The sequence below is a fragment of the Ursus arctos genome, unplaced genomic scaffold (genome assembly GCF_023065955.2).
Source record: "Ursus arctos isolate Adak ecotype North America unplaced genomic scaffold, UrsArc2.0 scaffold_26, whole genome shotgun sequence".
Taxonomy (NCBI): Eukaryota; Metazoa; Chordata; class Mammalia; order Carnivora; family Ursidae; genus Ursus; species Ursus arctos.
In genome coordinates, this window is record NW_026622941.1 from 9,122,728 (window position 1) to 9,266,906 (window position 144,179).

The 144,179-nt window shown below is 38.0% G+C and overlaps 2 protein-coding genes across 5 annotated transcripts; both read right to left on the minus strand.

Annotated features, from left to right (window-relative positions):
• Positions 1-5,898: 5,898 nt before the first annotated feature.
• On the minus strand, positions 5,899-53,630 carry LOC113257916 (pregnancy zone protein-like). The gene is given in 34 exon segments (XM_057319026.1): positions 5,899-7,227; positions 8,165-8,233; positions 8,897-8,987; positions 10,298-10,425; positions 10,590-10,808; positions 12,250-12,473; positions 14,692-14,872; positions 15,285-15,359; positions 15,676-15,832; positions 17,055-17,142; positions 17,427-17,603; positions 18,095-18,178; positions 19,289-19,340; positions 20,002-20,123; positions 20,512-20,638; positions 21,514-21,742; positions 22,351-22,495; positions 27,726-27,828; positions 28,201-28,365; positions 32,808-32,957; positions 33,519-33,655; positions 36,537-36,600; positions 36,851-37,078; positions 38,452-38,613; positions 40,637-40,746; positions 40,896-41,010; positions 41,560-41,671; positions 45,783-45,867; positions 46,301-46,469; positions 46,738-46,758; positions 47,792-47,844; positions 48,020-48,179; positions 49,158-49,341; positions 53,457-53,630. Coding segments are annotated over 34 exon segments (4,323 nt in total). The 5' UTR covers positions 53,543-53,630; the 3' UTR covers positions 5,899-7,176.
• A 14,051-nt stretch (positions 53,631-67,681) lies between these two features.
• Positions 67,682-113,537, minus strand: LOC113258085 (pregnancy zone protein-like). 4 transcript variants are annotated; one of them, XM_026502807.4, is made up of 36 exons: positions 113,363-113,537; positions 110,375-110,558; positions 109,471-109,624; positions 109,259-109,311; positions 108,740-108,760; positions 108,118-108,286; positions 106,547-106,631; positions 104,331-104,454; positions 102,648-102,762; positions 100,787-100,896; positions 98,446-98,607; positions 97,596-97,823; positions 96,248-96,311; positions 92,668-92,810; positions 88,946-89,095; positions 86,719-86,883; positions 84,457-84,556; positions 81,140-81,275; positions 80,518-80,746; positions 79,886-80,012; positions 79,539-79,660; positions 79,274-79,325; positions 77,257-77,340; positions 76,300-76,476; positions 75,924-76,011; positions 74,612-74,768; positions 74,146-74,220; positions 73,680-73,857; positions 73,152-73,375; positions 72,024-72,242; positions 71,754-71,884; positions 71,290-71,380; positions 70,562-70,630; positions 70,087-70,189; positions 69,078-69,119; positions 67,682-68,446 (listed from the first exon to the last, which is right to left on the minus strand). In XM_026502807.4, the coding sequence occupies exons 1-36, from the start codon at positions 113,443-113,445 to the stop codon at positions 68,424-68,426; spliced, it is 4,437 nt and encodes a 1,478-aa protein (XP_026358592.2). In that variant the 5' UTR covers positions 113,446-113,537; the 3' UTR covers positions 67,682-68,423. The 4 variants fall into 4 exon arrangements, with proteins under 4 accessions (XP_026358592.2, XP_044241170.2, XP_057175010.1 ...); XM_044385235.3 differs by having other exon boundaries at positions 84,451-84,556; positions 113,363-113,519; XM_057319027.1 differs by having other exon boundaries at positions 67,682-69,119; positions 84,451-84,556.
• Between the last annotated feature and the right edge of the window lie 30,642 nt (positions 113,538-144,179).

The following is a 144,179-nucleotide window of genomic DNA, read 5'->3' on the forward strand; positions in this document are numbered from 1 at the left end:
AAGCTATTGATGTTAAGTGGTTTTTTTCCCTCTACTATATACATTCAATACCATGAATTTCCCTCTAAGCACTGTTTTCTCTGTGTCCCAGAAATTTGGTAAGTTGTATTTTTATTACAATTTCATAATATCAGTTCATAATATTTTAAAATTTTCTTGAGATTTATTCTTTGACTCATGTATTATTTAGAAACATGTTCTTAAATCTCCAAGTATTTTATTTCCAAGGTATCCTTCTATTATTGATTTCTTGTTTAATTCTATTGTGGTCTATGAGCAAGTATTGTATGACTTCCATTCTTTTAAATTTGTTAAGGTGCACTTTATGGCCCAGAATGTGGTCTGTTTTGATGATATTTCATGTGAGCTTGAGAAGAATGTGTATTCTGCTGATTTTGGATCAAGGAGTCTATAGATATCAATTATATCCAGTTGGCTGATGGTGCTGTTGTGTTCAACTATATCCTTACTGATTTTCTGCCTGTTGTAACTCCATCTCTGATAGAGGGTTGTTAACGTCTCCAACTATTGTAGAGCCTGAATAGCCAAAGCAATCTTGAGCAAAAACAGAGCAGCAGGCATCACACTTTCTGATTTCAGACTATATTACAGAGCTGTAGCAATCAAAGAAGTATAGTACTGGCATAAAAACAGACATACAGGCCAATGGAACAAAAGAGAAAGCCCAAAAATAAACTGACACATTTATAGTAAATTGATCTTTAGCAAGGGGGACAAGAATCACAATGGGGAAAGAATAGTGTCTTCAATAAATGTTTTTGGGAAAACTGGATATCTACATACAAAAGAATTGTGCCCTTATCTTACACCATATACAAAAATCAACTCAAAATGGATTAAGACTTAAGCATAAAACTGTAAAACTCCTAGAAGAAAACAGAGAGAACAAATGGCTTGGCAATGCTTTCTTGACTATGACACTAAAAGCATAGGCAACAAAAGCAAAAATAGACAAATGGACTATATCAAACTAAAATGCTTTTGCACAGAAAAGAAAATCATTAGCAAAGTGAAAAGGTCACCTACAGAACGGGAGACCATAATTTGCAAATCGCGTATCTGATAAAAGGTTAATATCCAAATTATGTAAGGAACTCACATGACTCAATAGCAAAAAAACAAAACAAAACAAAAAAACCCTCCCCCACCAAAACCCCCAAAACAACACCAAAAAAAAAAATATATATTAAAAAAGGGCAAAAGACCTTTTCTCCAAATAGGCATTTCTCCAGAGAAGACATACAAGTGGCCTATCAGTATATGAAAAGGTGCTCAACATCAGTAATCATCAGGGAAATGCAAATAAAAACATAATGAGATAAGTACCTCACAAGTGTTAGGGTAGCCATTATCCCAAAGTCAAAAGATAACAAGTGTTTAGAAGGGTGCGGAGAAAAGGGACTCCTTGTACACTGTCAGTGGAAATGTGAATTGGTGAAGACATTATGGAAAACAGTATAGAGGCTCCCCAAACAATTAAAAATAGAACTACCTTAGGATCCAGCAATTACACTTCTGGGTGTTTCCCCAAGAGAACTGGAATCAGGATCTCAAAGAGATATCTGCACTGTCATGTTTAGTGAAGCATTATCTAAATAACAAATACATGGAAACAACCTAACTGTCTATGGACAATAGACTAGATAAAGAAAATGTGGTATATGCATGTAGTGGAATATACTCAGCTTTAAAAAAGAAGGAAATTCTGCCATTTGCTACTACATGGGTGAACTTTAAAGACATTATGCTAAAGAAAATAAACCAGACACAGTCGTCCTTTGGTTTCATTGACCGTTTCCTTTGCCGTGCAAAAGTTTTTATATTGATGAAGTCCCAATAGTTCATTTTTGCCTTTGTTTCTCTTGCCTTTGGAGATGTGTTTAGTAAGAAGAAGTTGCTGTGGCTGAGGTCGGAGAGGTTGTTGCCTGTGTTCTCCTCCTATAGGATTTTGATGGATTCCTGCCTCACATTTAGGCCTTTCATCCATTTTGAGTTTATCTTTGTGTTGGGTGTAAGAAAATGACCCAGTTTCATTCTTCTACATGTGGCTGTCCATAAAATGTTTCTTAAAAGAGTAGATCTTGGGGCACCTGGGTGGCTCATTCGTTGGGCCTCTGCCTTCGGCTCAGGGCATGATCCCGGCGTTCTGGGATAGAGCCCCACATCAGGCTCCTCCGCTGGGAGCCTGCTTCTTCCTCTCCCACTCCTCCTGCTTGTGCTCCCTCTCTCGCTGGCTGTCTCTCTCTCTGTCAAATAAATAAATAACATTTTTTTTTAAAAAGGTAGATCTTATGTTAAATATTCTTATCAAAAAGGAGGGAAGAAACTGATGATGGTTACATTTATGGCAAATTAGAATAAGAACTTTCAACTTTCAGGAGTGTTGGCATATTTTTAAGAATGCTTATTGCTGCAGTTGATATGAATTAGGGACCACAAACTGTGGCACTCAAGAAATAGAACATTCTTTTTTTTTAATGTTGAATTAAATTCTGCTTCCATTCTTCCAAATTGCTGGCTGAGAATTAGTCTTAGCTTTTATTAGAGCTTTTCTCACAGTGGGATTTGTGATGCAAAATGTTTGGGAAGATTGCTTTAGTGTTTCTTTGAAGTGGCTGCTCCTGATATGACTGTGTCATTGTCTAACCCCTTAGCCCCTTTGAAGCCTGGCGTCTTGGCTGCTTCTATGCTAGATTTGGGCATGAGAATGTTTGCTGAGACTGAGAATTCTGTGGTTCAGAGGGGGCCTCACATAGCCTTTTAACTCAGAGGCCCTGTCTTTCCTCTTGGGTACAGTGAGGGAGGGAACCACGGATGTCCACTGTTTTGGATCACACGAACCTCCACCCAACTCCTGGTTTTGGATTCTCCCTGCCAATTGGGTTTCGACTCTTCCCTTCCTGCAAAAAACTTCTTTTTCCTCTTCTTCAGAGGCACCTAGAATAAGTAATTTGCTCAGTAGGCAGGCTTTCACAAAGTTATCATTAAGTAACCTCTGCTTCTAACCTTGCAAATTCTTAAGACAAAAGAACCCAACGGCCTGGCTACACTTTTGAAATAGGGAAGGGAAAAACAAGGGATTAGGATCAGCAGAGATCACATTCTTCCCAAATCCTTTTTAGAAGTGAAAACAAAACACCAGCAATGTTTTAATAAGTTATCCTTCCATGCTATTCAGGGAAGGAAGTTGGGAAACTGAGAAATAGTTCACATATTTTGAAAGAAAAACAAGCATGTATAGTTTCAGTTCAGGTATGTATATATGTATATGTATATATACACACATATATATACACACACATATATATACACACATATACACACACATATAATAGATATATATATATATATCTATAAATATTTCTTTTTGAAAAAAGAGAAAGGAAAAGATAAAAGAAGGGAGAACAGTCCAGTTATCATTTTGGTAATTTCCATTTTTACATATACATCTCCATAACCTCACATTATTGGATAAAAACACACAAAGACTTCTGGTGTTAGTCTCCTGTGTTATGATTTTCTTATACAGGAGTGGGTAAAATTATCCCCCCTCCCAATGTCTTCTTGGGTCTCTATTCGATAATGTCATTACTGCCCACACATATATTTTTCTTGCTTATGCAAGCAAAAATATGATCCTAGAAATATGGAATTTTAATCCCAGGATTTAATAAAGAGCACTAGCATTAAGAGACTTACCTCTTTTTCTGGGAGTAGTGAAATGTTGGAAAAATGTGTTAATCTCTGTTTATTACTTCTCTCATTCCTTATGTGAAAATGGATCAGCAATACTTGACCTCATAAAAAAAGGATCAAAATTCACAGTGATGAATAGCGCTACCTGCATCATTTGAAGGGAGGGATTAGTGCACAGTTTATTCTTTTCTCTTTGGAAAACCTAAGGTGAGATCAAAAAGTGGTCTGGATTAAGGAGAGGCTTTCTTAGACTCCTGCCTGACCCGCCCTTCTGTCCTCCCTCTTGTTGTCCCATCTAATCCCTGTGATTGAGAAACTTCTTGTTTCTTACAAAATTCCCACATTCATTTGGAATCAGGTCTTTTGGGTCATCTTTAAAGACTTCTTCTAAATTTTCTATTTGAAACACTGCCTTTGATTCTGAGGAAGGCCAAGGAGAATGATTTTTCATACTGTTTCTTATATTTTTCTCAGGAACAGAGAATTAGATTTAATTTTTTGGCAATGCTACTTCATAGAAAATATTATATTCATCCACCAGGATGCACAGAATGTCTAATTATCTCTCTTTGTGATGTTAGCAGTTGTTGGTGTTAAAGACCTAGATATATTATTGCATTATGAGTTGCAAAATGGTTTAGATAAAATAAGATATATAGAAAAGTCTCTGAGATGTTTAAAATGATATGCAAATATAAAATTACGTCAGTATTTGATTTTCTGAAGAAGAAGGAGGAGGAGGAGGTGGAGGAAGAAGAGGGGGAGGGGGAGGGGAAGGGGGGAAGAGGAAGAGAAAGGAGAAGAGAACAAGGGGGAGAAGGAGGAGCAGGGGGAGGTGGAGGTGTGGGAAAGGGGGGAGAAGGAGGGGAAGAAGGAGGAGGAGGTGGAGGAGAAGACCCATATGAGTTAAAAATAAGTAAACAGACAAAATTCCTCCTCAAAAATGTGGGTTGAGAATTCTTTCACCAAGGGGACAGCAACTTAAAGATAATTTGGCTTCTGAATCAAATCAAATCCCTTCTTTCCTCTTCCCAATCACCCATTTAAAGAACATTGAAGATAGGAAGAAACCTACAGTAGGGCTGAAAATGAGAGGGGACATCATCAGATAAGAGTTCTGTACCATCACCCCCCACAGAACATTGATTTTAGCAGTTATGGATAAAAGTACCATGGGGGAGATGGAGAGTCCAGTGGGGAAGTCCCAACACACCTGGGGGGGGGGGTGGAATCCAAGAATAGATGCACTGAAGAGGGTAAGAGGATATTTTTACTTTGCCTTCATTACCTTCCCCCAAGGTGGCACAGTTTAGTGCCAGGAGAGACCCCCACGGTCTGTGATTTTTCCCTTGAAGGGAAGTGAGAACATACTGAATGAATGCCCCATTATAGTTTGGCTTGGCCATGTGACTTGCTTTAGCCAATAGAATGCAAATGGAAGTTATATACTCTTCATTTTAGCCAAAGCTTTAAGAGCCCTTGCTTGATTCAGCTATTTCTCTTTCCCCTCTTCCATGAGAATAGTTTATCCTCATAAAAATACTTTGAAGGAAGGTCTGTTATTCCCATTTCTTTGTGAGGAATCTGAAGCAGAGAGGTTAAGTAACTGCCCTCCTCAGTTGGTGAGGAAGGATGGAGTCTGAATTTGTCTCTAGGCAGTCTGGCCCCTGCATCTAGAATTTAACCACTGCACAATACTGCCTGTCTCTAACATATTCTCTTACTCCAATCATTTTAGTCTCTTGTGAAGACCATTTTTGATGTCTTAGCTTAGGGACAAAGACAAATATTTCTGGTTTCCTCTCAAAAAATATTTGTGTCTTCCTAGTTACTAATCAATTCTACTTACTTATCTCTCTCTAAGCAAAGGCTTCCTAGACCAATGGATGAGTTTTTTCTTGAGGTCTCCCAGAATGTTAACTATTACCAGTTATTCCCTGTTTGACTTTATGTCTAATATCCACAGCTGAACTATAAGTAGATTTGTTACACAGCTGTATTCTTTCATACTGTTTCTTATTTAAAATTATATAAAATTTTATTATTTTTATTTTATAAAAATTTTATTTTACTTTATTTATTTTATTTTATAAAAATATTTATTTTTATACATTATTATATAACTCCTCATGTGAACATGTAATTAATATTTGATAAGTAAATGACTGAACAAACGATAGCTTGACCGGAAACATATGTTTATTCAACAAGCTTCTTCGATGTCTGTTTCACAGAGACAAACAACTCCATTTCTTTTAAATAGAAGTACAGGACAGGGCATCCAGCAAAATATGTAGCCTAATTATGGTCCTCAAACATTGCCATGCTCTGCATCTATGGAGAAAGAGAAACATAGGAAAGTTGTGGGATTTCCTCAGGAATACTCCCTCAGTTGAGTCTGGGCAGCAGAATGGGCTAGAACAGAGGTTGGCACACTTTTGCTGTGGAAGGCCATATGGTAAATATTTTGAATGTTGTAGGCCATGTGGCTTATATCATAGCTACTCAACTTTTGAAAGTAGCTATAGAAAATAATGTAATGAGTGTGGCTCTGTTCCAATAAAAACTTCATTTACAAAAATAGATGTTGGGCTAGACTTTGTCTGAAGGAAACAAATTAGCTGTGATGTAAAACGCTGCCTATTAGTGACAGCTATCCCACCAACAAGCAAGCAAACAACACTTATTGACTTCACTATTAATGGTGTGAATATCTGAGGTTGGAGTCCTCCTACAGAGTAAGTCCTCTTCTCCACAGTTTTCTCTTTGTGTGAGAATGTGTCCTATGAACTGTCTCGGGTCTAGGAAAAGACTTGTAGAGAATTTTAAACTTAGAAGTTTAGGGAGCATAGTTAATGTGGAAAGATGGTAGTCTTGGCATGTGACCTCTTACCCGTGCTGCAGGGGGCGATGTACTCAGCAATGGCAGACTCATCTGAAAGAATCGTTGGATGAAAGGAGACAAAAAAATAAATCTATAAACTGGAGCCCATAAAGTCTGTTCACTTTACTTTTGGAGAAAAGTACATCATATCAGGATTGTCAAAACTGCATAAATATACAAGTGTTGAACAGGATAGTTAAAATATCTATATTCTAACACTCATTTGTCATAAACTGCTTTTCCTCATTACATTATCTTTTTATGTGTATCACATTCTCTATGTCTCTAAACTATTTGAGAGCAGTGACCAAATATTATCTTTCTTTTCAAATTTCTAAGTTTCTGACTCAACAGATATTGATCAGTTTGTTCTGTTAATAGTTTCTACACTATGTATCTCAAAGTAAAGAGACAAATAGACGTACTACCGACTGAATGGAGTAAATCTAGGATCTACTGTTACAACAGAATCCATTTCTTGGCGCTGGGTTGAGATTCTTTCATTGTTTCAGTTTCCCTTGACTTACTTGTCTCATAGTAATTGTAGACTTTAACAGTCGCTGGCTTGAGGTCTCTTACTGGGATGTCTTGCAGAACCATGAAGGAAAAGCTGAGTGTCTTGTTACCTAAAGGAAAAGTGGGAGTAATGACGCCTCCTTCCCTCTTCCCTGAGTAAATGATAATTTTATTGTTCTCTGATTCTTACACATTAGTGTCTTTTAGGTAAGCAAACATTTATGGATGACAAGATGGGTTTTATTTTTGCATTTTTAAAAATATTTATTCATTTATTTTAGAGAAAGAGAAAGTGCGCATGAGCAGAGGGAGGGGCAGAAGGAGAGGGAGAATCCCAAGCAGACTCCCCATTGAGCCTGAAGCCTGATGTGGGACTCAATCTCATGACCCGGACACCACAACCTGAGCCACCTAGGTGCCCCCAAGATGGGTTTTATCTGCAACTTTGAAAACACTTTACCATGAATAAAATTTCGCTGATTTTCTCCTAAACAGCTGAGACGATCCATATTCTCTTGTAGTCTTTTGTATGACATTAACTCTCTGGGCCCATGTGAATGATTTCTATGATGCAGAGACTTGGCTTGTACCATTTGTAATTATTAAACTAGTCTTTTTGTGTGCCTGGATAAATCATTCCCTTTGCTTTATAGTCAGATTTGAAGATATTCATGAGGTCTCTGTTTTATTTTCTTTTATATAGTGATATATTAGAATGTTTATACTACCATTGATCAACCACCATGTGGTATATTTATTCTTTTGGAGGAGGTCTTTAAAATAACAGACAAAATAAACTTTTTGTTCTATTGATTTCTACTTGAAATTCCATAGAAATATCATTTTCCAATTTTAACATAATTAAAGAAAGCAGAAGACTCCATGGATCTAAAAGGAGATTTTTATTCTCTTAGAATAGAATAAGGGAACTTTCTGGAAGAGTGTTACTAATTACTGCTTTCCTCATAATACTTATTTTCTAGTGAAGAGACCCACTTAAAAAGACCACCAATATGTATAGTGTCTGCCAAAATGTCAGACTGTTACCTGTTCCAGATAAATGAGGACATGGTTACTGCTTACTTCCATCCTGCTTACATGGCTGGATCTTTCAAGCTGAAGAAAATGAGAAAAGTCAAAAAGTTAGAAAATGAGAGCAGATTGTAGTAAGGGGAAAATGTCCAAACAATGTCAGGGGTAGGATTCCTATAAATCATTTTCATGATTAAATAGCTAGGGTACATCAAAGATATAAAAGATGGTGAGGGGGAGGAATCAGATTTGGATACAGGCTTCAATATCGTCATGTCTTGACTGAAAAAATCACCTGGCTTTCTATGAAGAGATGGAAGTCAGGTATTTTCAGATCAGGATTTCCACCATGCTTTGATATCCAGGTAACAATTAGACCCTCTGGCATCGGTGATGATTCTAGTTCACATTGACTTTATCATTACCAAATTTTTTAGAGCATATCAGACAATTTTGTACTTAATCATAATCTGTCTTTCTTGCATTGTTATAGTAAAATAAAGTTTCATGTCCATGTGCTTTAAATCCCTAACTAGACAGTGATGGCTCAAGGACAGGGGCTCCTCTCATGTTTCTCTAATTTCACACAAGTCCCTCAGCTTAGAGACAAATAAGCAATTATTGAATTGAATTTCCTGGGTTTGGGAAGACTGTTTCTTGAGACAGGATGCTATTGTTAAGGCTTTGATATTGATATGGTCTTAGTTTGAAGATACAGAGCATCTATTAGGCTTAAACTACACCTACCATTTTTACCGTTGGTTTCAAGGGGATAAAACCAGACACCATCTTCACATCAACAATTACCATATTGGAGACAGGACGGCTCCCTGTGTAACTGCAGTGTCAAAGGAAAAAGGAGTAAGAGCTTTTCGTATGTGAAAGAAAGCAGAGTCCCTCCTTCAAGAACTACCATAAACATGCCTATCTTCATTAAGTTTTCTGTAACATCATAACTCCTCGAAATATCTTTTTCCTGGACATGTATGACATTGATGTTTGGAACCCTGAATGTACATCAGATCTATGGCTTACTAAAATCATAGATGTTTAGGTCCCAGTCCAAAACTATCAAATCAAGAATCTTTGGGAATGGAGCTTGGTAATCTGCATTCATTAACACATTGCCAGCTTTTGAACACTCCATTTATACTATACATTTATTATTTTAGCAGGTATTACTTTTCTATTTTTAGTTAACTTGAATGCAGCATGTCTCCAGAGAGGCTCCAAAGTGTTGTGAGATCAGATAGACTCTTATGCTTTATACTCTGAATAAATGGATGTTTACTAGTTAGGTTGGTTGTCTGAAATATGATTTGTTTTACAATATCAATATCATTAGTAGCAGATGCATAGTATTATATGTTGCTATGCTTCCTTAGGATTCCTGTAAGTTTTTTTTTTAATGAAAGATTTTATTTATTTATTTATTTATTTATTTATTTATTTATTTATTTTAGAAAGAAAGCGTGTGTGAGTGGGGGGTGGGAGTGCAGAGGGAGAGGGAATCTGAAACAGACTCTGTGCTGAGTGTGGAGCCAGACACAGGGCTGGATCTCACAAACACGAGATCATGACCTGAACCAAGAGTTGGTTGCTCATCTGACTGAGCCGCCCATGTGCCCCAAATTCCTATAAGTTTTTGATGTAATTTCTATATTTTATATTTAATTTATACTTCTATTTAATATTAGTATTTGGTATTTGTGTATTTGATTAGAAAAATAATAAAATAGAATTTAATTATTCGGAAAAGGTAAGGAAGACTTAATTCAACCTAAATTCAACCTAAAACCTAATTCAACCCAAAGTACAAATCTTTCTGGAAACTAACTTATTCTTCAGCGATGAGTTGAACAAAAATTAGTGTAAAAGGAGGAATTTATTAGAACGTTTGAATAGTCTACATTTTTTATTTGAAAGTTTAAGACTTTGCTTTTAAATGCTTTTAAAGTATTACTGAAACTTTAAGACAAAAAATTGCTAGAGAAAAGGATCACTTTGCAATGATACAAGACTATATATAGTACACACACACACCCCCCCACAAGTATATATAGCATAGCTTCCAAATATATTATTAATTACTGAAGGTTCCAGGTAGCTTTTAGACTCAGGATTAGGTGATTCAGTCAGAGGTCTTACCTGACATTCAGTGAGATCTGGAAGCTGGTGTGAACTTTGGGGCCATCACAAGTATGGGGTACAGTCTGCACCTTCAAGGCAAATGGGGAGTCCTCCTTCTCTGGAAGAATATTGTATTTCATGGATGTCTGTGGAACACCAAGCAAACCATCAGATTCTCTCCTTCCCTGGGACTCCTCACTTTTTCATCATTCGACTTTTCTGATTTGCCCCTCACTTGTCCAGGAAGGAAAGATCAGAGCTCCCCTTTCATTCAGTGAGGTTAAAATTCCCCATGTAACTGAAGTCTCACCTGAAGATACACACATCTGTCTCCAGTCACTGTTATGGAATATTCTCCAGGCAGCTCTGGCAATGAGACCTGATGCAGCAATAGGCGGTTGTTGTCGTCCACTTGGAAATTGGTGACAAATGCCCCTGAATTCTGGATGGTCACCTGTGTGGGCTTCCCAGTCCTGGTGAAGGTGGCTGTTCCATATCTGGACAAGGCCTGGAGAGCCACCACTGTGTCCTGGAAGAGATGAGTAGAGAACCCCCTCCCACAGAGTAAGTTTTTGGTACAGGGATTTTCCCCCAAAGTCTGTGTTGGTTACCACAAGGGGATACTGGCTTTTTTCCCCCTGAAGTATACACCTACTCATTGCTTTTCCTCTTTCTCTGAATTTTGGGCATCATCAAACTTATGCTACAGTTTTTGCAAATGAAATACAAGATTATTGATGTCAATTAGCCTTGCCATTTATTTTCCCTTATATTGGTTTTGTCCTAAGGGACTATTCTCTCTATCCAGAAGTTGTAGCTTGCTCTTTCTCATCAACGATCCTCTTGGCTGTATCTTTCAAAGACTGGGTCGGAAATTAGCAAGTTAGGAAAAAGAGTGACTGGTGTTAATGTAGAGAGAAGAGTGAGAGAAATTGGCTACGAGTGGTGACTTTGAACTTTCCCGACCATCTTTTCCTCTTTTATATAGCTTATTTTCATTCCCGCACCTAATTTCTCTGAGAAACAAAAATTTCACTATGTCCATCCTAAATATTGAAAGAGGATTGTAGGAGAGAAAACCCAGATTCTCTGGATGTTTAACACAAAAGGAAAATTACAAGAACCCCAGCTTTGAAAAAAAACCATCTGTTTCAGGGCAGGTAGAAAGGAGTGGATAGCCTGAACAGGACTTCTCAATCATTCTCTGAAGATCATAGTAAACTCTACTTGGTCCACCTTCCTTTTAATCGTACAATTTTCTGGTTTACCTTAGAGGATTTCTTGTTGGAAGAATCCTACAAATGTAGTCTGGAGCCTAGAACACTGATTTTTTTTTTTAAGATTTATTCTAATAATTTGAGGCGGGAAGGGGCAGAGGGAGAAAGAATCCCAAGGAAACTCCCTGCTGAGTGCCGAGCCTGATGTGGGGCTTGATCTCATCACCTTGAGATCACGATCTGAGCTGATATCAAGAGTTGGAGGTTTAACTGACTAAGTCACCCAGGTGCCCCTAGAACATGGATTCTTAACCAGGGGTGATTTTACCTTGTCTTGACTCGGAGTAGGGTGTTACTGGCATCTAGTGGGGAGAGGACAGGGGTGGTGCTAAACATCTTCGGGGTCCAGGACAACCCCTCACAACAGTACTTATCTGACCCAAATGTCAAGAGCGCTGATATTCAAAAATCCTAGAGCGTGGCCAATGACCAATGTGTATAAGCTTTAGAAAGGAATGATGTTTATGGTAAGTAGCCAAATCGATAGGATGTTAACATATATCTTAGGGAAAAGTGTTTTGGGGGGATGTCTTAGATCTCTTTAATTCATATTCCCACTGCCCTCAAATATCCCTAAATAACTCTCCCAAAATGTAAAAGTCTCTTCTCTTTTCCTTGGTAACTGTTGTGTTTTCAAGCTTCCTATGTGCCAAGTGAATCTGGAGTCTCGAGGACAATTCGGGAACCACAGACCTGGGTGGAGGAGAAGCCCCCCTGGGAATTCTGTTGCTTTGTGATCCACTTCACGATGCGTGTGGCGGAAGTCAGCTCCTCTGCGGTGGGGGCGGGCTGGGCCGTGAGGTAAGCCAGCAGCACGTAGGACGTCATCTCCACCTCAGCTGAGGGAGCCGGGGGTTGGTAAAAATGCCCCACGGGTGCCCTGGGTTTCTTAGGTCGCTCCCAGTGGACTGAGTTGTCTTAAGGGTGAGAAAAAGGAAAGAATCCTAATTACCAGTAGATGATATGTGAATACACATTTGTATCATACGGAGCCGAAGATAGTACAGAGAAGTAATGTCCTTTCTGTCATAAGCCCTGCAAATTTACTAACTCACATTTCCATGCTAAAGTTGGTTTGGTCCTGTGGGGGTAAGCTGAAGAATGTTGCTGGAGGCAGAAGCATAGAACATTTTTATCAGTCTCTCAAATGTTATTTTAATTGAGTCAGGGGAAGGGAAAAGTGACAGAGAGAGTTCTCTTATTGCTTGAGATAGTTCCTGGAAACTGAAGGATAAATTGGAATATAAAACCTACCTATTGATCTCAGAGGACTTTTGTGATAATCTCTGGCAAATAGAGATAAAAAGACTTTAAAAATGTTATTGCGCTTCTTTTAGTATGGTTTTTGGTTGTGCCTCTTTTCATCCAAGTAGGGAGACGGATATCATGTGAAATATATGTAAGTTAAATTATATCTATCATCTATCTATCTATCTATCTATCTATCTATCTATCATCATCGTAGTTAGGAATATAATTCCATAAAATTTACCTGCAGCATTTACTATATTACTCTCTGTATAACATATGAAATCACAGAGAAGACATTTTTAAAAAAGATTGTATATATTTATTTGAGAGAAAGAGAGGGAAAGAGAGAGAGAGCGAGAGCGTGAGTATGAGCAGAGGGGCAGAGGGAAAGGAAGAATCTCAAGCAGACTCCCTTCTGAGCAGGGTGCCCAACATGGAGCTTGATCCCACAAACCTGAGCCAAAATCAAGAGTAGGAGGCTTAGGGGCGCCTGGGTAGCGCAGTCGTTAAGCGTCTGCCTTCGGCTCAGGGCGTGATCCCGGCGTTATGGGATCGAGCCCCACATCAGGCTCCTCCGCTGGAAGCCTGCTTCTTCCTCTCCCACTCCCTCTGCTTGTGTTCCCTCTCTCTCTGGCTGTCTCTGTCAAATAAATAAATAAAATCTTTAAAAAAAAAAGAGTCGGAGGCTTAATCAGAAAGAATGATTACCCAACATTTGCATCAACATGGATGGGACTGGAGGAGATTATGCTAAGTGAAATAAGCCTAGCAGAGAAAGACAATTATCTTATGGTTTCACTCATTTGTGGAACATAGGGTATAGCAGGGAGATTGGTAGGAGAAGGAAGGGAAGAATGAAGGGGGCATAAGCAGAAGGGGGAATGATCCACGAGAGACTATGGACTCCAGGAAACAAAGTGAGGGTTTTAGAGGGGAGGGGGGATGGGGGGATAGGCTAGCCCGGTGATGGGTATTAAGGAGGGCACGTATTGCATGGAGCACTGAGTGTTATACACAAACAATGAATCATGGAACTCTACATCAAAAACTAATGATGTACTGTATGGTGACTAACATCATAATAAAAAAATAAAAAATAAATAAAGAAAAGAAAAAATATCTCATATATTTCTAAATATCTCACACATTTCCACTATGCCTCATGCATCTTTTATTCTTGTACGTGTGCACATGTATGTACGTGTGTTTGTGTTTTTTGGCATATTTTTATTATTATTGTAATTTTTAAAAAAGATTTTATTTATTTATTTGACAGAGAGAGAGAGACAGCCAGCGAGAGAGGGAACACAGGCAGGGGGGGTGGGAGAGGAAGAAGCAGGCTCCCAGTGGAGGAGCCTGATGTGGGGCTCGATCCCAGGACTCTGGGATCACACCCTGAGCCGAAGGCAGAAGCTTAACGACTGAGCCACGCAGGCGCCCCTTTTATTTTGTGATCAGCGGGATATTGTCTACTCTTCTACACTACCGTGCACTACTCCACTCTTCTGCACTCTTAATCTATCTACTTATTGAATTACTTTGTCATTAAATCCATCGACTTAATTCTTAATTTCATTTACTGCATTTAACAATTCTCAATTTTTTAATTCCTTGTTTTCTATAATTTCTAAACCTCTGCATATTTGAAATAAATGTATTTGTTGGAATAAAAAAAAAAAAAAAAAGAGTCGGAGGCTACATTGACTGAGCCAGCCAGGCATTCAAGAAGACATTTTTATAAGAAGTGCTCTGGTTTCACCACCTATGAGTTGGCTAAGGAATTCCAGATGAAGCTCGTTACTTTCAGTAAGAATATAGCTCTTCTCCTTTTGTAGCATCAGCGTAAGTGGAAGGGGAGACCTTTTTTTTACCATCTGCTCTCACCTTCTTTCACAGCTTCCTCATCAAGAGAGTTCAGTATTTCTCTCTTCTTATCTTGGTTTCCCACTAGAGCAAAAGCATAGGCCAGCAACGCCTTGGTGTAGCTATGGCTCCCCTGCGTCCCCTCCTTCGCCGTGTTCCAGGCAGTCTCCAGGCAGAACAGGGCATTGCGAATCACAGGGTGCTGCAAAGACAAAGAGGTAATGATGTCAAACTGGGGTAAGTAGAGGATGGAGCAAACCCTGAGCTGGATATTGCTCGACAGTTGCCATTTGTCGTTGTCAGCCAGCCAGGTAGACAGCCAGCCAGCCACGATATTGACATGGAAAAAATATTTTAAGTCTCTTAGCTTTATAGTTAAGTCTTAAAAGAATAAGGCTAGTGAGCCTGCGGTTTTCAGATTAGTTTTGGTACACAGTCCAAGGGCATGGCTAGGCAAGGATAAGTTCCCTTTAGTGGATTAACTGAAGAGCTCAGCTAGCTGAGAAATGCCTCAGCATTGAGCAAAAGGAAGTTGAGACTTGGCTTGTAGTAGGGGGTGTTCCAGACATCAGGCCTGTAGTTTCCATGGGAAATGAGATTGAAGGGAACCTTACAGTGACTGGAAGAGGAATCTCCAGAAGAGCAATAGTAATGTAGGCAGAGAGGGTCACTTCGTCTTCTACTCCTCCCTGTGGGGGGAGAGAGAGAGAGAGAGGGAATTTTGACTAATTCTACTCTCAAATTTTAGTATATTCTCTACTGCTGTTTCATGGAGACCTTCCTCAGGATCTGTCTCTATCAAGCAAAATAACATCCTCATGCGAAGCACTGTTTCTTTCTTCTCAATATTTTTCAGGTTTAATATTATATTCATTCCCTGACGTCCTTTCACACTGCTGGACTTCAACTTTGCAGTCTCTCTGTGCCTCCCTTCTCGCCTCCCCTTTGGAGGAATGTTAGTATTGTGTATCATGAGGTTCGGGGTAAGTACTCAGCACACCTCACCTTAATGGCATTGTTGAGCAGTGACCCAGAGCTCCAGAAACAGCCGTTGTCCTTCTGCCTTTGGGAGAGCCAGGCGAGGGCTTGGCTGATGTGTGCTTCATCGATAAAGATGTAGGTTTGAGCCTGGGAAAAGGTCTTCAGTACAAAGGCTGTGAGCCTGAAGGGGGAGGAAGAGTGGGGTGCTGTTTTCCACGCAGCACCCTAATACTCTGTTTCGCACACATAGACTCCCTCTCCCCCCAGTGCACCCTCATGAGAGTCCGTGAGCTATTAATAAGAGTTTGGGGACTTTTTCTGTTAACCTGGCCGGTTCCGTATTCTTTCTGTTTGGCTACGACATGCTGTTAAATGCATTGCCCACCGTCCCTGCTTCCTAAAGCATTTCTGTGTCACTTTAGAGAGTCAGGTGTCTCCTAGTGTTCTCGGGTGGTTATGATAGTTGCTGTCACATTCTGGGCTTTCTGTATTTATTTCTTTTTCACAGATTTCTTAACCTTCTCTTCTGCAGCTAATACTCTAATGAACTAACTACGTTGAACGTCTTGCTTCAGCAAATATTTTCCTCCACATCATCCAAACCCTCTACCACTTTCTGGGTCATTGATTTCCGTGTGTTTTCCTGTGTGGTCGGACTTATTCAAGACGGATAGATACGGGGCGCCTGGGTGGCACAGCGGTTAAGCCTCTGCCTTCGGCTCAGGGCGTGATCCCGGCGTGATGGGATCGAGCCCCACATCAGGCTCCTCCACTATGAGCCTGCTTCTTCCTCTCCCACTCCCCTGCTCTGTTCCCTCTCTCGCTGGCTGTCTCTGTCTCTGTCGAATAAATAAATAAAATCTTTAAAAAAAAAAAAGACAGATAGATACATAGAGAAATAGATGAGTAGATGGACAGATAGGTAGGTAGATGGGATGGATGGATGGATGGACAGACGGATGGTTGGAGAGACGGAAGACAGACAGATGGACAGATGGATGGATAAACACACACACACACACAAACACACACACACACACACACACGGTTATCAAGTACAAGGTAGTAAAGTACACTCAGTTTTTCTAGCCCGTTTCTAGCGCTCTCAGTGCTGAGCAAAACTTAAGAGGGAAAATCACAAACTTACAAAGGTCCCTTAGTAACGTGAGAAAGAAAAGATGCTTGGTGTATCAGATATAAAAAGAATCAACTTCTCAGTTCTGCTACTTATTAGTTGTTTATACCAGATATATCCATTTATCCATGCTGAATGTCATTTCCTCCTTTATAAAATGAAGTGAATAGCTCTCACTTGACAGGATTGTTTTAAGAATTAAATAGGCTAATGTATGTACATGCTATGAACTCATAGTTGAAACTCAGAATAGATTTTCTTTTCTTACCAAGTGTTACCTTGGTTCCTGCCATATTGTTCCCCAAAGGTGCTATAGGAACCATCTTGGTGTTTGTAGTTGAGCTGTCGCTGGTAACCTGGAATGAAAGGTTCAACTAGTTTGAGAAGTGTTCTAGAAAGGCAGGCCACCCATAGGTGCAGGCTGATGGATCCAGAAGCCACAGACATTGTATGGTGTCCTATGCATAGGAACTGACATAGAATATTATGGATATATCACAACACAACATCCTATTAAATGTTGGGAAAATTGTCATCTCCACAAAAATCACCATCATTAGCTTAATATCTGGGAATATAATTCAAGTTTAATCTGGAAAAGTCTCATTAGAGTAACAAAGTAAACTTTTCTTTGTCTCACCACTGATAAGATAGCCAAGGGCCTTGGACTTGATCTCCAGAGTCAACTGTTGGGTTTCATTCAGATAGTTCAAGACATAGATGTTAGGAGCAAGCAGGACCATGTTTTGTTCTCCACAGCCATAGGGCATCTGGAGGAGATCCTGTATATTTTGCATAGCAGAACCTAATATGTCACCTAGGGAAAGTGAAAGATGAGATGTCAGAGTAATTTTAGCTCCTAAGTAGACCAACATTATTAAAGACAAATTATTTTCATATTTAGAGTCATAGACACCATTATTTACGCAAGAGGAAATTTATATTTAGAGAGTGAGACTTTCAGAATCCTAACAGAAATAGATGCTATCAATAAGTTGAGATTTAGAACACAAATATTGGGGTGCCTGGGTGGCTCAGTCAGTTGAGCATCTGACTCTTGGCTTCAGCTCAGGTCATGATCTCAGGGTTGTGAGACTGAGCCCTGTGTCAGGTTCCGTGCCCAGTGGGAATTCTGCTGGAAGATTCTCTCCCTCTGTCCCTCTCCCTACTAACTCTCTCTCTCTCTGTTTCAAATAAATAAATAAATAAATCTTTAAAAAACCCCAAATATATAGGTATATGTATATAGATACAGATGTATGATGGCTGCCCTTTTGTCCTGAGTTTCCCAGGTGCAAGATGACTCACCCAAAACTGAGAAAGAAGCTCTGGCAGATTCTTTGACCACATTTGGTGGGAGCTTCAGGGATAACTGCTCAGATACTTCAGTACCTTTAGAAACAGACAACCATATCAAAGTATGACATCTCTTATAGCGATACGGTGTAGTGGTTAAGAGAGGGGCTTCAGAGCCGCACTGCCTGGGGATGGCACCAGCCCTGCCACTTACTGGCTCTGTACCCTGGACACATTATTTAAACTCCTCATACTCTAACTTGCTCATGGGATGATTCCATGGAAGAATGCATGTAAAACACGTACATTAGAATAGCCTCTGCAACATGTGAAATCTCCATACATGTGAGCAGTTATCATTGTTGTTATTATTATATTTAACAGTATTATTATGTCTCCTTCAGGAACCTTGGGTCCGAGGAATAAGGACTTTGGCTTATGAGGAGATTACCTTTAACTGTCCAGCTCTTCTTGGCACAGAACGACTTCCAGAGTCCTTTCCCCTCTCACTTTACTATGTTCTGGGTTGCTGTGCATGGTGGCTCTCTCTAAAAGAAGTCTGGGAACTGGTGGGGTGTATAGGTCTTTGATCTGATTGTCTAATTCTCTGATTTTATTGTTCGCTGATTTTATACTTTAAATTGGTCCTTCTCAAAAAACAAGAACAGTGTCATATACGCTACGGATGTAGAACTAATACTAATGTAATTTAAAAGCTGCAGCTCTTTCTTAATGATACGATAAAGCCCTAATGTAAAGTGTTTTTTTTTTTTTGCCATGAAACACTTTTTCAGTACGATGAGTATAAAGTGCCGCACATTTCATCATGAACTATTTTAGAGACTATCACTGTCATTCAATCTTATTATGACTTTGCTATCTTCCTACCCAGACTATGACACACTAAACTACTACGTCCTGATTGGTTCATGAGCAGTCACTGGGCTATGGAGGTAAAGGCTGAATGTGAACTGAACAAGCCCCAGTATTAGTCTTGTCTGCATCCCTAAGCCATGTTTACCCACTCTCTTGGGCTCAGTGTTCTCTTCTCTAAAATGCATATAAAGAAGTACTTATTGCTATGCCAAATTTAAGGGGACATTCTAAAGATAAGGGGAGATAAAATGTATGGACATGCACTGTAACTTGACAGACATATCCCCGTGAGGCATTATTCTCACTATGACTATGAAGATGGACTCTTACCTGAAGTGCAGGTCATAGAGTTGAAAGTCTTTTCTTGCTCAATACCTTCAGGCTCAAGTGGAAAAAAAAAAAAAAGAAAAGGAGAAAAGGGATAAAGGTTTTTCAAAGACAACCGCAGATTCGATGCTTTGAAGGGTGGGGTTTACCCTAAACAATCTTAACATTCTACTTATTAGCAAATTGCTATAAATCCATAAAACTCTGAAGAACCATGGAGACCAGCAGAGGAGAAAATGAGAGGTAATAAGGAAAAAGAATCAAAGGTAAAAAGTGTGAGAAATAAATGAATCTTAGAAGAGATGGAGAGGTCAGGAAAAGGGACTAGCTCTGAATTAATTTGTGAGAAAAAGTATTTACGATAAGCTAACAAGTTTTCCTAAAAAGGTTTACCATAATTATTTTAGGACAGGAAATTCCATTAGTCTTATCAGGTGGATTGTGTGGGTATGGTGTTAATTATTCTTTGTTAGCTCGAGAATATGGCCATACTGTTTCTCACTGTTACTATTGTTAGGGTCTTAGAAAAATATTGAAGTGATGGGTAGGAAGGAGGGCACGTATTGCATGGTGCACTGGGTGTTATACGCGACTAACGAATCATCCAACTTTACATCAAAAACCAGGGATGTACTGTATGGTGACTAACACAATATAATAAAAAACAGTAAAAAAAAAAAAAAAAGAAAAATATTGACGTGCCCAGACCAACTTACTTCCACCAACAGGGTTTTGATGACTGTGTCTTTTCTCCCAATCTCAGGGACCTCAGCAACCTCATTTCCACACACCTCTGGGGACTGCATTGCCTCTGCACTCACTGAGAAGTTCACATTCCCTAAAACAAAGAATGTAGAAAAAAAGTGAGCATCCATCTTGATAGAAGTCCAAGCCATTCTTAACAGCTGAAAATGACTTTGTGCTCTGTAATCACCTTGAAGGGCTGCACTTTAACCTGACAACTGGCTGGAATAGGAAATAAAGCTGAAAAAAACCTCAAGGTTAATGGACACTGAGTGATCAGTGCCCAAGTACAGTGACTGTGGGGCCCAGGAGCAGTGGGAGTATTGCGAGGAGACCATTGTGGGTAGAAATCGAGGGAAGAAAAAAAACTAACCTAATGGAATTATATTTGTGGGAAACAAAAAAGTGAATGTGATGTCAGTAGTGTTCAGATATCCACCACCCTTGTCGATTAGAGAACCTTTTGGGGGAACGTCACTCACCCAGAGTTTTAGGAGTTATCGTCCAAGACAGGGTTTGCCGCTCATTTGCACAGATGCAATAGGATTCTTTTCCTTTCTCGTTTTGGGATTGTAGGAAGGCTGGAGAAGCTTCCAGTTCCACACTGACCTATCATTTGCAAGGGAGGCAGAGGGAGAGACATTATCAGAATACGGAGAGACAATGAATGCGCAGAATTGGGCCCACATAGGAGATGCTGCACTAAATTGGGATTTGGGAAAAAAATGATGTCATGTAAGCTCATGCATGCTTTGAGAAGTATGAGACTGTCAGTTGTACAAATCAAGGTTGACTACTTACTAGGAGGATCTGGCCTTTGCATTAGGGTAAATTGGAGAAATCTGCAGATGTGGCAGCAGTGGGTAGGAGGGAAAAGCAGCAATGGTATAATGCCCTTGGGAGCACTACCTGCTGGTTTCTACTTGTTGGTTCCCACCTCTCATGCAGATTTTCTTCCTTTCTTCTTTCTTACCTTTTCCCACTTCCTGCAGCATTTATCACGTGTCTACTACGTACAAGGCTTGGCAAATTATGAAGAGTATGTAAGAAGTTCCTGACCTCGAAGATATGGTGTTATGAAGGGGATAATCTATATACAAAATTGTGACAAAATTTACAAAGAAATATGTGGGAATTTAGAGATGGGAGACCTTGAAGAATGACACTCATGGAATTAAGAAAACTGAGTTTTGTGTCAGCATCGAGAATTTTCCTGGCAAAAAGTCTATCCCATGGTAGAGGATGCTGTAAGGTTCAGGAAATTTTCTGAAAATGCATGGGATTTGGATACCCACGATTTCAGTACCTGTAGCTCAAACCTCATTGTGTTATCTTTCTGATCATGTCCTGCCTTGCTTAACACAAACAGTGCTTGTGCATAATTCCCAGAATTAGCCACAGTCTTGGGAACAGAATCAGGAGCTGAGGGACTGAAGAAGTCTTTGATTCTATCCACCCTTTCAATCCACCCTCATTTTCCTTACCCGGATGCATTTGGGAAGGTAGTTGAGGACGGTGGCCTTGAGTGTGAAGGCCTCTCCGCGGATCACAGAGTAGGGCATTATGAGCTCCACAAAGAAGGGCTGGAAGACTCGGAGGGAGGTAGGAAGAGAGAGACCAAGTCCAGTATCATTGGACAGGCAGAGGGCTCCTGCCTTCCACTCTGTGATGGTATCAGGGACTGTTACCCCCACTTCGGCCACGCCTGATGAGCTGGGGAAGATAGAGATGTGAAGAACAGAAAGTGAGCAGGTGAAACACCTCTTCTCAAGTGAGAATCAATATGTGCACATGTGCACACTAGGTTACGTATTGGGAAGCTGAGTTGGGAAAGCAAAAGGTACTAAATGCTGCCTCTTTCCCTTATCAACATGTCTGTACCTTAAAGAAAAATATTTCAATATTTCAGTTTGGCCCTTAAACTCCCCTCACTGTTGTATGATCTCATAAACCAGCATACTTAAGAATCATGATCCAACAAGCAGCCCATTACATTTACATAGCTTGATGTGTTTATGTGGATGTTCTAATCTTGTTTATGGACGGTTCCCCCAATGGCCTTAGGCAATCTAGCATTTGAATACTTTGAGTACCCATATCTGCTTTGTGGCAGAATAATTCTATTAGAATTGCTCATCTCTGAGACAATTTTACTAATGAACCTAAATAATAAAAGCATTTTCGTAGGCCATCCTGAAAGAATGAGAGGTTAAGACGATTATTTAGAACTTCTCAGAAAGATTATCTTAGAGCTGAAAATGCTGGAGGATCCATATTCCCTCACGTGACCACAGCAAATGGAGGAGAATGAAGGTACTTACTCCACCACCACCAAATCCCAGATCCAGGTCTCAGGGAAGTAAGTCCGTACTGTTTCAGAGACTGGCTCCGGACTTTGCATATTATTTGCAGACATGAGATTATATGAGTGAAATTGAGGAATATATTGACTTGCTCCACTACCTGCTATTAAAATAAGGGAAAATTACAATCTAGTTAAAGAAAAAACATCCATTCATTTCCTGGTGCAAGTGTGAGACTTAGAAGAACAAATTTTCAGTATTCCTGCTCAGATTGTCCCCTAAGAGTTGTAGAAATTTGGAAATAACTTGTTGAGCCCTTATTCTTTGAGCAGACAGGAGTCCTCGTTAAAGGTAAAAATTCCATGTATCCTAGAGATAGCATAATTCTACGCGGAGTGGAGGCTTGTAGGACAAGATAACTTGGAGACGCATTTATGGTTTGTGGGAGAAATAGTGAGTTCTCAAGGTCACAGAATATCGTCTCTTCCACAAGAAGGATTGAGCAGAAAATGCCAAACTCTCTTTAGGCAACATGTGTTCAATTGTTTGAATTACCAATGGGGTGAGAGAATTTAATAATATCAACTCTTTGCACTACATTGAAGCTTGTAAGCTCATTGTTCTCTTGATAACAAGGCTAGAGCATTAGATTTTATTCTCTTTATTTCTTGGGAAGGAGAAATGAAAAATTGAAGATGCCAAAGAGAGACATTTCCATTTGGTATAGCTCTATGATGGAGACAGAAGTTATTTACAAAAGTGAGGGGGTAGAGAACTAAACATGAAGACTTTGTGGTTCTATTTTGTGCCTGAAGTCATGCTTAATTGAATTTGAGTGAGGTTCTCCATCCACGTACCCCATCTGATATTTCGGAATTGCCTTGTGAAAGAATATTTATAAGGAAAAACATTGTCAGATATTTCCACTCAGTATCTCTCTCAACTAAAAAGGAAAAGGAATTTCTTTAAATAAATATCATACAACTTCTTTCCCTCATGTCCTTCCAAGTGGTAGCCATCTCTATTTCTGCCTTTGGTTTCTCACTGCTGTTGCTCTACTGTCTCTGTCTTTACTTTTATGTTGAATATGTGAATGGATTATTAGTATTCAAGTTTATCTAAATGGATGATGCATCTAAATAAACTATTTTCTTTTTCCTGCTCCAGACATCAAAGACCCTTCAACCTCTCCAGCTAATATAGTTAATGAACAATGGCTTAATGTGTTATTTTAACTCCATTTATTGGATGATGGCTGTATCTTATAGTCTCATTCTCAAGGTCAACTTAACTCTCTACTGATCCTTTCACTGTGTTTACATTAAAATTCTATTCTTCATTATGTCACAACTCATAAACTCTACTGAAATGCCTTTAGATTAATTTCTCAAGACAATATTATTATTATTATCTTGCTTTTTTCCCCCCATCTGACTTCATCAAAATGTGTTGATCCCTGGACACACCCACTTATATTTTGTTTCACTGCTGATCACAAAATAGTTTCTCCTGGACATTCTGTTCATGGCTGTTAAAGGGCCACTCAATCTAGCTTTGTAATACTTGTATTCATTTTTGACCTTTGCTACTTTCAAGCAAAAAAGTATAAAAACTCAAAACTTAATTTTCTTCTAAATGTAATATTTAGGTGATTCTTATAAGAAACATATTAGATCACTTTACCCACCCCTTCTGATAATCTTTCCATCTCATGCAGAGTAAAAAGTCAAATTCTTACAATGACCTACAAGGCCTTACACAATTTCACCTCAATTATTCCACTGATCTCACTCTCCCTTGATTCACTCTGTTCCAACCACAATGGTTTCCTTACTTTTTTTTTTAATAAAGATTTTATCTATTTGACAGAGATAGAGACAGCCAGCAAGAGAGGGAACACAAGCAGGGGGAGTGGGAGAGGAAGAAGCAGGCTCATAGCGGAGGAGCCTGATGTGGGGCTCGATCCCATAACGCCGGGATCACGCCCTGAGCCGAAGGCAGAGGCTTAACCGCTTGTGCCACCCAGGCACCCCGTGGTTTCCTTACTTTTAGAATGTTCCAGACAAGCTCTCACCTTAGAGCCTTTGAGAGACAGAATAGTGTAGAGGTTAAAAAACATGGATCTGGAGTCAAGCATCCAGATTTGAATCCATCCCCATTCCATATCTTACTGGCTGTGGCATCTTAATGGCTTGAGTTACTCAGCCTTTCCAGGTTCAGCTTTTCCATTTGAAAAGTGGTGATAACCATAAAAAAGAAATGGACCAACTTATTTCACTTAGCACTATACTCTCTAGCGCCACCCATGTTGTTGCAAATGGCAAGATTTCATTTTTTAAAGGATGAATAATATTCCTAAGGCAGTCAGAGAAAGACAAATACCATACGATTTCACTTATATGTGGAATTTAAGAAACAAAACAAACAAGCAAAGGGAAATAAATAAGACAGAGACAGACAAACCAAGAAACAGACTCAACTATAGAGAGCAAACTGATGGCTACCAGAAGGGAGGTGGTTGGGGAGATGGGTGAAATATGTGACAGGGAGTAAGGAAGGCGCTTGTTGTGATGAGCACCGGATGATATATGGAAGTGATGAAATCACTAAATTCTACACCTGAAACTAATATAACACTGTATGTTAACTAACTGGAATTAAAATAAAAACTTCAAAGAAAGAAATGGAAGTTATAAGGTCATGGAAATTTTAGTTAATGCTGTGGTGATAATCATTTTGCAAAATGTAAATGCATCAAGGGGGTTTTAGGTAGCTCAGTGGTTAAGTGTCTGACTCTTGAGGCCATGATCCCCAGGGTCATGAGATTGAGCCCTGCATGGGGCTCTGCGCTCAGTGGGAAGTCCGCTTGAGATTCTCTCTCTCCTTCTTCCCATCCCTCTAAAAAATAAGAGCATATGATAAGCACACTGTACACTTCAAACTTACGTATACTATTATATGTCAGTTACATCTCAATGAAGCCATCTATCTTCTATCTCCCTCTCATCAGTCTTTCAAAACAGAGCAAGCATTCCACAGATATTTTCTATTATTGGTGATGCTTTCTATGACCGAAATACTCTTCTTCCAGATAGTCTCTTATTTTGTTCTCTTCCTTCAAGTCTTTGCTCAAATTTCACTCTTTTGGTAGGATATTCACTGACAAACTTATTGAAACTCATTTAGTCTCAATATCCCGTTCTCTTTTAATTTTTCCCATAGCCTTTATCATGTTTTAATAGACTATATAATATACTTGCTTATTTTATTTACATTCTTTCTGTGTCCATTAGGACATAGCCTTCAGAAAGGTGAAGATTTTTGTTCTCAATATTGGTCGTAAGTCCAGAAAGTCGGTCAGTAAGTGTTCAGTGAATAGTCATGGAACACATGCATGAATAATAACTCCAATTTTTATGACTTCTTAATTTTTACAGTTTCAGGCCCTAATCATTTCTATCATTGTCTAATAAGATTTTAACCTCTTTTTTAGATGAACCATTTTCTCTCTGTCTGTCTGTCTCTCTCTGTCATGCTAGGGACATTATTAAAGTTTTATTTTCCATGTATACTATTCTATGTCATCAAACCCTTCGAGATGGCATGATGGCTTCCCAAACAGACATGGGAATGGGTTTTTTGTTCTTCAAATTATTTTCAAGAACTTTTACCAAGTATTCTAGTTTTTGTAGCTCTTTCACCGCGTCATCTACGTGGTTCATTTATATCTGCCCATTTATCATTCATTATATCTGCCCATTTCAATTTTCAGCTATTTATATCTATACATTTTATACGTTTCTTTTTTTTTTTGAGTTATATCATATGCCTATAATTCTATCCTTATCACATTCCAGAAAATTTCCTTTTCCCTTAAACTTTCATGGTTTGAACTCAAACTTCTTCCTTTGTAACTTTCATGATTATTTTCCTTTGCCTTATTCTCCATCATTTATATAACATTTAGTTACCTGACAAAAATCATATTTACCATCACTAAGAAACTGTTTGGAATTTATTTGTCTTATTATTGAGAAAAATAGTCTAGAGTCTTTTAAAAGTAAGCTGATAGGATTGTTTTCTTCATGATAGGGCTGGTTTATAGATGTATAATTAACCTTACATGTAGGCTCAATGTCTCAGAACATAGGGAACAATTTTTAAGCAGTTGAAATCCTTAATTTGTTTTGGTACATTATATTTTGTTATTTTATTGGACATTTTGAAAGGGCTTGAAGAGGCTTTAGGTAAATTCCTTCAATTTATTGATGAAGGATTTGATGCATAGAGGAGGCATCACATGCCCACTTGACACATAAACACTTTGATTCATAACCAAAACTCAAAAGATGTTAATCTTCAAAAACAGTAGACATCAAGAATATCTTGGAAAGGGGCGCCTGGGTGGCTCAGTCGTTAAGTGTCTGCCTTTGGCTCAGGGCGTGATCCCGGAATTCTGGGATCAAGTTCCACATCAGGCTCCTCTGCTGGGAGCCTGCTTCTTCCTCTCCCACTCCCCCTGCTTGTGTTCCCTCTCTCGCTGGCTGTCTCTCTCTCTGTCAAATAAATAAATAAAATCTTAAAAAAAAAAAGAATATCTTGGAAAAATGAATAGTCAGAATCATGAGAGAAAAGGAGGAAAAGGTATTGGTTAATGGCTGCAAGTATAAATAGACCTGGGGATTGGGACATATGTTTGAATGGGAAATTGAGGGGTGTAGAAAGACGCTGCTTCATTTGATGTTTTATTTTCGTTGTTTTTTTTTTTTTTTTTTGGCCTTGGATTAGGAGATATTTCTGCCATCTTCACACTGTTTCTTTTCACCAGTGAGGCCTTTTCTCCTTTTTTTTTTTTAGATTTTATTTATTTATTTGAGAGAGATAGAGAGTATGAGCAAGAGAAGGGGCAGAGAGAGAGAAGAAGCAGACTCCCCTGCTGAGCAGGGAGCCCTATGTGGGGCTCAATCCCAGGACCCTGGGATCATGATCTGAGCCGAAGGCAGATGCTTAACTGACTGAGCCACCCAGGCACCCTTTTCTTCTCCTTTCTGTTCTTTAAGATACAGCATCCCCATGAATATTTCTTAATTCTATAATTAAAATTATTCTCTCCTTACATTGTAAACTTTTTTCCTTTCTTATCTTACAGTAGAATCTTATGTTTCATCTGATTTTGTGCCCTAAAGTATCCAACTCAAATTTAGAACACCCTTGTCAGTTCTGGCTATGCCATTTACCAGCTAAATGATCTCAGCAAGAAACATCTTATCTGAGTCTTGGTTTCTCTATGTATAAAATGGTTACACTATGTATCTCATTTTACCTTTTTTTTTTTTTTTGCAAAGTAATATTGTTGGATGTAATACAAATTTGAAAGCAATTTGTTATTTTACCTGCGATCAACGGTTGCCCTTCTCTTCCTACAGGTGGGTGGATCATTGAACATGACTGTGGTTTTCGGATCTTAGAGTTGGTGAACACCTTTAATCCCATACCCTTTAAAAATGGCGACTCGATAGGTATGTAAACTTGATTAGGATATATGAAATATATTTTCCTTAGAAATGTCCCTATGTAACCCCAATAATCTTAATGTTATATTAATTTTGTGGAGATACACAAACTCGATAAATATAAATAGAGTGGCAAAATTGTAAACTTTATGGCTTATTAAGATTTTATTACTTATGGCCTTTTACAAATAAACTAAATATAACAAAAATATTTCAATGAAATGGCAGAGAGTAGGTCTAGCTCTGGCTCTGACGTATCAAATGTTGGGCTAAACAATTTCTAAACTACATATATAGTTTTACTAACATTAAAACATTCATCAGCTGGTACAATAAAAATTAATAAGGACTTTACCTTTAGGAAGCTATACATATCGTCTTCATCATAACTTGGTAAGGGAATATAGATGGCTCCTTTATGAATGACATAAGGATGGCTGCAACTTGCTTCTTCTTCTTCCTGCTGGTCCAGATTTTCAGGGAAATCTGTAAGATCCTTCATAGTTAGCAGACTATATACCTGTAACAATGGAGAGATTAAAGATAGAGCTCTTACCTGTTTTTCTTTTGAAATATCCAAGGAACTGAGAGAAATATGATAATCATCATCAATCCTTTTTTTTTTTAAGATTTATTTATGTGAGAGAGAGAGTGAGTGAAGGAGCAGGAGAGGCAGAGGGAGAGGGAGAGAGAATCCCAAGCCAACTCCATGTTAAGTGCAGAGCCCAAAATGGGGCTGGATCTCACCACCCTGAGATCATGCCTGAACAAAACCAAGAGTTGGAGCTTAATTGACTGTGCTACCCAGGCGCCCCCATTTCCAATCCTTTCTTGAGTACCTTCAAGTAGTTGACACCTCAGAGAGAAGTTAAAATTATTGTTTGTTTATTTTTAACAGTGTTTTTTTCGTTCTCATGATATGAAACCTATCTGGGAAAATGTTTCCAAGGAATAATAAAACTGAAATTACCAAGGATTAATGAAAATTTCACTCTAGAGGTAAAACTAGACCAAATATAGGAAGGAGATCTAAATTATCTCTGTGTTTGATGAATACTTAATACCCTGACAAATTTAGGTAGGATTGTTGCAATCTACTAACCTTCTTTTTCTATATGGCTTTGTTCTTGGATAGAACCACATAGGTACATAAATGGATACATATCATCTATATTCAATAGAACAATGTCTACACAATTGCAAACACAGGCCACTTTTTTTTTTTTGAACAAGGATGACTTAAATGAAAGAACCAGTAATCCATAGAGTGGAACCAAGAAGCCTGGTTTATTTCCTAAGCTGGAGTAAGACAAATCCTAATCAAAGGACTTCAAACCTTTGGCTGGATCTCAGAATTGCCATGGACCAATAACTCCCATGTGCCTTTGTTTCCCCTTTTGAATAGGAGTGTCAGTATGCTAGTTCCACCATTGCATGCTGGATGTGTGGAGGTAAATAACTTCAGTGCACTTTAGTTCAAGGTCCTTGTATTGAGAGGAATTGTACTTGAAGGACTACACCCAGAAACACCATCTGCACCTGGACCTATTTTAATGATGAAGTTCAACCTTTGAGCTGTTGCTATTGGGGAATGAGACTTCTAGGAGTTTGAGAGGAAAGTGAGTGTATTTTACCTGTGGGAGGGTCATAAATCATGGGGAGTCGGAGGGCAGACTGTGAAGACAGCCTCCAAAATTGCCCCCAGGAATCTTTACTTTCTGGTATTCATGCTCATGTGTAGTTCCTCCCATAATGAACAGGGCTGACATCTATAACTAATAAGATTTTGTGGAAGTGATAGCGTCTAAATTCCAAGGCCAGATCATAAAATATATTGCGCTTTAGCTTCTCTCTCGGATCACTTTCTCTGGAGGAAATCGCTTGTTGTGGGGACGCCCAGGCAGCCCTATGGAGGAGTCAGTGTGATGAGGAATTAAGGCCTCCTGACAACAACTATATGAGTAGACTTCCAACCTCAGTCAAGCCTTCAGATGACTGAAGCCCTAGCTGGCATGTTCACATGTGGACTGACGTGAGAGATCACAAGCTAGAAGCACCCAGATAAGTCACTTGGGGATTCCTAATCCATAGAAAGTGCATACGATAGGAACAGTTTATTGTTTTAAACCACTAAGTTTGGGGAAGACTGTTATGCAGCAGTAGATAACTAACCACAAACACACTTCAAACTTCTTTCTCTATTTACTTTGTTCTTGAGCAGGAGAGCAAAATGGTCACATAAATGAGCATGCATCATCTATACTGGGTGAATGAATATTTTCCAGTTTATTGTCAAAGCAAGTGACTTAAAGATTTTTACAACTTTAAGAACCCAAATCTCCAGTTATGTTCATAATCCTTTCTTACCTCTATTATGTTCAAAGCTGTGTAATGCACCTGAAGCAACTATTAAATTTATATAATGACACAAAATAGGGTAGACATTAAATTTTGAAAAGTAGACTGAATTCCTTCAACACAGGCTGAAATATAGTTTAGAATAGGCTACCATAAATACAGAGTGTACACACACACACACACACACACGCCATTCCTTTGGGTGCCTGGGTGGCTCAGTTGGTTAAGTGTCCGACTCTTGATTTCAGCTCAGGTCATGATCTCAGGGTCGTGAGATCAAGCCCTGTATGGGGCTCTGTGCTCAGTGTGAAGTCTACTTGAAATTCTCCACCTCTGTTCCTCCCCTTGCTCTTTGTCTCTCTCTCTCTCTCTCAAATATATAAATAAATCTTTAAAAAAAGGTAAGCTACTCCTCCAAAGAAAACCCCCAGGGAGAAATTTCCCTACTTTTCAGGTTAACTTCCAGAGAACCCTAGTCAGAGAAATATTTTTATGTAATAATTATTATGCTACAAAGAGATATTTTGACCTGTCAATAAAAGACAAGGTTGAGAAAAACTTTGATTATACCCTCCATTGTGAAGAATGTTAATTTTGGTGATTAGAAACAGGATAGTGATTCTTGATATATTTATCTTACAGTTTTAAAATTCAATACATATGGGGCGCCTGGGTGGTGTGGCTGGTTAAGCATCCTTCTCTTGGTTTCATCTCAGGTCATGATCTCAAGATTGTGAGATAGAGCCCCATGTCAGGCTCTATGCTCAGCAGGGATTCTGCTTGAGATTCTCTCTCTCCTTCTCCCTCTGCCCCTCCTGGTTGTGTGCGAGCATGCTCTCTCTCTCTTTCTTTCTCTCAAAATAAATAAACAACTCTTTAAAGAACATATAATACATATAAATGAATTTTCAGAAGCAGAAACTAGAACAAAACCAGAAGGAACTTCAATATCACTGATGCATCTTCCAATATTGATAAGTAATAATAACTCCCAAACAGGCAAGTTAATTAGTTGATCTGCTTAAACACTGATGCATAAGGCAATGAGAGCTATAAAATTTGCCAGTGATAACTTTTTGACAATGACCAAGTTCTAATAACGTATCAGTTTTCTTGCATCGTACTGAACAATTTCAAAATATGAGTAATCTAGTTTTAAATAGGTTAGAAAAGTTGTTCTGGAGTTTTCCTTCCTTCCAATAGCTTTCTCTTCAAAAACCCCATGTTTGAAAGTACTTTCTCCTAATGCTAATTGTTAACCAATTTTTCACCTTTTATTTTTCTGAGCCACATGTAATCTCTTATAGTCCCTCTAAAATGACAGCTTTCTCGGGACAAGGACTATGGTTGCTTACCACTATTTTCCCCAGCCCCTAGAACAGACCTGGCACATAGTGTGCCTGCAAGATGATGATGATGATGAGGAGGTTGACGACGATGATGAAGAAAATAAAGATCAACGTGATATACCAAATATTACCGCTATGAATTAATATAATTCTAGAAAAAAAAAGGACTTAAAATTTTAGTTTGTCCATGACTCATCATTGCTGACAAAGGTGTTGTAGGTCGTTTTTTTTAAGTTGAAAATAATTGGTGAATCACTTTCAGTTTCATAGACCCCAAGAACTCTAGAAATGGAAATAGATCTACTGGAAGGTACATGACTTATGCTTGTAAATATCAATTTTTATAAAAAGCTTACTTACTCCATTGACCAAAAATGATTTTTTTAGGTATGATCCATATTATCTAATACTTTGGGAACTTATTAATTCTTTTTTCTTTACTTTTTTTTATTTTAATGTTTTTTTATTATATTATGTTAGTCACCATACAGTACATCCCCGGCTTTCGATGCAAGGCTCGATGATTCATTAGTTGTGTACAACACTCAGTGCACCATGCAATACGTGCCCTCCTCACTACCCATCACCGGCCTATCCCATTCCCCCACCCCCCTCCCTTTTTTCTTTACTTTTTAAAGTTTTTATTTATTTATTTGAGAGAGAGTGAGCAAGAGAGAGCACAAACAGGGGGAGGGCCAGAAGGAGAGGGAGAAGCGGTCTCCTTGCTGAGCAAGGAGCCCAATGCAGGGCTCTATCATGGGACCCTGGGATCATGACCTGAGCCGGAGGCAGATGCTTAACAGATTGAGCCACCAGGTGCCCCATTTTTAATTCTTTTTTAAATAAGACCATCGCATAAGCGGTGAATCTTAAAACACATAGCTTTCATTAATATCATTGTAAACCATGAGTAATTGAGATTTAGATTTGATTCTCTAGAGAGAAAGAAGTTATATCCAGGAAGAGATCGAAGCTTGTGGGCAGTGTCAGACGCTCGGCTGTCATTTACTTCTGGTAATCTTGCGTAAATCTCTCAACGTTCCCTTAGTTTCCACATCTTAAAATGTGTCTGCTACTCCCTAAGATCTAGGGAGTATCACATGAGAAAATGCATGTGAGAAAGCTCCAGAAACTATATAAAATTGGACAATGGTGACTGTTTTTATATTGTACTCTCAAGAGGGGCTTCTCCTGCCTCCCGTCGCCTCCCGCCCCTCCAGTGGCCCTGCTGACCCCGAGGCTGCCGGGAGCTCACCGAATCCGTGGACAGCTCAGCGTCGGGCCTTGCGAGCAGCACACTTTGGTCCACCGCACGGAGGGCGCACAGGGACTGAGGAGAAGCTGAAACTCGCAGGTGGGCGTGGGAAGCCGGGAGACTTCATGCTGGGCGGAAGCTCAAGTCCACCTGTCGTAACAGAAGGAAAAGTCAGCCCCACGTCCTCTACCTTTGCAATCCTGCAGTCACCCACATGTCCCGAGTCATCTTTACCTTCGCCTTATAGGACTGCCACATGTCAAGTCAGGAACCTCGTTTCCCATCTGCCTTTTATTGTTGAAAAGATTTAGTCAACAGCTCAGTCTTATTCTAAAGGAAAAACTGATACCTCGGAAGGGATGAATAGCTTGCCTTTACCTCGGATCCATTATAGGGTGAGTCTAGGTATTTATATTTGTCCTTAAGGTTTTTGGAACTTCTGAGTCTAAACATCATACATACCTCATGCAACTGAATTCGTGGAATAGGGCACCATGGACACAAGATTGAATTATGTTTTATGTGGTAGCAACTTGGCATAATTGAGAAAGTTCTGTGCTAGGTGCCTGGAGATTTGGCTCTGCCATTAATTTGTTGGGAACCCTTGGGCAACTCACTTAATTTTCTGGGCCCATTTTCTCTGAGGTAAATGGATGATACCTACAGTACCATTTATTTGTGTTTTTACAGTTTTATGCTGAAGACCGTCACCTTGTTGGGTAGGCAGTTTTCAATCTCAAAGCTCTCTGAATCTCCAAGAACTTCTCCATCCGGTAAAACGGTAAAGATGAACAATCGAGCAATGGGAGCGATGTCCGACTCCACAGGGAAGGATAAGGAAAAACTGCCTTTTACAGGGGCGTGGAGAAAATGAGACAAGATGGTCATGGGTCAGAACACTGTTGCTAGATCCTAACCCAGTTTAGAACTGTGCCTACTCATTCAAAGGCATAGTCTCTTTAATGTCATTCTAATTATTTGGTGAAATTAATAGGCTAATGTGTCCCTTTACAACTTCAATGTAGAATAAATACAAGTTCCTTACACTCAAGTCTATGTCTGATTTTCCGCTTAATTAAAACGGTAACCAGCATACGTCAGAATAGCTCAAAATTATTCTATGTATGTATGTATACACAAAATATTTTATAAAGCCTGCTGGGCTCAGTTAAAAATTAGAGAATAGGGAACTTCTTATATATGTCATATATATAATGACTATCTCATATATCTGTATGATGAATGGAAACAATTTCATTTAGACTGTGATTCTCAATTTAAATACAGAGCCATAATTTGTAAGGTATAATCATAGAGTTCACTTTTTTTTTCAAATACATGTCTTTTCTATTATGGTAAAAACACACATAACATAAAACTTACTATCTTAACCATTTTAAAGTATACAGTTCAGTACTGTTAAGTATATTCACATTGTTGTGAAGCAGCTTTCCAGAACTTTCTCATGTTGCCAATCTGAAACTATGCCCATTTACCAAAAACTCTCCTGTTACCCTCCCCCCACCCTTGGGAACGACCAAGGCAGTGCCATGGCATTCATATTTTTGTCCCATTGGAGGGATCAAGTTTTAACTTAGATCCCAAAAAGGAAATAAGATTTTCTCTAATAGGAGGGTAATTTAAATCCTTGTATTGCTGTGTCTGGAGTGAGCAATAGTAGTTAAGAATAGACTGAAGCATCACAAAAATAGAGACGTTATGGCAGATTTTTTTTTCAGAGAAGATTGGGAGGAAAGTAACCTTTTAGTAATGAAATTTGTGAAGGCTTTGTCATTTAAAAAATGAATTCTGAATTTAAAACAGACTCAGAAATTGTTCTGAAATTAGTAATTTGCACCTTGATGTTAAAACTGCAGAATAGTACAAGAAAAGAACAATCTGAGTAAACAATGAAAAAGGTTAAATTTAGACAAACTGTGAACAGAATTGGTTCTTTTAACTAATAGAGTCAAGGATTTTTGGTACATCTTTATGAAGAAGAAACTGGTAATTAATAACATAATTACAATGTTTGGTTAAAATAGTTTTATTATAAATACTTGTGAATTCATTGATTATATAAAGAAATTTCTTTCAATTATTGGCTGAGTTACTTTCATTACTTTTTTTGTGATGTCTTCATGAAGTAAATAATTAATAAACTCTTCCTTATATTATTATGTAGAGATTCTTCCTTTTCTGAATGATGCACAAATTAAAATATCAGGAAAGAAAAATCAGATAAACATAATGTTTTAAGACACTCATCTATTTCTATAAATGTGTTATATGTTCCATTATTGTAAGAAAATAGAAAAACAGGCAACTAGATGCATTGAAGGGAAATAATGCATGCAGGGGGGTCCATTCTCTATATCAAACTATTCTTATATAAATATTGGGATAAATGATATTCAGAGCTGGCAGCAATCTTTAATGTTTAATTCAAACAATTGTTAATTGTGTTTTTTTTAAAGGTTTTATTTATTCATTTGAGAGAGAGAGAGAGCATGAGCAGAGGGGAGAAACAGAGGGAGAAGCAGAGGGAGAAGCAGACTCCCCACCGAGCTGGAAGCCACAGTGGGGCTCGATCCCAGGACCTGGAGATCATGACCTGAGCCAAAGGCAGACACTTAACCAACTGAGCCACCCAGGTGTCCCACAAGTGTTAATTTTTGAGAGTACTAATTAGTACCTTCTTTTGAATTAAACCTTCTCCAATATTGTTTCAATATGGAAAAACAAAAATATAATTGATGTTTTACTTTTCCTGCTTGATAGAGAAAGGAACTATATAAAAAAAATCACAGGCGCTTGGGTGGCTAACTCAGTTAAGTATCTGCTTTTGGCTCAGGTCATGATTCTAGGGTCCTGGGATCAAGTTCGGAGTAGGGCTCCTTACTCTGCAGGGAGTCTGCTTCTCCCTCTGTCCCTCCTCCCATTCGATCTCTCAATTTCTCTCTCTCTCTCTCAAATTAATAAATAAAATCTTAAAAAAAAAATCACAGCTATGGAACAAATCCCAGCCATTGTTAAGTTCAGCTCTGGGGCGAGGTAGAGTTTGGTGAAATATTTACCTTAATTTCAGTTAATTATAAGAATGCTCATGGGCTCTTCTTCCTGTGATTTAAATTCTGACATGATTTAAATAGGGTAGAAAATAATCCTGGTTTCCTTTCCCCGATTATTCATGAAGTGCCCTCAAATTCACGTGTGAGGGTTCCAGTTTCATGGCTGCAGCACTGTGTGCGCCCTTATTAACTGTTGAAGGCAGAGAGCCTTTCCAGAGGTAAGAAAGCCTAGCCCAGAGTCTGGTATTGGAAAAAAAAACCAGTCCGTCATCTTTATCCTCCCCATTCTCCATGATACTTAACTCTCTTCTCTGCAATACTAAGATTAAAGATGACCAATTCACATTTATTTTAGGGCTAAAAACAGAAGGAAGCTTAGATTTTCAGAAGTTTCTAATTTAAATGTCAAGATAGAAGAAACACACCAAGGTAAAAAAAAGTGTACCTTCGCAGAATGACTGACACATAGGAGGCAATCAAATGTATCCGTTGAATAAAAAAAAATGTTAGAATCATAAGGAGAATCTTTATTTTTTTTTGTGTCCTTATTATAAAGGGATAATGGGAATAACATCCCCATTTGTGAACTGTCACTGACGTGTGAGGCTAGATGTGTTGGGAAGGACATGGCGGGTGGGGAGGATTGAAGGATACTCACCGTCTCCTAGCTCTAGAGACACAGCATGTGTTCCAGATCTGACGATGCTCCCCTTCGCCATGATCTGAAATGAAAAATCAACAAAAAAGCAACCTTTTGGAGCCTAACACACTTCTCAACATCTTACTCCCCACATGACCTGCTTTTGATTCTTGAATCTCTGCTAAAGAGAACAAACGGCATGAAAATTAAAGAATCAGGGGGAACACGGATGAGACAGGAAGATGGTGAGGCAAGTTAATCACTTTTCCTGGGCTGTTAACCACTTTTGTCTACTGATAAACTCCAAATATATTTTGTGTCCTTATTCTTACCAGGTAATAGAAAATGAGTTCCTTTGGTTCCCCAATGGCCTCCCCATTGAATATATAGTACGCCTTGATAATCTGAGTTTGGCCACAGGGCAGGGTACCAGCCACAGGTTCCAGGTGAACATAATTCCCACGTAGGGAGAAAGCATGCTTAGCAACGTGCTGAGCTGTGAGGTGCTCCTCTCGGAGCCATACAGAGTTAAAACACAAGTTAGGTTGTTTGTCGTAGGCCTGATGAAACAGAAAAACAAAGAATCGATATTGTCTTGAAATTCTTCACGTCAGCTTCCCACCAAAATGAAGAGTTAAAATTTTGTGTCTTCCCTTCCAACATACACTCTGCATTGTCTTCATCCCTGTTGACCACCAAAGAAACAAATGACCACCTTCCCGAATTGCAGTGATTAAAGAGAAATAATCTACAAATTAATCTCCTTTGCCCTGATTCTGCTAAATCATTACTGATTTATCTTTTCTTCTGTGGCTCAGGGCCAAAGGAACAATGATGTCCCAATGAGAATGGTAAATAATTGCAGCGAGCAGAAAAGGAAATCTTTAGATAATAGAAGTCCCTTGTAAGTTGGTTTAATTAAAATTATGTTATATATTAATGTAATATTTTATAACTGTAAGGGCTTCAAAATTGTTTATAAAGAATCCCAACAAATTATCATCTATGCTCCTTATCACTATTATGACTTTTGATCTTCAAGGCTTTGTGGTTTCTGGACCTTTAAACCTTGCAAATGTTGTTTAGCAGATAATTCCATTGATTTCCCCTGCAATGGTTGCTCCTTAGCCATTTTATGGGTGCACTTATTTTCTTTTTCTGAGTTTACTAGGTGTATTTTGTGGACCTTTCTATTTGCTCTTATGATAAATTATCTGTTTTTTTTTATTATTGCTCTTAAATATATCATACTAATAATTTACAGCTCTGTTAACTCTATCATTATAGAGTTTCAAATATAGGGACCGTCTACCCATCTTTTCAATCTTAGGGAAGAGCAGGTATCTATTACATAGGAAACATTAAGCATTGCTCCATATTTTAAATTCAATTAACATGTGAACTTTGGGAAATAGAAATAATTTAAATGCTATTTATCTAAGCTGGAATCAATAAATCATTGTCTTTACTTCTTTGAGATTACAAGCATAACATCTTTTTTGTTGTAGAAATCTTTTGATCATCTTCATTAGGCAATATATATCAAGTGTGTGGGGGGGTTCTGCTCACTTTTTAAATTATCTGAATGGACATAGAAAAAAAACAATATAAAACAAATTACATAAATTACTTACCTGTTGAAGAACTGATATGGTTCAGGAACAAATCCTATAAGATTTTTTTTTTTTTTTGCATAATACATACAATTTTAAAGATAATGCTAGTGAAATGATCAGACACTTTGACAGTATCTCTTCTACTGGTTTTGTTGTTTTTAATTAAATTTTTAATCTCTTAAGTTTATCCCTAAGTTGGGCAGCTTCTTATTTCTGTCTCTCAAATATAATATGTGTACTTCTTCACTACTGAATAAATGATTGCTGTATTAAGGTTTCTCTTTGTCCTCAGGTGTTTCTTTTCCTTTCATACTTACCATGACAGAAATTTTGTTAACCAAGATATTAGTAGTATTGATTGAAAACTGAACAAGACCCTGGTCATTGGTAGTTGCATTGTAAAGATAATTTGCTTCATTTGCAGAGATAAAGACAAGTTTATTGGGGATGGGCACATCTTTCCCATCCACCAGAAGCACCTAAAGAAGAAAAGAATTTGATAAGTTATGTGGTTAATATTCAGAGAAGGCAGAACTCATAGGAACAAATTCCTTTGCTGCCATAACGGAAAGAAAAAGCAAAACCAATTCCGGAAAATAACCCTTCTATGTTTACTACAAAATTTATTTTTTTGTCCCATTTTTTACCCTCATGTCTTTTACCTTTTTCTCCTTTTTTTGGATCCTTGGATCTTTTTCATCTCCTGAAACAAACTACATAAGCTTCCCCAGAAAAAGTGTTTCTTTTTGAGAAAAAGTGTAATTTTAAATTTAAAAATAAATTTAAAATTTTTTAAAAATTTAAAAAAAATTAAAATTTAAAATAGAATTTTAATTTTATTATTAATAATAAATAATATAAATTATTGTTATTTATAAAAATAATTAAAAATTTAGAAATAAATTTTAAAATTTTTTAAAATTTAAAAATAAAAAATTGTAATTTTAAATTTAAAAAAGTAATTTTATTTTTTTATTTTTTTTTTTTAAGATTTTATTTATTTATTTAACACAGATAGAGACAGCCAGCGAGAGAGGGAACACAAGCAGGAGGAGTGGGAGAGGAAGAAGCAGGCTCATAGCGGAGGAGGCCGATGTGGGGCTCGATCCCATAACGCCAGGATCACGCCCTGAGCCGAAGGCAGACGCTTAACCGCTGTGCCACCCAGACGCCCCTAAAAAAGTAATTTTAAAAAGGAATTATGGAATGGGTAACTAATTATAAATACTTATAAAAGCGGTAAAATTATTAGTTAAAATTAAAATGTATACCTTAAGTATGAAAATAATTAAATGATAATGGCCATAAAATGTACACTATTATAGTTTCTGTGTCTAAAAATAAGACTACACATATCCAGTCTAGACATATGGGAAGGAAAGGAAAAAAGAGAGAGAGAGGGAAGCAAACCATAAGACAAGTCTTAACAATAGAGCACAAACTGAGAGTTGATGGAGGGTGGTGGGTGGGGAATGGGCTAGATGAGTGATGGGTTTAAGGAGGGCACTTGTTTTTTGTTTTTATTTTTTATTTTATTTTATTTTATTTATTTAATTAATTAATTTATTTATTTTAAATTTTTATTTTTTAATGATTTTTTATTATATTATGTTAGTCACCATACAGTACATCCCCGGTTTCCGATGTAAGGCTCGATGATTCATTAGTTGTGTATAACACCCAGTGCACCATGCAATACGTGCCCTCCTTACTACCCATCACCGGTCTATCCCATTCCCCCACCCCCTCCCCTCTGAGGCCCTCAGTTTGTTTCTCATAGTCCATAGTCTCTCATGTTTCATTCCCCCTTCTGATTACCCCCCCTTTCTTTATCCCTTTCTTCCCATACCGATCATCCTAGTTCTTATGTTCCATAGATGAGAGAAATCATATGATAGTTGTCTTTCTCTGCTTGACTTATTTCACTTAGCATTATCTAAGGAGGGCACTTGTGATGAGTCTTGAGAGTTACATGAAAGTGTTGAATCACAAAATTCTACTCCCGAAACCAATATTACACTATATGTTAATTAACAAAAATTTTTTTTAAATTTTGAAAAAGAAAAAAATAAAAACAGCAGGTATAAAGGAGGATATTGGTATCCATAAATTGAGAATCATTTGTGAGAAATTCTCTTAAAATTCTGAAGCTGTTTGGATATCGGTGGAAATATATTTATTGTCAGATGGTTGGTAGAAAGGTTTGACATAATAATTAACTCATATCACATTAAGCATCTTCATTAGCTATATGTTCTAAAAAGAAATAATACCTCTGATTCTCAAAATACTACAGTATGTGTTTGTACATTTTATCAGTGATATTTACAAAGGAAAGTAGTTTTGCTAGGCCTCATGGTTTGGGTCATATTAATTAACTGATATCATTAACTAGATGTAGGCTACATCATTGGCTGCATTGTTGGCTACATCAATGTAGACTGCATTGTTGGATGCATCATTGTGGATACTTCATTACATGTGAATTGCAATATACTCTACCTGTCCAAAGAAGGGGATTCCTCGTCTAAAGTGTGAATCCACTTTCACGAACTTGACTCTGGTTACAATATTTGTGATTTCACTGGTCCCATTTCCAGTAAATACTAGGTCTAAAAATATGTAGAGAAGAGTCAGTACTCTTGGAAGTTACTTTAGTACTAAAATTCATTTCCTTCCACCTTCCAATGACCCTTATTTTGTTATGGAAAGCAAACAAATGTTTATTGTTCCACTCCTTATATTAATTTAGAGTTCAAACCTGTTCCTTCTTCTCTGATCTTGGCTTCCACTTTAAGTTGCATTTCATAACCCATATTTTTAATTTGGAGTAGGTTTGATTTTACTTCTTGGGTGATGCAGCCATTGCTGTTGAGCTGAGAGAAATGTAAAAAAATTAATAAATGCCATACTGATTAAGACCAATCATCACTAAATATATTATTTTCTTTCCAATGCCAAGACAACTTCTTTGGGTTAAACATGTTAACTAACCTTCAGGAATTTAATATTCACATCTGCTTTATAATCTCTAAGGGTTAATCATCAAAATGAGAATTTTATTGACCAGGAATAGAAATTCTTTCTCCTTATTGGTGGGAAATATTTTGTGAGAGCCTTACTCCAATATTCTCTTTCCATTAAGTAAAACGGGGTAGCTCAATGGTTGTCAACAATAATAGCCCCTAGGGGCGCCTGGGTGGCACAGCGGTTAAGCGTCTGGGCGTGATCCCGGTGTTATGGGATCGAGCCTCACATCAGGCTCCTCCGCTATGAGCCTGCTTCTTCCTCTCCCACTCCCCCTGCTTGTGTTCCCTCCCTTGCTGGCTGTGTCTCTCTCTCTGTCAAGTAAATAAATAAAATCTTTAAAACAAAACAAAACAAAAAAACAATAATAGCCCCTAGAGAGAAAACTGTAAACTAACCTGTTGACTGAATTTCTCACAGAACTCTTGTTTTTGACAATAAGTGGGATGAAATAATTTTCTGCACATGCTTACAGTTGCAAGTCCTGGGACAGGTTTCCCATAGGTGTATCTGTCATGTAAGAAATAAATCAGGAACTGAAGAAAGGTATCTACATTTTCCACCACCAGCCCACCACAGATGAGACAATTACTCTCTGCAGTTCCTTGCACTTCTTTATCATTTTGGGCTCATATCAACTGAAATATGCCTGGAAAATATCTTTATCAAGAGGTACTACTCATTAAAACATTTAAAATTTTGCTGCAATGTACAATCAAGTTTCCTTCGGGATTTAAAAAAATTTCTTGCTTTTAGCTTATTTATTTTTTATCATTCTTTTTATTCAGTCATTGTAAAATCAAAACTTGTTGTTTATACCAAATGAGAAAACTCGGGTAATAAATAGAACATAAAAAAATAAATAATAGAAATAATAAACCCAATATAATAACATGCACAGAGAGAGAGAGAGGGAGAGAGGGAGAGAGGGAGAAAGAGCCCCAATAAAACCTAACAACCATGAGGCATATAAAAAAATTGTATGTGTATGCACTCTATATTTCTATTAGTTTTCTCTTTCTTAATAAAAATGGAATAATTAGCAATCAGCTTGCTTTGGGCATTAGTTTTCTTTCCTATTTGTAAGTGTCTCCAATATCACTTCAAATAAAAAATGTAATCAGAGCAACTTATTCTGAAACCCCTTTCTAACATACAGATATCAGTACTAGGATGCATTAAATTAGACAAATAATCCTTGGTCATTACTCCAAGACAGAATTGAGGCAGAGGTCCAGATACTTTGATGCTTCCAGTATATAATATTCAGATGGGCATATGTTTTTTTTTACTCTGCATGCTCCCTCCGGTACTGATGATTTATAGGAAATGCGTTTTAATTCTCAAGGTTGAAATGAACTCTAAGAGTTATTTGTAATTGCACTTTTCCATAGACAGAAAAAAAGACAGAAAAAATTTCAAAAATAGCATTAATAAGTCCTTCACTATCAATAATCACTTTAAATGTAAGCCAATTAAATTATCCAATAAAAAACATAGAGGGGATAAATGGATAAAAATACAAGACCCAACAATATGTCATATACAGGAGACACATTTTAGGCTGAAAGTGAAGATATAGAAAAAGATATTCCATAAAAAATGATAACCAAAAAAGATCAAGGGTAGTCATACTAACATCACACAAAATTGACTTTAAGTCAAGAACTGTCATAAGAGACAAAGAAGTTATATAATGATAAAAGTATCAATTCACCAAGAAGATAGAACAATTACATATGCACCCAGTATCAAAATACCTAAATATATGAAGCAAACACTGATGGAACAGAAAGGAGAAACAGACAACAATACAATAATAGCAGGAGACTTTAGTACTCCACTGTCAATAATACATAGAATATCCAGACAGAAATTCAATAAGGAAACGGTGAGACTGAACAACCTTAGACACTGTATGCACTTAAGAGATGTATTTAGAATATTATACCCCAGTGTTGGCAAAGATGTGGAGAAAAGGAATCCTTGTACAATGCTGGTGGGAATGTAAATTGGTACAGCCACTGTGGAAAACTATGGAGGTTTTTCAAAACATTAGAAATAGAATTACCATATGACCCAATAATTCCACTGTTGGATATTTATCCAAAGAAAATGAAAATGCTAATTTGAAAACATATATGCACCACCATATTTATTGCAACTTTTTTTTTTTTTGCAATAACCAAGGTATGGAAGCAACCCAAGGGTCCAACAAGAGATGAATGGATAAAGAAGATGTGTAGATACAGCGGAATACAACTCAACCATAAAAAGGATGAGGTCTTGCCATTTGCAACGACATGGTCGAACCTGGAGGATATTATGCTAAATGAAATAAGTCAGACGGAGAAAGACAGATACTGTATAATTTCACTTATATATGGAATCTAAAAAACAAAACAAATGAATAAACAAATAAAAGGCAGAATCAGACTTATAAATGCAGAGAACAAACTGATGATTTTCAGAGGGGATGGGCAAAATTGGTGAAGGGAAATAGCAGACACAGGCTTCTAGTTATGGAATGAATAAGTCATGGGAATTATAAGCATAAGGAATATAGTCAATGGCACTGTAATCATGTTGTATGCTGACAGATGATAGCTACACATGGAGTGAGCACAGCATAACATATAAATTTGTTAAGCCCTGTGTTGTACACTTGAAACAAATGTCACATTATATGTCAACTATATTCAAATAAAAAAAGGAAAGCATACCAAAAAGAAAAAAAAGAAAAGAAAAAGTCATCCAAACCAGAAAAGAAGTAAAACGATCACTATTTGCAGAGGACATAATATTAAAAGTAGAAGCCCCCCCATATGACTTCACAAAAAATTGTTAGAACTAATAAACAAATCCCATAAAGTTGCAGGATACAAAATCAACATACAAACCGAGCTGTATTTCTATACACTAACAATGAATTATATGAAAAAGAAATTAAGAAAATAATCCTATTTACAATAGCAACAAAAAGAATAAAAGACTTACTAATATACTTAACCAAGGAGGTGAAAGACTTATACACTGAAAACTACAAATCATTAATGAAAAAAGTAAAGAAGCCACAAATAAATGGAAAGACATCCTATGTTCATCGATTGGAAGACAATATTAAGATAACCATACTACCAAAAGCAATCTCCAGACTCAATGCAATCCCTATCAAAATCCTAATGGCATTCTTTACAGAAATAGAAAAAACAATCTTAAAATTCATGTGGAACAGCAAAGGACCCTAAATAGTCAAAACAATCTTGAGAAAAAAGGAAAAGCTGGAGGCATCACACTTCCTGGTTTAATACAGTACAGCCCTGGCATGAAGATGGATATGTAGATCAACGGAACACAGTGCAGAAATAAATTCATCTATATATATATTCGATTTATCTTTGACAAGGGTGCCAAGAATACACAGTAAGGAAAGGATAGTATCTTCAACAAAAGTGTTGGGAAGGCTGGATATCCACGTGCAAAAGAATGAAATTAAACCCTTATGTTACACTATATACAAAAAATGACTCAAAATAAAGACCTACATGTAAGACCTGAAATCATAAAATTTCTATCAAAAGTATAGGGGGAAAGCTTTATGACACTAGTCATAATAAGAAATTGGAACCCTTGCACATTGTTGATGGAAATGTAAAATAGTGCAGACACTGTGGAAAACAGTGTGGAGGTTTCTCAAAAAATTAAAAATAGAGATTATGTCAGGTTTTAAAATTTTGTTCTTTCACTGAACCAAGAGGATCTATGATCTATGTATGCAAAATACTCCAAGTATCCTCATAAAAGGCTAGAGGAGAAATTACAATTAATCAGTTCAATGTACCATTAGGAAACAGTCAGGCAAATCCAGCAAGTGGGACATTTGCAGACCAACTAACCTATGCTCTTCAATAAGTTAACATCACAGGGACAAAAGGAGGTTACAGACTTCTAAAACTTTGAGATATTTATAGATTCCCGTGGCTTGTTAAAAAATATTGGAGAAAAAAATTGGAAGGGAGGAGAATAAATGGAAAAATTTGGCAAATTTTCATAACTTTAGTCACAATTGATGGGTACATGGATTTTCATTTTACTATTTTGTTAACTTTTGCATTCAACTGAAAATTTCCATTGTAGAGAGATGGAAGAAAAGGGTACATGTGAGTTATAACAATCAAAAGCAATGAGTAAACACCATTTTTAGAAAGATTGAGGGAACTTGAGTGTAGAATAAGAATCAGTATTGGAAAATTACTTTTAATTTCCTAAAGTTTCAGAATGGCATCATGACTATGTAAGAAAATGTCAGTAATTTGTAGAGGTACAAAGTACTGCATCTAGAGCACAATGTCATGATCTTTGTAATTTATCCCGAAATTTTAAAGCAAAAAAAAGAAATGTTGTAGCAAATATAGAAAGACGTCGATTGTTAAAATCATGATTAGGGATGTCTTCTATTCCTTTGTATATTTGAACATTTTAATAATAAGCAGTTGAAATAAGTCATTGAAGTAATTTTTTTAATTCTGTGTAAAATTAATTTATGATTATGTACCTAGCCAAATAATGACTCGAAATTGAGGCAAAATATGAACTTTCAGACAAAAGCAATTTAACTCACATCCCACATACTGATACGTTCACTTTTTCATCCAGGATACTGATTATCTTTGGCACCTGAACTTTGACCTCAAACTTGGGAAGCACTGTTGATAGAGATAATGGAAATAGGGAGGCTGGTAAACATTTAATGGAAATACAAATATTTCATGTCTATAACTTTTCCCAAAATAATACCCTGAAACGCTAGATGCATTTTTCAAGTGTCAACTTTAAGATGATAAGTTTTAACAATTCATGAAAAATTTAACTGACTTTGTGATCACAGCAGATCTCAATGACACTAACAAAGGATGATGGCTCCACTGAAATAAGAATTTTGGTACTTGGCAAAATGTAACTTGGTACTGAGAATCAAGGTCTTGTGAGCTTCTGGTGCACAGAATTACAATGGCTTTACAAACAGCTCAAGCTGATTCTAATCCAAGTTCCACATACCTATGGGAGATTCAGAAAGTCTAAGTGAGTGCATGGTATGAACCAAAAAGTTATGTCCTTTTCATTTTTCAGAATCCATACCAAATTCTTCCACAGTGAAGGGATGCTCTATCCTTTCACCCGATGTCTTCTGTACCACCACCTTGTAAGAACCCTGAATGGGCTCAGACGAGAGGGGAAAGGCCAGCTGTTGGAGGCCACTCTCCAACCTGAGACTCTGCCATTTTCCAACTCGATTTCTTTTTGGGTCCTAGAGGTAAACAAGGAGCATGGGGAATAATTGCATAGCCATGATAGTCCTTGAACCAAACAAACGACTTTGGGGTTGGTAACTGGCCTCGCCCTCAGAAGAGATAAACACAGAAGAAAGATAAAACAGAATAAACCTGACATCTGGGAATAGGAAATTTTAGATCTGAAAGTTTTTTTTTTTAATAGTAATTCATCTCTAAGGAATACCAGAACTTCTAACCTTAAATGTGCTGGTTTCCTTATATAAGACTCTTTCTGTTGCTTACCTCAAGGTATACCAGTGGAATCTATATGAAAAAAGGAAAGAAGAGATGTGATTGGAATTTCACCAAAGGCTATTATTTCAGACTTATGATCCAATAGCTTACTCAGGAAAAATAGTATCTGTAGTAAGATGTAACAAAATTTAACCTGAAACTTTAAAGAACTAGAATTACTTAGGAAAACCAGTAAATAGTTCTAAGAAAAGCATAAATATTTCTACAACAATTAATCATTGTGTTGCCATTTCCTGAAAAATATTATTGGTGAATAAATTTTGGTAATATTTACTAATTTATTAATATTACTTACCAGGAATATTTAGGTTGAAGTTCTCTTAATAAAGAATATGACCATACTGTTTACTTGCATAAATTAGGAAATGGATATTAATAGAGTGATATGTTATTATAATTTAGACCAAATAGTAATAAAGTTCTCAGAATGATTTGGTTAACAGTTAGCCAAGAATACTTTTTCTAATTTAAAAATTGTATTTTTAAAGTAGCTTTGTTTCTTTGCAATGTTGAAAGCTAATTAGAGGAAGGGACACTCAATCAGCAAAAACAAAATCTTTGTATATAATATATATTTGATATTATATCTATATTACATATTAAAATATATAATAAAATATATATGTATAAAATATATGTATATGTATTTGTTACCATATTATAATATTGTCTATTATATATATATATTCAGAATCAGCAAAACTCTTCATGCTTTAAGTAATCATAAACTCCTTAAGAGTACCGGTATGGATAGCTCCTAACTTTTAAATTTTGTCTCTTCATTATGTTTCGTGTATTGTGTTTACAGCAATAAATGTAGCAATTATCGAACGATTAACTACTATTATAAGAGAAATAGCTTCCTCATCTCTTACCCTTTAGTTATGCCTTACATAAGACTCTAGATCTGTGGTGCGGCTGGTGCCCTGGTTCCAAAAGGAATGTCTTTCGTCTTCTTGCTTTTCTTGGACCTTTCTGCTCCCACTTGGGTGAGTACTTCCATCCCACCCCCCACCAAAACCATAACACTCGAGATACCTACCAGTTCATTTAGGGGGTGAAAGTTCTCATCCACAGAGACAATACGGAATTTTACTGAAAAAGAAATTCCCTGGTGAGACTTGGACATGATAAAGCAGGTAATGTGAATGATAATGTAGGAGACTAAGAGATAGGGGTTATGGTGATTGGTTGCAAAACCTACTGAGGGGTGGCCTTTCCTTCTCAGCGCTGCCCCCACTGAGGGAAATAGTGGAATTTCCCGACATACCTGTCTGTCCAGGTTTATAGATGGGTTTGTCTGTCTGGACAAAGACCAGACTTTGAGTGTTCTTTACCAGCACTGTGTTCCTCTTCCTAAAGTCTTGTGTTGGTCCCTTTATCTGGACAGTGAGGAATGCCACCTCTGAAGACGAGGAAATCCTTGGGAGCTAAGGAACAAAGAATACCGCTGATCAGCCACGCAGTCTTCTCCCTCCAAATCCTTCATCCCTTATTGTTTTCTATCCCTTTCAGCTTCACAAAGGACTATGTAAGTATAAATATTTCTCCCAATATGAGTGAAGATAATAATATAAGATACGGGGGAGATACGTCAGTGAGAGTACCATCAGTGGGACCCAAATCTCCATATAGCTTACCTGGAACTCTGGTTATTAAATTGTACTCCTTTTAACAGAGTATATATATTGTGAAGGAATGGAAAGAAGCCTCTCTGTAAAAATGTGTGAGAATATATAGCTGAGTATCCCAAGCTGGGCAACCTCAAAGAGGTACTGGATGCTTGCTTTGAGGGTCTTGCACCATTTATACATTCAGAGGACAAAGACACCTAATGTCTCACCACAGGAGAACAATTCTGCTACATGTTGTCCTACCATGAAATTTTTGTATAATCTCTTTCTAGGCACTGTCCTACTCCGGCCTTAAAGAGGTGGTTACATATCAAAACTAGAAAATCTAGGGGCATCTGGGTGGCTCAGTCGTTAAGCGTCTGCCTTCGGCTCAGGGCGTGATCCCAGCGTTCTGGGATCGAGCCCCACATCAGGCTCCTCCTCTGGGAGCCTGCTTCTTCCTCTCCCACTCCCCCTGCTTGTGTTCCCTCTCTCGCTGGCTGTTTCTTTCTCTGTCAAATAAATAAATAAAATCCTTAAAAAAAAAAGACTAGAAAATCAAGTCATACGCTTTCTATGGCTGATAGGATTTTTTTTTTTTAGAACTTTAATTTTCTTTCCTATGCTGGTGGGAAATCCATGCTTTGTTCCTTCGTAGCTGAGAACTCACTCTCTTTAGTACTTTACGAAGTCCTCAGTAACATTCTTAAAGTCGTTCTTTGGGATTCAACACCAGTTCCCCATCACGATGACTCAATATAATGTACCAAACAAGGACAGGCAGATAGTACTCACAGTGAAGGAGACGCAGTGGAATAAGTCCTTCTCCACCACCAGGTCAGTGAAGAGGCTCTGGTTTCCCCCGAGGGACTCCAAAGAAGCACTTACAGTCACTGTCTCATTCAGGAAGCTCAGAAGGAGGCAGCCCTTCTCAGGGGTCCCAGTGTACAGCAGGGAGGGGACCAGCACCACGTACTGCCTGGGGAGAGAAGAGGCTGAATCAGAGAAAAATGGAGGATAGCAAGCATTTTCAACCCTAAACGTGTTTTCTATAACAGTATGTATTTCTTACTACAATTGGTTCTATACCAAATGTCAATGGACTAAGAACATTGAGATGGAAATTCTACCACTGCCTGGCATAAGAATTATGTTTTTTTACTCCTGAGTACTTCCTCACCCATACAGTCAGTCTGCCGGAAGTTGGTTTCAGGATGTTACAGTTTTATAGGAGTTCTTTGTGTTATAGAACATTAATATCTGAATTCCTGAATATATATCCGTTAAAGTGCACAAATATAATAAATTGCTGATTATTCACTTTATAAAAAGATTTACGTTAAAATCTGTCTAAATAAACATCGCTGGTACATGAACACCACGACTGAATTTATATAAATTCAACTGAAAAAATTTCAGTGAGCATATATCCATTACACAAAATAACTCATGTCTATATTGTAAAATAATTTTCTTTATAACAGTAACACTGAAAACAGTATATATTTGCTGTTTCTCTAAGTTTCCTCAGATATGCCTTAGCCAAAATCAGTAATTTTTTTATCAATAAGTTTTTATTTCTGTCAATAATTTGCAAGCACACACAAATACACACTGCGTTTGATTAACATTCTCCTTCATTCTCACCCTCTTGAGGTAATCAATATTAATATATTAATATTAATACTTCTATGTTCATAAATATATGCTTGTGTCAAACTATATGGGTGGATAAATTATATTTACTTACTAAAAAAACAAGTTCATATAAAATGTATTATTTTGCAAAGTCTTTTTTATTCTAATAATTGAATATATTTAATTATTCAGAGGCATGGGCAATTTTTTGTGTGAGCTTTCCTTCTTTCTTTCTCTCTTTCTTTTTCTTTCTTTCTTTCTAGATTTTAAGTAATCTTTACACCCAACGTGGGGCCTGAACTCACGACCCCAAGATCAAGAGTCGCATGCTCTACCAACTGAGCCAGCCCGGCGCCCCTGTGAGTTTACTTTCTTGACTTCATTGCTAAGTTTCCTTTATCTATTATATTCTCACATATTCTACTCCCCTCCTCCACAATCCCCCCCGGCATATTTCCAGTTACAATTCTACACATTCTTTGGGAACCATCCCAAGTGACATTTTGACAGAAAAACTTTCCTGAAGCAGTCAGCTTAGTATAATCTTTCCATACTTTGAATCTGTATGGGCTGAAAGAGAATATGTGTTTCCTACATACTTACTACTTGCAAGGAATTGTGTTAAGCAGTCTCTGTATTAACCCTCCTAGCAATCCTGTATAATACATACATCATACTCTTCATATTCATGACGGCTAAAACATGAGGTCCTCGCCAGTCCCCAAATTTGAATATTCAACAGTAAGATAAAATCCCTGCCTACTCACTAAATCAGTAAATTGTACATAAAATGTGACTCCTCAAAACTTTAATGATTCATAGCTGCAGGTTTAAGTCATTTATTTTTAGAGTTAATTTACAGTTAGGAAAAAGAGTGCTACTATTTTCTTATATTGTTTTACTGTCTGTTCCTTTCTATTTCCAACATGGACTCTTACACTTAAAAAAAAATATCAGGCAATTTGACACATGAAAAACTATTTTGTTACTTTTCAAAGTTAATAGGTATGAGACTAGGAGAAGAGAGAAACAGACAATTTAGTTGTGGAATCTGGAAGTCAAGTTTGGTTCTCTCATTCATCATGTTGTATGTGTTTTAAGTTGTTCCTTAGCAAAACTGTATGCCATGAATCTTTAGACCCACCCTTCAAAAATTAAAATCTCAGATTTTTTAATTGCATAGTGCTAAGGCTTTGTTCTAAAGCAGAGAAGCTCAGAGCAGTTAAACAACCTGCCCATAATCATTCAGATAGTACCTCTATTTCATTCCTTTCTGGCATCTGGATTTTTTTTTTAAATTTATTTGACAGAGAGAGAGACAGCCAGTGAGAGAGGGAACACAGCCAGGGGGAGTGGGAGAGGAAGGAGCCTGATGTGGGGCTCGATCCCAGAATGCCGGGACCATGCCCTGAGCCGAAGGCAGACGCTTAACAACTGAGCCACCCAGGCGCCCCTGGCATCTGGATAATTCTTATCTGAATAATCTACTCTTTCAAAAATATGGTAAGTGATAAAAATTATCATTGTTTTACCTCCCATGCATACTTTTTTCCCTCTAGTTCTTTCATCTTCATAGGAAAGAAGGCAGTGTATTATAATTTTATTCAATATACTATTTTTATTCTTATTAGTTATAAGCTTAATTGATGTCATAATTTAAAAATTAATTCCATATATATTAGATATTTCAAACAATGATTTCATAAAGGTTTGGTTAGTATCATTTAATAGATATTGAAATTGGAACCCATCAAGCTTGAGTAATTTGCCCAAGATTTCATCTATAAGTGATCAATTAAATTATTAAAATATTACTTAACCATGGATGTTTGCATTTTAAATATTTGCCTTTGTTGGAGTGACTAAGTTTTGCAAATATTAAACAGATGACTTTTAATTTTCTCTTTTTCATGTTCCCCTGCCACCTCCATCTCTGTGAAGGCAAAGGAGGACAGTTACTGGGTCTTTTGGGTAATATCTCTCATTTACCACATCAAGGGCTAATAATGCTGGAGGGATACGGGATGTTTTCTGCATAGTGAGAAAATACCTCTTCTGTTCATGAGAACTAGGCCATGAGGTTTGTTGTGCCTTATCAACTGTTGCATGCGATGGTAAGTAATGAGTTTTCAGGGGGCAGAATTATCGTATGTTATAGTTGGACTGAAAACACAGACTGCTTAACATTTCCAACCCCAGTAAATGCCACTTGCTCCATCCATTCAGTCTTTACTCAGAAATCTGAACAGCTCCCACATATTTCCAGATGCTCTCTGGGTGGAATGCAGTGGAAGGCGGTGCCACCCACAATTGTACATGAGAGGAATGATGGCAGAAAAATGAACCCCTACTACTTACTGGGAAGTTGTGCACTGAAGAAATCTGAAGAAGAAAGAAAAGCGAGCTGGTCAGAGCTCTGATTTCTGCTTCCTGCACTCTGGCCTGGAGAGGCCAACTGTATTAAGTGGATTAAGCCAACACAACGAGAAAAGCCTCTGCGCATGTAGGACTCTGGAGGCTGCCTGTATCAATCTGGAGCATAGCTACATGCAAGTCAGGAGTGCAGAGTGGGTAGGGGCCTGAATTACAAAGGGGAAACAGGACTCTGCAGTCCAGGTTGTATTGGAATAGTCGCAGGATTGGAGGCAGGATGCTGTGGCAAGTTGGGGTTCTACAGGATAAAAAGGAGCTGAGGCGAATCGGAGTCAGCCAGAGAGGGCTTCTGGGATTTCTTGGTCAAGGGACCAAGCTGAGACAAAACCAGATGGCTGAAGATTCAAATGATGAATGGCAGGTGAGGAGAAGCCAGATTAACAGTGGCCAAGGAAGACCAAGAACTCCCAGACCAAAGACTCTGAACCTTTTTCTCTACCAGGAAGGAATGGAGATCACAGCCTTCTAGATCCTGTCTTGGGGAGGAACTGGGGAGAGGTGGAAGAGAAGTCTTACAATGACTGGATTTCACCAACTTTACAATTTGAATCGTTTTCAATTACTCCCTGCCCCCCTTCCCAACTGGCCAGTTACTTGGGTTTCTTGCTGATGACTCAGTAAATTTTCAAAAAACAAAGGAGCTATACTTCCTCTACATGTGTGATCTACAATATGAATTAAACTGCACCCCACTCTACACTGTAACTATTTTTATAGTCAATGCTTTCCATCCTAAAGAGTGATTCCGTGAAGGTGGGATCTGACGTTTCACTGTCTAATCAAATCATGCCTTCCAGTGACTACTTATTCTGTTTATGATTATGATGACCCAGTGGGGAAAAAAAAGAAAGGTGTAGAAAAAAGAGAAAGAAAAAATAATCACTTGTGATTCATCTCTTATGATTGGAAGGTATCTTAAGAAATGGAAGGGTAGCATTTAATGGGAAAGTCAAAGCGAAGATATAAAGAAGAGACGGAGAAAAAGCACAGAACCTCGGGGAGGGGACTTTAAGAGAGACTTACGGTTCTGCAGGGTCTGAAGCATCGGTAGACAGCAGGACAAGGAGGAGCAGCATGAAACGTGAACGAGGAAGTCTGCCTTTCTCCATAGTCAAGTCTCAGCCACTGTGTTGCGCCCAACTCCCTGCCTTCAGCCTGGTCCCTGAGATGTCTTAAATTTATCAGGCTTTACGTGGCTGCTATTTGCAAACAAGCTCCACCCCAAGGCCTCCAAATGGAGCTCAGAGTTGGGCAGAGCTTCCCTAAAAAGGTCATTGCTCTAGTGATTGCCTCATTACCCTCAAGGCTAACCCCTGACAGGCTCTGAGGCATTTCCAGAGAATAAAATTCATATTTTAGTTAGAATGAACTTTCTTTTACTTTGACAGCAAAGCTCCTGGTGAAGGGCTCCTTATAAAAGATTCATCCCCGTTATTGTGTATATATTAAATCAGTTGTATTTTGTTACACTATCACACTTCTTGGTCATCATCAACCAAATTTTATGTGTCCACTCTCCCAGTGATAGAATCAAGATTGCCTCCACCTCCCTGAGACCACAAATAACGCTTTGATAAATATCTTTTTAACATGTTTCCTCACTTAGACAAAACTCTTTGGAGGACACAAACACAGAGGTGGGATTGTCGATCTGAGGCATGTACTTAACAGACTAAATACTGCCAGATTAGTCTCCAGAATGGTTGTAACACACGATGATTCCACCAGCTAGTGCACAAGGGTTTTCATACCCTCAAATTTCTGCCAAAGGCTGGTCTTCACATTTTGCCAAATGGATATGAAGTGATATCGTATCATTGTTTCAGTCTGTATTTATCTCACTATCAATGACTTCAAGGTTTTTTTTTAAATATGCTTTTAGTTTGTAACCCTTTAATTTTCCTAACCCCTTCTACTAACAATCTTTTTATTTATTTATCTATTTATTTATTTAAAAGATTTTATTTATGTATTTGAGAGAGAAAATGAGTGAGCGAGAGAGAGAGCAAGCACAAGCAGGGGGAGGAGTAGAGGGAGGGGCAGAGGAAGAAGCAGGCTCCCTGCTGAGCAGGGAGCCGGATGTGGGACTCGATCACAGGACCCCAGGATCATAACCTGAGCCGAAGGCAGATGCTTAACCAAATGAGCCACCCAGGCGCCCATACTACCAATCTTTTTAAACCCATTCATTTTTAGTGCCACTTACATGGTCTGTTAAAGTCTTACATACCCATTGATCCATCTCTGAACTCCTTATTTCCTACTAGTGGTCTTTTTGTTCACTCTTACACCAGTATCCTTCTCCCCCATGTACATGAAACTTGAGCTTATTCATTTCATTGTACAAGTATTTGATATTCTTGTTTTGTTTTCCCCTGCAGCAGCTGTCAGTTGCTGAGAGGGATAGTTAATATTTATTTTGCATTGCAATTTATTTCCACTTTTGTTTGTGTAATTTTAATGACTATGTATTGAAAATGGGTGTAACTTCCTGCTTTATATTTCTTTTAAAGTAATTAATATCCCTCACAGTCTCTTCTGATTTTATTTTTCCTTAAATTTAATTTTGATAGATATAAGATTGCTACTGGGGTAGCTTTTCTTTGGTTCATATTTTATTGCTTTATCTCATTTCAAGCTGTATCATTTTTCTGATTTTCTTTTTTCAAACTTTTTCTTTTTTAAAGTGTAGACAACACATTGCTAGATTTTTTCCCTTTTTTATCAGCTAGTTTAATAGTTTCTCATTTAATTGTTAAGTTTAATGCATTTACAGTTATTGTTATTTCTGAAAGTTTTATTCATCTGATTTAAAATATACATTTTCTGTTTTGTCTTATGATTGTTGCTATTACATAAGACTCATACTCATGTTTATTTATTCCTGTGATAGCTTAGATTTTCCACATCTTCCATCTAATAGGGCAGGTATTTTAGAAATTGCCTATATATGTTTAGTCTCTCCTATATCTATCCCTCTTCATATATATATTTTAAAGTAATGAGTTACTGAGGTCTGTGTGAGTTACCAAGTCAATACCTTCCAAATCCACCCTTCACTGGTTACTTTGCCTTGTGGAACTGGTGTCTGTGAATTTCTATCCTTTGCTAAGATGTTAAGCTGTCCTAATGAAGAGTTCGAGAAGAACACTGGAGAAGGAAGAAATTTCTCTTCTTGGTTGTAAGGTGCTCTTCCAGGTAGTCTCCTTCAGCAGATGTGGCTTCTGCAGTCCCAGGCTCCTCTGGTGCCGGGTTCCTGCCGTTTGCAGGATCTGTTCAGCACCTGTCTTCAGCAGTGCATGTGGCTTTTGCACCGCAAGGTGCCCCCATGGCTAGCAGCACTTGGCAACTGACTGTGGTTGATTTTCCCCAACACCTTCTGAGGTGCTTCCCAGCAAGAGTGCCACCAGCCCAGCCCCTTCCCTTGTCACCTGGTTTTCAAGCCTTAGTGAACTTCTCTATCATCCAGTGAGCCAGGGCTGCTTCCACTCCAACAAATTTCAGCACTCAGCGTTGCGGAGTTCCTTTGTTGGATGTAGTTCAGATCTGTCTTTTCCTTGGTGCACTGTTTCAGCCCATGGAAAGTGTCTGCTTCATAGTCCTGGTATTGTAATATTTTTTTAGAGTTCTTTTTATTCTGTATTAAATAATCTCTTATTATACCAATCTCCTGTTTTTGTTTATAATAGTTTATATTAAACGTTCCCTCTTCAAATTACAATGTGGTTTTGATCCCCTTGATTGTACCTTGCCTGATACAAAATTAATACTTTCTCAAGTTTCTTTGATTTTACCCATTTTATTTAAAGAAATCCATAAATAGCACTAATACTTTAAATCATTTTTGCTTTCATATCTTTTATAGTGTACCCTGGTTTAATTCTCTATTTTGTTTGCAAACTTTCTCTTCAATGGTTTTCAGCATAGGGCTTTTGTCCAGCAAAACTTCTGAGGCTTTGAATACATGCAAATATTTTTATATTCTCACATTTGAGTCATGATTTTCTTGGACATAAAATTCTTTACTTTTTAATTTTTACTTATTTTTTGGACATAAAATTCTTGATGTGAAGTTTTCCTTGGTGCCTTAAACTATTTTTCATTTGTATTCTTGTATTCAGTGTTGTTGAGAACTTGTACTTAGTCTTTGTCTCTGGAATCATTTAGAATTTTTCTTTATCTTACAAATTTTAAAAGCTTAGTATATGTCCATGTTTGTGGTATTTTTTTCATCTTTTTTATGTAGTTATTTAAATTTTTTTGATTCTGGGAAATTTATTTCCATAATTTATATTTTTTTCCTTTTTCCTTTCCTGATCTGGGAAGTCTAAGATGTAGATGTTCATGCTTCTACTTCAATCTTCCATATTACTTAGCTTTTCATTTGCATTTTCTATGTACTTATTTCAACTTTTCTGCTGCTTTTTTGCAAAGTTCCTCCACTTTATCTTCAAGCTCATTGTTTTGTTCGTCAGTATACACATCAGAATATTAATCTCATAAATATCAAATGTTATGTGTTCATATCTAATATTCCCACTTTTTTGTGTAATGATTTCTAGCTTTTAATTATATTTTGTATACCTTTTATTATTTATTTTAAAAAATTATGATTAGTTTATATTATGTTTATTCTGATAACTCTTCTTTAGGTAATATATGTTGATCACTTTGCTGTGTTTCTTTTATAGGACTTGAACAGACAACATTTGTTTAGTTATTTTGGCATGTGAGCCCATTATTAATGGGATACTTTGGCCGATAATATATGTAGGGGAAGAGCCAAAGATCATCCTTGTCCGTGATCCTGCTAGTGACTTTAAAGTATGGAGAGGGAAAGAGTCCAGGGAGGAAATCCCCAGGCACCAAGGACCACTGGTGATCACTCTTACTTGCTACATTTTTTTTTGAAGATTTTATTTATTTATTTGATAGATATAGAGACAGCCAGCGAGAGAGGGAACACAAGCAGGGGGAGTGGGAGAGGGAGAAGCAGGCTCATAGCGGAGGAGCCTGATGTGGGGCTCGATCCCATAACGCCGGGATCACACCCTGAGCCGAAGGCAGATGCTTTAACCGCTGTGCCACCCAGACGCCCCTACTTGCTACATTTTTATATCTGTAGGAGACAGCAGTGAAAAGAGATCACCTCCGGAGCTTGGAGGGTTGCAAGGGGGACAAAATGGAAAAATGAAAGCCAGAGGCAACTGGTTATTCCACATGGGATTTCATCTATTCTTCATACTTGCAGAGCTTTTCTGTTAATAGGATTTTACTCTAGGCTTTTGCTGCTGTTTCTGTGGTGCAGGGATAATGATTGTCCCAAACCAGCTTGAAAGAAAATCAACAGCAGAACTTAAATAACTTTCTTTCAATTTACAAAGTCAGCCATTTCCCAAATTCCTTTCTCTTTGACTACTAACTCCCCTGCCACTTCTTCATCAGCTCCAGATCGCCTTCGTTTCCTCCTTTTTTTCCTAATATTTTGTTGGTTCCTAAATCTTTTGCTTCTCTCTTGCTTATATTGTTTCTCCATGGTTATCTGGAAGAAGGAAGAAGCAGTCTGTGTTAATTTTTCATTTTATTGGAAATAAGTGTTGACTCTATTCTGTGCTTTTTTTTTGCTTGTTTTTGATATTTTGTATAATCTTTTTATTCTCTTCTGCATTAAGTGTAATTTCCTCAGATCTTATTACAAATTTGTTAATTTTCATTTTATCTGTCAGATCTACTTCTCAAACCATTAGAAATTTCTTTCTTCCTTTCTTATTTTTTTTTTTTTAAGTAGGCTCCACGCTCAGCCCAAATCCCAGAGTGGGGTCTGAACTCACAACCTGAGATTAAGAACTGAGTTGAGGGGTGCCTGAGTGGGGCAGTCGTTAAGCGTCTGCCTTCAGCTCAGGGCGTGATCCCGGCGTTATGGGATCGAGCCTCACATCAGGCTCCTCCACTATAAGCCTGCTTCTCCCTCTCCCACTCCCCCTGTTTGTGTTCCCTTTCTCGCTGGCTGTCTCTATCTCTGTCAAATAAATAAATAAATAAATAAATAAAATCTTTAAAAAAACAAAAAAGAACTGAGTTGAAATCAAGACACTTAACCAACTGAGCCACCCAGGCGCCCCTGATTTTTTTTATTTCAATGAATCAATTTTTTATTTCTTGAATTATTTGTAGTTGGTCTTTTTTCAGATTAACCACATTTTCCTTGCCTTACATTTTCTTTTTTTATTTTATTTTTTTATTTTTATTTTTTTAATGATTTTTTATTATATTATGTTAGTCACCATACAGTACATCCCCGGTTTCCGATGTTGCCTTACATTTTCTGTTCCTTGTTTTTACAACTCCAAACTTTGAAAAGTTGTAAAAGGGATTTGGGTGGCTGCAGAAAATTGTATTACATTTATTCTTGAGAGCTTTATTAGCCTGCTAAAATGCTAGATACGGGAGACACTTCTCAATGATCTCTCTTCCAGTTGCTTTTCTGTATGTAGGGCTAAAAGTTACGATTATCAATAAGGTGAGACTATACTGGGAACAGAAAAACACAATTGTGCAAAGTAATGGGCTGAGTGTCTGTTTTTCCAAGGGAAAAAAAGAAAGTATTTTTGTTTTAAAATGACTGGTTCTTTCATAATGTGAAACAGAATGGTGAAAGAGAGAACCTGAATGAATGTAGAATGAGGTCTGCAGGAAATGATTATTTCTCCCTTCATATGTAACATTGAATCTGGAAAGAAGCATTACAACTTTCTCCATAGCTGGCACATTTTGGGGGTAATTTTTTATTTAGATGCAACTCAAATAATGTAAAAGTCCATTTTCAAGTGTACAATTAAGTGACTTTAGTATATTCAAGTTAGGCAATCATTACCACTGTCTAATTGTTAAATATTCCATTGCTCCCAAAAGAAATATTGTACCTGCTCCCAATTTTTTCCTCCTCAGTTTCTTTCTTTTTTTTTAAAACATTTTTTTTAAAATTTTATTTATTTATTTGACAGAGATAGAGAGAGCCAGCGAGAGAGGGAACACAAGCAGGGGGAGTGGGAGAGGAAGAAGCAGGCTCATAGCAGAGGAGCCTGATGTGGGGCTCGATCCCATAACGCCGGGATCACGCCCTGAGCCGAAGGCAGCCGCTTAACCGCTGTGCCATCCAGCCGCCCCTTCTCCTCAGTTTCTGACAAACTTGAATCTATTTCTGTCTCTATGGATTTGTCTGGTTGGACATTTCATATAAGTAAATGGATTAATAACTTATGTGGTTATTTGTGTCTGGCTTCTTTTCGCTTAGCACGGTATTTTCAGGGTTCATCCCTGCTGCTGCCTGTATCAGCACTTTAATTTTTTTTAAAGATTTTATTTATTTATTTGAGAGAGAGAGACAGCACAAGAGAGAGCGAGCATGAGTGGGGTGGGGGAGGGCGGGCAGAAGGAGAGGGAGAAGAGTAGGGAGGCTGATGTGGGACTCGATCCCAGGACCCCAGGATCATGACTTGAGCCAAAGGCAGACACTTAAACAACTAGCCACCCAGGCACCCCTGTACTTTACTTTTTTATATGGATGAAAGATATTCCATTGTATGGACATACCATATTTTATTTATTATTCGGCTGATAAGACATTTGGGTTGTTTCCACTGTTCAGCTATTATGAATAATGCTGCCATGAACAGTTGTGTAGACGTTTTTGTGTGAATATGTGTTTTCAATTGTCTTTGGTGTGTAAGTTGGAATAGCATTGCTGGATCAGGGGCACCTGTGTGGTTCAGCTGGTGAAGTGTCTGCCTTCAGCTCAGGTCATGATCCTAGGGTCCTGGATCAAGTCCCACATGGGGCTCCCTGCTCAGCAGGGAGTCTGCCCCTCCCCTCCCACCCTGCTCATGCTCTCTCTCTCTCCCTCTCTCTCCCTCAAATGGATAAACAAAATCTTTAAAAAAAATTGCTGGCTCACACTGGAAATCTCTGTTTAGCGTTTGGGGTAACTGCCAAGCCATTTCCCAAACAGCTGCAGCTTTTTACATTGCTGCATTCCATAAATGCGGCTTCTCTTTTCTCCACATCCTTGCCAACACCTGTCATTCTCTGTTTTGTTGTTTGTTTTCTTATCCCCATCCTACTGAGTGTGAAGAGGTGTCTCATTGTGGTTTTGATTTGCATTTTCCTAATAACTAACGATATTGAGCATATTTTCATGAGTTGGCTGACTATTTGCACATTTTCTTTAGAGACGTTTCCATTCAATTCCTTTACCATATTTTAATTTGATTGTTTGCTTTCTTAGGGTTGAGTTGTAAGAGGTTTTTATGTGTTCTGGATCCTAGATTCAATTTTGAAAATAGTTTTAATATAGGAAAATGTGAGCCTTTCTTCTTTGTTCTTTTCCAATATCGTTTTGGCTACTTTGGGTTCCTTGCATCTCCAAATGAATTTCAGGATCGGCTTGCTCATTTTTGAAAGAAAAGCACTTGTAATTTTGGTTGAGGTTGCACTGAATCTATTGCACTGATCATTTTGGGGGATATTGCCATCTTAATTTTATCAATCTATTAGTATACTAAAATTTATATATTTCATTACTCTGTAATATTTTACATTAATATATATCTTTCAATCCATGAATATTTGATACCTTGGAGTTCTTTACCATTTTTGTTGATGTTACTCTTGGCTCAATTATTTTTTTTAAGATTTTATTTATTTATTTGACAGAGATAGAGACAGCCAGCGAGAGAGGGAACACAAGCAGCAGGAGTGAGAGAGAAAGAAGCAGGCTCCCAGGGGAGCAGGGAGCCTGATGCGGAGCCCGATCCCAGGACCCTGGGATCACGCTCTGGGCCAAAGGCAGACGCTTAATGACTGAGCCACCCAGGCGCCCCACTCTTGGCTCAATTTTGATGGGTTTATTAATTTTAAAAAACTTATAAAACTTTTACTGCAAAATGTTATATTAATGTAAAACTAAAATTAGGCTTTCTCTGTTAATGATATATTGGTCTTAGAAATTAAATTGTGGTTATTTACTTGGAATATAATAGGTACGATTATAAATATTGTGTTTTTAAAGATTATAAGAGAAGTTCTTTTTATTTCTTTTTATGCTATATTTAACCCTCAATTTAGTAGGTTTTGCTCTCAACAGTGGTTGAGATTTTTACTTATTTTCTGTTGTAATGTGTCCAGATAGCAACTATTCAGTGATGCACCAGAATATTTTTCTCTGCTTTGCGTTGACTTTACAATCATGTTCTTTTTTTTCTCTTATGTTAACTTTAATATATTTTCACTTTGATTAGGTAATAGGTAACAAAGTATCATTTTCCCTTTTTAACTTAGTTGCCAGGTGCAATTGGGCTACTTTCTTTTGCTTTCCTTGGATGGAATCCTAAATTTAAAAGAAATTATAAAGTCAGGATATTTTTCATTATATTTATTAATTAGCTCATCAGTGTTGTAAGACCCACTTGGGAAGAATGATCAAATCGGAAGATATAGTCAGCCTTCCCTAGGTTAACTTTGCACAGGCAAAATATCAATATAAATATTTCAGAAATTGTACCTCTTATGTGAAGACACTGGAGATTTGTCAATGTCGTCACTGTTCGTAGCATATTCTCACTTTTGTTTTTAAGATTTATTTATTTATTTGCGAGAGCACAAGCGGCAGGGGCAGAAGGGAGACAGAATCTCAAGCAGACTCAGGGCTGAGCATGGAGCCTGATGCAGGGCTCGATCTCATGACCCTGAGATCATGACCTGAGCCGAAACCAGGAGTGGATGCTTAACTGACTGGGCCACCCAGGGCCCCCTATTGTCACTTCCATGAAAACATTGATCAAACCTTTGTGAAATAGCTATGTGCAGTATGCCTATCGAGAAATTTGTCCTCCTTCACTGTGATGATGTTATTGGTTACTGATATAAATTAACTAATTTTACTATCAAGCAGGTGTCTAATTTTTTTCTTTTTTTTTAGAGTTGGGGTGGGGGAAGAGGGAAAGGGAAAGAGAATTTCAAGCAGGCTCCGTGCCCAGTGCGAGCCCCATGTGGGGCTGGGTCTCACAACCCTGAGATCATGACCTGAGCTGAAATCAAGAGTTGGAAGCTTAACCAACTGAGCCACCCAGGTGCTCCTGGTGTTTACTTCTTGATTCTTGCTGAATGTTTCTGGAAAGTCCTGTATTAGATACTATGAACATTGATACTTCAAAGAATAGACTCTTGGACCCAGGTTTCTGAGCTGTTCTCCTTAGACAACTTTTGGGCTGTGCTAATGGATCTGTCAAGATATCCAGGACTCTTTTTAGTTTAGAAGCAAATATAGCAAGAATGCTTGACCTAAGATCAAGCAGAACAAGAATTACTAGGATTGAATAAACCAAGGAGGGAAATTAAAATGTGGTTATCTATTTGGAATATGGTTAAGTACTATTTTAGATATTGTGTTTTTAACAAATATAGGAAAAGTGTTTTCTTTTTTACATTATATCTAACTCCTAATTTAGTAGATATTGTTTCTGTGGATGAAAACAAAACATTTAAAAATGATATCTGGGGGCACCTGGGTGGCACAGCAGTTAAGCGTCTGCCTTCGGCTTTATGGGATCGAGCCCCACGTCAGGCTCCTCCTCTATGAGCCTGCTTCTTCCTCTCCCACTCCCCCTGCTTGTGTTCCCTCTCTCGCTGGCTGTCTCTATCTCTGTCAAATAAATAAATAAAATCTTTAAAAAAAAATGATATCTGATTCCCACCCATTCCCTTAGAGTTCAAACACACACTTTCACTGAATCTTTACACTTTGCATGGCAAATAATTGCATGGTTTAATAAGAATCTGTTGTTTTCTCTTAACATGGATATAATTGGAAAGGTTGGTTGTGTAATCAAGGCCTACTTGGGGCAATAATATTTGAAGATAATTCTCATTTATCATCGGACCTGATAAGTTCACTATTGAGAAATATCAGTGGAGTCAATGCCTACAAAGTTCTCTCATGAAATTAACCTGGTACCTGACTTATAGGGCCTCAGTCTCACAAGTACAAGTAAGATCGTGCAAGCCAAGGACCCTGGAATTTGGGGGACTTTTAGATGAGAGGCATTCATCTAACTGTGTGGGTAGTGTAGGCGAAATGGTAAGTCATAGAGGGTCTTAAAAGTTAGAACAAAGATTCCTTATGAAAGCTGCTGGATAGAAGTTAGTTATGTGGCCTTGGTAGTTGCTTGATACTGCAGGCTCAAGATTTGCAGACAAAATTAAGGAGTCCTACATAGCTAATTAACCCTCCTAGCACTTATGAAAACAATTCATAACAGACCTAATGAGACTGCCGCTTCTCTTTTTTAAAATCAAGAATAATCTTTGGAGAGGGGAGACCATCAGAAAAATGACCAGAAACTCAGCAATAAGGCAAAAATGAGGAGTAGCACATTTCTTCCAATACAACTTGGGGGCAAGAGCCACTTAAAGATTATCAAGGTGAATATACTTCGTTCATTTCATTATTTACTACAGATGAAAGGCTCCAGACTCAGTGAGGTTACTTGTGGGTTTTTGTCAGAAAAACATGCAAATAATTTCTGTCCAGTGGAAGAGATAACCCCAAGAATTTTATGGCATATTTTATATTGTTTAGTTTTATACACAACCCATCCTTCTTATCTTAACAGTTTTTATTACATTGCCTGTAAATATCCTAGCTCTTTGGATGTTCTTTGAAGTGGTTATGACATCTTACTAGCTACTTAATAGGTTAAATAAAATCGTTGACACGTGTTTATGTTTGCTTGAGAATATACATTATATATATATGAACAAATATTTTCTTTTTGAAAATTATACTTTGATGAATAATTTGTTAAAATAAGAAGATATCATAGTTAACAATATTCATCTATGAGTGCTAGTACAAATTATAAAAACATTTATAGAAAAGGTGCTGTTTTATTTTACACAAATAAGCAAAAGCATTCTCTTTTATTTTCAATCTTTTCTCTTTGTATGCCCGATATCAAGAAGCAATTTAATTTTATATTCAGCTGCTTAGTGTCTTTGGGGGAGAATTTTTGGGCCAAGTGATATCCGAGTGTACTGAGGATGAAAGTCTTTGTGTGGCTTATATATTAACAGAGTTTGGGTAATCAAAGATCATTTACTGAACATGACAAATTTCATTTTGTCAGATTAAGTACACATTAGATCTTGGCACAGATTTCCTCAGGCCAAACTTTGTTCGACAATAACTTGAGTCCTTGCAGACCTTTTGCATTTAGTGGCTTGAGTATTCTTTATTTTAATATATCTCATTAATTCTGATTCCTAGATTTTATAAGAGAAGGGCCTGAGAATATTAAGTGAAAAGCATAAAGATATTTTGCACATTATTGCCCTTTAAATAACAGTGACTCCTTTATATTTTTAAAATCACTAAGAAAGGTCTGCAAAAATACTTCTACTTTGTATTAAGTACTAATCAAATATTCCTTGAGGGAGCATACCAGCACAGATTAAAATCTACGAATCAGAATTTTCACCCAAATTTGCCTTGAAATCCAGCAATCTTAATGGCTCATGGATTTTTTTATTTTTATTATAAATCATTTTATTTTCCCTATGAATACAGAAGAAATATATAAGAAAATTCTCCTGGAGAACTTTAACAGAAAGAAGAGATTCATCTTTTTTGAGATAAGCTATAAACATGGTAGAAGGCTAGATATGAAAAACTAGACCCCATATCTCATTTTATTTTTTGTTTGTTGTAAGTTATGGAACAAGATATTTTATTATTAAACTGTGTGGGAATATATGAAACAAAAAGAAAATTTCTTGGTTTCTCTTTCCACCTCTCAATCATTTGGAACATGCTCATCTATTTGTTCTGATTTATTTTATTTTTTTAAGGGATTTTTATTATTCATTTATTTGAGAGAGAGAGAGTGAGAGCACGAATGGGGGGAGGGGCAGAGGGAGAGAGAGACTAAAAGCAGAATCGACACTGATGGTGGACCCTGATACAGGGCTTGATCTCAGGACCCTGAGATCATGACCTGAACCAAAGTCAGATGCTTAACTGACTTAGCCACCCAGGGGCCCCCATTTGCTCAGATTTAAAAGACAGATAAGAATGAACTAAGTAAACTGGTCCAGTAATGAAAATATATTATTTTAATTGGATAGTACAATAGTTTCCTATGATTGGGTGGCTTAAAACAATGGAAATTTATTCTCTCCTAGTTTTGAAGGCTAGACGTCAAAAATCAAGGTGTGCACAGGGCCTCCAAGTGCTCTACAGGGCAACCTCTTGCCTGCCTTTCTCTTTGCTTCATTTGTAGCCAGCAGCCCTTGGTGTTCCTGTCTCTGCTTCCATCATCACATGACCTTTTCTCTGTGTGTCTGATGTCGTCTTCCCTGTGTGCGTGCTTGCCTCTGTATACCTTCACCTTTTCTTATGAAACAACAGTAATATTGGACAAAGGGTCCATCCTACTCCAGGGTGATCTCATCTTAACTCACGTCTCAAGTACATTTGCAAAGACCCTATTTCCAGATAAGGTCACATTCACAGGTGCCAGGGATTGGGACTTCAACATGTCTTTTTGGGGGGAACAATTCAACCCACAACAGAAATAATGTGTATTTACCCTTTTGATGATTGCTGACAGCCAGTTTTGCAAGACGGAGGCAATAATTTTCCTCTTAGAGTTCAGTGAACGTATAAAAGTTACTTTTAAACACGTTTTGCTTAAAGTGCTATTAAATAACCAAAATTCCCTTTCCTCCTCATGTATTTGACTTTGGAAAAGTATGAAAATCTTTTCCATAAAATATTAGTGAAGCATTAAGCAATTCAACTCAGGTTTGAGTAAAACGGTCTTTCTAGCTCATTTTCTTTCTTTTTTTCTTCTATATATTCTTCTTCTTCTTCTTTTTTTAGTTTGCAGAGGTAGAAATTAATGATTCATCAGTTGCATATAACAGCCAGTGCTTATTATTTCAAGTGCCTTCCTAATGCCTATAACCCAATTACTCCATCCCCCCACCCACTTCCCCTCCAGCAACCCTTCTAGCTCATCTTCCTTACTGGTATATTCCAACACCTTTGTGTCCCTCCATTTCTCCTCTACCTATCTACCCAGGGGAATATGCTCACTTGGGCAGAGACCCATTCAGTCACTCCTTTGTTTCACTGAGTGCCTACAATATTCACGGCAGCGTTGAGTGAACTGGCTCCAGATAAGATACAGGTTTGGTTTTCAAAGAGGTCTGAATTATTGATAAGAGGAAAATAATCTTTTAAAGTGTAGAATTGTATAAATGTGGAAGAGAAATAAGTGCTAAAACATTTGATGAAGCATGAAGAAGAGAGCTGAGCTCCGCACAAATGGACTGTGTATTTGGAGACCAGCAAAAACTTCCTTCTTCCTTTGCCTAGAAGGTGCACTCTTTTTTTTTTTTTTTGAAATTTTTATTATTATTATTTTTAAAGATTTTATTTATTTATCTGACAGAGATAGAGACAGCCAGCGAGAGAGGGAACACAAGCAGGGGGAGTGGGAGAGGAAGAAGCAGGCTCATAGTGGAGGAGCCTGATGTGGGGCTCGATCCCAGAACGCCGGGATCATGCTCTGAGCCGAAGGCAGACGCCCAACCGCTGTGCCACCCAGGCGCCCCTAGAAGGTGCACTCTTATAACGCAAATCTGGAATATTCTCTTGCTTCAAATCTTGCAATGATTTCTATCAACAAGTGAAAACTATTGTTGTAGTCTTTCATTATCTTGTAATCTGATTCTTGCACATATCTTTTGTCTCCGTGTATACATTGTTTTATGCTTTCAACTTATCGTACTATATATATATTCATGAAGTTAATCTTTAACTTTGTAGTTCAGTCCAAATTCAGAAAGTAAATCAAATTTAGAATTCACTTCATGTGATTTGAATAAATGAAGATAAACTGTGTCTGAATAGGGAAGGCTAAATATTGTAAAATGTTGACATTCATAATCATTATAAATTGATTAATATTCAATGCAGTACTAAAGAGTACCCAGTATGATTATGGTGATAAATAACTTGAGAGAGAGAAGGGGAGAGAGCAAGCATGAATAGGGGTGGGGGAGGGGCAGAGGGAGAGGAAGAAGCAGACTCCCCACTAAGCAGGGTGCCCAATACGGGGCTCCATCCCAGGACCCCAGGATCGTGACCTGAGCCAAAGGCAGACGCTTAACCGACTGAGTCAGCCAGGTGTGTTTAAAACATTTTATTAAGCCACAGAAATGTTACTTTACTTGTAAAGAAACACATACAGGATTTCATCACCCCAAATATCTCTCTAAAGCTATCCCTTTATAGTATGCCAATCTCCCCTTGCCCTACCATCCCTCATCCCTGGAAACCACTGATTTTTTCCCCCATTTCTATAATTCTCTCATTTCAAGACTGTTATATAAAAGGAATTGTACAGTATGACCTTTTGAAATTGGCTTTATTTTCACCAAGCATAATGCTCTCATAATTCATTCAAATTGTTGTGTAGATCAGGAGTTTGTTCCTTTTTATCACTGAGTAGTATTCCAGGGCACGAATGTACCACAGTTAGTATAACCATTCACCTATTAATAGACATTTTGGTTGTTTCCAGTATTTGGAAGCATTATTTTCTTTTGCCTACCTTCCTGTGGGTTACTAGAACACCTTTTGGAATTCCATTTTGATTTTTCTGTAGTGTTTGTAGCTTAGCTTTTCATATAGCTTTTATAGTATTTGTAAAAATACTGCAGGGAATAGATACATATTTCAGAAGGGAAATACAATATTGAGAAATAACAAATGGTAGAAGTGTATACGTCATAAATTTATTCAACATACAAACTTTATATATTTCTAATTCCTGTCCCCTCTTTCTCCTACTATCTTCTCTCTCCTGGTAAGTCTTTGTCCTTTGTTGCTGGAGAAGATCATCTGATGAGGTCCACAAGTTTCCATTTTCAAGCATTTCTGTCTTCAGATTCTAAGCAGTGGAATAAAAGTTAGGAAAATTAGGGAAATTCTGTCATCTAAAGGAATAATTTTTCATATTTCAATCATAAATATTCAAACTAATAAATTTTAATTATTTTTAATGATAGGGCTGTTCTTGTTTTTAGTTTCCTATTTTAGAACGGAGAACTGAAGATCTCACAGCAAGTGCTATATTGTCAAAAATGAATATTGTCAACCAGCCTAAAAGAAAATCTTGTAGATTACATCTCTCATGCTATGCTATATGAAAAACCACAGGGAAAAGTTTCCTGACCTTAACTAGTATAAGTTTAGAACTATCCTAAAAAGGTCATAGGCGATAAATATATCACCACTGGGTATAGAGTATAAACTAAATATTAGATGATTTAGTTTTTATATGTGACAAATTCCTGGATTCATCTGCAAACAAGTCACCCCAGACCCAGTAATTATAATTTACATGCATTTTTTTTCTACTGAGAAATTCTATAATACATTTGAAATAGTTTAAATTCCTAAATGATACACCATGGGCTTTATAATATGATAAGGATATACCCAAGAAGCAACCTTATACGGACAACCAGTGTTTATTTATTTTCTTTATGTTGGCATTAGACTTCGCTGTTTATAATTACCAGCACCACAGGGATCCCTGTACTCTTCAATAGTGAATTCCTCTGAAATACAAAATGGTAGGACAGAAAGAGTGAAGACATTCAGAAATAGGCATATGGGCAATTAATTGTAAATAAACTGTATAAGCTAAGAAAGAAAATATAAAGACAGTTATGGAGCCAATGGAAATGAATGACTTCTGTACTAAACCATGCAGGACTGGTGGAGGGGGCAGTAAGAGAAAACTGGACTAGGATACAGAATTCAAGGGCAGGTTTCACAGATGGAAGATTGTCTGTCTATAGGATACTGTATGGCCTTCCTCATAGCTGTGTTCTTCTTATTGGAATTTAACTTCCTCTCTGAACTGTTTCTCAGTCCAGGAAGGAGTAAAGTTTTAACACTACCAGCATGTTATGATGCTGATAAGTTTCTAATTCAAAGTCATGAGCAAATGGAAAAATATTACAGAGTTTCCTGAATTTTGTGAGACTACTCAAGGCATGAGTCAACAGTGGATCAATTTGGGGCACCTGGGTGTCTCAGTCAGTTAAGCATCTGCCTTCCGCTCAGGTCCTGGGATAAGCCCCCCCTTGGACTCCCTGCTCAGCAGGGAGTCTGTTTCTCCCTCTCCCTCTGCCCCTCCTCCCAGATCATGCTCTCTCTGGTGCATGCTCTGTCTCTCTCAAATAAATAAATAAAATATTTTAAAAAATAGATCAAATTTGAGGTCTCATATCACAAATCAGTACTGAGGTGTTTTTTAGTTATTGCTACTGTACTTACATTTCTGGAATATTTCACTCCAGAACAAAAAACTTCATGGGAGAATTTAGAAAGAACTGATCCCCTTATTGCTTTATAAGAATGGTTCGAGACTAGTTTAGGGGGAACATGATTATCCAATGACTGTAAACTCACTTTTTCTTCTGGTGAAAGATTGTGGAATTTTGTTTGAATTAAGGTGACCCTTTACCAGGTTAGTCAGTTTTTTCCTTTCAAAGCTCAGCATGTCTGAATCTCACTCACCTGTCTCGTAATAATCATAGGCTTTTACGGTAGCAGGTTTCAAATTGTCAACTTGGATGTCTTGTTCCACTGAGAAGGAGAAACTCAGGGTTTGATTGGTTAGCTGGAGAGACAGGAAAACTGAATTGGAATCAAAGATTAACTTAGTTTCTAGTTACCATCCTCTCTTCCTATGGAATTATCAAAGCTGATGGTTATGCTATCCATCTGTACCAAAACCTATGGAAAGAATGGAACATTTTGAGACTTGTGTAATACATTCAAAGGCAGATAGAAGAAGGACAAAAGAGATGATTCTATGGATAGTCAAATGTAGTAAACTGAGCCTTGTTGACCAATCCAGGCTTCACTTTCCTCTTTGGCTATTTTCTCCTCCCTCACCTGTGCGTGTGTGCAAAACATTATCCAGAATCTGGACTGGTGTGTTGGGACCTCCAGGAATTTCCCCAGATCTAGTAGAGTCACAGAATCTTACCTCTTCAAAGTAAATCAGGACATGGTTGGTGCTCACATCAGTCCTTTGAATCTGAGGCTTTTCTCGAAGCTGTTGACCAAGAGGATGAGACAGACATATGGGATGAGGAAATGCCAGGCTAAGAGCACTTTTCAGGTACTTATGATCTAACTGGCTGTTCAAAAACATCCAAACTGCTAATTGTGATTTCTTTGAGAGTCATAGTAATATTTATTAAACCCTTTCTCTATTATCTATCATTGCTATCATCTATTTACACCTATGCATCTCTGTATCTATCTGTCCATCTATCATCTATCTAATATATATCTAACATAAACTTCATGATATATGAGAGAATTATCTTTATATATAAAAAGAAAAAAGGAAGTATAACACATATATCATATATATGTGTATATCTATGAGATATATTTTTATATTTTGTATTTTATATCATACATATGTATATATATTTTCCGTTTTTAAAATATATGATAATTCAATACCTCTCCACATACCTAATGTGTCAAGGGCTGCCAGAGCACTATTAACCATATCTATGACTTATGCCTTACACTGGAGAACACTTAACAGTGATACCCACTACTAAAATGATGGAAACACTCTAGAGAAGTAAGTGTGAGGGAATAAACCTCTTGAAAACCCAATTAGAGAAATAAAATTGACAAGCATTAAATGTCAGCATTTATCATGACTTTGCTATCTGTAAGGGATTTAGGGCTTACCTTTCTCACTGATGATTTCACAGGTATGAAGCCTGATATCATCTTCACATCAACAATGACCATGTTGGAGCTTGGTCGTTCCCCAGTGTAACTATAAAGTCAAGGCACAAGGACAGGGCACTCAAACAAAATTCTTTGGAGTTCATTCAAGACAGAAATTCCCCCTTCTCTTTTATTTCTGGTGTTTCCTATCCTTAACTACGGCTCAGCTTCCCCATCTATTCTATTTGTTTCTGTTATGCTTGTTTGGAAAACCCATCATTACCACCACACACTCTGCGGGTATGGCAACATCATATGCTCAATGTTAAGGTTTTTCAGTAAGAGTGAAGAAAATTTTCTTGTTAGTAAATATTGCAAGAATTCCATATTCATATCGTGTGACTTGGGACAATGGAGTTCCCCCACAAAAGAAAATCAGTTTCTCCATATTCTATAAAAGGTCTTACTGACAAAGGGCTTACCTAATGTTGATGTGAATCTGGAATTTCCTGTGAGCATGTACTCCATCACAATTCTGGGGGAGAGTATCAACCTTCAGAGTGAAGGGAACTTTCCCTTCTTTCTTGGGCAGAACATTGTATCTCAAGGAAGTCTAAAACAAATGGGAAAAAATCCTTTATCATTGCATTCAAATAGTCTGTCTCTCCTTAGCACACATTTGGAGATTCAAATCCAATTCTTGAGGCTTTTCCTCCTCATTTGCAGCATCCCCTAAACTCTGGAAGTCTCACCTGGAGGTACACACATCCTGACCCCGACACTGTCGTGCTGTACTCCCCTGGAATCTCTGGCAACCTGACCTCCTGCAGCAACAGGCGATTGGCATCATGGACTTGGAATTCTTCAGAGAACGTCTCTGAAGACTTGACAGTGACTACAGCCGCTTTCTCCCTTTTACTGAAAGTTGCTGCTCCATATTTGGACAGGGCTTGGAGAGCTACCACCGTATCCTGAAAGAAAATGGGGCAGAAATCACAGGAGTGAAGGTAACAAAATCATATTGGATGTAAATCATGTCAATACTACTCTCTCTCAGAGTTATTTCATGACAAACATAGACCCATTATTAACCATAAACTATTCTGTGTACTTGGGGGACGTGAAAAAGTTTCTCCATTCAAGTAGTTTACACTACACATATGGAAATTAGACCCAAACATTGACATAAAGCAGAGGTTATTCAATATATATATAATATATATAATTCAATATAATTCAGGAATTTATAGTAGTAATATTTGTTGTAAACATTCAGAGAAAGGAGAAGAAAACAGAGCTGGGTTAGTAAGAGAAGACTTCCTAATGAGAAGGTAAGTAAGAAGACTTACTTGAGGAAGATACTATGAAGAAGAAATAAAATTATGTATGAATCACGAGAAAGGTTTATATAGACAGAAAGAGAGGCATCAGGGACTACCAGGGTGGGAAATATTATGTGGAGACATAGAAGAAGGAGAGAGGCAATTCCAGAAAAAGTGAAGGGATTAGCCTAATTATATGGGAGTATTTGTGTTTACTGGGGGAGAGTAAAAATTTTGAATAACATTATTAGATAATTTTAGTCTTTGGATAAAAAAAAGATTTACTTTATCAGGGAAGTAATTTTTTGAAATATTGCTTTAGGAAGATTGATCTATTTTATATTTGGAGGTCGACTAAGGAGAGAAGATATGAGAGACTGTACAGAGGACAGAACAATGATGAATATAAAAAATAATGAGGCTGGAACCTCTCTGGTAATGGAGGAATGGAGAAAGTATGAATTAGAAATATTATCCGATTATTCAACTACTAGAATATGGTTGTGTCTACGCATGTATTAACATATTTATTTTTCTTCCTAAAGGCTCTCCACAGACCTGAGTGGAGGAGAAGCCCCCATTGGGGTTTTGTTGCTTGGTGATCCATTTCACAATACGTGAAGCCACAGACAGGTCTTCTGAAGATGGGGCAGGCCAAGCAGTAAGATAGGCAAGGAGCAAGTATGAAGTCATCTCCACTTCAACAGAAGGAGCCCGGGGTTGATAATAGAATGTCGTAACTTCTTCCACTTTCCCAGGACGCTGCCAGTGGATTGAGTCCTCTTTGAAATGGAAAAGAATGTGATCTTAAACTTAAAGAATGATCTTACTTACTTACTTAATTTTTAAAGATTTTATTTATTTCACTGAGAGAGAGAAAGAGTACGAGAGAGAGATCACGAGCAGGGGGGACGGGTAGAAGGAGAAGCAGACTCCCCGCTGAGCAGGGAGCCTGATGTGGGACTCGATCCTAGGACCCTGGGATCATAACCTGAGCCAAAGGCAGACACTGAACCAAATGAGCCACCCAGGTGCCTGTCAATCATTGGTGACTTTGGAGGTAGATTTTGCAGTAGCAGCCCTTACCTTCTTTCACAGCATCTTTGTCTAGAGATTCAAGAAGCTCACTTCGCTTGGGCTGGTTTCCTGCTAGGGCAAAAGCATAGGCCAATAATGCTTTGGTATAGACAAGACTTCCTTGGGCCTCTGAGATGGATCCCCAGGCACTTTCCAGGCAGAATAGAGCATTGCGGACAACAGGGTGCTGTGAGGCAGATGAAAAGAGATCTTTAGATAGCAGAAGCAGGCTCATGAATTGTCCACAGGCTAACCCCAGATTAAAAGGCACAATGTGTCATGTAACATCATGGTTCTGACTGGAGAATAATTTCCTCTGCAGCTTCCAAAGGGATCTGGTCTTTTATGGGCTAGTGAAATATACCAAAACTAAGTAACATGAAAGCCACAACTCATTCTCCTCAGAGAGTCATAGTGTCATGGCTTGTATTCCTTGTATTTGTGAGGGAGGTACAGGGACTGAGCAGGTACATACAGTGACAGGCAGTGGCATCTCCAGCAGAGCGATGGTGATGTAAGCAGACAGCGTCAGTTCATCATCTACCCCACCCTGTAAAGATCAGAGGTAGAGATGCTCAAACACTCCAGCACTCATGAGCCAGAGTTGACTCATTCTACTTTTCCCCCTGCACACTCTTCACTAGAAAGCATCTTTTCTTGTGCAATATTATTGATTTTCCCCCTTCCCCTCCACCCTCAAATTTTTGAATCTGTCCCAAATCATTTACCCCCACTTTTAGCAATATTTTGGGGTGTGTTTTTTTTGTACACTATTTTATAATTCAGTAAAAAACTACTAATTTGTTGTCAGATTTCAGAAGGCGTTAGAGAGTACCATCCTTCCTCAAAGCTACGTCACCAAGACGTGAGGAACCAACAGGAGTGTCTTTGCTCCTATGTGTCACTATTTCCAGGGACCAGAATAAGATGAACGGCACCACCTTAATAGCATTGTTCAGCAGTGATCCGGAGCGTTGGAAACAACCATTTTCCATCTGTCTCCGTGAGAGCCAGGTGAGGGCGTTCGTGATGTGTGATGTCTCCACAAAAATGTGTGACTGGGCTTGAGCAAAGGACTTGAGCACAAATGCAGTGAGCCTGTCTCAAAACAGGAGTGACAGACATGAGGACCATCTCACATTTAAAGTTCACTTTGGGCAACTGCGTTCAGACACTGGTCTTTACCATCCAGTGGAGGCAATTGTTGGGGAGAATTGGTGGGGAAATAACACTTGCACGCTAAATATTCTTTTGTTTGTTCAGCAAATATCTGAATTCCTTTTTAAAATCTCAACTTATAGTGGAAGGAGCCAAGATGCCCTTCAACAGATGACTGGATTAAGAAGATGTGGTCCATATATGCAATGGAATATTACTCAGCCATCAGAAAGAATGATTACACAACATTTGCAGCAACATGGACGGGACTGGAGGAGATTATGCTAAGTGAAATAAGTCAAGCAGAGAAAGACAATTATCATATGGTTTCACTCATTTATGGAATATAAGAATTAGGAAGATCGGTAGGAGAAGGAAGGGAAGAATGAAGGGGGGTAAACAGAAGGGGGAATGAAGCATGAAAGACTATGGACTCTGAGAAACAAACTGAGGGCTTCAGAGGGGAGGGGAGTGGGGGATTGGGATAGGCCAGTGATGGGTATTAAGGAGGGCACGTATTGCATGGTGCACTGCGTGTTATATGCAAGTAATGAATCATGGAACATTGCATCAAGAACTGGGGATGTACTGTATGGTGACTAATGTAACAAAATAAATATTTTTTAAAAAAATAAAATAAAATCTCAACTTTATTGGTTTCCCCTGAATTGATGCTTTCCACTTTATTTTTCTCTCACAAAATGTTTGCTGGAGCCTCCAAACCTTTCCACATCGCCCACACTGCCATTTCCGGAATGATTTGAATAACAGCACAGTCTCTTTCTGTCCTTTCCGTCTTCCTTTCCTTTAATGCACAGTATAGAAGCTTCTCCTACTACCATTTCACATTATAACACTTTTTGCCTTATATTTCCATTTGGGGGGATCTTTATTTTACTACTCTTTACTGTGCTATCACAGCGGGCATGTGTTCATACATGAAATGGTGAGATCACACAGTAGTGATGACAGACATATGGATTTTTAAAGGATAACACATTTCCATGAAGGAACTCGAGGTATCAGAGAATAAGTATTTGCAGAATTCCAGAATAGAATGGAGCTATAGCAAGCATATGGAAATAATTCTCTTACCAAGTGTTTCCCTGACTTCTGCCGTGATGATCCCCAAAAGCGCTGTATGAACCATCGCTGTGCTTATAATTCAACTGCCTTTGGTACCCTGAAGAGGAAGTTTTTGTAGATTTATGAAATAGCAGAGACGCTGGAGAATTAATCAGTTTTTTCCTCAAAACTTGGTTAGGAATCATAGGAAGACTACTATTTTATTAAGTTGTCTCCAAGTCTTGATAATGCCATCGAATTTCCTTGGTAGTAGAGTGGGACATTTTATCGGTTGTCATAGCCACAGTGATTATTAAATCTTAACCAAAGGGATGCTGATTTGAGTTCACTGAGAGAGATATTTAGGGAATCAATTAAGATTTCTCCTTTTGGGGTTATCACTCACCACTGATGAGGTAGCTGATGGCTTTGGCCTTGATCGTCTCTGTCAGCTGTCGTGTCTCATTCAGATAGTTCAGAACATAGATGTTAGGGACAAAAAGGACCATATTTTGCTCTCCACAACCATACGGCATCTGGAGAAGATTCTGAAGATTTTGCATTGCAGAGCCTAATATGTCGCCTGGGGAATGAAAGACATTAAAAAAATCAGAGGAGGGGTTCCTAGGTGGCTCAGTCAGTTAAGTATCCAGCTCTTGGTTTCTGCTTAGGTCATGATCTATCTTATAAGGGTGGTGCGATTGAGCCCTGTGTTGGGCCCTGTGTTCAGCGGGAGTCTGCTGGAGGATTCTCTCCCTTGGCCTCTGCTCCTCCCTCCACTCGCTAGGGCGGGCGCTCTCTCTCTCTTTCTTTCTCTCTGAAATAAATAAATGAATAAACAATCTTTTTAAAAAATCAGAGGAACTCAGAGCAGGTTTCTGTTGGGATAAGAAAATAGATTACTAGCTAACGAGAGGTCAAATCACGTATAGAGGGAAGGACAAGAAAGCATAAAAGGTGAAAAGAAACAAGAAGTAGAAAGGATAGAGAAAAGTGGAAGAAGGAAGTCGATGATTCCAGGATGGGAAAACAATGGCTGGGCACATCTTTTCTGATGAACCGCATGTCTGGTAAAAACCAACTGTTTGCAAATCTATTAGGAAGCATCACCACCTAGTCAGTCTCTGAACGTGAGGGCACAGAGAGGTGACCCTTCTTACTCTTTCGAGTATGTCAAAGTATAATAAGTAGCACAACATCTATTCAACCCCCTTTCTGACTAATATGCAACGCGATTCTTAGCTTAGCGCTCTTTCTCTCAATCCAATGCCTACAGTCAAAGTCTTCATTAACCATGGATGGCGAGGCTGCATGCACGAGAGCAACGAGACGGACAGCTGCTGGCCTGGGCTGGCGGACTCACCCAAAACCGAGTATGTCGCCCTGGCAGATCCTTCAACCACATCTGCAGGAACTTTTAATGGCAACTTTTCAGATACACCAGTGTCTAATGAAAGAAGACAAATATATATAAGGGAAGGAAAAAATTGGAGAAATATTCTATTTTTCAATTTTTTTCCTCATTTTGATCAAATTCCAATGTGTCATGTCTCTTGATCATTCTATAATTTCTTCGATGCAATCTGAGTTTCTCCTAAAGTCATGATTCATCTCGTAGTGAAGTTCGTATTAATATATGTTTGTGATAATTTTTTACAGATTTCCTTATAAGCATATACCTTATGCTATGCTTATTTCTTTCTCTTCATTGTTTATGTTAATATTTATTATTAGTGGTTTTTGAAAATAGCATTCATGTCATAAATATGTGTTAAGTGCATGCTAAATGCCAGGTTCTGTTTTAAGTACAACGATAAAAAAATTTTCAAAGCAATTTCCTGACTTCCCAGAGTTTTCATGTTAATGGGAGTATTAAGATAACAATAAATATTTAGTATGATAGATGCTAGTAAGTTCTATAGAGAAAAGTAAAGCAGAGTGTTTATATGGGTGAGCTAGTAAGACAGAGCAAATCAGGAAGTGGAGGATGTGGGCAGCAGTTTCCCCTCTTTGATAAAACAAAATCATAGGTGACTGGAGAATTTACATATGTCAAGGAGTAAGATTTATAGATTTCTGGGGGAAGAGACTTCCAGGAAGAAGGAACGAAAAGTGAAAAGACTCTAGAGATTAGAGCATGCTGGCTTTGTTGCAAGACCAGACTAGGAGTCCAGTGTGGCCAGAGGAGGGTGAGTGAGGGAGAGAGTATTAGAATATGAAGTCATGGCGGTAGCGAGGGTTTGGAAGGGACATTGGAGACATAGGCTTTAACTTTCAGGGACATGGGAAACTCTTGGAAGGTTTGAACAGAAGAGGCACATGATCTGAAATGTGCTTTAAATGATCCCTCTTTCTGTAGGAGATCAAGGAAAGATGACCTGGAGACCAGTTAGGAGGTTACTGAGATGATCCAAGAGAGAAAAGACTAGAGTAGAACTGGGCATGGTGAGAAGTGGGAAGATTCTGGATATAATGTGAAGGTGGAGTCAACTAGATTTGAAAGTAGATTGGGTGTGGATTATAAGAGAACGAACATAATAAAGGATGACTTCAAAGTTTTTATTTCAAGCAGATAAAAAAATGGAATTTCCATCATCTGAGATGGAGAAAATTGTAGGACGAGTGGGTTTGTGGGGACCAGCAGAAAAGCAGTTTTGAACATGCTAGTTTTGAGATGCCTATTAGCCGACAGGCCTGTAAGTGGAGATGATTAGTGGGCAACTGATTATGCGAGATTCAGTTAGGAAAGCGGCGTGGACCCAAGTTGTACATTTTGCAGTTTCCAGCACAAAGTTGTTACTCGAGTTCTGTGACTACATAAGATTATCAAGGGATGCTTCTAGAGTGGAGAGATCTGCACCCTGAGCATCATCCTCAAGATGATTCTAGATGGTGCAGAGTTGAATATTTTAATGGTAATTTTTATATGATTATATTAATGGTATTAGTAAAATATTGTTTTCCTATATATGTTAGTGACCTGAAGTTCTTCTTCAAATAACTTACACAAGTAAATTACACTGGTGTACCTTTAAACTATTAATTGAATAATAAATAGTACTATTGCCACATAGATATTTTAATACTTCGAAAATTGTTTAGGAGCAAGTTTGAAAAACACAGGAGTACTGGAAAGAATCCTGTTCTATGGTCATCCACTTTAATTCTCATTATTAGCCAGGAGCTTTTAGGTAAGTCTTTTAACTTCTTTAAGCCTTCATCAGGAAAAGATTGTTCCGAATCAAATATCCTTAGATTTGCACATGGGAGAGTACTCTAATTTTTTTTTTCAGAGGAAAACATACCCCGAAGAACATTCTAAAACTATACACTTTGGCAAGTGGCTTATGATGCAAATTTTGTCTATTTTTGACACTTACCTGATGCACAGAGGAGTGTGTTGAAAGCTTCTTCCTTTTCTATTCCTTCAGGCTTTATATTGGAAAAAAGTGAAAAACGAAGGTCATACTGAGTGTATAGGAAAAAAATCAATCACTTTAAAGTAGAGGAGAAAGCGTTAGTAAGAAACTGAGTTGTAGATACGTGTATATTTTGGGTAGTGAAATGTCACTGTCACAGGCATATTGGATAATGCTATATAAAATAGTAAGGCCTCTGAGACTCAGAGAAAGTTTAGACGCATACCTCAACTAATAAGGGCTTGATTATGGTATCCTTCTGTCCAAATGCTGGGACTTTTGGCACCTCGTTGCCACACAATTCCTGAGACTGCAGGGCTTCCACAGTAGCTGTGAAATTTATCTTTCCTGGGGAATAAGATTCTTAAGGAGTTAAATAGTGATTCTATATTGCATGGTTTGTCTTTTCAAGTTTCTCCTATATTGCGTATATTGTGTCCAATAGGTATCTATTGGCTTTCTTTCAATGCATCATTGTTGAAGGAGGAGGAAAAAAAGATGTATCTAGATCAGAGGGGAAAGCAAATTGTTGCAACATAGGAAGTAGGATTTGTTAACAAATTTACCACTTACCCAGTGACTTTGGGGTTACAGCCCAGGACATAGTTTTCTGCCTATTTCCACAGACACAGGGAGTTTCTTCATTCTTTTTCACTAGGTCGGCTGACTTGTCAGGGAAGACTTCCAGCTGCACGCTGACCTGTCCCCCATACCCATGCACAAGTTTGAGAAAGAACACAGGTAGAGGGACAATGACAGGAGCAAGGAGCTTCAAGGGACAATGGGAACTAATTGAGAGGCTTTGAGAAATTGTTCAAACGAGGTAAATCCCGTCCAATGCTTTGTAGTTTAGATGTTGCCAATAGGGAACTGAAAAACCGACAAGAATTGAAGATATTCCCAGGGTTTAGGCTTGTGCCAACACAACAAAGACATGTTTGCTTTAGTCAGAGTGAAAAAATAATCAGGGAGAAATGATGTCTGAATTTGGGAATACAGAGCAAATATAAAGCCCCAAATGAATATGACCTTACCACCTTGGACCGGTCAGGGAGCTTTGCCCTTAGCAACTATTCCATTCCCAAATTAGGCTACATCGTTCTTCACCTATGATTTGCTGGGAGATTACCTAGAAGACCTGGATATTAAATGGCAATTGCTCGTCTCCCTTCCAATTTTGCTCACTCCCAGGGAGGTGCCCTTACCCGAATGCAATGGGACAAATAGTTGAATACGGTGGCTTTGAGCGTAAAGGCTTCTCCTCGCACCACAGAGTAGGGGAGAGTGAGTTCCAGGAAGAAGGGCTGGAACGCTTGAAGAGAGATGACAGGGGAGAGGCCCAGCCCTGTCATTCCAGACAAGCAGAGCGCGCTGGTCTTCCACTCTGTGATGGTGTCAGGGACCTTCACTGCCAACTCACTTCTACCTGATAAACTAGAGAAGGGAACAAGAGGAAGCCTTGTGAGTCAATCCTTTTTTTAGCATGGACATTAGCTGATTGTGAAGCATGCTAACCTAGTAACCCAGTACGGTCAACACGAAACCTGATACTAGGTTCGGCACTCCTAGCAACGCCTCTGAAAGGTTTTCCTTTCCTTTTAGGGGCAAGGGTAGTTTCCCACTTGGCATGATTTTAGATATCTCAGGACCAAATTAGAAAAAAACAAAACAAAACATTGCATTGTTGAGCTATGCAATCAATGAACTAGGAACCTACATGTTTACCAAAAAGAAGTGGAGCAGAACCACAAGGCTCAGGAACACCAGAATCATAGAGGGTGAGTCACATCTTTTCCTAAACGAAATTCTGGGCAACATACGACTTACTCAAGTGGCACCAAGTCCCAGATCCAGGTCTCAGGGAAGTACTTCCGAATCGTCTCTTTCACTTCCACGACTGGAGAGCTCTCGCTCTGGAGCATTGGATAAACTGGTCCTCCAACACCACGTGTGAGAGAAGGGACTGTGGCAGGACGGTATGAAGGGCCCAATGTAAACCTCATTTTTATCTTGAATTTCTTAAAGTTGCCTAGTTTCTCGAGTAGAATAAGGTTGTTTGCTCAGGGAATGTTTATTATTGGAACACTTGATCTACCAGCTTGTAACTTCGTTCATTTATCTATTTGTCCTCTAGGAAAGCTAATTCTATTGCTTCTTCAAAGAATCTGGAGGTAAATGTATTTTTCTCTAGACATGAAAGCAATGGAACTCTCTAGAAGCTGATTATTCAACAGGTAAAGGGAAGAATAAAGAGTAATTTAATACACCAAATACTGTTTTTACGCTAAAGGATGATCACATGTTCTCCATTTGCAGTGAGAATCAAACAAGAATGAATAGTAGCTACAGCAAGAGGATTTCAGAAATGCTTTTTTATTTTACAGTGATTGAGATATGGACAGAAATTCTAGGATACAGTAAAGTATGTATTACAGACAGCAGAGACTCAATAAAGGACAGAAAATGAGCTTTCGATTGGCCAAAGAAGACTTCACCAAAGTAGACTTTTAGATGATCATTGAAGGATGAGAAACAGAGGAGAAAGGAGGAAGTATTTGATGGAAATGGCTCTCTGAATACGCACGCAGAGGTCAGAAGGGATGCTCCACAGGAAAATGGAGTAGGATGTCTGTTAAGGTAGGAGTTAGCTTGATTTAAAAAAAAAAAGTGATACTCTAGAGATCAGAAGATAGAGATCACAGGTATAAATATATAAGTAGAAATGTGATAAATATGTATATATATATTTTACATATATATGAAATAATATCACGGGACATACTTTTTTAAAACCTTAAGGGCAGTAATTCTACAAATTCTGGAAATAGTGACTGTCTATGAGAAATAAGTGACATGATAAAAGCAATGTTTAAGGGTGATAATGCCTTTCACAGTATCCAGGACAGATTGAAGCGGAGAAGGACTGGAGACAAGAAAGGTACGTTACGGTGCTTTTAAAGTCATTTCCTTACGAAATAATGAGGCACAAGACTAAGGTGGAAATGAAAAGGAAAGGATGGGTGGGTGACAGATACAAATGCAAAGTTTGCGAAGAGCCTTACAGAGTACGTGGGGCAAGAATGCAAGCATGGGGCCCTGGGTGGCGCAATCCGTAAGCATCCAACTCTTGGTTATCATTCTGCTCAGGTTGTGCTCTCAGGGTCATGAGCGAGCTTTGTTGGGCTCCACGCTCAGCGGTGAGTCTGCTTCTCCCTCTCCCTCTGCCCCTCCCCCTGCTCACATGGGATCTCTCTCTCTCTCTCTCTCTCTCTCTCTCTCTCGCAAATAAAGAAATCTTTTTTAAAAAAGGAATGTAATGATGGTACTCTGTTTTCAGGTTTTCTGGATCATTCTATGAACATGTTTTCTCTCAGGATTGGAAAGAAAATACATGCTTGGTATTAAGAGGGATATGAAAATAATGTAATAGTACTTTTCAATTATTTTTTTAAAAAACATACTATTCATGGAATCATAATTCTATTTTCTTCATTTATGCTCACACATATGCTCGGTAACTCTGATGTTGTCACTCTGATTTTAGATTGGAAGAAATTGAGCCTTTGAAAGTTAAAATGAGTCTGTGAATTTTCAAAGTTCCATATGTCCTACTACGTAGGAATATGATGAGAACATGTCTCTTTGCTCTTAGCACAGTGCTCTTTTTTCTGTACACAGAATTTTCTTTTTCTTTCTTTCTTTCTTTCTTTCTTTCTTTCTTTTCTTTTCTTTTTTTTTTTTTGTACACAGAATTTTCTTTCTGTTGAGGGAATATTCTTAGTTACTCCTCTGTTGTTGACTAGAACTTTATTCTTTGTCTTCCTAGGTAAATAATTTCTACTGTATTAAAGTATACTGTATGTGTTTATTTTTAAGAAACATTTTATGCCAGCACATTTCTTATTAGGAAGTAGGATTAGTAGATATTCAAATATGCGGTGAGAAATTTCTCTAGGAACTGGAGGGGATTATGCTAAGTGAAATAAATCAAGCAGAGAAAGACAATTATCATATGGTTTCACTTATATGTGGAACATAAGGAATAGCACGGCAGATACTAGGAGAAGGAAGGGAAAAACGAAGGGAGGGAAATCAGAAGGGGAGATGAACCATGAGAGACTATGCACTACAAACTGAGGGTTTCAAAGGGGGGGGAGGTGAGGAGATGGGTTAGCCCGGTGACGGGTATTAAGGAGGATGGATATTGCATGGAGCACTGGGTGTTATACGCAAACAATGAATCATGGAACACTACATCAAAAACTAATGATGTACCGTGTGGTGACTAACATAACATAATAAAAATAAATAAATACTTTTCATAAATAAAATTTTTAAAACAAAAAAGAAATTTCTCTAGGCTTGACAGCAATCGAAAAGAATACTCAGAATCTTTTCAACTTTCCCTCATTTCCAGGTATACTTGAGACACACAAGGAGACTAGTAGTATAGCTGCTGAAATTTGGATTATTCTATTTTGTCCAACAGATCAAAATCACTTAGATTTTTATAAAAGAATATGACGCAGACAATAAAAGTCCGTAGATCTTTCACATTTTTCAGTCTCCCCTGCAGTAAGGGCAGACGCCACTTCCGCAGCTGGCCAGAAAAGGTCATGTGCAAACCCGCCCCTTTCCCATGGTAATGACCTTAAATGTCACACTGGAGATGGAGTCACAAGGTGACAGCAGAATGGGTACCCCCAACTCACTGATTGATAACAAGTGCTCCAGACAGCTACTGGACTCAAAAGCAGTTTTGTGTGAGCAAAAAATAAAACTGTCATATGCTTAGTCACTGAGATGTGGGGGTTTGTTTCTTACTGCGGTATAGGCTGTCTTATCCTGACCAGTGCAGGTGCTGAAACCACCCTGGATAAGGAGAACTTGAAATAGCAAGATTATTGAAGGCTAGGACAAAAAGACAGTCAATTTTGATTTCAGATACAGAGAGAAAGAGAGAGAGTGAGAGAGTACAAAAAAGAAACAATAATTGCTTTAAAAATCCTTTTTTTTTTTTTTAGAGGGGGGAGATGTTATTCAGAGAAAACTTACCAAGAAGTTGCTCCAGACTCACAACATTTATATTCAGAAAAACATTTTTTTTCCTATTATGCTAGCAGGCAAAGAAATCTCACCGTTACCTCCTGAATAGGCCATAGGCATTCCTGGATACGGCGGAAGCAGCTGACAAAAATGCGGCTTGTGGATTTTTGAGTTGGTAAAAATATTTAATCCTGCAGACTGGACGAAAATGAATTATGAAAACATACTGGCAATCCAATCTTGAGAGTGGAGTAGTGTCTTATGTTTAGACTCTAGGGGCCGAGGGCAGGCTGCCCCAAAATGTCCCACATGGCATATCGATTATTTTGAGTTGAAGTTATTTGGGAGACAGCTGGTGCAAGGACACTCAGTCCCTCCTCTGTCCCCCTCACTGCAGGAACACAACTCTCACATGAGAGGTACCCTTCCTGCACTAAGAATGGAAAAAAAAAATCCTTATCACCAGAGATAGAAACTCTAAAGCCAAGAAAGCTGTAGAAACAAACCCCGTTATTTTTGTTTTCTAATCTATGACCTCAGTCCAAATTCCACTGAGAATCCTAAAGCTCCCAAATATCTGTTTTCCTTATCCTGTCGATTTCTCACAAATTTATTGTGTCTTTGTCTAAAAAGTATAAAACTGGGGGTTAGTTCATTTCTTTAGGTCTCAGTTTCATTGTTGGGCCTTCGTGAGCACATAATGAAACTATATTTTTCCTTCAGTTAATCTGTCTCATGTAAATGTAATTCTTAGTTCAGCCAGAAGACCCTGAAGGAGGGTAGAGGAAGACTTTTTTCTTCCTCACCTTATCACACTTTATTATTATGCACAGAGCTTACAGGATCCTCGTGAAAAGTCCACACAATAGGGAGCGGAGCTATTTTATAAATAGGAAAACAGAGTCACAGAAAGTCCAGTTCATCCAGTCAGTGAAGAGAAATTGGGATTACACTCCTGCCTTCTGCTTCCTATTTCTGAATTTTGTGTGCTATAAGCTGATGCCCCTTTAATTATCTTCTGCATCCAAGAAACTAAATATTTTACACTTGGATGTTTATCTTCCCTTTCTTTTCTCCCTCCCAAAAATATAATGTGTGTGTGTGGGGGGGGGTGTACTTCATGGCTTTATTGCACAGAGTAATTTTTTTCCTTTCACTCTAAATTATAGGGTTGCATATTGGAGATTTTTGTTCACAGTCTTTGTAAACTTGGCTTTGTTTCTGTTTTATTGGAAAATATGCCTTTCGCTGAATCTTTATACTCAGCTCAGCTCTTTCATAATTTATTCTTATCTCCCCTCTTTCTCATTTTCTTTTAAGTATCTTAAGTCTCTGCATCCAAAGCAGACATATGGATACCTTCAGTACAGCCTGATTCCTACAGCCCACCTGGTCCCAACTGTCTTTTTCTTCAATACTAGTCACGGGTAAATACTACTTGCTGTCTTATCTCAGCGTACCAGGAAATTGTGGGACACCGAGGCACAGCTGTCCATGGTGGCAGTGACATGGAATAGGGAGAAAGACGTCAGAAATACATGTTTAAAGATTAAACAATGAGCTAGTGAACCCAAAAAGTCCTCTTCCTATCCCTACCACCAACCAACTGATGGATGATTCTGGAGGCTTCGCAGGAGGGAGATTTAAATTGCTGTCTGCTATGCTGCAGAGGAATGACATGTTTTCCTCAAAGTATAAAGCGAGTTGTTAGTCCTTTTGGTGGTGATAAGACTTTATCTCACAAACTGGATCAACTCTCCTCGCATAACACTGCCTAGTTACAGTTAATCTCAAAAATAAAACATTTTAATCTAACATATCCATAAAGCTAGCATGACTACCCAAGTTTTATAAATCACTTCTTCCTGAAAGGCTACTTTCAAGTTTTCCTGAAATTTTGTGGCACTAAAGATGATGAAAGTATTATACTTTGTGTATTCAGTCTTGCATTCATTCAATATGCATTTATTGTGCAAAGCCGGTTATAATGGCTGCCAATAAGGTAGTCACCCTTCCAAGGGTGTCATGGAAAATGTTTGGTTATTCTCACACACTAGAATCTCTGACAGAGGCTGAGGGGGGATATGACAGTAGTAAAAAACTCTGGGATTAATTTGGTTAAGGTTGTGGGCCCTAAAAGTATACCCCTTGCTCTTTAAAGTGCCAGATAAATTGGTGATTGAATATCTGTATGTATACTAAGCTCTCCATGCCTCTGAGGGTTCAGTATTTCTCTGTTAATCTTAGCTTTGCTTTAAGGGGCGCGAGATCAGATTTGAGAGCTTAGAAGTCCACTTGTTCTCCATTTTAACAAATACTTAACACTCGGCTTGGGTTATATTTTCAGGAGGATGAATTACCTCAAAAATACTGTAAATATCATCATCATCCAGGAACCGCTTTGGTGTGTAAACGATTCCATCGTGAATTATGTCGTCTGCATTGACACACTGCTCACTATCTTCGTTCAGGGGACCTCCGTACCCAACGCTAAGGACACTCTTTACTGGTAGCAAATTATAGACCTGCAAAATGGAGAGAAAAAAGGGAAAACTCTTGTTTAGTTTTCTAATTTTATTTCAGGTGTGATAGTGTTCAATCTGGGATTGAAAAGACTGTGGTCCCACATGGGGCTCCATGGTCAACACGGAGTCTGCTTGAGATTCTCCCTCTCCCTCTGTTCGCCTCCCCTACTTGCATGTGCACTCTCTCTCAAAGAAGTAAATAAATCTTAAAAAAAGAAAGGAAGCAGAAAATGTGAACAGTGCAGAGAAGTGTGATGAGAGAACAAAAGCCACTCATAATCCCATCACTGAAAAATAATCACTATAAATTCTTGATTCATTCCTTTTCCCGCTTTATGTAATGATTAAGTCATTTTTAACTCTTAGCAAGTTTTTTGTTTGTTTGTTTTAGTCTACTATTTTAGGACCAACTTTGGCTTGAGAAAAAACTAGGTGCACAGGCAACCTAGAAAATAAGCCAACTGCAGTTCAGTTTTTGCCCAGAGCCTAGGGTTGGGCCACCGGCTCAGTCACATAGTACCCAGGCCGTTAAGCAAACACTGGCCTCCGTGAGGACCTCCTAATCTGGCTGCACTCACCTCTGATCTATGCTACCACAATAACCTACTGTTTCCATTCTTTCATTCTTGCTCTCATCCTCTCAGCAGCCAACAGCATCTCCTTAACAGAAATCTGAATTGTCACTCTGCTGTTTAAAACTCAGATGTGGGGCACCTGGGTGGCTCAGTGGTTAAGCGTCTGCTCTGGGCTCAGGTCATGATCTCAGTGTCCTGGGATCAAGTCGTGCACCCGGCTCTCTGATCAGCAGGGAGTCTGCTTCTCCCTCTCTCTCTGCTCTCCCAAGCCCCTGCTCCTGCTTGCTCTCTCAAATACATAAAATCTTTAAAAAACAAAAGCTGAAAACAACTCTTGAGATTTACCGTAGCATTTAGTGTCAACTCCAAATTCCGCTCTAGGCTAACAGAGCTCATCACTATCTTCCTTACTTTCCATTTTACTTACAGCCTCTACCATCCTTTTCCCTCCCCATTACCTATTAGGTCATTACCTTTTCCTTTTAGAGCACTCCAGTCTTAATCTGACTCAAGACCTTCAGCCATGCCACTCTCATTCTTTGTCGTGCCTGGCCTTACCCCTCCTTTCCCTGACCATCTAAGAAGACACTCCTAATAGCTATTTTTAAAAATGTCCAATTTCTTTTTCATGTCAACATTGTTTTTGGCCCTTTCATTATACTTAACAAAATTTGAAACTATTACATGTTTATATGTTTCTGTTACTTATTTAATACCGCATAGGACTGTAAGTAGAAGGTGTTCAAAAATCCACATCTGATTATTCACCAATAGAACTCCCGTTCCCAGAGCAGGCTCCAGCCTCTAGTCAAGATGCAGTGAACATTTGTTAAATAAAGGCACGACGAAAGTAAACTACCGGGCCTTTTGGAAAGTGCTTCGTTACAAGAGGCGTCTCTAAAAGACAAGTTTGAATGGAAACCCTTCTTTGTCCATACTTCAAACCAGTGAGTAAGTGCCTAGATTTTAAGGAAACCTTAAAAATCGGGCACTTCACAAACTATCTTGAAACGTGGTGCGTTAAAGGTGGCATCGGATGAGAAATCTGATTCCAGTTCCACCCTTAAGATGTATTTTTGGCCTTCTCTTTCTGTATGGCTTTATCTATTCTAGCTACATTTTCTTCATTCTTAAAATTAAGGTAATAATACCCACCGTAAAGAATTATTCTTCATGGATTCATTCATTGACAATGTGTCGAGCACCTTTTACACTTGAGGTACTGTGCTAGGCGGGGCACGCGGTGGGGAGCCATGTTGCTCCCTCACTGAGAATGTATCATAACAGAGAATGAAGCGAGGTGAGACGTGCGAAGCACTTTGTGCAATGTCTTTTGTGGAACTGAATTTAATTTCATCTCCTACATAACTTAATACACTATGTCTGACACTCGGAAAAACGTGTCCTCTCCATTACAGCCTCCAGTTTCTCAAACTGGTCTTCTCATGTGTGCATTTTCTGACATGTGAGACTGAAAGGGGACTCACCGACTGAGGGGAGAGCTCAGCTTCAGGCTTCATCAGCAGAACGCTCTGGTCTACCGCACGGAGGGCACAGAGGGAGTGAGGAGTGGCTGTGACCTCCAGGTTGTTGTGTGAGGCTGGCAGGCTCTGGGCTGAGGAGAAGCTCAAAGTTACCTGTAAAGAGGATATGATTATGGTAGCAAATTTTCTAAGTATGGCAACCTCAACACTCTCTTCTACCCCAGGCTAGGACTAGTTCTTTCTACACTAGGCTTCTCTTCATCCGTTTTGGACCAGGCTTAAGATGGGCACACTCCTCGGGACTACCGGTTAACTATCTCTGGAATAAATTGGAAATGTGGTTCCAGTTAACTTAGGTTTCCTGCTCCTTCTGTAACTGGTGAAATGTAAATTGGTTTTGGTCACATTGAAGCAGAATCCTGAATGGAATAAGAACACACATGCTAATAGATACATACCTTGCTGTAGTTGACCTATCTCTCTGCAGTGTTTTTATGGTGAATGCGTGTAGTTTGCATTGTGCTGTGAAAAATCATGCTCTGCCTCTGAGACTAGCCAGGGGAAGTCTCCTCCAGGTGGCAGTCTTAGTCATCTGACTTTCTAAAAGGTTGCAGTACTATTTCTCGGGATCGGGGATTTATTGGATCATTAAAAAAATTGAACATCTAATATACATCCTGAGAGTTAACTGATTGAGAAAATTCAAAGAACTGTGAATAAAGAGCAAGAGCTACAAAATAATGGAAAATTGTGCCTATTTTTTTCATAGATTTGATTCTGCTTTGTCCAGTAGAAACCCACTGATAAGTGAATCTATCAGTTCCCTATGTTCATGTAAGCATTTCTTGAGTAGAATCTGAGTTTTATTTTCTATTCAAAATAGAAAAAAAATCATTTAGAATTTAGATACTGTAGTAGCATCAGGTAACCTTCTAGGTTCCTGAACCACAAGTTGAGTTGGCTTGGAATGAAATGTCAGTATGTTTAGGTAAATAATATTTGACCTGGATTGCTGAATTTAACTATGATAATCCTGGTTTATGATCTGTGGATTAATTTAACAGTTGGATTCATGTATCATGACACCCATATGAAAAATATTAATTGATTTATCCTCAAAATGAAATAGTATTCATCTCTAGGGGTACCTGGCTCAGTCAGTTAAGCATCTGATTCTTGGTTTCAGCTCAGGTCAGGACCCATGGGTCATGAGATTGAGCCCTGTGCTCAGCAGGGAGTCTGCTTGAAGATTCTCTCCCTCTGCCCCCCCTTCACTTGTGCTCACTCACTCTCTTTCCCTGTCTCAAAATACATAAATAAACCTTTAAAACAATGAAGCAATATTCATCTCTAGATGTTCAATATATTATGAAAACACTGCGTATGGAGAATTCTGTTTTAAACATGCTTGTTTTTATTTTTAGAAAATTTAAGTTTATTAAAATATGTTTTTGGGTGCCTATTTCAAATGAACACATGAATTATTTGGGATTATAATCAATTGAAAATACTATTAATCAAGAAGTGGCTATGTTAGAAAATGTAAAATATTTTATTGATATGAGAACAAAAGAGAATTTTAAGACATACTTTGAGAGTCTTCGCTTAACCATATTGATCAGTTATCCTTAATAAATAATCATATCCAGTCAAGAATGACAGGCAATTTAAACCCTTACATCGTATATAACATGTATACTAAATCTGTTATTTTTATTTTTTTATTTTTAGATTTTTTTTTAATTGATAGTGTGAGAGACAGCCAGCGAGAGGGGGGACACAAGCAGGGGGTGTGGGAGAGGAAGAGGCAGGCTCCCAGCGGAGGAGCCGGATGTGGGACTCGATCCCAGAACACCGGGATCACACCCTGAGCCAAAGGCAGACGCTTAACGACTGAGCCACCCAGGCGCCCCTAAATCTGTTATTTTTAAAGTAAGAAAGAAGGATATGAATTTTGAATAGAAAATGGTTTTTCCCTATCCCTATGAAAATTGAAGAAAATACTTCTAGTATATCATTGGTTTGAGGGAACACACATCTCCAACGGACCTGGATCTTCCCTCACATTCTCAGCCCGCTCTTCACGCAATTCATCAACCTGTCAGGTTGTCTACTGTCTAGGGTCCTCAATCTGTAACTTTAATAACTCTCTTTACTAACTTTTAGTGGTAAATAAAAATAGTCAACTTTCTTCTAAATACTTTTCTTTTTTCATAGCTTTTTTTTTTGAGAGAGAGAGAGGGAGAGAGAGAGAGACAGAACATGCACCCATGACCCTGAGAAAACGACCTGAGCTGAAACCAAGAGTCAGACTCTTAACAGACTGAGCCACCCAGGCACCTCAGCTTATCTCTACTTCTGATGAGTAAGTTACAAGATATTTAACATGAAGAGGTTGAGAATAATGTCCAGGGGCTTTTGCTTCTATGGGAAGTTTTCTGGTGTTATTCAGGACTTGTTGCATGTTTCTACCAGAGAGAAACCACTGCTGGAATGAGCAAACTGTGCTGAAAGCGGTAGCATAACACGGCCATTCCAAGGTTTAACAAACAACTAACTACCCACGATTAGCAGGAAGGGCATGGAAGTTCGAGACAGAAGCCTCTCCTAGATTCACAAGGAACACACAGAACATTCAAACAGAACAGAAATTATGCTCTTGGACACCTGTCCAGGTTTAATAGCATTCTTTAGGAAGATGGAATTAAAAATTACATCAGCATCCATTGTGTCTTTTTCTTGGATCATTATTTATTTATGTGGATCATTATATATTTTAAAAAGGATAATCTAATATAGCTTTCATTGCAGAAATGTTCACTTGCTATAAATGCATACTTTTAATCTCCCAAAAACTCATTTAAAGAGTCTTTCTAGGTGTATTTTTAAAAAGATATGTGAAGTCGGTGAATGTCCTCTGATTCTCCATGTTATGATTACAGCATGAAATTCTCTTGGGATAAAGCTTATTTATATCTCGGGGCGCCTGGGTGGCACAGCGGTTAAGCGTCTGCCTTCGGCTCAGGGCGTGATCCCGGCATTCTGGGATGGAGCCCCACATCAGGCTCCTCTGCTATGAGCCTGCTTCTTCCTCTCCCACTCCCCCTGCTTGTGTTCCCTCTCTCGCTGGCTGTCTCTATCCCTGTCAAATAAATAAATAAAATCTTTAAAAAAAAAAGCTTATTTATATCTCAGTAAGCTTCTTATTACAACTATGTATTCTTTGGAAATAGAAGATCCCATTTGCAAGTATGTTAGATTTTTCTGCTGTGGTCATTATTAGAGGGCCCAGGCTATGTTTCTCGACATGGGGCACATACATACACCTCTGTTCTGTATTATCAGAATTTTACTGGTTTCTGCAATAGTACATGGATGTGTGTCAGGGGGTACAATGGGGTAAAACTGACACATCCTTGGGAAGCATCATTTTTAATTGAAAATTTGGGGAAGAAAACACTTCAAAATTGAAACTATTAAAGCTTTATAAGAGAGCAGATTGTGGATTCCACATGAATTTTAAGATAAAACAAGAAACTTTTAAAACATTTGGACTTCTTCGCTAGCCCTCTCAGGCGGGGTATGGCATTACTGTCTGCCTGCGGAGTCCTTTGGAGGATGTTTTAGGAGACCTATGGGGCAGTTTGTTAAATGGACACAATTTCCTCTTTTTCATCCTTCAAAAGGGAAGATGCATAAGAGAACTGCTTTCACAAAAGACCCACCTTATTGGCAAAGCAGTTTTCAATCTCGAGTTTCTCAGTATCGGCAACAATTTCTCCATTGGGTAAAATGGCATAAACCAGCAACTGGGCTGCAGGAGCAATGTCTGAGTCCACTCGGAAGGAGAAGGAAAATACACCTTTCACTGGAGAATAAAGAAAGTCCAAGATAATCAATTCGGAAGAGTTCTCAACTTTAAAGTTACTCACATCTGGAGCACACCAAAGTAAGAGAAGACTTGCATTTATACCATGGTGCGCGTACATCGACGTGCTGAACCAACGACAGGCTTCCTTAAAGATGCAGGATAAGTTGTTCATTTCCTTTGCTTAAGTAGAGAAAGACACTTAATGCTCATTTTTCTTTTAAAATTTAAAAAAAGATTTCTTAAGAAAAAAGTCAAGAGGGGGCGCCTGGGAGGCTCAGTCGTTGAGCGTCTGCCTTTGGCTCAGGGCGTGATCTCAGGGTCCTGGGATCGAGCCCCACATCAGTCTCCCTGCTCGGCTGGGAGCCTGCTCTTTCCTCTCCCACTCCCCCTGCTTGTGTTCCCTCTCTTGCTGGCTGTCTCTCTGTCAAATAAATAAATAAAATCTTAAAAAAAAAAAGAAAGAAAAAGAAAAAAGTCAAGAGAGAAGAACTTCTAGACATCTTTAATTATCTCTGTATGTACGAGGATAATTCAAAGAAAGCAGCACAGTCTCTGCCTTCAGGCCATTTTCAATACCGCAGAGACACGGGTACAAATAATCACATACAAAACAAGGTGAGTCTGATTTTTATCAGAGAATTCCCTGTATTTATCTTAGTGGTTTCTTTGTGCCTACATAATGCTTATAGGATATACCCACTTAATTTTCTCATAAATGTCCTAAGTTGCTTGTAGCATTAGATGCTTTAAAAATTATAGCCATCCTCTATCTATAGATAATTTGAGGACAGCTTGTGGTGAAAATACATGGAAACCTCAGGGTCAAAAAAAATTTGAAACTTCTGACTTACGTCATTTAGCTAAATACCCTCTAAGTCCATCCATGTTGTCACAAATGGAACAATCTCATTCTTTTCTTTTATGGCTGAGTCCTACAGCATAGGGAATGCAGTCAATAATATTGTCATAACGTTGTATGGTGATAGATGGTGACTATATTTATCACAGTGAGCACGGAGTAATGTATAGAATTGTTAAATCAATATATTGTACACTTGAAACTAATATAACATTGTGTTAATTATACTTCAATAAAATAATTTGAAATGATAATACTGAAACCACACAAAGAACACATAAAATGTGTAACATCTTGAGAACATCTTGAAAGCATGGACCATATTTTATTAATATTTTTATCCAAAAGTCTTATTATAGACAGATATGAAGACAGGAAAATCTATTATCTTCAAATTTAGTTCTCTTCAAGGGTAGTTAAAATACATAAACTTTAAATAAAGTTTAGCTATCCAAATTGTAAACAAAGAGATATCCTATCCTTTATTTATGAATTAGTTTAAAAGTATTTATTGTGTACCCACTGTGTGCCAAGAACTAGTAGAAGAAATGGAGTTTCAAAGATAAAAGACAAACACATTTTAATCTTTGTAACATGTATTCTTCATTTTTTCCTGGATATTCTGGCCCATTTTGGGTAAACGAGCTTTTTGATCTCTCTAAATATGCTGTCAACAACAACAAAAAATTATATTATTTTGATTTTGTCTTAGTAAAATGATAGCCTATAATTATTCAAATGAATAGAAAAAAGCGAAACTACTTATGAGATTTAGACTGGGGACATGTAATAAATAAATAGACCAAACGTGTTCATCTTTTTGTAACAAACCCTTTTTTGGAAAAGTTATCTTTCATCAAGAGATGTTGATGATTCAAGAAAATCCAGAAGGAAAATATGATCTAAGATACAGAAATGCTGTGAACCAACTTGACTTAAATGACATTTAGAAAACACTTCACTTAAGAGCATAAGAATAGAAATGCTAACATTTACCAAGGCAGATCATATTTGGGGCCATAAAACTGTTTCAGTAAATTTATTTTTAAAAATTTTTTAAAGATTGTATTTATTTATTTATTCAGAGTGCATATGAGCAGGGGGATGGCAGTGGAGGGGGGAGGAGAGAGAGAATCTCAAACAGACTTTGCACTAGTGCAGAGCTGACTTGGGGCTTGATCTCACGACCCTGAGATCATGACCTGAGCTGAAGTCAAGAGTCGGACACTCAACTGACTGAGCCACGCAGGCACCCCATGTCTCAGTAAATTTAAAAGAAATGATCATAATGGCATTAAATTAGAAATCAATAAGAAAAATTTCTGAAAAGTATCTCAACATTTAGAAACTAAATAACATATTTATTTTATGAATCATCCATAGTCCAAAAAAGACATTAAAAGGGAAATTTGAAAATGTTTGAACTGAACATAAATGAAAATGTCACAAGCAAATACTTGTAGGATGCAGATAAAACAGTATCTTGAAACCTAATGTTTGCCCAGCCGATTTCAAAATTTCTTAGGACTAATAACTCTCTGTCATCGAAGTATGGATTACATCCAAGGCCCCATCAGTATCTAATTTAGATAATTCAGATGATGATATTTGGGCCTTATGAACTGATGAGACTTACATGAGATTTTGGGCTTGTGTTAACGCTATAAAGGATTGAAGCTTTTAGGATTGTTGGAATGGGGTGAATGCATTTTGTATATGGAATGGATGTGAATCTTTGGGGCCAGAGGGCAGTTTGTGGTATGTAGACTAATGTCCCCCCAAAGACAGCATAATCTCAAAAACTTGTGTATGTGTTATGTTATATAGCAAAAAGGACTTTGCAAACATGATTAAGTCAAAGACCTTGAGATGGGAAGATTATCCTGGGTTGTCCAAGTGAGCCCAATGTAATCACGGTGATCTTTAAAGAAGGGGCAGAAATGCAAGAGAGAGTTTGAAGATGATGTACTTCTGGCATCGAAGACAGAAACTGAGGAATGCAGGAGGTCCTTAGGCAAGGAAACAGATAATTCCCGAAAGCTCCAGAAGGCAGACAGTCCTGCTGACACCTTGATATTAGCCCAGGGAGATGTCTGACCTACAGAACTGTAAGCTGATAAATTTGCATGGTTTTAAGCCAGGAAGTGGGTGGCAATCTCTTACAGCAGCAATAGGAAATGAATACAAAGAACTAGGCAGTAAGATTTTTCTCTGGTGATTTTCTGCACTTTCAAATTATTTTATGCATTTTAGCCAACCGAGCCACCCAGGCATCCCTATTTTATGCATTTTAAAATATTTAATTATAAAATGAATATATTTTACTTTAGGAATAAAATTTAAAATATGGAAATGTTATAAAATGAAGAAAAATACTAACTGGAGTAAAATGAACCTAGTATGCCATCTTTTTATATTAGCTTCCTCATCTTTGGTTGATGGAAGAAGGTTGGTGACCATCGTCTCTATAAAATGTACATGTAAAATGTAAGATGTAAAAATAACTCTATCTTGCTACAATGTTCAGAATTTGAGTATATGAGAGAAAAAAACAGGAAATCCTGGAAGTACTTACTGTCTCCTTGTTCAATGGACAACACATGGATTCCCGACTGGGAGATGCTTCCTCTTGCTTTGATCTGAAGAAGGAAATATACCAATTATCATTTTAAAGGGCACATATTAAACTTACGTAAACATATTTAAATACATTAATAATCACTCTACTGCAACCCAGAAGTTTCGAATACTCAAGTTCTCTCTCAGTATTTTCCTATATGTAGAGTTATATACCTTAAATAACAGATATATAAGTTTTGCAATGTTTTAGTATTTTACTTAATGTTTGCTATTTATCGTGAATATTAATACTTCAAGTTTACATGTTCTTTCAACAAATATTTTAAACATACACAAGGCAACACACAGTAAGGGCAGGTATAAAATATGTCGGTATTCTCTATTGTTAAAAAACTAAATGTATTGATATTCTTTATGTGTCAGGCATTGAACTAGAAAATTTGGTTTTCAGATTTTATTTAATGTGCACAATATTCCTATGAAATAGGTATAAATCCAATCCCTAGTATTCAGGGAAGATAACTGACATTTGTTTTTACAAATGAGATCGTATAAATTGTCCATGGTCACATAACGAGGAAGCAATAAAACTAAGATTCTAACTTACTGTCAATTTTTTTTAACTTTTTCATAGAAGTTTAAAAATATTATTTATGGTTAATGTTCCTATAAAATTTCCTACACATACATTTTTCTTCTTAAAATGACTTACTTGAGTAACTATCAATTTTGGATCATGTTTTTAGTCTCAGGACACAAATAGGTTTTTTGGTCTCAGAGCCATCATACCAATTTATAATATGCCTGTTAATGTCCTTTTCCCCTGCAATCACACTAGTCATGAACTTTGAGACTATTTAGAAGCTTTATATGTGTAAATTTTCAGTTCTCCAATTAATGTCAAAATTGAATATTTTCCAGACGATTGTTTATAATTTTTTTTTAAGTAGGTTCCATGTTAACAAGGAGTCCAACATGAGGCTTGAACTCACAACCCCGAGGTCAAGACCTGAGCTGAGACCAATCAAGACTTGGACGCTTAACCACCAACTGAGCCACCCAGGTGCCCCAATGTTTATAATTTTTATTTCCTGTTGATTAAGTTCTTGATTTTTCCTCTCATTCAATAATTTTCTATTGGAACTCATAAAAGCTAAAACGTTTCAGTAGAGACCAGAGCATAAATAAGAAATAAAAGCATTAATAATTTTATTAGGAAGAAACTTTTCTTCAAGAGAAAAAGGGTTTACGCTAATATCTTACAAAAGGCATTACTTAGATAGGAACTCAATCTTTTGGGGGTTTACACAATTAAGAAGAGCTACAGTGGTTTCCATTCTTACCAAATAATAGAAGGTTAATTCTTTTTCATCCTTCAGAATCTGTCCATTCAGGATGTAGTGTGCCCGGATATCCTGGATTTGTCCACAGGCCATGGTACCAGCAACGAGTTCAAGGTGAACATAACTCTTACTCGGGGAGAAAATATGCTTTACAGTGTGCTGTGCCCTCATATGAAATTCTTCAAGCCACCAGTTATCAAAACAGAGGTTATTCTGTCTGTAAGTGACCTAGTGGAAAGAATAAAGGTCTTAAAAAGGCTATTTGTTAATGTACATTATTTATATATTGGTCACTCTGAAGAGTTGTTTACGGAAGATTTTATGTGAACCATGCCTATTTGGTTCCATCACAGTCTGCTTTCCCAAATAAAGCATAATCTGTGAGTGACTTTTCCGTAAGTTTATTTAAGGCTGTGCTATACTGATTTAGTAGATAATATTCACTCACAGTCAAGATCAATTACTTTTTCTGAATACCCTTATGCCTATAAATTGTGTAAAGATATTTAAATTTTTTACAGAAAACAAAAAATGGCGGCACACCAAAGAAACCAAACAAAAATCTAATCTGTAATAGAATTGTAAAAATATTGAATTTTACAAGGGAATATCAAGATGATATAATAAGTGTTTCCTGAAACTAGATCATGCTGTAAATTGAGTCTATCTAAAGTAAAAGTTTTCTGGCAAATAATGTTTTCTTATAATTTAGGTCTCCAAATTGCTTAATTTCTATTTTACTCTTTATTGCCATTTCTTTTCTCCCTAGAATTTACATGCTTCCCGTATATCCTTAAATTATGTGGTCTTAGTAATCTCTTTGCAGTCCTCGATACCCCTTCCCACTTACCATAACTGTAAAGAGAGAAGACGTGAAGTTGGTGGTATCAATGGAAATGTTCACCAAACCATGCTCATTGGTGGTAAGGCTGGAATGGTATGCAGTTACATCCACACTGACGACTACGGTTTTATTGGGGATCGGCTGATCCTTCTCATCAACTAGAAGAACCTAGAAGTGTGGAAGTGATAGCTGGTGTTACGTCGCCATGACATCTTCCACTCTCTGTTGCATTCACCTCTTGACCTTGTGGCTGCTGTCATTTACTGAAGATCTTAGAATCAGTATGAAAATAAGATTTGTTTTCTGGGCTCTAAGCTATTTTTCTTTTTGACATTTTTATTTAGATATTCTGTGAACACAAAACAATTGAGAATATCCAAAAAATGGATTCATAATATTACCCTTCCCAATTTTTTTCATCCCTGGTGTTCTCTATCTCTGTACACGGTGCTTCTATTCAATCCCATAGATTATGCAGCAATATCAAGGGCCTTTTTAAAAATCATTTTCTCTCTTTCTCTGACTAACTCTAACCCATGGCCGAGTGCTATCTCTTACTCTGTTAAACACTATTTTATTTACTTCTCCCATTCCAGTTAAACTTGTTCAAAGTGAAATAAAATGAGATCCCTTATCAAGGGGTTTACAATGGCGCTGGGAGGCCATTAAGGAGATGGGCCTTATGCACGTCCTCAGTGGAGGACCCATGAACTTTTGAACTGGGCCAAATTCAGCCCAAACACCTGAACCTGCTACAGATTTTACTCAGTGACAGAGTTAGCAACCAATTATATTCAGTCACGACTAGCTCTCTGCCACCAACATCAACCAAAATTCTCATGAATAACACGTACAAGAATTCACCTCTGTCTTTAAAAACCTTTAATATTTGTTCTTGGGGACAGGGAGCAGTATTTGAACTGCTGCCCAAATCCTGAATTGCAATGCTTAGGCCCCAAAGAAGTGCTTTGTTTTTATTTTAGCTCTACCTCTTTTCTCAGCTGACAAAACACAATTTTTTTTCCCCATCTGGTTTCCAATAGCTTTTTATTTAATCGTACACAGTTCACCGTCCTGCTGCTTCCTGCTTGCTTCAAACAACTCTCTCTACAGCCTGAGCTAAAGTGATCATGTTATTCTTCTTAAAACCTTCAGTAACTTCTTAGTCCAAAATTCTGAACATATCCTAAAAGGCCCTCAAGATCTATTCTGGATTACCTATAACTATCCAGCCAATCCAGTTAGTTAATCTTCTACCTCAGTCAGTCACACTTTTTTTTTTTAATTTATTGTGTTTTTTATTATTATGTTTAATTAGCCAGCATATAGTACATCATTAGTTTTTGATATAGCATTCAATGATTCATCAGTTGTGTATAACACCCAGAGCTCATCACCATAAGTACCCTCCTTAATACCCACCACCCAGTTACCCCATCCCCCCACTCCCCTCCCTTCTGTAATTCTGAGTTTGGTTCCCAGAGTCGAGAGTCTCTCATGGTTTGTCTCCCTCTCTGATTTCTTTCCATTCACTTTTCTTTCTCTTTCCCTGTGGTCCTCCATGCTATTCCTTATGTTCCACATATGAGTGAAACCGTATAATAGTTGTCTTTCTTTCTTTGACTTAATTGACTTAGCATAATCCCTTCAGTTCCATCCATGTCGATGCAAGTGGTGGGTATTCATGCTTTCTGATGGCTGAGTAATATTCCACTGTATATACGGACCACATCTTCTTTATCCACTCAACTGTTGAAGGGTATCTCCGCTCCTTCCACAGTTTGGCTATCGTGGACACTCTTAGTTCTCTGCTCTTTAAAAGCTGTTTCACAGTCAATAAGGAAATTTCCTATCATCTGCCAATTGCCTATCAACTGTCAATTATCTATCAACTGTCAATTCAAAGATTAGTTACTAAAAAAGGAAATTTAAAATGCCTAGAAACCTTATACCTCTTATACGACAGAAAATTGATAGTTTACTAAGTTGGATATCAGTCTGTAAACTTACCAATATTACTACCAATATTGAGCTTTGAAGCTGAAAGAGTATCTTTAAAAAATTATATTACAAAATCATTGTTTATAAAGAGGCAATCAAAAGGGAATGCAGCCACACTACTCAGGAAAAAAGTGTGATTGAGGTGTGTTAGGAAGTGAACTAATAGAAGTGTGCTTTATTTTTCTGAATGTGATGGTATTTGCCTCTTAAGTTTGTCATTTGCTGTAATTTCTTTCCTCATTCTAAATAAATATTTTTATAATCAATTGTACTGTTGTGGTATAAAAAATCATTTTCTTTAAGACCACAGCCCCCAAATTATGATTCTATTGAAAAAATATTTTACCTGACCAAAAAAAGGGAGCCCATGCCTATAATGTGTATCCGCTTTTATAAATTTCAGTTTGCTTAAGGTATTTGTGATTTCACATGATCCATGCCCGGTTAATTCCAACTCTGAAAAAGAAATAAAAGAAGTTGAATAGTTCTTTATATTCAACTCACCTCCTGCCTCCACCCCAGCTTCACTCCATCATGATGAAGTACTATCCCTATTCTATTCCTTATCCTTTCCAGAATTTTTCACAGAGAAAATACCAGCAACCTGACATTAGCTTCACCTTCATACAGAAATTATTGTACTTAATTCCCCAATTCCTGTGGTTTCACAAGTATCTTACTGGTTCCACTTGTGTTCTTAAGTTCTTCCCATCTCCTCTGTGATCTTGCTCCATTTTTGTTTCTGTCTCTCTCAGATGCCTCCCCACTCCCCGCCCCTTTTTGCATACAACATGACTCTTCACATTGGCCTCAAAATGTGCTTAAATGTCTATCACAAACTACTTCCCCGGCAAGACCCTTCCTTTCACTGTATGGCCTTTCCAGTACAGCAACACCTGGTGCCTTTCCATTCAGTGAAGTGTAATCTGTGTTTTGGCTTCATCATCTAAACCTTTATTGTTTTCCCCCATCCCTGTGACTTCTAATTTTATTATGCTTGTTTATTTGACACTATGTCCTAAATGTAGTTGTTTCTGTCCTTGGGCCTCTCCTTGTCTGTCTCTAGCCCCTATCTAGCAATGCTAAGTGAGTTCACTTTCAGGATAATTGCACTTACTCTTAGGAGGATATAGATAATTACAATGGGAATCGTTCCAGATTTACATTTCTGGTCCTGACTTTGCTCTGGTTTTCTTTTAAAATTATTTTTAAAGCTGAATGAGTCAACGTCTATCTTGATATTCCAGATTACAATTAATTATCCTTGACACATTCTCAACACCATAGTTCTTTCTCATCTACTCCTTATCTTGGTTAATGGCATTTCCATTTCCCAGGTCCCAGATTTGTAATCTTTGGAGCAATTTTGAATAATAATCTGATGTATCACATTGTAACCTCTTAAAATTGTTTCATCCAGCCTGTCCTCTTCATGTCTGCCGGAATTATATTTTCAAAATATCAATTATTTAGAACATTCTCCTTAAATCTATCTGCTGATATCCAAGGCTTTTCATAATAAAGTCTAACCTTTTTAACATGCGATTTCCTTTTTTACACACCTTAGCCCCAACTTACATTTTCAGATTCTTCGGAGACCAAACACATTTGTTTTATGTGAATCATGTGTTCCCAGTCCATCACTAGCTTTCAAGATATTAGCCATTCTATACAAACCAGCTCACATACTACTTTATAAACTTTCTTTTTCTCTACATAAGAATTAATTCTCTCGGGGCGCCTGGGTGGCACAGCGGTTAAGCATCTGCCTTCGGCTCAGGGCGTGATCCCGGCGTTATGGGATCGAGCCCCACATCAGGCTCCTCCGCCATGAGCCTGCTTCTTCCTCTCCCACTCCCCCTGCTTGTGTTCCCTCTCTCGCTGGCTGTCTCTATCTCTGTCAAATAAATAATAAAATCTTTAAAGAAAAAAAAAAGAATTCTCTCTCTTCATACTCATTTGGACTTTAGTTTTTACATTTCTCGTGGAAATTTTCTTATGGTTGTAAATATAAACATACACACACACACACATATACACACATGTATGTAATTTCTCTTTAGATTTCTAGATCCTTGAAAGCAGGGACCATGTTATTTTCATAGTCCCCAGAAACTACAATGTGTTTCACATGGAATGGATGTTTGATAAGTGCTTAACATATTGGTGACTTAATGAATTAATAAATATTTGAAAATAACGTGAACCTGTTCCGTTCTCTTTGACTTTGGCTTCCACGTGTATAGTCATGTCATACCCCTTCTGTCTCAGCTGGAATGCTTTTGTCCTCACAAGTTGTGTGAAACAGCCTTCACTGTCTGCCTGAAGAGAAAGAAACAGAGTTCCTGGGTCCTCTGGTTTGCTGTCAAAAAAGTCAGTTATCAACCTGTGAAAGTTTTTTGTTGGCCCAAGGAAATTTTACAAATGTTCTGACCATCTTTTAGGTGTTGATTCTTTCCCAAGCCAAAATTTCTTCCCAAGCCAAAAATGATATCAAATGTCTTCATTAATTGTTGAGTTACTCATTGCCAACCTCTGCCTTCCTCCTTCTCTTCTGAAAGCCTATCCTGTTTCTGCCAAATTAAACTTCCTAGTTTCCACATGTGCCACTCTACTTCCTCTGCATCCATTGTTCCCCAAGGGACAACATTTTTTCTTCCATTCTTATCTTGGCCAACAGTTACTGTTCTTGTAAATTCAGCTCAGATGTAACATCTCCTCTGTGACCACCTTCGTCTACACACTGACTAAGGATTATATTTTCTTAACTGTATTTCTCCATGCCTAGGATATTAATAAAAACATATATTCATTGAATAGACGAATCATTACAGTAATTCCAAACTAAATATTGGGACCAACACCTTAAGAAAGATTTGTTTTCATTTTTTTTACTTATTTACCTGAAAATGTTTATTGCATAATAAAATTTAATCATATTTAATTTGTTTGAATTTCCTTATAATTTACTTAATCATATTTTAATGTACTCACTTGAAAATAAAAATGAATTCCTGTGTCCCCTATATATTAAAGTTTTGGCAACCTAAGTTCTCTCATGTTTATCTTTCTTATTGATGTTTATCTTGACATCCATCATCATTTTCAACACACTTGCCTTTCATTCATTTGCACTCTGCGGCTTTTTTTTTTTTTTTTTTTTTTAGAGAAAGAGTGTGTGCATGCATGCATGGGGGAGGAGAAGTGAGGGAGGGGCAGAGGGAGCCGGAGAAAGAGAATCTTATGCAGGCTTCACACCCAGCATGGAGCCCAAAGTGGGGTTCGATTCCACCACCCCAAGATCATGCCCCGAGCTGAAACCTAGAGTTGGATGCTCAACTGACTGAGCCCCTCTCTGAAGCTTTGATAACTTTCTTTACCATACCTTTTAGTGCCCACTCACTGTCACTCCCTGGGCCTTTATGTTATCTTTTTATGCTGGTTTCATATTATTCCACATGAGCTTTAGATTCCATAACAAGTCACTTGATTCTCCTCACAACCCTGAATTGCTCTACCACCTGAGCCAGACATTCGCCCTCTCCCACTAACTAAATTCTTAACATCTGCCACATTCTTTTTGAGAAAAGCCAACTTTGGACACTTCCACATTATTTTATGCCTTTATACCTGGCATGCTGATCACCATCAGAAGGCAATTACAAAACTAGCTAAATAAATACCACTATAAATTCATGAACCCAACTCTCAAGGGGGCTCCTAACATTGCCAGGCAGTCTTATAATATTTCCCTACTCCACACTACTCTCTGTTGTGCTCTTTTCTCTATACAACATTGCATTCTTTTGTACGATATTCTTTATTGCATTATTACCCGTGAGAAAACAAGACCTGGTGTTAGTGTCCTGGGGAGAATGGTTTCCATATACCTGTTGACTGAATTCTTCACAGATACTTTGGGAATGTCTTCCATGGCAGGCAGAATGGTATCGTGAGTATTTTCTGCATACATTAATTGTCACCAGACCAGAGACAGGCTTTCCATATGTGTATCTATAACAATAAAGCAATTATACAAAAGGATATTTGATATAAACAACTCAGATATTTTTTCACATGATTTGAGCCATTCATAAATCCATCTTGTTCATATAGCAGTTGTATTTCCTTCCAGATTTGTACTTCAGAAGCACTTACTCTGAAACTATGTCTTAATTATCTAAGTGGACCTACGCCTGCGACTCTAAGAGAAAATACTGAATCTTTTTGAAACACTTCTAAACAAAAAGTTAACAACGTAGTTTTTCTCAGATCTTTCCTCCCTTTCAATTGAGGTTTTACTATAAGACTCTCTTATTTCCTTCTTTCCTTGCCTTCAGATTATCTAGGTTATAATTCTAGTTTTACAATACCTCCCAAGTTGTTTTAGGGAAAAATTTAAGGATGCGTAGACAGTGTATTTCTAAGTTCTCCCTTAGTCATATGTATCTTAAGAGGAAAATAAGAACTCAAATGGGAATTTAAATATTCAAAATCACTAGCTACACAGAATAGATATGTATAAATGGACAGTATCATAATGACTTAGTCTGATTCTGCCAAATCTCATACAAGGATATGCTATGGTATGGTCTGAATGTTTGCATCCCCCCAGAATTTATATGTGGAAATCTTAACCCCCAAGGATGATAGTATTAGGGGGTAAGGTTTTGGGAGGTGCTTAGATAATGAGGATGGAGCCTTCCTGAATGTGATTGGTGCCTTTATAAAAGAGGTTCCAAAGAGATCCTTTGCCCCTTCCACCATATGAGGACATGGCAAGAAGGCACCAGCTCTGAACCAGAGAGAACCTTCACCAGAACGTGACGATGCTGGCACCTTGATCTTGGATTTCTCAGCCTCTGGAACCATGAGCAATACCTTTCCATGGTTTGTAAACTACCCACGCTGTGGTATTTTGTCACAGCAGGCTGAGTGAAGTAAGACATGATGGGAAGTCAAATGTAGTCTGCTGTTTCTTAGAGTATGCTTTATGGACCTACTACACGGAAACTACCCGAGATATGGATTGAGATTCAGAGTCCTGAATCTTTCCTTAGATTTATGATTGGAATCTTTAGACATGGGGCCAAGGAATCTACATTTTAACTAATCGTCTCCATAGATTCTGATATTCACCTAAGTTTGAGACTTCTTGCTTTAGCCCAAACTGTGAGGTAAGAAAGGTTTGGCTTTGGTGACCCTGATCCTCCCCTTTCTAAAGTTTATTCCCTCTTAATTTCTAGAAGTGCTGATAAAGCAATAAATTATTTACTAAATCTCACGTTGTTGAATGTTATTTCTAAATGTGACTCAAAGGGCTCTCCCTTCTGAAGGAAAAAATGTAAAGCATCAAAACTGGTAAGAAAGATGAAAATATGATCCTCATACTGTTTCCAAAAGCAAGAGGTAGAGTGTCTCTCCTCAGTGCACGTGGAGAATGTTCTACTGAACTAAAAGGCAATCAGGGGAGAAATAACTATGACATGACTTTTGAATTCTACATTATATATCTATATATCTACTTAAGAAGGTCTGCTTGTTTTTTCCCCCTAATTTTCCATAGTTTAAGAAACTGGGAGCAATAAAAAAATGGGGGTAATAAGATACAGAATAACACAGAGGTTATGAACATGAACATGACCTTGAGCTGGACATCCTGTGTTCAGTTTGGCATAGTGTCTGGCATGTACAATGTTTTATGAAGCTGGATTTTTTTTAATTGCAGAGGCAATATAGGATAGTGGCAAAGAGTTCAGGGTCTGGAGCCAGACTGTTGGACTTAAATTCTAGTCTCTCATTACTATATGTAGAAACTTGAACAAGTTTTCTATCCCCCACGTGTTATAGTTTCCTCATTCGCACACTAAGGATAACCATCCCCATTTCACAAGGCACTTAAAACATTATCTGGCACATTTTAAGTGTTCAATAAATGCTTTTATTGGTAGAAGTAAAAGTGTCCTATGCTGCCACCCTTGCTTCTTAGCTGGAGCTCAGGTGTATTGGAGAGAAAGTCATTCTCTAATTAAAATACTTTGGTAACGATTACTTGCAATGCACATAGAGTTAGGGAGACAGAAATGTGATGAAAAATGTAACTCACAGGCCACAGACGGATACTGTAAATTCTTCATCTAGAAAACCAATAGTCTTGGGCATTTTCACTTGGACCTCAAATTTGGGCAAAACTGTTGTCAACAGAAGGAAGAAAGAGGTGAAGGATATCTTGCAAGTATTAGTAACAATTCTATTACAGAACCTTATAACATAGGATCACATGAAAATATTTCAATTACAGTAAGAAGCAGCAGGACCCCTACTGACCACAGAGATGTGTTTATGGCCATGGGTAGTTTGTACCATGTTAACTTGGTTATGTTGGCCCTATATTTCCTAGAATCCCTTTGAATCTCATCAAGACTTAAAGATGGAAGGAAAGCAGCGTCATTAGTCTCTGAAGATCATCCTGGTTAGATGTGGTGACAGGTACAGAGAGGTGAGGAAATTCCAATCTGTCCTTATTCTTTCCCTCTGTGTCCAGTTCTTCCCAACTGTTTGTCCTGCTGACTAATAGAGGCCCCAGACCCACCACCAGACACTTGATTACAGAAATATTGAAGTGGTAGATATGATGAGGTAGAGATGCATATAGTCTTCCATAGATTCTTCTATCAGTTTCCCTTTGTGGTCCACTTTGGCATCTGAAGATACCCTTGAAGGTGCTAAGTTATTCATCTCCACCAATGCTTCAGGAGAACTGGTTAGTAATTTCCTGTGATCCACCAGCTCCTCCTGCTGGACCCTTACCTTCCCATCCTCTCTCACAGCTGCGTAAGGCTAGCTGTTCCTATAATACATCCCTGTTCTATAATCCTCATGGCAGTTCAGGTGAATTTGAGGAATCACATGGTTTTTTTGTGTGTGTGTTTTTGTGTGTGTGTGTGTTTTTAAGATTTTATTTATTTATTTGACAGAAAGAGGCAGTGAGAGATGAAACACAAGCAGGGGGAGTGTGAGAGGGAGATGCTGGCTTCCCGCCGAGCAGGGAGCCTGATGCGGGGCTTGATTCCAGGACCCTAGGATCATGACCTGAGCCGAAGGCAGATGCTTAACGGCTGAGACACCCAGGCGCCCCAAGGAATCATGTGTTTGTGATAAGTCTCTTCATTCATGGCATGATATGCTCAATTCACATGAGAAAATCCACATGACTGATCGCTAATAAGATGGCTTCAATGTCTGACCACTTTGATTAGAGTAGTATAAGTGTAGGTCATAGACAGCCAGGAGGTACCTTCAGTTACAAGATACAGATCCACAGATGCTTGCAGATGTTTGTTGTATTGGTTAACAATTTCTGTTCGAATAGGGTAATGGACCTATTAAAATCTCTCTTACCTCTTACTGGCTCTGTGATTTTGGTAAATTACTAACTGTTCTAGTATTGATGTACTCATTTGTAAAATGGAGACAATATAGTATCCGCCTCAGATGGTTGATAAGAGGATTACATGAGAGTGCATGAAAAAAGCTTAATGAATAGGTAAATAAAAAAAAACTAGCTAATTTCCAAATACTATATGCTAGATTTTTGCTTGTACCTATGTGTAAAAACTCTTAAACTCTTAAATACTCTAATGTCATAAATGTCTTGGACACAGGCAGAATTCTTACCATATTCATTCACTTCAAAAGGGTGCTCTGTTTTTTCCCCTGACTCCCTCTGCAGCTTGACCTTATAAGTACCCAGAGTGGGCTCCACCGAGAGTGGGAAGGAGAGCTGGCTGAGTCCCCCTTGCAATCTGAGATTTTGCCATTGGAAAATTCGGTTCCTCTTGGGATTCTATAGGTAAAAACATTATGAGTTCATAGAAAGAATTGAAATATATAATTTGAGTAGAGGGACAGCTTTTTAGGGAGGGCACACTGGGAGTTGGATAAGAGATGGATGGTAAATTGACACCAAAGGTACTGAGCAAAGTTTTCTAGGAATTCCACACTGAAGAAAGGGCAGCAAGCTTACCAGCTATGAGATATTGCAGACTGCAATACCTCTTTTTGAAATTATGCATATCCATTTTGGTCAGAAATATTGGAAGAGTAATGAACTTGTATCATTTAAGGGGATTTTGTTCCTTCATTTACGTCTTACCCACTCTCCAAAGGATTGAAGATAGACGGAAAACTGTTTAGTTTTGGTGAAGTGCTAGCGGGGAGGGAGGAGGGGGCAAGGGGCAATGGAACATAACTTGTAGTAAGTCCTCATTCCAACTGAGATGCATAAGATATTACCTACCTCAATATAAACCACTGGGAACTGGAAAGAAAAAAAATAGTATGAATATGGGATAGAGGTTAGAAAAAGAAAACCATGACATCAGCATTGATAGACTATCTGGATCAGAGGGAGTGAGTCTGTATATTTCTTGTCCAAACAAGGAAATGTGCCCCAGTTTGGTTCTCGTCACTTTATATGATTAGTTTGGGACATATATCTCTTGAGAAGTCATGACTTTACTTTTATGAAATACTGTACAATTGAGGAAACCTATGCTAAGGTAAAAAGGTCCAAATAAGAAGTTCATTTTGCAGATGGAATTTATCTTTGAGAAAGTTTCCATTTCTCTAAGGGAGAAATCAAGTGCACTTATTTTCTTTTGTTCGATAAAAATTACTGGGATCTTTAAAAGGAAATTTTAACTGTTCTCCAGCAGTGGTACTCTTATGAGATCGTATTGGTTTCAGGTTCTCCAAAAGAATGGTCTCGACGTTTTTGCCTCTTTCCCCCAAACTCATCCACTGTAATGAGACTTACCGTTTCATTCAAAGGGTGGAAATTGACATCCACAGAGACAACGCGGAATCTCACTGAAACAGAGAGATTTTGCCCATGAAATCCTCCAATGGGAATCGGGGGTAAATAACACAGATAACAGCATGCCTGGATTTTCATGATTGGAGAATAAAATAATAGAGAACCACACATCCACCCCTTAAAGTTGCCCTTGCTGATTTGTTTCCTGATACCTGTTTGTCCTGGTTTGTAGATGGGTTTGTCTGTTTGGACAAAGACAAGGCTGTCTACTTTCATGATGTGCACTGTCTTCCTCTTTATGAACTGCTGGGTTGGCCCCTTCACCTCCACAGTAATCAACCCTGAGGAAGATGGTAACTCTGGAAGCTGTAAAGCAGAAAAGAGCTGAAAGATCTGTGCAGACCCACTTCTGAATTTCTCAGTCTTTATGACTTTCTTATTTCTCTTGGTTAGTCCCAGAGAACAAGTTAGGAACAAGTCAAGAATTAGGTCCCTGGATTTATAGATTCTTATGCTTAATGTATCACCATGGTAATGCTTCGTTGATTTAAAGGGAAGATGTCACTGCAATAAAAGGAACTAGTTCTTCAAACAGTCATGAGGGTGAAGGCAATAATATACTCTCATTTCCACAGTAATATGATGGTATTAAAATAATTATCGAATGTTATTTTCCGATGGTCAACATCAACATTATGTGTTATCATTGGTAGTTAGCCAGTATGATTAATTATTTAATTCCTTACATAATAAAAGGTTACAAGGACAAGACATTAACCAACAACCACTTGTGAGATCTTAAATAAGTCACTCAAATTTATGAGTTTCAGTGTTTTTATGGGTAATGGCATGAACTTTATTTCCCTTACAAGTTTAAGAGCAAATGAAATCTTTCCTATAACTACTACTACATTTTGCATATTGCGCTAGAATTGTTTGTAAATATTATGAAAGCATATTCAGTAGAACTTTCATTTTTAGAATCTAATTTGAAAGTCACTTTGTACTTCTCAGTTTTTTCATTATGCTTTTTTATTGTCGGGGGTCAGGACACAAGGCATCAGCTAATATGCTCTTCCTCTATCGAGCTCCCCTATCCCGAGGAGTCATACTGACAGTGAACGGGCTGCAGTAGAAGGAGTTCTTCTCTGACACCAGGTCTGCAAGGAGGGTTCTGGCCTGCATTCCATACTCCAGAATAATGTTCAGTGTCACCGTCTCATTCAGGTGATTAAGCATGACACAAGCCTTCTCAGGAACCCCAGCGTACAGCTGGGATGGGACCAGCACCAGATACTGCCTGTGGAGAAGAGGTCTGGATCAATCATGGAAAAGTTAAAAAGACGGCATTATCGTGGCTGTTTTCTCGATCATTTTTTCTGTAATCACCAATCATAAAACAGAGCCAGATTTCAGTAATAGGGTAGAGGAATGTATTCTTCAAAAGCCAATCCAAAAAGATCTTCGAAACTCAGAAATTTCCAATCACAATATTTGAAAAGCTATTCATAAGCTATGGATAAGCAATCCATGAGTCATTATGTATTTTGAATAGAAATTATTTTCAGGGTTGCCTGGGTGGCTCAGTCAGTTAAGTGTCTGCCTTTGGCTCAAGTCATGATCCCAGGGTCTTGGAATCGAGCCCCACATTGGGCTCCCTGCTCAGCGGAGAGTCTGCTTCTCCCTTTCTCTCTCCCCCCTCTCCATCACTCAAACTCTCTCTCTCTCTCTCTCCCTCTCTCTCTCAAATAAATAAGGTCTTTTTAAAAAAGGAAATTATTCTCAAATTTAGAAAGGGATCAACAAATTGGGATTATATGTAATGAGATATTGTTCAGCCTTAACAAAAGGAAATCTTATCATTTGCAAAACATGGATGGGCTTTGAGATCATCATAAGTGAAATATGCTAGAGAAAGATAATATTGCATGCTGTCACTTATATGTAGACTCTTTTAAAAAAGTCAAATTCATAGAAACGGAGAATAGAAAAGTGGCTGCCAGGGGCTGGGGTGGAGAGGTGTTGAAGGAAATCGGGAGAGGTTGGTAAAAGTGTACAAACTTTCAGTTATAATAAGATGAATGAAGTCTGGGGATATAATGTATGACATGGTGATTGTAGTTGATAATTCTGCATTGTATAAATGAAATTTGCTGGAAGTAGAATTTAAATGTTCTCACAAAAAGAAGAAGGAGAAGAAGAAGAAGAAGAAGAAGAAGAAGAAGAAGAAGAAGAAGAAGAAGAAGAAGAAGGAGAAGGAGAAGGAGAAGGAGAAGGAGAAGGAGAAGGAGAAGGAGAAGGCGAGGAAGAGGAAGAAGAAAAAGAAGAAGGAGGAGGAGGAGGAGGAGGAGGAGGATAAGAAGGAGAAAAAGAAGAAGTAGAGGAGTAAATATGCAAGAGATGGATATGTTAATTTGCCCAATGGGAGGAATCCCTCCATTATGTATATGTATACACACACACACACACACACACGGAACCATCAAATGGTATATTTTGTAATTTTGTCAATTATATGTCTATAAAGTTGAAAAATGTTTTTTAGCAACAACGAAATATGATTAAGCAATTGATTATCACTGACAGTGTTAAGAACCTGTGTACATGTGGTCTTGGGTTTCATGTGGATGACATGAATTTCCTTATTTCAGGACACTAAAGAGATAATAATTAATAGATAAGGAGGAATTGAATTGCTTTGCAGTATTATTTCAGAAGCAATTTCAGTTCTTTCCTCTCTTTCACTCTCTGATGCTGGAAGACAAGACAAGCCATGCAAGGCTAATCACCAAATATATTACCATGTCCACCCAGAAGAAAATACCCCCTTCCTGTTGCTCTTGGTCCATCATTTACAATCACTCAAATGTGCTGCACTTTGCAATGCTCTGGTTGCCCAGGCCTTTCTCTCTCTCTGAAGTGTCTTTGTCTATCTGGATACATTCCATTTATTTCATAAGACTTATCACAAAACAACTTTCTCTCTGCAGACATAGGTGATGCCCCTTCTCTTGGATCCCTTAAAGGTTCCAGGAAGAGATAGGTTATCTCTGTGGGCATTCTCACAGAATCCTGCAACACTCACTAACATAACAAAATAAAAATTCTTAAGAGATTAAAAAAAAAAGATTTTAAAGGCTTTACGATCTCCCCAACGTTGTGGATTATAAAAGATCTTTAAGATCTTTTTACCTTTAAGATCTCCTTTAAGATACCTTTAAGATCTCCTTTAAGATACCTTTAAGATCTCCTTTAAGATAACTTTAAGATCTCCCCAGCATTGTGGATTATAAAAATCTCATTCAAAAGGAACATCTTGGCCCCCTAGTATGTTTTATGATACATGGAAGTGATACATTAACTGAAACTGCAAAACTGCCTATTTCCTACAATCCAGTTAGAAACTGTATTCATGTTACTACAGTTACAATACCAAGTGTAACAACTTTCTCTAATGAATCACAGATAAAAGCCATGGGAAAAATTAAAAAAAAAGAAAAGAAAAGAATCCTGCAACGTTCATTTCTGGTTTTGCACTGGATTCCTTTCTCTGTGCACAATCTCCTCCTATTTTCTATACTGTGAGGTATTGAGGGCAGGACCCACGTTTTGTTAATCTGTATATTCTCAAGATCTAATGCCAGCCTCTACAGGTTTGCTGAAGAATTGAGTGATCTGACACACAAAGCCTGGCTTGTCTGAAAGTCATGCATCCATCCTGGTGATCCCTCACTGGGGAAAATACGGCCACTGAGTCATTTCAGTGGACGAGACACTGCAGCCCTTTTCATGAGACAATAAGGAATGTATCCTTTTTTTTTTTTTGGCAGAAATTCTATATTATTATTTAATGAATGTTGTGTAATTCTGTATTCTTATTTGGTGAATGTTTCATAAATGTTACTGCCTTATGTCTTTGTGTTTGCTAGAATTGGATTATGCCTCTTTCCACATGAGCCATAACAATTTACTGACCTTTCCAAACCCCTTCAATAGCAGATAATGTCACAGGAAATCAGAAAATAAGTAAGAGACACATATCAAGAAGCAGATAACACAAAAAGAAAGAGAAAGACAATCGAATTTTCTGGAAATGTTGCTTACGGTTTTGGAGTAGTAGAAGCATCTCTGGGAAGAAGCAGGAAAAACAGAATCAGGACTGGATTGGGCAGTTGATTTCCCCTCATGGTGTGGAGAGAAAGAGGAAATAATAGGAATTTGAGCCCTTGATTCCTTGAACTCTGTTCTTGTTCCAGAATCACTGGTTTTTATTTTATCTGATGGGCAGTGAAAGTAAACTGCTAAACATTTATTTTTGTAACATATTAACTACTTTCAGTATAAAAAAATCAATCCCAGCTTATGTCTATGACCATCAGTATTCTTTGATACACTTTCTCAAATTTTCTAAGCCTTTGAAAAATAGCACTTTTAGGTTACGCTGGTTCTGATTATTAATCAGTACCTTAAGTATTTTTAAGAAGAAACAAAATAAATTATATGACTTGATGAAGTCAATTAATATTCTTGACTTTCATTTTCTTTTTTTAATGAGCTATTAATATAAATACATATCCCAAATCGGTTCTTGGTAGTCTAGGGAACATCACCTATTCCCCTCAGCTTCATCCTACATGGTTCTTTAATGAAACAAAGAGTGAAATTAAGGATTTGAAGCAAAATAAATCTGAAGACAATCTCTCCCTTGTTTAACAGCTTAATGTTTGCATCTTATAGCTCTCTTTGTTTGTTTGTTCATAAAGAAAAAGATAATTCATTTGGATACTACCCAGGTAATACATACTTATTATTTCTTAGTTCATTGAACATCTAGAATAAAAGCCAATTAATTGTTCCCTAAGGAAACGACTTTTATTTGATGAACGTTCTTATTTAATTCTACTTTGAGCAATATAAAAATATTTTATCAGGGCGCCTGGGTGGCTCAGTTGGTTAAGCGTCTGCCTTTGGCTCAGGTCATGATCTTGGGGTCCTGGGATTGAGTCCCACATTGGGCTCCCTGCTCAGCGGGGAGTCTGCTTCTCCCTCTCCCTTTGCTGGCCACTCCGCCTGCCTGTGCGCTCTCTCTCACTCTCTCTGTCAAATAAATAAATAAAATCTTTTTAAAAATGTTATCAATAGTGATTCATCATCCTATTTGCTTTCCGAGGGAGATTGGGGTGTTAGAATCTATTTTCATGGAATTGTGAAATAAGAAAGATCCACGCTGTTACATTAATTTAACTAGGACCCCAGAATATGAAGTGTGTATATTTTAAATAGAGAACCGGTTTAAACTCTAAAATAGCATGTGAGGAGAAACAAGCATCTCCATAAATGAAGTAGATTTTTGTTTTTGACACACATTTTTTTTTTAGATCTGTTTATTTGAGAGTGAAAGAGAGAGAGCACGAGTGAGGGGAGGGGCAGAGGGAGAAAGAGAATTTGAAGCAGGCTCCACACCCAGCGCGGAGCTGGAGGCGGGACTCAATCTCAGGACCCTGAGATCATGACCTGAGTGAAATGAAGAGTCCCACGCTTAACTGGCTGAGCCACCCAGGCGCCCTTTTGACTACATTTTTGTAAATGATCTGAGAGAGTGAGAAGTGACGATAATGTACGGAGCCACCCTTGTGAACTGTGAAACTATAGGTACATAAGATATCTAAATTCCAAGGAGGATAATAAACTGTGGGTGACGTAGAGCCAAGTCAAACAGAATAAGCTATAATAAAGCATTGTCGTGGTCCTTAGCAGTTGGCAAATGTTTGCTGAATGAATATAAAACTCTTGTGTTTGATTTTGGGTCCTTCCCTCACTAGAATCTTTACGTTCTTTTCTCCTCTACTGAGCTCCCAGTGCTCTCTCTCCACTCCTGCACTGCCCTAAGCAATGCACTTACTCTCCACCCGCTTAATGTGGGATAAATTAACTTATAATAAGTAATACATGACTTATAAGAGGTCCTATATTACTTTTCCCAGGCATAATTAAACTTATTAGATGTGCAACAAACCTATATTTTGGCCAAATGCCTAATGACTAAAAATAAAAATCCATATGTGGATGAAGCAAAAATCAGCACTGTAGCTTGAACTTTGGGAATAGAAGAATAAATTGAGTGTGATCAAAACTTATCATTTTGATTTTTAATTGCAAATTTTATTAGGTTCATTTAAAATATATATGATGTGGCATAAATGATACTTTTTCCAGCATTCTCAACTAAGACTTTATATTCTTTGGTCTTCCATCCTTTTTCTTATATTCCCTAAAAGAATTTTATTAAACATGTAACTCCTCACACTTCCTTAGCTTAAATTTTTTCATCATGTGCAAGATGATAAAAAAGTGTATTATAAATACTACTATTTTAAAAATGAAACTGTAATATCACTTTTTAAACACATCCAATGCAATGTGCATACCGTTCGTCATTTATTGCGTACCATCATCCATTGTTGGATCCTTTTGTTGCTAGTTGGAAATTTTACATGATTCTTGCTTCTTCTGGATCTTGTATTTCCATTCTAATTCCCCACGTCGTTTTATCCTGGTATTTTATTCTTCAATAGATTTTAATGAACACCTTATCATTCATTTCTGTAACTAAAGATAATCAAATCATTTAAAAAAAGGTTTTGTACCTATAAGGCTCAGAGTAGTAATGCAGTTTTTCTGGATTGAATTATCATTACAAGTGTTGTCGGTATATTACTTATCAAGACCATACACATCTACTATAATCTGAATAAATAGGAAACACAAGAGATAAAATTTAGTTTGAAAATAATTTCTTAATGAAATAAATTGTACATTTCATCCAACTGGTTTCCACAGTCAGATTTTGTATCCTTGAATGAATATTACTTATTGCTCTATTGAGGCAAGTTTCCACTATCTATTTACCTCCTATTTTTTCTATTCTATTCTATTTCTATTCTAGAATATTCTTGTTGTTTCCTATCATATAGGTGTAAGCACCAAGAAATCTTGTTCACATAAAGAGAGCAAAACGAGAAAGCTTCTATTAGAACAATATCATTTAAGTATTTAGGCATATCAGTTATAAGCCAAAGGTCACATTATAATCATCATTAAATATAATTGTAGTTATATAATTATAATTCTCAGCTGAAAAAAAATAGCCTCCTTGAGTTTGTTGAAAGCAAAGCACTGGAAACTAGGTCAATTGCAAAAGAGTTTGGAGCTCAGTCATTAGATTCAATCTCATTCTCAGTTTCTAGGAAGTACACAAAAAAGACTTATCAGCACTATAAATGGTTACTGATTGTTACTTTCTTACTTAGAGACAACTAAGATACTTAAGAAATTTTGGGAAATTAAAATGTTATTAACTCAATTACAGTTTTGTATAAAAAAATCCTCATAAACTTCTTTAACTTACTTTCTAAACCATGACATATCTTTAGCTTCTAGAAAATGTTCACCATTAACCTAATTTTGCAAAGCCAGTTCTCATTGTCAAAATAATTGATGAGATGAAACATATCTGAAAGGACTAGTAATGCTTCATTTTTTATTTTAATAAACCCATAAATATACATCCCTATGATAATTGTTTGACTTCTAAATTCCAAGGTAAGGTAGAGTCTTGCCAGCGAGAGAAGGAACACAAGCAGGGGGAGTGGGAGAGGAAGAAGCAGGCTCCCAGCAGAGAAGCCTGATGCGGGGCTGGATTCCAGGATTCTGGCATCTCGCCCTGAGCCGAAGGCAGACGCTTAAGGACCGAGCCACCCACGCACCCCCAGGAGGACAATTCGGCTTCAGTATGTCTTTCCACGCTCTCTGCTTCATTCTTGCGGAACTCTCAGGGGCAATAGACATTGGCAAGGGCTGGAGAAAAGAGGAGGGGCTTTAAATGAAAGTTGTCATTATTTCTGCCACTCACCCCTACAATATGTATGAGTACAGAAAATTTAAAAATGAGCCCAAATCACCCATTTATAATGTCATATTTTTTTTATTCCTGGAAAATGTTTAGGACAGATGGATGAATAAGGCCAATAATGGGTTTGATGTCGTAAGGGAGTTTTTGCAAATATCAACTTTTTTAAAGCTTTTATTTATTTATTTATTTGAGAGAGAGAGAGAGGGGAAGAGAGAGCACAAGCAGAGGGAGCTGCAGGCAGAGGGAGAATCTGGCTCTCCACTGAGCAAGAGGCCCGATTCGAGACTCGATCCCAGGACCCTGAGATCATGACCTGAGCCGAAGGCAGATGCTTAACCAACTGAGCCACCCAGGTGTCCCGCAAATATCAATTTTTTTGAACTGTTTTTTTGGAATAGACTGACAAGAAGTTTTCCACTCCAAGATAAATCTAAGATACATACAAGTATAAGTGAATATTCATATATTAAAATAGATCCACAAATTATGCCTTGATTGTATTAACAACATTATGATAGTGATTTTATATAATTATTACCTACAAAGATCATAGGATTATTGATTATACACAATTTCAGGGATCCAGAAATGATGTCGAAATAGGTTGAGGCCACAACTGAACCTGAATGGCAGATTTTAGCCAAATGTCAAAATCAGAGATCAATGTCACAGCATTCCAATTTTTAATAGTTGGTAGCCACTAAACTCACACGAATGAAAATATAGTAATGAAAGTCCAGTCATCAGTTTAATAGACACTCAATAAATATTTGTGGAATGAAGTAATAAAATAATTTGATATCATTTCCTGGCTATAATAATGTTCATAGAACCAAGAAAAGTATTTGGAAAAGAAGAAATCTGAAATACAGTGTGGGAATATATTTTTTTTTTAAGATTTTATTTGGGGCGCCTGGGGCTCAGTCAGTTAAGCATCTGCCTTTGGCTCAGGTCATGATCCTGGGGTCCTGGGGTGGAGCCCTGCAGCAGCCTACCTGCTCAGCGGGGAGTCTGCTTCTCCCTCTCCCTCTGCTCCTCCCCCCTGCTCATGCTCTCTCTCTCTCTCGAATAAATAAATAAAATCTAAAAAAAAAAAATCTTACGTATTTATTTATTTGAGAGAGAGAGCGAGCAGGGGGAGGAGTAGAGGAAGGGAAACAAGCAGACTTCGCGCTGAGCACAGAGCCCCATGCAGGGCTCAGTCTCATGACCCTGAGATCATGACCCGAGTGGAAATCAAGAGTCGGACACTTAAAAATAAAATAATAATAAAAAAAAAAAGAGTCGGACACTTAACTGACTGAGCCACCCGGGGGCCCCTGGGAATATTTTAACTGGACTTAAGTTTGGACAACACAGAGGTTAACAGAATAGACTCAAGTGGCAAACTGCCTCGGATAAAATCCCAGGCTCCTTACTTATTGTGCCATTGTGGGCAAATCACACAACCTCTCAGTGCTTCTGCTTCCCCACCTGTAAAATTGGCTTAATAATAATAATAATTCCTGCATAATTGGATTACATTAATTAACATATGTAAATTATTACTGTTATTTACTGCTAAATGAAAAAGAGAACAAAAGCTAAGTTATGGCTCTAATAATAGCATTAAATATTTACACAAAGAAGGATTAGAGGAGAGTAAGTAAACATGAAAAGAGTTGACTTTGTATCATTGATAACGTTGATGTGTTAATTATACAACAAATAATTTTTTAAAAATTCTTAAGCTATTAAAAAAAGCTCTACGAAAGACATCATTACCTTTGGACATATTTCTAAACCAATGTTATTTCCAAAGAAAGATGTGTTTACAGAGTATTGAGCAACTGTGAGTGGGTGAGAATGAAGGTCCTTGCCACGCTAGTGTATGTGTGTGGGGCGTAGAGTTAGAAGCATAAGTGTGAAATAAAATTGAAACTCATACTAATACACATGGGCCATTCATAGCAATGTTTTTAATGAATAAAGAAGCAAGAATCCTGGCTGCAATAATTTATCCTGTGTAATAACTTGCTGATTTTCAGTATATATTTTTTCTTCCTGTGAATGCTTGGTCTAGTAGAGAGCAGGCTGGAAAAGTTGGAACTTAAAGGACACATTTTCATCCATCAAGGATTTCCAGGCACAGATTTTTCTTTTTTTAATTCAAGTTGGTTAACATATAGTGTAATACTGGTTTCAGGAGTAGAATTTAGTGATTCATCACTCACATATAACACCCAGTCTAGGCACAGATTTTGAGAAGCAAGACAAATGATAAAAAGAATAGAAGGAATGTGGGTTTTTTCTGGGGGGGGGGTCTTATTAAAAAGACTCGTGTTTAATATCACCATGCCGATTTAGAGATCAGGGCAGTGGCTTTGTCAACTGAGCTGTGATTCCTTATTTAGACTGCAGTCATATTTTCTTCATGGACATCATTAAAAACTGCCCCACTAGCAAAATAATGTTCTATGCAGCTCAGTTTTCTTCCTCTGAGCCTTCATTGGAAATTTTGTTCAGGAGAATGACATTTTCCATGCCTGTACAACCCTCCCCCACATTCCTGTGATCTCCTGTCTCCACAGCCCCAACCTGCTGCTCCTCCAGGTTTAGCCATACTGAACTTGCTTTCCTCCAGGATCTAGAAACCTTCCTATCTTAAAGACTTTGTGTTTTTTGTTCCCTTCTGCTGTATTTCTCTTTTCTTGGTTGTTGACATAGCTAACTTCCTCATCTTATACCTTTGCTCATCTGTCGTCTTCTCAATGAGAAGGAAGTGTCATGTCTCATGGGCACATTATTCTTCATTCATTTATTCAACAAACAATTATTTAAGGCTTGCAGTTACTAGAGGAGCAAGGGAGATCCGTAGGAGCGCAAGATAGGGAGGTAGACTACAATTTTAAGTGTTGTGGTCAGCATAATGCCCACCATTTTCTGCCATATTATATCATGTCTTACTTATTGTATTTATTGGTTATTGTCTGGCACCTCTCACTAGAATAAAAATTGATTTTGTTTTGTTGGTCACTGTTCCTTATGAATGAGAAGTTATATCCAGTAAACATTCAACCATTGTTGAGTAAATGAATGAAGAATCATGTGCCCATGAAACATGATGCCTTTTCTCGCTCATAAAGTATATAAAAATTATAAAGGAATAAATTGGATTGTATATATTTAACATTGACCAAACATTTCAAGGAGAATGGGTTAAGATTTACCTGATGGATTGTCAAGTTAGTCTTTCTGCAAGAAGTCATCTATAAGATTCAGTTACATAACTTTTATCATCAGAACATAAGACTTTCTTTCCTTTTTGTTAATGACATGGGTAAAAATACACAGCTAGTACATGGAAACATGTTTTAAATGGTTAAGATATTAGCTAAATGTAAGAAAGATAGAAATGCCATTCTCTTTCATAATCTTCTAGTTTATTATTGTTTCTGATGGTAGAATATTTCTACATAATTATATTTTTGAGGTGTTATTAAAATAAAGATAAAACTCCATTTGAGTCCATGTAGTTTATGCCATACCAAGTGAATGACCGGAGAGTCAGAAGTCTAAGGTCAGTTCCAGTGGTAACTGGGTGTATGCTGTCATGATTGATTTTGTGATAAAATGACAGTGTATAGCAATAATTAGGTGTGACATAACTATCTCTGAGCCCTGATTTTTGTCAAATGAAAATGTGAGTCTGAGAGATGCTATTCTGCAATTTTCTTTTTTTTTTTTTTTTTAAGATTTTATTTATTTATTTGACAGAGAGAGAGAGACAGCCAGCGAGAGAGGGAACACAAGCAGGGGGAGTGGGAGAGGAAGAAGCAGGTTCCAGCAGAGCAGGGAGCCTGATGTGGGCTTGATCCCAGGACCCAGGGGTCATGCCCTGAGCCGAAGGCAGACGCTTAATGACTGAGCCATCCAGGCGCCCTGCTATTCTGCAATTTTCTAAGAAGACAAGAAGCATACATTTTTAAGGAACTACTCAGAAAAAAATGTTTATTGTTTTGAAGGAATGATGCTCTATGTTGAAAATCTAAGAGGGGTCCTTTAGTTCCCCAGATCTCATAAAAGAGCTCCAAGCTAGAGGAAAGAGGAAGAGATGTTGGGAGAAAAAGGAGTTAGGCATGGCCCTATGTGCCTCCTCTGACTACTGGCCTGGATTCAACAGTGGGGCAATTACATCAGGGCAAGTGCCCCTCCTTTGGGCAAGCAAAATCCAGGGACAGAGTAATTGCTGCCTAACTTTTGATCTAAGACTCGAGAAAGGCAAGGCTGCTGAAGTTCTTCATGTCAGGAGACAGGGCAGGGACAGCTGGATGGAAGATCGTCCCCTCTCCACCCTCCATTTTCTACACACACCAGGTTTCCTCAGGGGCTCCCAAGTAGGGTACAGGATTTTCAGATTTTTCACAGATTCTTTTTATTTTAGAGAGAGAGAGAGAGAGGGGAAGAGGTGGGTAAGGGGCAGAAAGAGAGGGAGAGAGAAAATCTTAAGCAGGCTCCACAGTTAGCACACAGCTCCACGCGGGCTCAATCTCACGACCCTGAGATCATGACTGAACCGAAATCAAGAGTCAGATTGGGGGCGCCTGGATGGCTCAGTTGTTAAGCGTCTGCCTTTGGCTCAGGGCGTGATCCCGGAGTTCTGGGATCAAGCCCCGCATCAGGCTCCTCCACTGGGAGCCTGCTTCTTTCTCTCCCACTTCCCCTGCTTGTGTTCCCTCTCTAGCTGGCTGTCTCTCTCTCTCTGTCAAATAAACAAATAAAATCTTAAAAAAAAAAAAAGAGTCAGATTGAACCTAGTGAACCACCTAGTGAAACACCCAAGAGCCCCAATTTTTCACAGATTCTTGTGGGGATTTATTGGACTCAAGATTTTTGTTTTAAAGATTTTACTTATTTATTTGAGAGAGAGAAAGGGAGAGAGAGAGGGAGCATGAGCGGCCGGAAGGGGCAGAAGGAGACGGAGAAGCAGAATCCCTACTGAGCAGGGAGCCTGACACAGGGCTCCATCACAGGACCTGGATCATGGCCTGGAGCTGCAGGCAGACGTGTAATCTACTGAGCCACCCAGGCACTCCTGGACTCAGGATTTTGAGACAATACAATGTCGCAAAGTTTTAAGTTTGAAATAAATTCCAGAAGAGATTTTTTTGCGATTCATTGAATATCTTGCCCAAGTAATCAATCCACCATTATCATTATTATTATTATTATTTCCATCAAATCAGAAGCAGAAAGAAGGAATTCTATTTGCTAAAAATATGGAGTAACAGAAGTAATGGAAATTTCTCTTAATTATCTGTTGGCAAATCAATTGACAAATTTATTACAAGAATCAGGGGAGAATAATCCTCGAGAGGCTATTGGAGGCAAGCTGATTACTATAAACAAATAGATCTGGAGTTTATATTTAAGATTTCATGTAACTGGTAATTACAGAGAATTACAGGTAATTGTATATTTAAGATTCCTTTGTAAATTGCAATCTCTCTCTCCTATTATTCAGTAATACCTCTTCAGGACTTAATCATCATTGAGTTAGATATTATGTATTTAGTCAGATATTATGTATGTTAGATATTATGTATTTTATATTTCATTAGTTCTCTTGGAAGAATTAGACTATCTATGGAGTGTCTACTGCTGTGCAAGTATTGTGGGATGGTGGTGGAGATTTTGGGCTATGTATCTTTAGAATTACTCATTTCAAATTTTTAGCATTGAGATTGAGAAAGAGGAAGCTACAAGTGAGATAACATAGCAGCTCTCAAGGAAATTAGAACTTCCTCAAGACTGAGAGAAAAGTCCAGAAACTAAAACAGTTATACCTTTGGAATAATGCTTTCTAATGCAAAACATAAGTAATTCCATGAAAAGGTGAAGTAAATAAAAGACATGGTTTAAAATAGTGTAATAGGGGCGCCTGGGTAGCGCAGTGGTTAAGCATCTGCCTTTGGCTCAGGGCGTGATCCCAGCATTCTGGGTTCGAGCCCCATATCAGGCTCCTCCACTAAGAGCCTGCTTCTTCCTCTCCCACTCCCCCTGCTTGTATTCCCTCTCTCGCTGGCTGTCTCTATCAAATAAATAAACAATCTTTAAAAAAAAATAAAATAGTGTAATAAATTATTAAAATAGTGAGCAAGTTGGGGCTCCTGGGTGGCACCGTTGGTTGAGTGTCTGCCTCTGGGTTTCAGCTCAGGTTGTGGTCTCAGGGTCCTGAGATCGAGCCCCGCAGGGAGTCTGCTTGGGAGTTTTTCTCCCTCTCCCTCTGCAGGGAGTTTTCTCTTTCTCTCTCAAATCAATCAGTCAATCAATCAATCTTGAAAAAAATAATAAGTTAAAAATGAAAACTGAAAAAGATAAAAATAAATGTATGCTAAAGAAAAAAAGTCATATATGAGAAAAAGATAAAGTAGTAAAAAGGAGGAAAAAGTTGTCAAGAGCATAAAGAGTTAAACTGGGGCAAGCTCAAAATTGTCCAAAAAAGATGACTTGATTTGGGAACAGCAAAGGAATTGCAATTAGGGGCATATAAACTCTAGCAAGCTCTAGGCGGGTGTGTTGAGGGTTTGGGACATGCTGTATTTATGGGGAGGGAAAGTGAAGAGGGGAGAGGTCACTTAGAGACTGTTAAAATCAAACACAGAGACCAGCTTTGAAAATTCCCTGAGCTGACAAAACCAGTCTAATCGTACATATAAAGCTCAGTTCAGCTTTTTGTGAGATCAACCTGACCTGGTCATTCTTCATGTCTCTGTAAACTATAGACAAAACTTTCCCCAAGGTTCATGTGAGGGAACCCCTGACCAATTCAATATCATTTAAAAAAATTCCAACATTATCAGTTTTCTGTCAATCAGGCATTTATGGGTAATAAGTCTCTTTCTCAGTCCTTACGTTTTTACTCCCTTTTCCCTTGTTGACTTTGCCTGAGATTTTCCATTTTAGATTGGAATTCTTTCACCTACCCCCCTTTTTTCCACCTTTTCCCCTTTGATCAAGATCTTTCAAGAAAACAATGCTGGTCAATTCTGTCATTCAGGTGTTGTTAATTTTTGTCAAAGGTGTAGTTCTTTCTAGATTATACTGTATGTTTCATGGAGCTGAGAAGGGTCATCCGCAGGTGCCTTTTTTCATGAAGCTGGGGGACCATCCTCATGTGTCTTGTCCCACAAAGGAGGGACATGGTATGGAATGGCACTGGCCTGATTTGAACAAGAGGGTCGAAAATGAAGAATCTCGGTTATATCCTTCTAAGAGGGATGGTTTAGTTTCCATGGTCACTTGAGTTTCAGGAAAAGCCTTTGAAAGGAAAATTATTTTATGTTGTACCTACATTTGGGAAGAAGACATTTGCTTACTAACACAGAACAATAGAAGTTTAATTAAACAATTCATCCGATGACCAAAAGCCCAATGGTCACTATTGATTAAAACATACTTCTCAGACAATTTCCCCCATTGCTTATGTTTAATAGATCAAGACTGTCCCAAGTTCTAGGAGTTTGGCTAACTTCTGCAGCAGCTTGATTTTGTCTTTCATTATTTTTAGTTCCTGTGTTATTTTTCTCAAATTACTGACATAAAAACAACATTCTTTTCCAAGTAGGGCACAGGTGCCCCCCTGCTAAGCAGTACGCAGGTTTAGGGCTCTGTAGTTTTGTAGCACGATTCCTGGAAGGCTATTTGGGCTTGTGGGTGTTCAAAAGCTCAGACAGAAGCACTGAAAGTGGTAGACATGACTCCGAAAGATTGCAGACTGCTTTTTCAAGGTCTGCTACTGCAAGCCAAGCTGAAACGTCTCTGGAGAAAACATGTCCCGAAACCTTTCTATTTACTATAGAGTTATTCGTACACAGCCACTCAAAATTATATTATATTATATTATATTATATTATATTATATTATATTATATTATATTATATTATATTATTATAATATATGTTATATTATATTATATTATATTATATTATATTATATTATATTATATTATATTTCCCAGTTCTGATGTGTCCTTTTAAGTTGATAAGATAAAGACCCTAGATTATGTATATAAGCAGTAGAGGAAAGAGTGTTTCTTAATTTTGGCATCAGGGGTGAGGGCAATAATCCCACAGTGTCCCTTCCAATTAAGGCAAAACATAGAATATACACTTCTTTTTTTTTTTTTTTTTTCACATGAAAAGAAATACCCAGGGCACCTGAGTGGCTCAGTTGGTCAAGTGTCTGCCTTTGGTTCAGGTCATGATTTCAGAGTCATGGGATCAAGGCCTCCTTTGGGCTCCCTCCTTGATGGGAAGCCTGCTTCTCCCTCTCCCTCTGCCCCTTCCCTTTCTTGTGCTCGCTGTCTCTTCTCGCTCATTCTCTTTCTCTCTTGATCACTCTCTCTCAAATAAATGATAAATAAAATCTTAAAAAAAAAAAGAAATACGCAATGTATTGTAAGGATAAAGCATAGTAGGTTTCTTTGCCCAGATTCTTTTTCCTGAAATGAAAGAGGGGTATCATGATCAGAAATATAATCATTTATGTGGAACACATGAAATCTGGTTTACTAGCGTTATAGGAATGGTTATGAGAACATCTTAAATTTTCTGTGGACTGAAGTAACAAGTGAGCTGATCTAGTATAAGTCAGATTTTGGTGGCGGTCTGGATATCTAGGGAAAAAGATATCCAGGGAAAAAGCGAGTCGAATTAAGGTTCTCTCATGTTCTTTAGGTCATATAAAATAATATAGTTTCAACTATGTAGTGGGAGAAATCCTAGAGTTTTTCCATTTTCATCATGGGTTTTCAAAACAAAGATTTTGGATACAAGTCCAGACCTGAGTGACCCTTTATTAGTAAGGCATTCCCAATGGAAAACCATGATATTTGGCACCAGTCTTCTAGAAAACGATGTGTATGGATTCAAAGGTACCACAGGAAAATCCTTTATCTTTGCTAGATAGGTTTCACTAGCCTTCTAAAGACAGCAGCCAGGCCACAATTCAGGTTCACCATGAGCATTGTCGGCTGTGGCACAAAGCCAGTAAGCAATAAGGTGGCAGAATCAGAGAGTTTCTGTAAGGTGGGGATAAAACGATGTGTTAAAGCTTAAGTAAAGAAGATAGAAAAACTAGAGAAAGATGAATTGAAGGCCTGAATGACATGATTCAACTAAACATAGGGTAATTTTTAAAAAAGGTAAAGTTACGCAGGCCTAGTCTGTATATCTTGGGTGAGTTGTCTATTTTAGACGCTGTCTGCTTCAGTGCCCAGAGATCTTCAGTTTCTGGTCACCAGTTGGGTACAAGTCCATTCAGGTTTTGGGGCTTTCTTGAGATGCGACTCATGAATCCAGGACTCTATTCCTTGAAGTCTGGCTGCACAGAGACCGGTTAGTAACACCTGGGACAGGCCTTACCAGTGAGCCTGGAGTGTTTTTTTGGAGATGTCTTTCCAACAGACAAAGTTTCCAGGCGTAAGATGTGAGTTTGTCTTCATGTCCTGGGAATGCGCTGTGGGAAGACTGTTCTGTCAGAGCATGCTTATTTTACTAAGTACTTGATCAGGCCTTTGCAAAACTGAAGTATGTCCCCTTTTATTGGTTTGCGGGTAAAAATAAGTGTGGGGGAGGTCTAAGCGCATTAGCTATTCTTTTTTTTTTTTTTTGAAGATTTTATTTATTTATTCGACAGAGATAGAGACAGCCAGCGAGAGAGGGAACACGAGCAGGGGGAGTGGGAGAGGGAGAAGCAGGTTCATAGCGGAAGAGCCTGATGTGGGGCTCCATCCCAGATCGCCGGGATCTCGCCCTGAGCTGAAGGCAGACGCTTAACCGCTGTGCCACCCAGGCGCCCCGCGCATTAGCTATTCTGTAATTATTTCAAAAAGCAAAAGTTTGGGTGGCTCAGTCGGTCAAGCTTCCCACACTTGGTTTCTGCTCAGGTCCTGATCTCCTGCGTCGTGAGATCGAGCCCTGCGTCTGGCTCTGTGCTCAGTAGAGCCTGCTTGGATATTCTCTCCCTTTGCCCCTTCTCCCACTCATGCTTTCTCTCTCTAGCTCTCTTTCTCACGTAAATAAATAAACTCTTTTAAAAAATGCAAAAGTTTATGCATCCTGAAGGAAGTAGGTATAGAAGAACCAATGGCAAACGTTTGGCCAGGGTATTTGGAGAGTTTCAACTAATTTAGCTAACCGAGTTTTAATAATTGCGTTTGTATATTTGGACGATCCTGAAGACTGAGGATGGTAAGCACAATGGCGGTGTTGCAGAATTAGCCAGACGGTACAGACTCATCAAAGTATTTGAACACTGAAGCGGGTTCCATGATCACTATGAAGTTTGGAGGGGGGCAGGGTGATCCTCAAGTGGGAATAATCTTTTCTAATAAGATGTTAGCTACAGAAGGGGCAGTAACTTGCCTACATGGGAAAGCTTCAGTTCAATGTGAAAACATGCAAACCATTACTGGAACATACTTATATCCCTAAGACAGGAGCAATTGTGTGAAATCCATTTGCCAAACCTTGAATAGTACATTGGGTAAATTAAAATGTCCAGGAGAAGTACAGATAAGTTTCCCTGGGTTAAATTTAGGACACACGAAACAAGCAAGATAAGCACTTTTTGCAGCCTTGCCAACATTTCACCACCAATATTGATTCATGAATGTTAGTTGATTATTTAATTCAAGTGTAGTAGTTAATAATGGAAATTTTAGACCTTTCTAGCAGGACCGGTTTTTTATTGGGGTCGAATCAAAGTTTCTTTTCTTCATAATCCTTTAGACATCTAGTTTTGTTTTTCCTATTCAAAGACCAATTTTTGTATTTCCCTTAATCCTCTAAGGTCATCACCAGGGAAAGTGATTTTCTAGTCTTTGAATCCCGTAAGAGGTATGGTTTTTGTGGTGGTATCAGCAAAGTGGTTCCTTATGGCTCCCAGAGTCATAAGACTTAGAATGCCCAGGGACTGTAATAATATCTAGAGCTGCTGGTAGGAGCAAAGCATCTAATAAATTTTGGACATAAGGACCACTTTTAATTTTGCCTCTGTTGGAAGTAAGGAAACCTCATTGGTTTCCACAACATTCCAAAACCATGGGCTACTCCATGGGCCATCAGTATAGATGTTTGTGGTTTTACCTTTAGCTAGAGTATAGCTCAAATAAGAGCATATAATTCAGCTTGTTGGGCTGAAATGGCCAAAGATAAAGGTGCAGTCTCAATGACTTCACAAGGAGTCGATATCCCATAACCAGCCAACATTTTCCATTTTCCTTTTTCATGTAGGAGCCATCAGTAAACTGTGAAAAATCAACATTTTTCAAGGGGGTTTCTTGTAAGTAATCACTTACCAGGTGAGAGGTAAATAGTCCAGGTTAAACAGTCTTAGGGGATTTTGTCCATTGAGGAAAGAGGAAGGACAGCAAGGTTGAGATCGTTACAATAAACGAGAGTGATATGAGGGGTGGTTAGCAAGAGAAATTCATAAGAAGCAAGGGGACTTGCTGAAAGGTGCCGGGTGTTGTGTGAGCTCAAGAGAGTAAGGAAACCAGTATAGATGTTTGTGGTTTTACCTTTAGCTTAGTGCCTCAGCGTGAGGCACTAAGATGTTCAAAAAGGATCCCATAACTATTTTTTCAATGGCCTTTACCAGAAGGGCAGTAAAGTTCTAAAGTATAGGGGTAACCTCAGACCATGAAGTCTCATCGTTGGCTGTAGTAATCTAGAGGGCGGTGGTAAACCCCTGTTTTTGGGTAAGTACTCTGAGGACATTTTCCTCTCTTTCATATACAAAAACAGAAAAGGGGGCGCCTGGGTGGCACAGCGGTTAAGCGTCTGCCTTCGGCTCAGGGCGTGATCCCGGCGTTATGGGATCGAGCCCCACATCAGGCTCCTCCGCTATGAGCCTGCTTCTTCCTCTCCCGCTCCCCCTGCTCATGTTCCCTCTCTCACTGGCTGTCTCTATGTCTGTCAAATAAATAAATAAAATCTTTAAAAAAAAAAAAAACAGAAAAGGGTAGCTGATCATTTGAATGTCCAAGGGCAGGTGGACTTATTAAGCTTCTCTTCAAGGTTTTAAAGGCCAAGCTATCTTGATTTTCCTAGATAATGGGGTCAGGTTTAGGACTTTTTTTTTTTTTTTAAATAAGACATATAAGGATTGGGACAGTAATGTACTTAAGCATGAACAAATTACAACTTTTCCTTTGAGACACTGTGTCCCTTGGGGCTAAGGGTTTTAACAGATGAATACGGTCTTTTTGTCATGAAGCTCGAGAGGGTAAGCAGAAAAGTAAATCATCTACATATTGTAGTAATGTGGGGCCTCCAGAAAATTTTATAACATCTAGATCACCTTTTAAACTTTGTGAAAAGTAAGAAAAACTTCCAGTAAAACCCAGGTACATTACTGTCTAGGTATGTTGTCCTTCCCAGGGAAAGTAATGTATGGGGATTAGAAACAACAGGATGGTAAGGAATAACAATATTATTTATTGTTTGGAGATCTTGGATAAATCTCTATCTTCAACCATTAGGTTTTCTTTTTTTTTTTTTTTTAAAGATTTTATTTATTTATTCGACAGAGATAGAGACAGCCAGCGAGAGAGGGAACACAAGCAGGGGGAGTGGGAGAGGAAGAAGCAGGCTCATAGCGGAGGAGCCTGATGTGGGGCTCGATCCCAGAACGCCGGGATCACGCCCTGAGCCGAAGGCAGACGCTTAACCACTGTGCTACCCAGGCGCCCCCAACCATTAGGTTTTCTTATAGATAAAACAGGGATATTTCAAGGATTGGTGCAAGGAATAATAAGTCTGGGCACTTTATGTTCCTCTGTGATAGATCTTATGCCTTGTGAATCTTCCTTGTTTATAGGGTATTCATAATTTGGGGAGGAGGTTTTAAGGGATCAGTTTGGCTCTTAACAGAACGGGCACTATGAATTCCGCCTATGTGTATGAAGAATTTTTCCCATTGAGTAGGGGACACTAAAATTAATAATGCAGATGAAACTAGAGTTTGATCTTCCCTGGTTTGTAAAGTACATGTGAAAGGAAAAGGTGTTGGATTTTTGGGGGGTTACATTAGAGGGATATATATTCGGTGCAGGGGATTTGAACTCAAGAGAAAGAAATGGCAGTATGATATTTTTCTAGGAAATCTTGTCCTAATAAGTGGCTAGTAACCAATTCACTGAAGAGAAATAGATGTTTATCTTGCAAAAGTCTGAAGTGAAAAGGGTATAGGTTTAGAAATAGGAACATGTTGTGGTTTACTTGAGACCCCTATTATTTGAATAAATGTCTTACTCTGAAGAAGGGGGTGTTTAATTGTTGTGGGTTGAGCACCAATAGAGTAGCTCCTGTGTTCATATTGTAAGGGATTTGTCTCTGATCTGGAGATTCGTTCCCCCCAGCCTACTTAACGGTAGAATAGGAAACAGTCCCTGTGTTTCCCTGGAGTCCCATCATTGGGATGAGTCTGACACTTGGCTCCTAGAAAACTCTAATCATTAGACCTTTTTAATTTGTAGCAGTCCTTTTCCCAATGGCCAGATCTTTTACAATAATGACATAATCTGATAGGGAGGGTTTGTTTGGGAAATTCCCTATATTGAATTTGGAAATTTAAAATTTTAGTTGTCCCTTTTTGGGGATCATCTTCTAGGATATGGCCTAACTGCTCAGCTAGTTTGATGAGATCAAGGGTGGATACCGTTTCCCATGCTCCTGCAGGTTCTCTTGACTAGCAGAGATAGATCTCTGTCTAAACCATTTGTAAACACTGAATTAAAGGCTTCTCTGGTGAATTCAATGTCCACAGGGAGTCTAGAATTTTCTTTTAAAACAACTTGGAGTCTACTATAGTAATCACGAACAGATAAAGCCTTTTGGCCATGACACAAGCTTGATCACGTAAGAGATCTGGTGGCTGACTTAACTGGAATTCTAAAGATTGTTCAGGGCTTTTCCAATTAGCAGTTTTCATCCAGTGTTGGGCTTGACCTTCTTCAACAAGCATGTGGACTAATCGATAAAGATCAGAGAAGCCAGGTTGGTAAGTTTGAATTACAAAATTGAATTGTTTGGCAAATCTATGAGGATCCTGTTACCTTGGGAAAATTTTTTACTGTAGCTCTAAGTTCAGCTTTGGTCCATGGAACTTAGGAACCCAATAGGTTAGCAGGATCTTCAGAGGCCTCATTTTAAAAGGGAGAGTTTTAACAGGCTCAGTCAGTAAGGTTTCAGCTTTAGAGAAGAAGGGAAGTTCAGGTCAAGGAAGACATTAGAAGAAGGCAAAGGTGGATCGAGCAGAGGTGGAGCAATGGGGTCGGGGGAACCTTTGCTGGTCTTGCTAAAGAAGAGGCCTCAGATTTTTTTTTTTTTAAATCATCTTTTTGTTGTTTATTTATTTCAGTTAACTTAACAATAGTATTTTGTAAAGAGGCAAATTTAGAATCCTGAATAAATTTAGAATCCGCTAGGTATTGATTAAAATAGCTACCACATTCAGTGTGTTTGTTCTATTTCTGTGGTCTTCTTTGGTTTTTTTTTAAAGATTTTATTTATTTATTCGACAGAGATCGAGACAGCCAGCGAGAGAGGGAACACAAGCAGGGGGAGTGGGAAAGGAAGAAGCAGGCTCCCAGCAGAGGAGCCTGATGCGGGACTCGATCCCATAACGCCGGGATCACGCCCTGAGCCGAAGGCAGACGCTTAACCGCTGCACCACCCAGGCGTCCCTATTACTGTGGTCTTCTAAGATAGTCTGGAGAAAAGCAAGTCTGGGGAGATGGCAAGTTCCCCATAGTGGCCATTGAAGTTGTAAATTACCTTTAGTAAGGTGGGGCCATTCAGGGACCTGGAGCCCCTAAATGTGCCACTGTTAGAGCATTTAGGTGGTTGGGATTCCTTTTCTCAGAGGGTTTCTTAAGGGCAAAAAGAAAAACAATTCCTGAGTAGCCTGATGGGTGTGCTTTTTTGGGTTGGGAGTTGTGTTTTGTTTAACAGTGTTCCTCTCATGGGATACTTCTTTTTTTCCTGGCTGATGGCCATTGCCCCAGTTGTCCTACAGTGACCAGGTGTCCCTTATTGCACAGAAGTTGTCTTGTAGGCAGCAGGTGACTAAATGCCAGTTTGTCCTGTGTGTGACCAACTTATCCTCTGACAAGAGTCTTTTACTTCAGACACCAAGATCTTTCATTAGCAGGAGGTGGGCCCTCTAGTAGCATTTATTTGTTCGACCTGTGCTGACCACATATATTTTTTGGTTTTGCTCTTAAGAATTCCAAAGAATTATACCAAAATTCTAGTGTGCCTCTGGAAACCAAGAAAACAAATGAGTATTCACTAAAAAGGACAAAGTCCTTAAACAGATCTCACATGAGATTAGAAAGCTCAGCTAAAAGGAGGGAGCTCAGAACGTGAGAGATACATGAACTGATCATAGGCAACAATTTCTAGAAGCAAGGAGCTAAAGGAGCTTGTGGAAGAGAGGGCACCCTGCTCCGTTTGGAGGATCCTCATCCTTCATGGTCATCTCCTTTGGATGATTCTTCTTCTTCTTCTTCTTCTTCTTCTTCTTCTTCTTCTTCATCTTTAGAGAGAGAGAGAGAGAGAGCGCGGGTGGGAAGAGGCGGGGGCGGGGGGAGACAATCTTAAGCAGGCTCCATGCCCAGTGAGGAGCCCCTTGCAGGGCTCCATCTCACAACTCTGGTATCATGACCTGAGCTGAAATCAAGAGCGGACGCCTAATGACTGAGCCACCCAGGAGTTGCTGGATCGTACTTCTGATACCAAGGAATATTGACCTAAAAAAGAGGTAGACTGAAGAAACTCAAGATTGTCAAAAAAGATGAGTTTCTTTGGGATTAGCGGAGAAATTGCAATTTAGGATGCACAAACTGTAGCAAGAGGAATGTGATGAGGGTCTGGGGTAGGCTCTATTTATGGGCAGGGAATGTGAAGAGGGGAGAGTTCACTTTAGAGACTGTTAAAATCAAGAGCAGAGACCAGCTTTGAAAATTCCCGGAGCAGGCAAACCAGTCAAATCATACAAATAAAGTTCACTTCCACTTATTTTATGAGATCGACCTGATCTGGGGCATTTTTTTATAAAGATTTTATTTATTTATTTAACAGAGAAAGAGACAGCCAGAGAGAGAGGGGACACAAGCAAGGGGAGTGGGAGAGGAAGAAGCAGGCTCCCAGTGAGGCAGGGAGCCCGATGCGGGTTCGATCCCAGCACCCTGGGATCTTGCCCTGAGCCAAAGGCAGACGCTTAATGACTGAGCCACCCAGGGGCCCCGATCTGGGGCATTTCTTATTCATTCTCTAGAAACTATAAACAAAAGTATCCCAAGGTTCATATAAAGTAACCCCTGACCAATTCCCTATCATTTAAGAAAGTTTCAACATTATCAGTTTTCTGTAATCAGACATTTATGGAAAATCAGTTTCTTAACGTTTTGTTTTCCTAAGCGCAGAGTGCATACGCATGAGATTTTTCATTTTATATCATCCGATTCCATTTTAGATTGAAATTCCTTCACAAAGTAAAATAAACCAAAAGGGAAAAGGAGATAAGAGAAAAAAATGGATATGATACCAAAAAAACAGGCAAATGACAGCTTTAAATAAAATAAGTGCTTTCAAATGTCATCAGACTAGAAATGTTACCGTAGTTTCTCCATAAAATATCTAGAATGAAACAGACGAGTTTGAAAAATAAGACAGTTAAGTAAAAGACTAATAGCAAAGCCATATTTCGTTCCACTGAATACATAGCTGGTGATGATAGGTTCCAAACAGACACAGCAGCTCCATCTACATGAAAGAAGACTGAAAGACATGTCATTCTTGCCTCCTTTGCTTAGCAACATAGGGTTGTGTTAAACCATAAAATTGAACAGTTATCCCTGAACTATGTATGCTGTCCATCGGAGAGAGAAAGCAACTCTTCCAACCATCTTTCTGCTTTATCATTGTGTTTAAGAGCAGTGTTTGTAAAGACCAGGGCCAGAAGGGGTTGGGGAGAGAGGTAAGGAGAAATGTCAGAGTATCAAAGGAAGTTTTATTGTATCTGATGTGTAACAAATACGAATATCTGAAGGTGGATTTGAATTTTGTTAGGTTCCCGCATTTCAAAGGGTTTCAAACAGGCAGTGGGACTAGGATATAAACCAACTTTAGACAGCAGATCCAGCCAAGAGCAGTGCTCCTCAAACAAGTCTGACTATGAGAGCAGTAAGAAACACATTTTACATACATACCTGTGTATATGTACATACAACTGAAACAAGCCATCACCAAGCAATACTTAAACAGTTATGTCGATGCATACTGACGTTGCTAAAATGATTTCCGGATCTGTTAATACAGAGTAATCTTCAGTTTGAAAAAAGCTGCCTTAGAGGAAAGAGTTTGGGTAGATCACTGGGAATTGAGAAAAGTGCTAATGACAACATACTGACCTATAAGTATAGGTCTTAGAAGGGCATTTAAGCCACACATGTGTATATCAAGTGAATGGAACCAAGGGAAATCTACACGCCTCGTCGCGTGGGACTCTGGCAAGATTCCTACTCATTTGAGGATAAATAAAAATATTTTTAAAAATGGGAGTATAAAATAGAAAAAAATCTTAAATATGGAGAAAAATGATCAGAAACAGAGGAAGAGCTCAGTTTTTTAAATAGTTTACTAAATAAATTAGCTAGAAATTTAAAGTCAAAACTGCTCGTCATCAACAACAGAATATGAAAGGTATGACCTCCATGGAACAGGGACAAAAAGCTTAGGAGAGAACAGATTGAGGTTCTAGAAAAATAAGATAAAAAGGAAATAAAGAAATGAAAAGCGATAATAGAAGTACAAATTAGAATAACAATTAAAAATGCACTAAAGTTAGTAAAAAAATGAATTGACATTAGAGGATAAAGGATTGTTTTAGGCTAAAATTTGAGCAGTTTCTGAGATGATGAAGACAGAAATGTAGGGATGAAAATGTTGGAAAGAAAATACAGAAAGCAAAATAGAAAGGAAGTGTGAAGTGTATGTTTATAAAAAAGTTATAAGAAATGAGATTGAAGCAATACTTAAAAATATGAGAAGAAAAATATTTGACATTAACATGTCTGTATTATATAAATTGATTTATTTTATATAAAGTGCTTCACTGTGTCTAATCTAATAAAAAAAATTTAAAATCAGCTTATTTTCTTCTTCTTCTTCTTCTTTTTTTTTTTTTTTTAAGATTTTATTTATTTATTTGACAGAGACAGCCAGCGAGAGAGGGAACACAAGCAGGGGGAGTGGGAGAGGAAGAAGCAGGCTCCCAGCAGAGGAGCCTGACATGGGGCTCGATCCCAGAACGCCAGGATCATGCCCTGAGCCGAAGGCAGACGCTTAACGACTGCGCCACCCAGGTGCCCCTAAAATCAGAAGTTTATTGTAGAAAGTCACATTCTTTCCTTTGACACTTATCAAGATTACCACCTGATATTTTTCTTCTCAGTTTACATTATTAATTTACAACATAAACAGATAATGTGAATTCTTTAATTCCTGCAATAAAGTACACTTCTTCCTAATATATTACTTTCGTAAGAAGCCTTTTAAGGTATTAACAAATCTATGTTAATCAATATGATTTGTCCATACTTCTGTTTTATGGCTTAAAGTCAGTATTATATAGAAGAAAAAGATCATAGTATTGAAGACATAAAAGAAAACTTAGAAAGAAAAAAAAAGAAAGTGTAGTTAGTGCATAACATTTGGTAAGGAGAGAAATTAGGTACAATAATTACTCAAGTACATGTTTATTTTAAAAAAGAAATGTAGTGGAAAGTAAGATGACAGAATAAATATATTGAAATATATTGAACTAAAATATATCACCATGAAACATCATTAAAATACTCAAACATTAATTCAAAAGAGAATTACCAACACAGATAATAAGAATGAACAGAGAACAACATAAGTTGAAGGAATTTGAAAAGAAAATTATTTTGATATTCAGAGAAAGATAATCCGAAATAAATATAACCTGTGCCTCTCAGAGCTTCTTAATAAATGGAAAAGGCATTATAGGAATAAAGAAGTCACACTTTGCTTTCAAACTGAAAGGTCATCTTATGGATATAAAAGGGGAGAGACTTAGAGGAACAAAGTAGGGAGAGGTGATGTGCTCAGGTCCCTGATCGGGCAGAGGGATTTGCCTCAGACGAAAATGTCATAGAACGAATATAAAGATGAAAGGCTAAAAATAAAGAAATACACATTTCAAATCGCTAGTTTTTGAGCATTGAAAGTCATAATAGGGGGGCGCCTGGGTGGCACAGCGGTTAAGCGTCTGCCTTCAGCTCAGGGCGTGATCCCGGCGTTCTGGGATCGAGCCCCACATCAGACTCCTCCACTATGAGCCTGCTTCTTTCTCTCCCACTCCCCCTGCTTGTGTTCCCTCTCTCGCTGGCTGTCTCTATCTCTGTCAAATAGATAAATAAAATCTTAAAAAAAAAAAAAAAAAGAAAGTCATAATAGGGTACAATTTAAGACATGCAATTTAAGTAAGACTTCTGGAAAGATAATTATATTAGGGTCTATGGTTACCAGGCTCTCTCGAGTCTTTGCCAATGATTTTTAACTTATCAACACATGTATTTTGATTTTGATGAGATGGGAAAGACAAGAACTATTTTAAAGGAAATGTTAATGCTGTCTCAAAATCATAGATCCATTAACAACTGTGCTGATTGTTTTAACCCTATGCTTTAGGCTGCCGCCTGCCTTAACCATCAACAGGCAAGAGGGGTTCGATGAGGTGAACAGTTCTCAGTGGACCGGCCCCTGGGCTGGATCCTTTTCTCCTGCCAGCCTCCCCTCCCCGCCCTATCCCAGTAAGAAAAAAAAATACCAGTGTGAGTGGATGCTGGGGAGACATCCAGGATACGCATGTTAGAAAAAAAAAATCTTGTTAGAGAAAAGAGATTAAATGTTTTGTGAGCTTTTATTCCTTGCCAGAAGTTATTCTAGGCATCTTTTGGTCTTGGTTTGGAAGCTGAAAGTGAAATAAGGAAGATTTTATAGTTCCTCAATTATAGTTCCTCTATTCTAAGATGACTGAGTACCGTGGGTAGAAAAGCCCCGGCAAAAATGGATTTTACCTCTCAGTAATGCTGCAACAATGGAGTTAGGATTTGCTTAAAAAAGTAACTTCTTCAGTCACTGAAAACACATTGATTGTAAAAGAAAATCAGCCTCCGAAGTTTTGTTTGATAAACAATTTTCTAAAAGGAATCCGATTTTTGATAACAAAGAATTGAATCATTTATTTCCCAAGTAAATTAATAATAAATTAATACTTGAGGGGTGTTTTCAGCGGCTTTTTTTTTCAAATGAAACTTGTTCCCATTATAGTCACTTCCTGCATGTAAAGCCTTTAGGAGAAAGTTAATGAACTTCACAAGCTTCTAAAAGATGAGATTTATAAAGAATTAAGGAGCGATTTAGGATGTGTTTTTTCCCAATCAGGGATGACTTCCTTCTCTGGGAAAAATTGAAATTTCTTTTTTCTTTTTTTCTTTCTAATTGGGCAAATATTATGGGCCATAAGAGATAAAAATCAGAGGAACTCACAGATCACGAGTTTGCTTTCTAAACACAACAACAAAATAGTTTTTAGTATTACTGGAATTGGAATGTCTTTCAACTCTGCCTAGAGATGGAAAACTTCATTTCCAAGCAACGCTTAGGCACAAAATAGAATATTGGTCTCTCACGCCAGCATTTTTAGGAGCAGCATGGGTGGGAGACACCATCTTTAGTTGCTTTCTTTGTAGGATTCTTGTTGGCTGATCTTGCCCAAAATAAACATAAAACTCCTATTGAGCTAAAAACAAAACACTGTCACTCTTTCACTAGACAAAGTAAAAAAAAAAAATTTTAGAAATTTATCAAATATTTTAAAGCCGTCACTACACTGGCAAATTTGTATTTTCTTTTTGAACTTGAAATTAGAGAAGTGAAAAACAGATAGTTTGAACGGAAGAGTTCTTTTTTGGTTGGCCTCTCAATACAGTTATACTCACTCTTCCTTGGCACTACAAATCTTCCTAAATTTTCAGATGCAGGATAAATAGGACTGTGTTTAGACACTAGACTCTTCAGGGAAAATTTGCTTATCCAGGAATTTAAACGTGACTTCCATAGACGGGCTTCAGGGATTAAATATACCCCTAGAAGATTTAAGCCCTCAAAAGAAATTGGGAGTATAATCTTCATGGTTTAAGAGTCTGAAACTTCATCAGATTATCAGGGGTATGTGAGAGCCAAACTTGATCTAATCACCTGATTTCCATTGGCTGGATTTGCACTGATTAAATTTACTTTCTTTTAAAAAGCAAACTCTCCTAGTGGAAATCTGTCTTCAGCGATTTCAGAAATGGAGTGCTGGTCATCCAAGGTAAGTTGTCATTTACCCCCAGGAGTTAGAGGAACATTGGAATAGTAGAAAACTATTGTCAAGGTTGTATAATTCTTTCAGGGCAAGCAAGCATCCTGGAGATGTTAAGGGAATATTGACCTGGGTCACATGAATTTAAATACTAGTGACTCCATGTCCAGGGCATGCTTTTAGATGGAGGGAATGTTGCATAAAGGAAATATTAGTATTGAACGCCTTCACCACTCAAGAGCTGTAAGCTCTGGAAAGTTATATATAATTGTAAGTGTGCTCGTGAGGATTATGGTAGTATGAAAATGGCGCATGACTTCACTGCAACTATATTGGATTTTTCATGAGCCCAGTGTTGGGTACAGAATCACAGTGGCATTGAGGCAAAGCCATAGACTATCAAACTCTCTCCAACTTGACTTCCGTGACCTGATTGTCTATGAATGTTCTGACTAAACTCTACCAGATAAAATTTAAGTTTGTGGAGATAACTACAGCTTTTAGTTTCACTTTATCCTCTGGGGGACAATATTCAGCAAAAGACACCCACAAATGTCAAATTTGGTTATCTACTCTGTCCAATAAATCTAATTGCTCCAGTATGCTCAGTCATCTCACCAAAATGAGAATCTTCTAAATTTTATTTTCCAGAATCATTCATTGGAAATTCCTTTGAACATACTCCAAAAAGAGGATATCTCCCATACAGGTATCATTTTCACAACATTGTCCCTCTCCTCAGAATCTGTATGTGTTATTCTTTTAGCTGTAGCCTTTAGGATCCTTAATATTTATCTATTGACTTTTCAACACTTTTCTATCTTGGTTAAGGAAAGGAAAAAATCCAGGCCAAAGAGAAGACTATATCTCTAAATTGTCAGAACTTTTAGGAAACCTGAATGAATACAGTAGGCCACTTCTCATCTCTCTCAGACTGTGCTTGTCTCTCTCTCTCTCTCTGTTTGTTATCTAACTGTTGTTTGTTTGCTTGCTTTGACTCTCCATTGCGCCCACTGTGCCGTAACTCTAATTCATGAAATGGGGGTGTTACTCCATGTTGAATAAGAGGAATATTTTTCGTGAAATATAATTTCCTTAGGAGAATCCACTTTTCAGCAGGTTTTTTCCCCCCTGTATTATCAGATAAACCCATCGTTGGCCATGAATTTCTAGTAAAGTTTTTACAAAACTATGAAATGGAAGAAGATGTCCAAATGCTATTGGAGATGCCAGCAAATGGAGGAAAAGAACTAGCGGGAAAGAATGGTGTGTCTCAGGCTACTTCGCCAGGTTTGTGTGTCTCTATGAGAGGTTTCAAAGATAATTGGGGTGGGGTACAAGTGTAGAGATGAGATGTAAGAGACAAGATATTTTTTTTTAAACTTGAAGTAATACATTTATTATTTTTTTATTTATTTATTTTTTTTATTATTATTTTTTTTTAATAATGATTTTTTATTATATTATGTTAGTCACCATACAGTACATCCCCGGTTTTCGATGTAAGGCTCGATGATTCATTAGTTGTGTATAACACCCAGTGCACCATGCAATATGTGCCCTCCTTACTACCCATCACTGGCCTATCCCATTCCCCCACCCCCCTCCCCTCTGTAGCCCTCAGTTTGTTTCTCATAGTCCATAGAAGAGACAAGATATTTTATTATTGGTTCCTTGTATTTGCTTAGGACCTACTTCAGAATTTTAGCCTCTCTCAGTTGAATTGCTCATACATATAGTCCCTCTTTCACGTATATATTTCTACACGCATGGATCTTAATCTCAAATATCCCTGAGTCAGGAGAAACTGACATTTGTCATTTCCCCTTCAGGGCTAGTTTTCTTTGAAGTGTCAAATTTGAAGCTGGATGATCAGAAGGGAGAAAAGACATCCTTGGTTTCTGAGAGGAACCGCGGTAGAGCGTGTGAGTCAAGAACAGAGAAGATACTAAGGAAAACTCGCCACCACCCCAGAAAAAAGGTAAGGCCAACGGCGATTTGTGAGTAAAATTCGCTCTCAAGATGGACATTTATCTTTATGTCAGAGGCCTCCTTAAGAGGAGAATTGCCTTTAACTTGGTAACATTCGGAAATAAAAATGGTGGTTTCGAATACTTGAGGTTCCCCAAAGTTCTACTCATCTGGAGAGTACACGAACATGAAAATTTTTACCGTGATTATAAAACAGAATGAAATAAATACAGTTTTCTTATTTTTAAATTAAATAAGATCAAATAATAAATATAATTTATTTCTATTTTAATGAAGGCATACCTGCCCCATAAAAAGGAGAGAACATTTCTCAAAATGTTGTATGAAACAATGGAAGAGGTGAAGAGCTGCGTGAGTACTTTTTCTCAGTCTGCCCCTAGGCACTATTCTCTCTTCCCAATACCTTTATCCGTCTCTTTGCAAGGCTGCTTTAGCTTGACCAGCAGCTGTGGTCTTAGGTTCATATTAACAATGAAACCCACGAGACACAACAGGCTTCGTCCTGCCCAGTTTACTTTCTTTATGTAAATACACAGGATAGAGGCTCCTGGGTGGTTCAGCCCAGTAAGTGTCTGACTCTTGGTCTTGGCTCACGTCATGATCTCAGGATTGTGAGATCGAGCCCCATGTCGGTGCTCAGGGTAGAGTCTGCTTGAGACTCTCTCTTCCCCTCTCTCTGTCCCCCCCACCCATGCACTTTCTCCCTCTAAAATAAATAAATAAATAAATCTTTTAAAAAAATACAGCAGGAAAACCCGCAGCATTGTCAGGAACAGCATAACAGAGGCCTCCCAGAACCACATTCTGAAATCCCTAAATCATGTAGTGCTAAGGTCATAAGGTCATGATAGATGAGGTGGGATTGGCTCAGATCACCTCAGCTCAGGGCAGCCATCAGACACTGGTACTTTCAGTTTTTATGCTGTTAGTCACATAATCTCTTCCAGTGCTCATCCCGGGTATATGAGACCAGCCCTCTTCTCTGGTGTTGTTACAGGGTTCTTGTCTCAAGGGGTAAGAGAATGAATCTCACAGACACAAAATGGTGAAGTGAAATAAAAGTTTATTAAGTAAAGGTGAGAGCAGAAAGGAAAGAAAAAAACTCCCTAGAGTGAGAGGGGACCCAAGTGGGCTGCCACTGTGGGCTGCCACTGGCAGTCTTTTATTGAGCACTGACGGGAAAGTTCGTCGTGGCCTTGAGATTCTTGTGCTGTCTTGGTTTGAGCAAGGACTGTTGATAACATTCTTAGTGGCTTATTTCTGCTTTGAGGTCTGGTCATTTTCTGTGGTTACAGTGTAGCTGCCATAAAAAATACCCCCTAACATCCAGGGCAGGGGCATCTGGTTTGTTCCCTTATCTCTTGTTCGCCCTGTCTCAGCATCTCTGCCTGGCAGGGATAGTTCCAGAGCCAGTGAGGGGCCTCCTCTCTTTCTCTGCCTACCCCTTAACCCCTTCCCTACTCAGTGTCTGTGCCTTAACATTCAGGTTACACTTTACTCAATAAACTTGACAGTGAGTCCAAAGTCTCATTTATCTCACATCTGAGGTACTCATAAATTATCTGAATTAGTATTTCAAGGAGGATTTGACCAAAAATAAAATCCTTGCGCATCCTTGAGGCTGGAAGAAAGGTCAGCTGTTCAGCCGCCCATAGCTTTTATTTTTCTTTCTGTTCCTTTTCTTCTCTTTGCTCCTCCTCACGGTTCTCTCTCTCTCTGTATGTGAGCGTCTCCCTTCTTTACACACACTGTCTCTCTTAGTATTGTGATGGAAATCTTACACATTTTAATCTTAGTCTATTGTGTTCTTTGGAATACCATGAAAGCATATGGAACACGCTTTTCAGGCCAATTATGAGAATATTTCTTTTCACACTTTTTTTCTGAATTATGTACTTTACCCAAGTACCTAGCTGCCCACAAACACATGGAAGCTGTACAATTAATTTGAACATCTTTTAAAAATTTCTTCCAGGAACGACTTGTTTCAAGTATGCTACATCTTCTGAAATGACCACTGCTTTTAGAAGATCAGCCAGCTGGAAATATTTGTGGACTTTCTTTCAGTGACTCAAGATTTCAAACAGTGAAACACTGTGAATATCTGGTAATGATTTCTACATCAGCCCATGCTTACCGGTCCCCAGCCCAATTACAGAGCAACACCTAAACTTGAGAAATTACTTCTTAAAGGAAACTGTAATTCTGAGAAATGGAGACTCCAATGACTATACCTTGTTGGTATAAGAAACTATATCAAAAGATGTCTAGATATTGAATTATTCTTGTATATTCTGTGAATAAAATCTGTTTTTTATATATTTCTGCATTGTATTTGATAGCATTTCATTTAGAATTATTTATACTCTTAATTTATATGGCTTAATTTTTATTTTTGGAGCCATATCTCTGGGTTTTGGCATTAAGCTGACTCATAAAATGAAAGTGGAGGTCCAAGTTGGGGGAATAGTTGACATATTATTGGAAGTCCCCAGCTCGCTAAAGGTTAACTATAACTCAGTTAGGAAACCACATCTAGGTGCCTTTATTAGTAAAATAATTTTGCTAATCTCTTCTGTGGTATTTATTCTCTTCTAGCTTTCGATTACTTTTATGTCAATTTTAGTCATTTACTTTATACTAGGAAGAGTCTACTTTCTCTTTCTTTTCAAATTATTGTACTGATACTCACTATAATAATCTCTTGTAATTAGTGAAACTATATAATATATTGCCCAATTTAGGACTTTTGAGGTAAAACGGCCATTAGTAATAATTATTTGAGGACAACTGGCACAAGTGAGTAGGTCCCAGGCCCACTAGTACATAAGTTTAGTATATAAATTCATCACTCATAAATTATTCATCGCTCATTTAGGCAGAACTTATGTATCCTTCCTCATTCCAATGCTGGTTTTATGGCTCTCTTTTCTTACAGTTTTGTAAGACCATTTGTTTTACATTTATTTTCAAAGAATTTGCTTTTAGAGTTCACTGCTCTTTTAAGTGTGATTTTCTATTTTATTTTTTACTTTGATCATTATTAATTCACTCTTTCAAATATCTGAAAATTAGCTTTTTGTAATCTTTTTAACTTCATAAAGTGAGTCATTAAGATCATTATTTGTAGTCTTTCTTTGATTAGCATATTTTAAATCAAACATTTCCCTCAGAGAACTACTTTTATTCTGCTCTGGTGGTTGTGGTATGAAGAGTCTGATTTTCATTTCTTTTTAAATAGTTGGTAATCTCAGTTCTGTCAACCCTATAGTTTATTTGCATAACAGGTTTTAGATTTCTATTTCTTTCTTGCTATTTTTGAGAGAGAAGTCAGGCTTTTTGTTCAGTTATTTTTTTCAGTTTTCTCTCTCTCTACTCATGTGGGAAGATGTCTTTCTCATGCAGTTCCAAGGATATCTGGGCCAAAAGAATTTTCTAGAATCCATGTTTCAGAAGTTTCGATTACCCTCCTTTTAAAGCTCTTTTATCTTTTCAAATCACAAATCAGTTTCCCTATAATTTTTCTTTCCTTGATAATTTCCTGAAGCCTGATTGGCTGTCAATCAGGTTTGT

Coding starts and splice junctions, on each gene's coding strand:
- LOC113258085 (XM_057319027.1), bottom strand. CDS start 113,445: ATGAGGGGAAATCAACTGCCCAATCCAGTCCTGATTCTGTTTTTCCTG. Junction 109,312..109,470: donor CTACAAACCAGGACAAACAG/GTATCAGGAAAC, acceptor TCTCTGTTTCAG/TGAGATTCCGCGTTGTCTCT. Junction 76,012..76,299: donor CATCAGCTACCTCATCAGTG/GTGAGTGATAAC, acceptor CTTCCTCTTCAG/GGTACCAAAGGCAGTTGAAT.